The sequence below is a fragment of the Beta vulgaris genome, chromosome 8, assembly GCF_026745355.1.
Source record: "Beta vulgaris subsp. vulgaris cultivar EL10 chromosome 8, EL10.2, whole genome shotgun sequence".
NCBI classification, from domain to species: domain Eukaryota; kingdom Viridiplantae; phylum Streptophyta; class Magnoliopsida; order Caryophyllales; family Amaranthaceae; genus Beta; species Beta vulgaris.
Window position 1 is genome coordinate 1,855,001 of NC_079209.1, and position 106,794 is coordinate 1,961,794.

General features: G+C 34.5%; 6 protein-coding genes and 1 pseudogene across 9 annotated transcripts in view; 4 read left to right on the forward strand and 3 right to left on the reverse strand.

Moving 5' to 3' along the window:
- The window catches only part of LOC104900572 (phospholipase A1-IIgamma), a 6,185-nt gene extending 5,942 nt beyond the window's left edge, over window positions 1–243 (forward strand). The window contains exon 2 of the mRNA XM_010688018.4: window positions 1–243. This exon is cut by the window's left edge and continues 873 nt beyond it. The gene's annotated coding sequence lies outside the window, so the exon portion shown is untranslated.
- Window positions 244–12,524: 12,281 nt separating this feature from the next.
- LOC104900679 (phospholipase A1-II 1-like) lies at window positions 12,525–25,830 on the forward strand (annotated as a pseudogene).
- A 6,755-nt stretch (window positions 25,831–32,585) lies between these two features.
- On the forward strand, window positions 32,586–38,042 carry LOC104900573 (phospholipase A1-IIgamma). Its single transcript, XM_010688019.4, has 3 exons — window positions 32,586–32,857; window positions 33,428–33,867; window positions 37,266–38,042. The coding sequence occupies exons 1-3, from the start codon at window positions 32,590–32,592 to the stop codon at window positions 37,872–37,874; spliced, it is 1,317 nt and encodes a 438-aa protein (XP_010686321.2). The 5' UTR covers window positions 32,586–32,589; the 3' UTR covers window positions 37,875–38,042.
- A 1,194-nt stretch (window positions 38,043–39,236) lies between these two features.
- LOC104900574 (serine carboxypeptidase-like 7) lies at window positions 39,237–66,072 on the reverse strand. Of its 4 annotated transcripts, none has more exons than XM_010688020.3 (14): window positions 65,915–66,072; window positions 65,442–65,587; window positions 64,688–64,791; window positions 63,407–63,526; window positions 57,222–57,324; window positions 56,385–56,422; window positions 53,874–53,975; window positions 51,181–51,270; window positions 49,538–49,612; window positions 48,321–48,392; window positions 46,171–46,304; window positions 44,228–44,344; window positions 43,063–43,117; window positions 39,237–39,448 (listed from the first exon to the last, which is right to left on the reverse strand). In XM_010688020.3, exons 1-14 carry the CDS (start codon window positions 66,055–66,057, stop codon window positions 39,362–39,364), a joined length of 1,386 nt encoding a protein of 461 aa, XP_010686322.2. In that variant the 5' UTR covers window positions 66,058–66,072; the 3' UTR covers window positions 39,237–39,361. The 4 variants fall into 4 exon arrangements, with proteins under 4 accessions (XP_010686322.2, XP_010686325.2, XP_010686324.2 ...); XM_057391226.1 differs by lacking the exon at window positions 39,237–39,448 and adding an exon at window positions 39,518–40,169; XM_010688023.4 differs by lacking the exon at window positions 53,874–53,975.
- Window positions 66,073–69,812: 3,740 nt separating this feature from the next.
- LOC104900575 (hypothetical protein) lies at window positions 69,813–73,971 on the reverse strand. The gene is made up of 3 exons (XM_010688025.3): window positions 73,865–73,971; window positions 72,866–73,021; window positions 69,813–70,201 (listed from the first exon to the last, which is right to left on the reverse strand). Exons 1-3 carry the CDS (start codon window positions 73,914–73,916, stop codon window positions 70,035–70,037), a joined length of 375 nt encoding a protein of 124 aa, XP_010686327.2. The 5' UTR covers window positions 73,917–73,971; the 3' UTR covers window positions 69,813–70,034.
- Window positions 73,972–84,576: 10,605 nt separating this feature from the next.
- LOC104900576 (23 kDa jasmonate-induced protein) lies at window positions 84,577–86,329 on the reverse strand. The gene is made up of 2 exons (XM_010688026.4): window positions 85,803–86,329; window positions 84,577–85,171 (listed from the first exon to the last, which is right to left on the reverse strand). The coding sequence occupies exons 1-2, from the start codon at window positions 86,244–86,246 to the stop codon at window positions 84,977–84,979; spliced, it is 639 nt and encodes a 212-aa protein (XP_010686328.2). The 5' UTR covers window positions 86,247–86,329; the 3' UTR covers window positions 84,577–84,976.
- Window positions 86,330–88,101: 1,772 nt separating this feature from the next.
- LOC104900577 (23 kDa jasmonate-induced protein) lies at window positions 88,102–89,179 on the forward strand. Its single transcript, XM_010688027.4, has 2 exons — window positions 88,102–88,628; window positions 88,823–89,179. Exons 1-2 carry the CDS (start codon window positions 88,179–88,181, stop codon window positions 89,003–89,005), a joined length of 633 nt encoding a protein of 210 aa, XP_010686329.2. The 5' UTR covers window positions 88,102–88,178; the 3' UTR covers window positions 89,006–89,179.
- The last annotated feature ends 17,615 nt before the right edge of the window (window positions 89,180–106,794 follow it).

Sequence of the window (106,794 nt, forward strand, 5' to 3'; positions counted from 1 at the left end):
AACTAGGAGGGTGGGGCAAACAATTAGTTACATTCATGCAAACATCTAATCTACGCGCTTCTTTAGCTAGTAAATCTGCCGTCTTGTTATGCCTTCTTGGGATATGCCTAATCTCCACTTCTTGGATTCTTCGGAAAAGCTCCCTGCACTCATTTATAATATTGGTAAACATGTTAAGATCTTCCCCCTCCTTTGTGAGGAGTTGGGTGGCATACAAGCAATCCGAATATACAATACATTTGTTAATATTATTAGCTAATACTAATTGCAATCCCTCCTTAATAGCCTGAATCTTGGCAAATAAAGCACTGACCGCATAAGTTTGCTTGCAAAAGCCCACCACCCAGGTACCCTGTGGATCCCGAATGTAACCCCCTAACCAACAGGGGTAAATGAACTTCCAATAGCAGCGTCCGTATAGACCGTGAAAGTACGCGGACCATGGGTGTGTGTTGGGTTAGAGGGTGGCTGAATCTTAGTTTGGTTATGTGTATTAGTAGGATGTAAGGTAGGATGTATTTGTGGTGTATGTCGATTATGGGCCTTGGTGAAAGCCCAAGCATTCTTCCTTGCTACGGAAATGAGACTTGCGGAGGAGGTGCTTTTGTTTTCAAAAATTCCTACATTCCTAGCTTTCCAGAGCTCAAAACAAACTAAAGGAAATAGTATATTCTATGGAAGACCCTGAACTAGAATTGTGGAGACGATGTTATCCTCTAACCAAGATTGAGTGTTTCCGTAAGACAAACCTGGGTCCGGGTTAAGGGTGTTCCATACTTCAATTCAGTAGGAAGAGTACAATCTCTCAGAATATGCAGGGTATCTTCTCTTTCTAGAAGGCAGGTAGGGCACAAAGGGGAATGAGTAATTTTCCGAGTGAAGAGTAGGTTTTTATGCGGTAGGCGGTCCCTCCACGCAAGCCAAAGAAAAACTCTCACCTTAGGGAGGGTCGGGGATTTCCAGATTTTATAAAGTTTAGTATGTGAGGGAAACTTATTTTTCGAGCTAGGGAATAGACCCTCATGATACGCTAGGGCTATAGAGAAGTCCTTGTGGGAGACAAATATGGACACTGGATTGTCATTTCTAGTAAGGTCAGTCGGGGGCGAGATGGTCCTAATTCGATCTTGTACCTCCTGAGGTAGAGGGATAGAAATATTCGCAAGGTCCCACTCATTCTCTCCCATGACATCACAAAGTCTAAGGTTGCCCTCATTTCTGGCTAAAGGTCCTGATATGAGTCTCCTTATAGGTCCCCCACCCATCCAATTATCATCCCAAAAATTAATGTTCTCCCCATTTCCAATCAACCATACACTGTTCCTCGCAAGTAGTTCCCAACCTTTCCTTATGCTTTTCTATACCGGAGAACCATATTTGAACTTGGTGACATGGTGGCTATGGACATATTTGGAAAAGATGCATTGCTGAGCTAGACTATGCCCTCCATGGCACATCTTCCAGCCAAGTTTCGCCATCAATGCAATATTTAAGGTGTGTTGGTGACGGATACCCAATCCCCCTTTTTCTTTGGGGAGGAAAGTGGTTTGCCTATCAACTAGGTGGAGTCTCTTTCTCTCATCCGTGTCCCCCCACAGGAACGAAGTCATTACAAATTTTATCTATGGCATTGAGAGTGGCATTTGGCAAAAAGGTCGCCTGCATATAATAAGTGGGAATTGTGGAGAGGGTAGACTGGATAAGGCAGAGTCTACCTGCTTTCGATAAAAACTTGACCTTCCATTTAGCGAGTTTATTTCTCACTTTATCGACCACAAACTGTACTTGGGCGCGGGTTGGTCTCTTATTGGACAACGGTAGACCTAGATACAGCCCAAGGTCCGAGGATTGGGTAATGTTCAAGGTTTCTTGGAATAGGGTTCGATCCTCCTCCTTAGTGTTATGAGAAAAGATTAGACGACTCTTATCTTCATTAATTTTTTACCCTGAGATTTTGCAGAAATCACTAAGAATCTCCCTAACTGTAAAAGCAGTTGATTCATCCACCCTTCCAAAAAGTAATAGGTCATCTGCGAACATTAGGTGAGAAACAGGCACTTTCTTGCGACCGACCCAAAAAGGGGTCCACTTGTTCCCTATGCATGCCTCATTGATCTTGTGGGACAAGGATTCTAAGCATAAATTGAAAAGGTATGGGGACATAGGGTCGCCCTGACGATAGGGGTGTGCAAAAATATCCGATCCGAAATACCCGATCCGAAAATCCGCCGATCCGATCCGAAATTTCGGATATCCGATCCGATTTTAAGATTTCGGATATTTTGGATCGGGTATCCGGAAAAAATTTTGGGTTTTCGGATCGGATACGGATCGGGATTTTTCAAAAATGTCAACGAACCCGATCTGAAAATCCGGTGATCCGATCTGAAAACCCGGTGATCCGATCTGAAAAGTTCGGATATCCGAAAATTTAGGATCGGATTCGGATCGCAATTCCTCCGATCCGAAATTTTCGGATATCCGAATTTTCGGATCGGATCCGATCCGATATCCGACATTGAACACCCTTACCTGACGATTCCCCCTAGAGTGTTTGAAGCTCTCCCCTTTCCTCCCATTTACAAGAACGGAGGAGGAAGATTTAGTGATACAGTCCATTATCAAAGCAATGGAGCTCCTATCAATTCCATGGAGGTGCAAGCATTCTCTTATAAAACTCCAGATTGTTGTGATCTAAGTCAATGTTATTTTGATGATGATAAACAATATGTTCTATAGTATGGATGTGTATGACAGATGGTTGAGAAAGGAATAAATTAATAAAGACTTTGAAGAAATGAAGAATCAAGATTCAAGTCCAAGTTTATATTGGATTCCAAGTTTAGTTACTATATGCAAAATATAATATATTTGAACTAGATGATATATTATGTGCCAAGTATAGAAATATAAAATTAGGATAATTATTATTTTCTTAGAGTTAAGGAAATAAATAATTCTGTTAATTTTATATATTTATATTGAAAGGAAATAGAAATTCGAAAATCAAGTTTATTAAAGAAAATAATTTTAACCGATTTATGAAAAGATTTTGCGAAAACGTGTTTTTATAAAAAACCGAGTAAAGATTTTGTTAAAACATGTTTTTTATAAAAATCAAGTAATACAGTTTTATAAAAAATAAGATTTTCGAAAACTGTTTTTGAAAAAGAATTTTGAGATAATAAAAGAGTATGAGATAAAAAGAAAATCTATTGGTTACTCAAGATATAGATAAACATTAATTTAAGGAAAACTTATCTTTTTAGAATTGAAGATAAAGATGAAAAGGATAAAGTTTATCTTCCAAAAAGAAAAGGTTTTATCCCTTAAATTAAGGAGTAAAAGATAAATATTTTTTGAAGGATTTTCGACCAGTCCATGTACTATTATAAAAAGGATTATAATTCAGTTTTACAATTCACGCTTTCAGAGAGAAAAAATCGGAGATATTAAGAGCTGAAAACAGTTTCCTAAAGCACAAAATATTGCACTGTTCGAGCCAGTTGGAGTAACTATTCTACGATTGTAATTGTCCTCTAAATTGCTTGAATAAGAAGCATGCGTTTGAGGATCTTTTCTTTTTGTAATTTCATAATTATAGAGAGTCGCAATACTTAGAGTTAGACCTGGCAAAGTTGGTCCTGATCCGAAAATCCGGTCCGAAATATCCGATCCGTGGTCCGATCTGGGTCCGAACGAGACGATCCGAACCTTGATCAGAACCCGAAACGGTCCCGATCCGAAATAATCTTGATCCGAAACTCATCCGAAATCCGAATGATCCGATATAATCTTACCCGATCCGAAACCGATCCGACCCGATCTAAAACTGATCCACCCGAAGGTAAACCGATCCGAAATTATTGGTTTCGATTAGGCTTTGATCTGAAATACCCGAAACTTACCCGTTTTGTTATATAAAAAAAATATCATTGGCATAAGTATTCCATTCATTCCAACATAGTCCGATTCCGATCCGAAATAATAGTCCGAACATGACCCATTCCGAAACGATCTGATCCGGTCCGAATGTAACTTGATCCGAAAACGGTCCGATCTGAATTGGTCCGGTCCGATTTCGATCCGAAATAATAGTCCGAACAATGACCCAATCCGAAACGGTCCGATCCGGTCCGATCCCAGTTCGAATGTAACTTGATCCGAAAACGGTCCGATCTGAATTGGTCCGGTCCGAATCCGATCCGATTGGTCCGATTGCCAGGTCTACTTAGAGTTATGTGTTGGGGAGCAATACTAGGGTTACTAGTGGGGGAGTCTTATTGTATCAAGAGGTTAATTGATATTTTAGGATTCAAAGAAATAAAAGAGTTTTGGTTCGTGTGGACCTAGATCTCAGAGGTGAGATTGAACCACGTTATATCTTGTGTTTGCGTATTAATTTCGTATACTTTTAGTTTTCGCAAAAACTCAAATCAGAGATTTACGAGTATTTCGCACAGTGCCTGGCACAGTGCTATAACCAAGGTTTTGCGAAAATCGATTAGATTTCGTCACTTAATTTAAACCCCCCTTCTTGAGTGTCACCTTGTGTTCCAACAATGATCTATATATAAACTTTGATATCATGATCCTTCTTCACCATGTCTCAAATTTATTTACTTCCTCCGTTTCTTCCTTTTTTTTTTTGAAGATCTCTGTAAAGCTTTTCCTTTCTCTAATATGAGAACTTATATGCCTAAACGACCTAGAGAAGTATTCATATTAGGTTACAACCACAACATGAGTGAAATACGAAAATTAACACCGTAGAAAATTGCTATCTTCATTATTTTGTTCTATCATTTGCTTTTTGCACGTTTAATTTGACAATGCACATCTTTGAACAATTATATCATTAATTATGTATAAGAAAAAATAAAAAAAAATGATATGTTGAAATACATATTAAGAAATTGCAAATCCAACAAGATTCTACATGACTATGCTTATTCTTATGAATAAATAACAAGATCCTTCTTTTTGCACCTTTAAAAGCTTATTGCTAAAATGTTGACCACTCCATATGAATTTATTAGACCTTATATAAATTCTATAACTGAAAATAACATGAACAGACAACAAACACGTACCCTAGGTATATCTATTCATATGAATTCATAGGCTGATCATAGCATGATTTTGCAAATTCTCGTAAAAGAGGAGTCAAACCTAACTCATTAGTTAAGCTCGTCTAATATTTAGATTAGGGGTTAATTAATGGAGTACTTAGCGTAAATACAAATAAAGAGTTGGATAAAATTGATGAGGCTTGCTTTTGTTTAAACTTATCAGACCGGCGTATCGCTTTAATTTGTTAACTTGAGGGTTTAAAAAAATTGTTTTGGCCGGTTTAAGCAATTTGAAAGCTGAAATATTATTCCTACAACCTACAGAAAATACAATTAAGAAATTTCATGTTTCGCGGATTTTTGTTTATGACGCCAAAGGGGAAGATGTAGATGACTTAATACTTTAATTTGTTCTTCTAACAAGGATTGCTTCAGCTAGGGGTGCTGATTTGTACTATCTCACAAATTTGAGGTTTTGATATCCAATCCATTTGAATCACTTTACAAATGACGATTTCTTTTACCTTTCTCCCTTACTCACGAGGACTCATTTCATATGCAGTTGGTTTACAGGTTGATCCGTTTCAAGTTTCAGTCTTGAAATACATTTTTTTTATGGGTAAGAGACATGTATTAGTATCACTAACAATACACTTCTTACCATTTTTAAACAAACAATTTCATGAAAAATTGTGCTTAGAGAAATTGAAGAGTTATTGATGTAAGATAATTTGGGGTAATTTGTGGAAGACTAACAAATAGAAATATTATACGGGTGAAGTTGTGTTGACGTATTGTTAGAGGGAGAACAAAATATTGAAACCAACTACTATTATATAATAGTAGAACACAACTACATGAATACTCTCTAACTCTTTTTGTTTCAATCTTACAAATGAAACTCACGACTAGCTTACAAAGCTTGTTGGGCACACATTGCTCCAAGCAAATAACACTCCTATTTATACTACTACAAGATACTATTGCTTTTACTCCTTTCACACTAGCAATTAATGTTTGGCAAATTTTTCAACTAAGGTGTACTATAGGCTTTAGGGAGGGGGTGTAGGACGGTAGATTTTACAATCTACATTAGAGTAGCAATAATATTTGACCAAAGTAGGAGATGTATTTTAACACTCCCCCTCAACGACTACTTTCTCAAAGAGATAGTCTAGAGGTCATACCAAGTTGTTTTCGAAACTTTTCGAACTTTGGTCCTCCAAGACCTTTTATGAATATATCTGCAACTTGGTTCTCCGTGTTCACTTGCTCAAGTTCAATCTCACCCCGTAGAACCTTCTCTCGGACAAAATGATAATGTACCTCCACATGTTTTGTCCTTGCGTGAAAAACAGGATTCTCCGCTAAACGTATCGCGGACTGATTGTCACAGCATAACTTGATTCCCCGATCAATTGGTTGATGCAGATCCTTGAGTAATTGCGTCACCACACACACTCTTGTGTTGCCATAGCCGCCGCTCTATATTCCGCTTCCGTACTTGATAGTGACACTGTTGGTTGTCTCTTGCTACACCAAGAGACTGCTCCAGAACCTTAATATCCGTCGTACTGCCTCCAGGTGACGTTTCATCGGTTTTTGCATAAATCGACTAATCACACTCACTGCATATGCAATATCTGGTCTGGATAGCGTGAGATAGATAAGACTTCCCACCAACTGTCTGTACATGGTCACATCTTCTAGATCTTTGCCTTCGACTGAACATAACCTTGCATTAACCTCCATTGGAGTTGACATAGGCTTGCAATCGACCATTCCATATTTTTCTAGAAGATCACGGGCATATTTCTGTTGGCATAGAAATATCCCATCCTTAGTCCGCTCCACTTCAAGACCAAGAAAATGTTTTATTCTCCGAGCTCCTTCATTTGAAACGTACTGAAAGATTAGCTCTTGTTTGTTGAATCTCCTCTTCAAAATCTCCTGTGATGATAAGATCATCCACATATACAAGAACTATTGCCAACTTTCCATCCTGAGCTTTCACAAATAAGCTCGAATCGGCTGGTGCTAGAATAACCACTCTGTAACAGAAACTCCGCTATCTTTCCATACCAGGCGCGTGGTGCTTGCTTCAAACCATAGAGCGCCTTCTTCAGCTTGCATACATGGTGTGGATAAGACTGATTCTCGAACCCCTTAGGTTGATCCATGTAGATGTCTCTATCCAACTCACCATGTAGAAATGCATTTTTGACATCCATCTGCCAGAGCTTCCAAGAATTACTAGCTGCAAGTGCTAGTAAAACACGAACTGTAGTAATCTTGGCAACTGGACTAAACGTTTCATCGTAGTCTAGCCCATATTGCTGAGAAAATCCTCGAGCTACCAGTCGTGCCTTGTACCTTTCAATGGTACCATCAGGTCTAGTCTTCACTTTGTATACCCATTTGCAAGAAATAGGTTGAACTTCTTAGGCTTTGGCACTAACTCCCAAGTCTCATTCTGGTGCAGAGCTTGAATTTCTTCTTCCATGGCTTTTCTCCAATCTTTGCTTCGAGCTGCCTCATCATAACTATTTGGCTCTTTTACATCCTCAACCATTGCAGCATTTGCATATCTTGGATTTGGCTTTTTCTGCCTTGTGGACCTGCGTAGTGCTGGGTGAGGTTCTTCTTCTTCAAAATTTCAATTCGACTTGGCCTTTCTTCTTCAATATTTCTATGATGTGCTCCTGTTTGCCATGAACTTTTCTCTCTTTCTGTTGGTGTAGGTTGAGATATCTTCATCTCAAGACTACTGCCATCTTGACTAGACTGACCTACGTCTTTCTCGTCCATCTTTTCTTGAAGCTTTTCCTCGATCTCCTTCGAGTTTGGCAATAATACAGCTTGTGGTGACCACCAAGATGATGCTTCATCAAACACCACATTTCGTGACACATTACATTTATCTGTTGTTGGATCACAACACCTCCAACCTTTTCTTTGATCATCGTATCCCACAAAGATACAATGAATAGCCTTTTTATCAAACTTGCTACGCATATGCTCGTGAACAAAGACGTAGCATACAAATCCGAATACTCGAAAATGGCTCACTGCTGGCTTCATTTTTCTTAGCTTCTCAAATGGTGAGACAAAATCTAGTCTCGCTGAGGTAATCGATTTGTCACATGTGTCGCTGTCCTCATACACTCAACCCAAAAACGCGGTGGCACGTTCTTGCATGTAACATGCTTCTGCATGTCTCTGCAAGATGTCGATTTTTTCTTTCAGCTACTCCATTTTGTTGTGGAATATTTGGACAAGTGAACTGGCGTGGACTTGCAATCTTGCAAGTATTGGGAGAATTCTCTGGATGTATACTCTCCTCCGTTGTCTGTACGTAGACACTGAATTTTACCACCAACTTCTTTTTCTACTGTTTCCTTAAACAGCTTAAACTTGCCAAATGCTTCAGATTTCTCTTTCATGAAATCGACCCACACAAATCTTGAAAAATCATCAATGAAAGTTATCATATAACGTAAGCCACTCACTGAATGTTGCTTTACTGGACCAAACACATCTGAGTGAACCAACTCCAAAGGTTCCTTCGATTTGAACTTTGAATCTTCATATGGAAGTTGATGTGCTTTACCAAATTGACATCCACGCAAACTATATCTTCCTTGACATCTAGTTGAGGAAGACCCTTGAGCATCGACTTCTTCATCATCACTTGAGCTTGTTGTAGCTCACGTGACCCAAGCGTGCATGCCATAAATCAGCTGTCTCATTTTTCCTCGCCTTGTCTACATATGCCGTTTGAGCAGACATACGTAGACTGATTCAAGACGTCGCCCCTCCAATATAGGAGAAGAATTTCCTTCCATTGTCTTGTACACCTTTACATCACGAGGACCGAAAACAACATGGTTTCCGGATGATGTCAGTTGTGAAACTGACAACAGGTTCTTCGTCATACCAGGAACATGGTAGACATTATCCAGCTGAACTTGCTTGTTGCTAAATCGTGGAATCACCACTGCCTTGCCAATATGGGTTATCGGCAATTCTGAGTTGTTTGCTGTTATCACAACTCGACCACGCTTGTACTCGGACATGCTCAAAAATTTCTCTTTGTCTCCAGTCATATGATTGGAGCAACCAGAATCGATGATCCAATCATCTTTGTAATTGATCATCTTGTCGTTGACTACGACAAGTGCAGCTTCCTCTGGCTCCGTACTGCTGGGTGACACTACCTCCATGTCGAAGATCTGTTCCTCTTCAACTGCGTAGGATGCTTGTGCATCCCACTCGACTTCACTTCGGCTTTCATGCTCCACGGAAGTTGCAGCATTCCCTTCTGCTGGTTTGGACCAACAGTCTCGAGCATAGTGTCCCTTCTTCTTGCAGTTATAACACACGACATCTCGTCGTGTTTGATTTTTCCCTTCCTTCTCATCCTGTTGTCGATCTTGTCGAGCTCCCCCTCGATGGAAGCCTCCTCTACGTTGTCCTTTTCTGAATCCCCATGTCTGTCTGTTTGACTTGCCATGTTGATTACTTGACTCGCCTGTCTTATCACCTCCCTTATTTGACTTCTTGTTGCCAAAAAGAGCTTTCTCTTCATCCTTGACGGAAACTCCAGACATCTGATTTTCTAGAGCCTCCTGGTTGGCTAACACATTCTCAAACTCAATTAGAGATGGTTGTGTAGCCCAACCTCGGATCGCCGTGACAAGACTACTGTATCCAGGCTTTAAACCGCGGACAATAATCCTGCGCATCCTTGTCTCTGTGATAGGATTTTCAGGATCTAACTTTGTGATTTGTTCACACAAAGTTTTGACTTTGGTGAAATACTGGTTCACCGTCATGTTGTTCTGCTGGATCGACAACAACTCATTCTCGAGAAGCTGAAGTTGAGCATCATTCTTTTTAGAGAACAAAGCTGCAAGGGTGTCCCACGCCTCCTTGGGTGTCTTCGCATCCTTGATGCGGTATAGCAACTCGTCCTCGACGGTTGCTGCTAGCACGTACATGGCTCTTCCGGCCCTAATCTTCCACTTCTTTAATTCTTCTGGATCGGTTGGTATTGTAACTTCACTACCACCGACTATACCCCAAAGATCTTGTCCCAACAAATAGAATTGCATACGTGTACTCCACGTACTATAATTTCCATTGTTGAGTTTCTCAATATTACTAGATGAACTAGCAATATCTGCCATTTGTGACTTGGTTTTGCCCGGCAATACACAAGTAAGCTTGGTCCCTGACCAACAAGCTTCACAGTCCCGGACTGTCCACTAATGGAAAATCACCTCGCAATACGGTCCCCGACCGTTAAGTTAGCCAAAAATATTTTTGACTATACCGTTGCAATAATATCGGTCCCCGACCGATATTTGCCAAAAAATGGTCCCGAGAATTTAACGGAACGAATGGCTCTTGATACCAATTGTAAGATATTTTGAGGTAATTATGTGGAAAGATTAACAACAAATAAGTGGATATAAGAATTAAAGTGTTGCTCACATCTAAACACTAAACACACTTATATTATTTAGTGATAGAACTCTTACATGAAATTGATAGAATTCACTCCTTTACAATTTCTCTCCACTTAGAAATAAACTAACGTAGTACAACTACTACTTCTTGTAGCTAGCACTCAAAGTTTTCTGAGCACACATTGCAACATACATACAACACTCCTATTTATACTACTACAAGATACTATTGTTACTCCTTTCACACTAGTAATTAATGTTTGGCAAAATTTTCAACTAAGGTGTACTATAGGCTTTAGGGAGGGGGTGTAGGACGGTAGATTTTACAATCTACATTAGAGTAGCAATAATATTTGACCAAAGTAGGAGATGTATTTTAACAATTGACAAATTTGAAAATTAGAACACATACGAGATGTAGGACTATAAATTTAAGCTTAATAAGGAAAACTAAATAAATATGTGGTCGGTTGAGGAGCTTAAAAATTACAGATGAAAATTAGAAAATTTAAGTTGTGTTATGGCCCTATCTATAGCTGACTCCTATCAATACTTTACTTCTTCTAATTGGGTTTGTTTGAATATCGCTTTCATTTGGCTAAAAGTTGCACAAATACGATCCATCTTATGTGTTGCAATGCAAATTAATTGATTATAATATAATTGGAGCTATAAATGGATAGTTCCGTAACAGTTGGAGCTTACTTTATTTTACAGTTTCACCCCCTAGTGTCTTAAGACCTAACAGTTAATATAATAAGTATTAATTAACTCGTGTAATGAAAAAGAAATGCGAAAAAAGTATTCTACTCGAAGCAACTGATAACATTTGCCCCACTAGTTATAGAATTAGTTGATGATGGTTTTTGTAGCCATGGACCACTTTATACATAACTAAAATTAAGAAACACATACTAATTAATCACTAAGGAAAAAGTACCACATTAATGGTAGAGTAATTAAAGGAATATTGACGACTTGGAAGGGTGCATGTGGCAAATTGGCAATGGGTCAAACTGAGGTGTATGCATGCAACTCGATGACAATTCCTACCTTGCATACTGATAGAGTATAAATTTATTCTTAGGGCCTCAACCATCAGCTTAAACTTTTGGTTGAGTTGGTCCTTTGACATGGTATTAGAACCAACGTGATAAAAAGGTCACGGGTTCGAATCTCATCCACCCCTGATTTCTCAGTGGAATATTTAGCGCCAGGTATGAGGGAGACATGTGCTGCATCCACACTTCAAGCCCAAAGGGCTCTTGCATGAGGGGGCGTGATAGAGTATAAATCTATTCTTGGGGCCTCAACCATCAGCTTAAGCTTTTGGTTGAGTTGGTCCTTTGACACATACATATATTCCCCATCTCCCTTTTCCTTTCTATAAGTATGTTTTCATCTTAAAAGTTTGAGAAGTACTCCCTCCCTCCATCCCATATTATAGCATTTGTTTCCTTTTTGCACGTTTTAGAGATCTCCAAAACGCACCTTAATATAGTCAAAATGTCTCCAGGTTTTTTGAGTTCAACTCTTCTTGAAATGTATCAAAAGATTTTGAAGAAAAAGTTTAGATTAATACATGTTTGTTATTTAGTTTAATTTACTTGCATATTTTGGTGGTCTCTTTGTTTTTTTTAATATAGGACTCTATTTTTTAATAGTAGCGTAGGGTCTCCATATTGTTCGGGTGAGGACTGTATTTGGTCAAAGATTTTAAAGTTTGACCTCAAGAAAGATAAACAAACATTACATTATGGGACAAATGGAGTACTATATATATTGATAGGTTGTTACATTAATATAAAGAATATGATAAAGCTGGCAATGCCGTATACCATATGTAATATTTACACTACATGATTCATCAATAAAGCACAAGCGATCTATATATAAAGATGATATAGCATTGTATTATAGCACAGCTCATATTTGATATTCTCATAGAAGAAAAACAAGCTTAAGCTAAGCCTTATCAACCATGTTTTCCTTCTTGAAACAATTCTTTGGCCAAAACTTCTCCAAGGCCCCTACACCACCTAAGCGACCACCACATAACACACACCACCGAAGCTCCGATGACGGTTACATCGCCGATAAATGGGAGCTGTTAATGGGAAGAAACCATTGGGAAGGCCAACTCGATCCACTCGATACCGAAATTCGAAGAAATATCATTCACTATGGAGAAATGGCTCAGGCTACCTATGACACTTTCATCCGAGAAAAATACTCCAAGCATGCAGGTGCTAGTCGATTTAACAAGAATAACTTCTTCGCAAAGTTAGGTCTTGAATTAGGCCATCCCTACAAGTATCGCGTAACCAAGTTTATTTATGCAACTTCAGGGTTAGAAATGCCTGATGCCTATATATTCAAGTCATTGTCTATTGAGCCATGGAGCGAGGATTCTAATTTTATGGGCTTCGTCGCGGTTGCAGACGATGAGTCAGTTGAGTTGTTGGGTAGAAGGGAGATTGTTGTTGCATGGAGAGGGACTGTGCAATTCTTAGAGTGGTTAAATGATTTACAATTTATGCAAGTTTCGGCGTCAGAAATTCTTGCACATGAAGGTGATCATGGTAGTGAGCCTGAAGTTCATCAAGGGTGGCACTCCGTCTATACTACTGATAACTTGCCATCATCCTTTCAGAAGACTAGTGCAAGACACCAGGTTAGTTCATTCGTACTTTCTTATTTTTCCAAGTTCTATTCACTTAGCAATATGACGTTAACATTAGTATGCACCAGGTCAAAATCACATATCATTTATACACAATCTACTATATATCTATATCATCATGTAGAAACCCACTTATCCACTATATCATGCAGAAATTTCACTCTATCATTCAGAACATACTATATATATATCATGCAAAAACTACATTATTTCTAAACAATCTAGTATATCATCCAAAAATCCAGACCACTATATCATGAAAAAGCCCACTATATCATTCATAAACATATTATGTCATGTAGAAAATACATCGTTTCTAAACATTCTGTTGTGCATGTACATGTTATGTTTTATGCACATGATATGTTTTGATGATGAAAATTAATATAATATGTTATAGCATGAAAGTATGTAACAGTTGCAACAGATGCATGAAGAAAGAAATTGATAAACGAAGACTTTGAAGAAAAGAAGAATCAAGAATGAAGTTCAAGTTTATAATTTCTTAGAATGGTAACTTTAGATTAAAATGTAATATGCTTAGTAATATGCAATGTGCTCAATATAGAAATATAAAGTTAATATAATTATTATCTTCTTTGAGTTAAGAAAGTAAATAATTATATTAAAATTATATTTCTATATAAAAAGGAAATAAGTTTTCAAAATCAGAAATCAAAAGGGATTAGGAAAACGAGTTTTTAAAGAAAAAGATTTTCTAAAAAGTTGCGTGTATAAAAGATTTTAATAAAAACAAGTCTTATAAAAGATTTTGATAAAAACTTATATTGAAAAGATTTTGATAAAAACAAGTTTTGATAAAAGATTTTATAAACCGAGTTTTTATATAAAACGAATTTTTGAAAAAGATTTTGATAAAAAATCGTTTTAAATAAAAACCGTGTTTTTAATAAAAAGATTTTTATAAAACAGAGTTTTATTAAAACATGTTTTCTGATTTCTAAAAAGGATTTGGAAGAATAATTTTTAGATATAAACAGAATTTGAGTTGAAAAGAAAATCTAATGTGGAAAACTTATCTTTTTAAGTTTAAAAGATAAAGATAGAAAAAGATAAAGTTTTATCCCTTAAATCAAGGATTAAAAGATAATGATATTTTTAAGTGATTTTCGTCCTAAACAAGTCTTATAAAAGGGAATCAGAATTCACTTTTAAATCTCACATTTTCAGAGAGATAAATCGAGTCTAATTAAAAAGCTGAAAACTATTTCCTTGGCACTGAGCATAGCACTGAGCGGTTAGGTTTAAGTTACTATTTCATAATTGTAATTGTCCTCTATTTGCTTGACTAAGAAGCACATCTTTGAGGATCGTTTTTTCTTGTAACTTTTACATTATAGAGAGTGTCAACACTTAGAGTTAAGTGTTGGGAGTCATTACTAGGGTTAGTAGTGAGGGGAATCTTATTGTATCAAGAGTTTGATATTTTAGGATTCAAAGAAATAAAAGAGTTTTTTTTTCTTGTGGACGTAGATCTCAGAGGTGAGATTGAACCACGTTATATCTTGTGTCAAATCTAATATCTTTTAAGTTTATTATTCGCAAAAACGCAAATTAGTAATTTTCGAGTGTTCAGCTCAGAGCCTGGCACTGAGCTGTGAAAGGATTTTTGCGAAAATCGATTAGATTTCACCCACTCAATTCAACCCCCCCCCTTCTTGAGTGTTCCCTTAGGTTCCAACAAGTGGTATCAGAGCAGGCTATTCTCGTAAGACTACATCTAGAGAATAGAAACCATGAACACACAAGAGACTTATCGTGACAGGTATTCCAAGTGTCCAGTTTTCAACGGGAAGGACTATGGATGGTGGAAGACTAGGATGAGGATCTACATTCAAGGTTCTGATTTTGAATGCTGGAGAATCATAAAGACTGGGCCTCTACCTATTCAAGTCAAAGATGCTGAAGGAAAGCTGATCGATAAGGAGGAAGATCAGTACAATTCTGTTGACTATGGAAAAGCCGAAAAGAATTACAAAGCTATGAGTATTCTCCAATCTGGAATTGGACCTGATGAATATTCAAGGATCTCAGCATGTACTACAGCAAAGGAAATCTGGGACACACTGGAATTGGCACATGAAGGTACAAACGAGGTAAAACAGTCTAGGATAGATTTACTAGTCCAACAATATGAACTGTTCACAATGAATAAGGACGAATCTATTAAAGATATGTTTACCAGATTTACACTAATAACTAATGAACTAAGATCTTTAGGAAAAATCTATTCTTCTGAAGATTTAGTTAGAAAAGTGTTAAGAAGTTTGACTAATAAATGGCTTCCTAAAATAACTGCTATTCAAGAGGCTAAGGATTTATCAAAACTCTCACTAGAACAACTCATTGGTTCCTTAATGACTCACGAACTTGTTTTAGACTCTAAATCAAGTGAACCAAAGAATAAGGGTTGGCCTTAAAAACTGAAGTAGAAACGGATGATAGTGATAGTGATGAAGAACTAGCTTTTCTAACTAGGAAATTTCAAAACTTTCTGAAAAAGAATAGGAATAACAACTTCAGGAGAGGTGGAAACTCCAAAGGTAAAGGCACTACTTTTAACCCTAAGAAAAGTGCTACTAACTCTGGTTGTTTCAAGTGTGGTGAGTATGATCACAGGATTAAAGAATGCCCTTGTGGGATGAAGAAAAGCCTAGAGAAAAACGAGAGCAGTCTAAGAAGGAGTACAAGAAAGCCATGATCGCAGCAGTCTGGGGAGACTCGGATTCTGACGAAGATCAGTGCCACGCTCAGAGCCACGAAGCAAAATTATGTCTGAATGCTGTACAGACCACTCTGAAGACGGCACTGAGCCATGACGACTCACATCTATGCTTGATGGCTAAAAGTTCGAACCCTCTTGAAGAGGAAGAAGACAGTGAGGTAAGTCTAACTTCTTTAAAACCTTCAATTCATCTTCTTTCCAAAAGTAAGCTTGTCATATTGCTTGAAAACGTAATTGATGATTGTCAAAACATGAATGATAATTTTGATAACATGAAAAAGGAAATAAAAAATTTGACCAGGCTAAAAATTGGATTAGAAACAGAATATAAGGAATTGCTGAAAGAAAACAAAACTCTAATAAAAAGGATTGACGAGAAAGACTTAGAGATAAACACACTAAAACAAGAAAGACTCTAGTTGATAATCTCGTAAACAACTCAGTGCCAGTCACTGAGTTCCAAGCTGAAAAGTCTAGTCTTGAGGAACAAATTGAAAATTTAAATCACGAGTTGAATGAACTTAAAAATCAAGACAACAATCTGAAATTGTCCCACTTACGCTACCTAGTGATGAGAAAATAAAAGAAGAACTGGATAAGGTTAAAAAGGACTTAGAGATTTCCCGAAAAAGAAGTAGTGATTTGAACACCTCAGTTGAATATTTAAATCACAACTTTCTATTGCTCGAAAGATGCACGAAAAATGGACCAATGGGAAGAATGCTCTAAATTACCTAACTTGCACAACAAACAAAACGAACAAAACAGGATTAGGATATTCTGACCAGCGACTCAGTGCCAGGCTCAGTGCCAGACCCTTCGAAAGAGACTTTCGAAAAAGAAAATATGTTGGCCTTCCTGAATATCTTATTTGCAATTTTTGTGGAAATAATGGACACCTAATTGAGGACTGTAACAAAAAGAAAAATCGAATTGCAAAGAACATTAAACATGTCACTCAAATCTGGGTTAGAAAAGACATTCTAGATGCTCAACGTAAGAAAAAGGGACCCAAACAAGTATGGGTTCCAAAACTAACAAGTGATTCTTGTGCAGGTAAACGTGAGAGGAAGCAACCTATGGTATCTCGACAGTGGTTGCTCAAGACATATGACTGGTGACAAAACACAATTCCTCTCACTAGTAGCCCACAATGGAGGGTGTGTTACATTTGGCGACAACAAAAAGGGAGAGATCATTGGAATAGGCAATGTCGGCAAGTCTCTAACACACTCCATCGAGAATGTTATGTTGGTAAATGGACTGAAACACAACTTGTTAAGTATATCACAACTGTGTGATAAAGGTAATGTTGTTGAATTTCAGGCAAATTTGTGCCAAATCTTGAATATGAAAACTAGGGAAGTAATTTTGGAAGGTAAAAGATTAAACAATGTCTATATAATCTGTCTAGATACCTTACCTAATGAGAAAATTTCATGCATGAGTGCCCTACAAGATAATCCACTACTTTGGCATAAAAGACTTGGACATGTTAGCTCTAGACTGCTTAACAAATTGAGAAAAATGGATTTAGTAGATGGTTTACCATCCATAAACTTTGATTGGGAAACAATTTGTAATGCATGTGCTAGATGCAAACATGTTCGATCATCTTTTAAGTCAAAGACATTTGTTAGCACCTCTAAACCCTTGGAACTAATTCACATGGATCTTTGTGGCCCAATGCGTGTAAGGAGTAGAGGTGGTAGCAAATATGTGTTGGTACTTGTTGATGATTTCTCTAGATTTGTTTGGACATTATTCATTGGTGGGAAAGATGAAACATTTGATGTTTTTCTTGTTCATATTCGAAAAGTTCAAAATCAAACAAATTGTAAATTGCTGTCTGTCCGTACTGATCATGGCACTGAGTTTGAAAATACAGATTTCGAAAAATTCTGCAATGACAATGGAATTGATCATAATTTCTCTGCACCAAGAACACCACAACAGAATGGAGTTGTAGAAAGGATGAATCGTACTTTAGAAGACATGTCTCGAACCATGCTTCTACAAAGTGGCTTACCTAGAAGTTTTGGGCCGAGGCAGTAAGTACTGCATGCTATATATATAACAGAACTAAAGTACGATCCATCTTGAATAAAACTCCATATGAACTCATCAAAGGTAGGAAACCAAATATCTCTCACTTAAGATGTTTTGGATGTACTTGTTATGTTCACAACAATGGCAAGGATAATTTGGGTAAGTTTGATCCAAGAAGTGATGAAGCAGTGTTCATTGGTTACTCTCCTCATAGCAAAGCATATAAAGTATACAACAAAAGAACAATGCGTATGGAGGAAAGTGTCCATGTCATATTTGATGAATCTGATAAAAGCTTACAAGATGTGCAGGTAGATGATGACGAAGACTTCTCTATTGGACTGATTAGAGAGTCACGAGACAAACAGCATGATGAGAATCAACCTGAAACAAGTTCTGAGGCTCAGAGCATGGCACAGTCTGAAGAACAAATCAACAACTGCGACGAGAATGAAAAAGATGCAGAAGAGATAACTGAAACTGTCGAAGAAGAAGTGTCGGCAGAACCAACAGAAGCTGAAGAAAGCGAAAACAACAGTGAAGCTCAGAGCATGGCACTGAGCCACAGAACGAAATTTTCACTCCGAAGAAGTGGAAACACCAAGGATCACATCCTACTGACCTAATACTCACAGACATATCAAAGGGAGTCCAAACTCGTTCATCTCTTCATAACTTTTGTGCTTTCAATGCTTTTATATCTGAAATTGAACCATCTAATTATAAAATTGCATTGACTGACCCTGATTGGATTTTGGCTATGCAGGATGAGTTAAATCAATTAAAAGAACGAAGTTTGGCATCTAGAACCTCGTCCCACTCATCAATCAGTAATTGGAACAAAATGGGTTTTTAGAAACAAACTGGATGATAGTGGGATGATTGTTCGAAATAAAGCCAGACTAGTGTGCCAAGGCTTTAACCAACAAGAGGGAATTGATTATGATGAGACCTTTGCCCCTGTAGCCCGTTTAGAAGCTATTCGAATTTTGATATCCTTTGCAGCTTTTAAAAATATTAAACTTTTTCAAATGGATGTCAAAACTGCATTCTTAAACGGGTACTTAAAAGAAACAGTGTATGTTGAACAACCTCCTGGCTTTATTGATCAAAATTTTCCTAAACATGTTTATAAACTAGATAAGGCACTTTATGGTTTAAAGCAAGCTCCTAGAGCTTGGTATGAACGCCTATCTATCTTTTTAATGGAAAATGGCTTTAAAAGAGGTTCAGTAGATAGGACATTGTTTCTGAAAAGTAAGGGGAAAGAATTGCTAGTTGTTCAAATTTATGTTGATGATATTATTTTTGGAGCAACTACAGAATTATTATGTCATTATTTTGCTGAACTAATGAAGAGTGAATTTGAAATGTCTATGATGGGAGAATTAAGTTTCTTCCTAGGTTTACAAATCAAGCAACTGGATAATGGCATCATGATACATCAACAGAAATATGTGAAGGAACTATTGAAGAAGTATGGTATGGAAGATTCAAAGACTTATCCTACACCAGTACCTACTGCACTTAAACTAGATCTGGACGAAAATGGTAAGAAAGTAGATGAAACAATCTACCGAGGTATGATAGGTTCTCTTCTTTATTTAACTTCCAGTCGACCAGATATTCTTCACAGTGTATGTCTCTGCGCCAGATTTCAATCATGTCCAAAGGAGTCTCACTTCAAAGCTGTCAAACGAATCCTTAGATACTAAGAGAAAAAATCTATGGTATCCTAAAGGAGGCAAACTTGATTGGTTTTTCTGACGCAGATTATGCAGAATTTTTAGTAGATAGAAAAAACCTCAACACTTCTTAGGTCCTTGCTTAATCTCATGGGCATCCAAAAAGCGAAATTCCGTGGCTCTTTCCACTGCAGAAGCTGAATATGTTGCAGCCGCATCTTGTTGTGCACAGGTATTATGGGTAAGACAACAACTTAGAGATTTTGGTGTGTTGATTGATAATGTACCCATTATGTGTGATAATACAAGTGCCATAAACATCTCTAAAAATCCTGTTCAGCATTCACGTACAAAGCATATAGAAATAAGATATCATTTTTTACGTGATCATGTAGAAAAAGGTAACATAGCCCTTGAATTTATTTGTACTGAAGACCAAATAGCTGATATTTTCACTAAACCACTTGCTCGTGAAAGATTTGAAAAGCTTAGATTAGCCTTGGGATTGATTTCTAGTGCCTAGTTGATTTATGTGTTTATTTGATCCCTTTGCCAACTTAAGAGTTCAAAAGATTATACCTACACTAAGTCAGATGTTTGATTTAATTCAAGACTCCTGAAAAGGCTATTGATGCTGTCCTGATAACTGACACCTAAGTTGCTTCAGAAAAATTCCATACAAATTCCAACAAAAGTATCACCATTGTTGAAAATTTCCATTGATGTTGCTTTGACAAAACTAAAAGAATTTCAAAATTGTTTTCTAAAACTTTTTCTAAAAATTATGCAAGGCATGTGTTGTAAAAGAAAAGTGGACTCCAACAAAAAAACCCATAACCGAAAACCACTCTCCTACCTCATTTCAAAAATATTCAAAACCTTCACCAAATATCCAAAACCCCCTAACTACCCGGTTCCCTTCACTCTCTCTCTAACCCTAAAACACCTTTCATCTTCTTCCCCACACTCAAACCTTCACCATGGGACGAAAGACAGTGGCTCGCCGGCGATTTCTCACGAAAACCGTCGACCCACTCACTCCTTCTCCGACACCAACCCCACCGCCCTCTCCACCTCGCCCTTTCGCCCCGCCGTCACCTCCACCACAACCCTCCCCTCCTCCGTCATCTCCTCCACCGCCTCCACAGCCGACACCCCCACCGTCTCCACCAAAACCACCCACTTACACCAAACGTCGATTCAAAACCCTCGCCTCAAAACGACCTCCCACAAAACCGCCACAAAACAACCCGGTTTCGGAAAATTCTGTACCACAACCACGCCCTCGCAGATCCACTCGAAAAACTTCAACCCCTTCCGCTGCCACTACCTCTGCTACACCGCCGCCTCGAAAACGGCACGGTCCACCTGCTGCGCCAACCGACATTCCTTCCTCCTCTACTAAACCACGGGTTTCGGCGTCTGACAAAACACCACGGGTATTATCTGGTCGGATCTTCCCTAAAAAGTGGTTAGAAAATTCTGCTTTTAAATTTTTCTTGGAATCACTTCAATCTCAGGAGTGGGTTTCTTTAGTTGCTTTCAATGATGCTGTGTATGAGGATGAAGTTTGTCAATTTTATAAACATCTTTCCATCTTCGACGATCTGCTTTTGTCCACCACAGTCAACGAAATTTCTATCACTTTATCTGTGGATAATCTAGCCGAAATTCTTGGCATTCCTGCTGCTGGTTTTTCGGATTTGCCTCATCAAAATTGGCCTTTTGTCTCTGGGGTAGATAATGCGACAATCAGTCGCACTATTTCTGATCAACCTTTGCCCCATGCTCAGATCTTTCCCACAACAATGCTTTCTGCCAAAAACAAATTGTTACGAAATTTCATCACCAAAAATGTTCTACCTAGGATCGAAAATAGGGGAGAATGCCTCATTATGGATCAGGTATTGATGTGGTTGTTAACTCAAGGCACTCCTATTAGCCTTCCTCATCTGATGTTTCGCCATATGAAAAATCTGTCCATCACTCCACTTTATTATCCGTATGGCCTATGGCTCACCAAGATTTTTCATGCTTTTGATGTGTTGACACCGGATTCTAAGGGTATACCGTGTCGTGATGTAATGAATGATGGGATTCTGAGTCTAATGGATTTGTGTGTGTTAAAGGGTGAGTTGTTCAAGAAAGACTTTTTAGGGTTTCAACCTAGGGAGGCATGTGAAGGATGTTTGAAGATGATGGAGTATATGAGAGACATGCAGCGCCAGATGCAGCAACTATTGGCCAGACAACGAGCCAGTGATACTCTTGCTGCTCAACGTCATCGCCAGATTATGTCCAAACCTTGATAACCTTCTGTTTTACCCAGTCCTACTTTACACTTATGCTCATGCTTTGTAGTTTTTGTAAACTTGTTGTTTTATAACTATTTTGGTACTTTTGGATGCTTCTTTGGAACTTTCTGTTGATTGTGAATTGGTGTTGGTTGTAGCACCAGCATCCATAACCCACTCGGTTGAGCTATTGGATTATTTTGGATATCTCTGACTATATGTGTGTTTTTTTGTCTTTTTGCTGCTTTTTGAGAATGCCAAAAGGGGGAAAAGAAAGCATATAATATTGACTAGAATCTTGATGATATCCTAGGTTGAAATAATGTGAATAAAATATAAATGAGCATGTGGGGACAAGTGAATGATTGAAAGCTATTAATCTGATGTACGGATAGATTCAAAAAGGGTAAATACTAAATATTCAATCCATGCATTGTTTGAGGGGGAACAAAAGTCAATATGCATACTTTAAGGGGGAAGAAATGTTTATGTAACAATATTATATTCATGAGTTTGTCATCATCAAAAAGGGGGAATTTGTTGTGCATGTACATGTTATGTTTTATGCACATGTTATGTTTTGATGATGAAAATTAATATAATATGTTATAGCATGAAAGTATGTAACAGTTGCAACAGATGCATGAAGAAAGAAATTGATAAACGAAGACTTTGAAGAAAAGAAGAATCAAGAATGAAGTTCAAGTTTATAATTTCTTAGAATGGTAACTTTAGATTAAAATGTAATATGCTTAGTAATATGCAATGTGCTCAATATAGAAATATAAAGTTAATATAATTATTATCTTCTTTGAGTTAAGAAAGTAAATAATTATATTAAAATTATATTTCTATATAAAAAGGAAATAAGTTTTCAAAATCAGAAATCAAAAGGGATTAGGAAAACGAGTTTTTAAAGAAAAAGATTTTCTAAAAAGTTGTGTGTATAAAAGATTTTAATAAAAACAAGTTTTATAAAAGATTTTGATAAAAACTTATATTGAAAAGATTTTATAAAAACAAGTTTTGATAAAAGATTTTATAAACCGAGTTTTTATATAAAACGAATTTTTGAAAAAATGATAAAAAATCGTTTTAAATAAAAACCGTGTTTTTAATAAAAAGATTTTTATAAAACAGAGTTTTATTAAAACATGTTTTCTGATTTCTAATAAGGATTTGGAAGAATAATTTTTAGATATAAACAGAATTTGAGTTGAAAAGAAAATCTAATGTGGAAAACTTATCTTTTTAAGTTTAAAAGATAAAGATAGAAAAAGATAAAGTTTTATCCCTTAAATCAAGGATTAAAAGATAAAGATATTTTTAAGTGATTTTCGTCCTAAACAAGTCTTATAAAAGGGAATCAGAATTCACTTTTAAATCTCACGTTTTCAGAGAGATAAATCGAGTCTAATTAAAAAGCTGAAAACTATTTCCTTGGCACTGAGCATAGCACTGAGCGGTTAGGTTTAAGTTACTATTTCATAATTGTAATTGTCCTCTATTTGCTTGACTAAGAAGCACATCTTTGAGGATCGTTCTTTCTTGTAACTTTTACATTATAGAGAGTGTCAACACTTAGAGTTAAGTGTTGGGGAGTCATTACTAGGGTTAGTAGTGAGGGGAATCTTATTGTATCAAGAGTTTGATATTTTAGGATTCAAAGAAATAAAAGAGTTTTTGTTTCTTGTGGACGTAGATCTCAGAGGTGAGATTGAACCACGTTATATCTTGTGTCAAATCTAATATCTTTTAAGTTTATTATTCGCAAAAACGCAAATTAGTAATTTTCGAGTGTTCAGCTCAGAGCCTGGCACTGAGCTGTGAAAGGATTTTTGCGAAAATCGATTAGATTTCAACACTCAATTCAACCCCCCCCCCCTTCTTGAGTGTTCCCTTAGGTTCCAACACATTCCATTATATCATTCACGCATTCACTATATCATGCAAAAACTCACTATATCATTCACACACTCACTCTATCATACATATACTACATCTTTCTATATGTTAAAGCACGTTTCAGTACGATATATATACTATATAAATGTCTTCCTGCACGTTAACACATTAAAATTAAATCTTCCACTATATTCCATGTACTTCACTATATGTTTTACGTTGATAAAACCCACTATAATGTATATAAGTTCAGTACATCTTTATACAACTCACTACATGAAGTTAATATTAATAACTAACATGGTGCACAGTTAAGTTAGTGTGCACTTAGTCAATTTAAGTTTTTTTTTTAACTTGAAAATATACATTAAAACTATAAGGGGGCGTTTGGTTGCTACGGGGTAAAGGGAATGGAATCAAGAAAGGGGGAGAAGGGGAAAGGAAAAGAAAACCCTTAGATTTAGAGTGGTGTTTGGTTGCTTCCTCCTCTTACCCTTCTTCCACCCTAGCACCACCACTCCTCCCACGCTATTACCCACGCCGCCTCTCCCTACCCCAGTAACGCCGCCTCTTCCCCTTCCCACGGCGGTTCTCCCCTCCGATCCCCTGCACCGTCGCGTTTCCCCCCTCCCCCGCGCCGTCACGTTGTTCTCCCTCCCCTCCCTGCACTGTCGCGTTCTCCCCCTCCCTCCCCTTCCCCGTCGTGGTCTCTCCCTCCCCTCCACTGGGTCAGCGTTATCTCCCTCCCTCCCCCCTGCGCCGTCGCGGTCTCCCCTTCCCCTCCCCCACACCACCGCGTTGTTCTCCCTCCCCTCCCCTGCGTCTTTAGGTGTTGGATGGTTGGGGTGTTGCTCGGCGGTTGGTTGCGGTGGCCGGTGGTATGGTGTGTTGTGGTGGAGGGGTTAGGTTGCGGTGGTAGGGTGCGAAGGGGGTGGTGGTTGGGTGGTCAGGTGTGGTTGAATGGTTGGGTCAATGGGTGGTTGGGTGGCAAAGAGGAGGTCAATTAGTAAGTCAAAGAAAGGGTAAGTGAAACCTGGGGGAAGGGAAGAAGGTAGAGGACTTGGGGGTAAGGAGAGGGTAATGGGTTTCATTGATTTAAGCAAACAAACAACAAGTAAGAGAATCAAGTCTCTTGATTCCCTTACCCTTTCCACAATACCCCTAACCAAACGCCCCCTAAGTTCCTGCATTGAACTCAACACCCTGAATTATAACACATGTGCACCAAAAACCTTCAATTATAGTCAGAACACCCTGAAGTACGAACACCCTAAAGCTAGTCTTATTCACACTTTACAATTCCATTGTAGGTTCTAACGGAGCTCACAAAACTAGTGGATCAATACAAGAACGAAGTGATTAGCATAACAGTGACAGGCCACAGTCTTGGCGCAGCCCTTGCAACATTGAACGCAGCTGACATAGTTGCAAACAAAATTAATCAACCCAAAAGCTCTTCCAATGCCAAACCATACATGGTAACAGCCATACTATTTGCTAGCCCTCGTGTTGGAGATGCAAACTTTCAGAAATTATTGTCAAATTGTGACGATCTAAGGATCTTGCGTGTTCGAAATTCTCATGATTTCGTCCCAAACTATCCATTACTTGGCTATTCTGATGTTGGTGAGGAGCTTATTATCGACGTTGCGCAATCAGTGTATTTGAAGAACCCTACTCTTCCTTCAGTTTCACATAACCTTGAGGTTTACATGCATGGAGTGGCGTGAAGCCAAGGATGTGCAAAAGGGTTTAAGTTAGTTGTTAAACGAGATATCGCGCTTTTGAACAAGTTCTTTGATTTTCTGAAGGATGAGTATTATGTACCTGTTGATTGGTGGGTTCTTCAATACAAGGGCATGGTTCAACAGTCTGATGGTTCCTGGATGTTGATGGATCATGAAACGGATGATGATGATCATTGAGAAGTTTATGTTGGATTATGCTCCAAAATCAGTCAAATAGTTTTCCTAATAGTTAGGATTAGTTGCTAATAATTAATTAGTGGGTTAACAAGTAGTGGTCTAGATAATGGTCTAGTTAGTGGGATAGCAAGTAGTGGGCTACATAGTGGACATGTTATTAGTAGTGTTTTGTATGCCTATTTAAAGGTTGTTTTGTGTAGTTATTTATGTACGAAAATATATAAAAATGTAGTCTTTTTAATCCTCTCCAAGTTTCTCTCTTTCCTCCTCTAAAAATTCAACAGTTTATTACTTGATTTCCAAATTGAGGAGAAGATAGACGCATAAATTTATTATGTACTTTGTTGTTGTATCATTGTAGATTTATCAAACCTGCTACCTGCCTCAATAAATATTACTACATGTATTTATTGAATCCTTACCTTGTAACCTTCTTAAAAATTTTAGATAAGTATGTTTGTGCCCTTAAAAGTGTTTGACTACTTCTGCTATTATACTACCTCCGTTCTTTTTTAGTTGCAACGTTTGACAAATTGCACTATTCATGTTCTCTTATTTGACCAAATTTATTGATTTATATGTTAAACAAAATATAGTCATGTGGGGTCTTGTTTGATTCGTTTCGATGTAAGCTTTCATAATATCAAATTTTATAATTTTTACTTACATACAATTAGAGATAAAACGATTTGAAATTGTACATTGGCAAGCGTGAAAGTCAAAACGTTGCAACTAAATAAAAACAGAGGTAGTATTAATTGCACCATATTGACTTTGATACAATCCACATATATTCCACGTTTACTATTTTGTAATTTTTATATGTGAGGAAGATATATATGTAGGCATATAAATACTTATTAGATTCATCTAGTCTCTATATTAGATTTTAAAATATCAACATTTATAATTTTTACTTAGCAAAATTGAAGATATGATGAATAAACGTATCATATCTTTGGCTAAATAGATAAATAAGTATTAACACGGAGCATACGATTTTTAAATTCTGGAATCAAGGTAATGTTTCAATGAAGTAATGGCGGTAAAACCATAGCTCTTCCAAGAAGTGCTTCCCCTATTTTTTCCTTTTTACTCACCCTTTTTCCTTATTAAGGATAGATGATTAAGGCTAATTAATCCTATAATTGAGGAGTTCTAAGCTTCTTCATTAGTTATTATGGTCATCAAACAAAAAAACTTTTAATAGATGTAACATTCGACTTTTCACACTTGTCAAGACACAACGTTGATCTACAATATCTCTAATTTTATAAATGCAAAAATTATAAGAATACATATTTGAAAAGTGTATATCAAGACGAATCCAACAAGATCCCACATGACTATGATTTTTCTTGTATATAAATAATTATTAATGGTCAAAAGGAGGTGGGATTAGTACCCAAAGTCAACGTTGTTGGAGTACAAGGTGACACTCAAGAAGGGGGGAGGGGGGTTTTGAATTGAGTGACTAAATTTAATCGCTTTTCGCAAAAACTCTGTTATAGCACTGTGCTAACACAATGTTATTTGCTCGTAATTCTCCGATTTGTATTTTTGCGAAAACTAAAACGCAACTCAATATCAAATCAAATGTCAAACACTAGAAATAACGTGGTTCAATCTCATCTCTGAGATCTACGTCCACACAGATAAACTCTTTTATTAATTGAATCCTAAAATATCAAACTCTTGATACAATAAGATTTCCCACTACTAATCTTAGTAGTGCTTCGAACACTTAACTCTAAGTGTTGCAACTCTCTATAATAATGAAATTACAAAAAGAAAAGATCCTCAAAAGCGTGGTTCTTATTCAAGCAAATTAGAGGACAATTGCAAACTTTGAGTAGTTACTCAACCTGACTAGAACTCTGTGCTATACCCTGTGCCTTAGGAAACTGTTTTCAACTCTCGAAATCTCCGATTATTTTTCTCTGAAAACATGAGTTATGAAACTGAGTTATAGTCTCTTTTATATCTTATGGACTGATGGAAAATCCTTCTCAAAGATATGTTTATCTTTTACTCGAAATAAGGGATAAAACCTTTTCCTTTTAGAAAACAAACTTTATCTTCTTCATCTTTATCTTTAATTCTAAGAAGATAAGTTTTTCTCAAATCAATGTTTATCTAAAAGTTTGATAAACAAATTAGTTTTCTTTTTATCTTTCCTCACCCTTTTTATTTTTCGAATTTCTTTTCTAAAATAGTATTCTTAAATCCGATTTTTTACAAAAACTATTTAAACTCGATTTTTCTAAAATCCTTTCATAAATCGGGTTTTATCAAAACTTTATTAAAACAATTTTCTTTGATAATCTTTAATTTTGAATTGTTATTTCCTTTTAATATAAATATATGAAATTAATATGATTATTTATTAGGAAATTTCCTCAGGTACCCCTGAGGTTTGACGTAATTCCCAAATTACCCCTCACATTTGGGGAATTCCTCAGATACCCCCGAGGTTTGTGTTTGGGTCTAAAATACCCTTACTCTTGACGGAACCCTAACGCCGTTAACTTTTTTTTCTCTCTTTCTTCAGTTTCTCTCCTTCCTCCCACCCTCCTCCATGGATGAATCTCCAAGCTTTCTCTCTCCTCTCACCATCCCCCACCATCCTCCAAAATTTTCCCAATTTTCTCGCAGCCCCTGCCTATCGGCCGCCGCTCGCCAGAGGTTCGCGGCCACCAGCATCCTCGTACTCTCTCTCCTTTGTCGCACTCTCTCTCGCTCCTCTCCTTCGTCGAGCTGCTATACGTACAACACCACAGGCGACCTGCGCGCGCCACACCGTCGGAGACCACCACTGCTACTCGCTTGCCGTTCGCCGGAGCTCGCAACTCTCTCTCGCCTCACTCGTGGTCTTCTCCCGCAGCCCCCCACCCCAACCCGTCCAAATCGACGAAGGAGAGGAGAGATAGAGAAAGAGTGCGACGAAGGAGAGAGAGTACGAGGATGCTGGTGGCCGGCGAAGCTCCGGCCAGTGGCGGCCGAGGCAGGGGCTGCGACTGAGCGCGACGCAGGGGGTGGGGGGAAAGGGAGGTGGAGGGGTTGGGTGGTTAGGGCTTTAGAGTGGGGTGGGAGGAGAGAGAAAGCTTCCATGTTCATCAATGGAGGATGATGGATGGAGAGAGAAAAAGAAAATTGTGGAGAAGGAGAGGAAAACCTAACGGCGTTAGGTTTCCATCCATAGTAAAGGTATTTTAAGCACAAACACAAACCTCAGGGGTATCTGAGGAATTCCCCAAATGTGGGGGGTAATTTGGGAATTACACCAAACCTCAGGGGTACCTGAGGAAATTTCCCTTATTTATTTTCTTAACTCTAAGAAAATAATAATCATCCTAATTTCACATTTCTATCTTTGACACACAACATATCACAGTTCTAATATATTACATTTGCGTTTAGTAACTAAACTTGTAGCAAAGTCTTGATTATTCATTTCTTCAAAGTCTTCATTCTTTCATCGACTTCGAAGCTTGATGAACTTTCTTGAGCCCTTGTTACAATCGTTCATATTATAACCATATTGTTTATCATCATCAAAACTTACGTAGACATGCACAACAAACATGTTACATCTACAAAAGATTAAAGAGAGTAATATGTAATACAATTACTTTTCAACTTATTTCAGACATAGCTTTTCTCATACAAGGAATATCATAACGAAATATGAAACCAAGCCCGATCGAGGGGATCGTAAAACGTTAGAGCATATAAAATGTTTGATCATATAATCATGAAGAAAGATTGTTGTGACATATGCAACAAAAGAACAAAGAATTAGAGAAGAACAACACATAGATTTAACGTGGTTAACTAATAATGTGTTAGCTACGTCCATAGGTAAAGGAGAAACGATTTTATTATTTTCATGAGAGAGTACAAATTACAGAATAGATGGGCGCATAAGTTCATTAGAAGGTTTAAACCCCCGTGCTTAGTTACACCTAGCGCTAGATAATTCAAGACATATCTCAACAAAGACTTTTTGGTTTACTACAAAATGAGATCAAAATTACACACAATATTTTACATAAAAATCTTCTTCAACAGATAGGAAAAATCACGCTCCCATTTTTCAAGGACAAAATTGCAGAACTAGTGTTACTCCATCCTTTTCTTTTAGGTTTTCCTTTTTAGGATTGGGAGATACGAAGGAGTATCTTGTGTAAGAATAAATCTTGGTTTATATGTAATATGTTATGCGTACATTTATTTTTTTTGATAAAGTAAGAGAGAAAAAAGTGCACTAATTTGGATAGTTGAGAAAATAAAGATTCCATATACGTTCACTTTTAGAAAAATAAGTAGGAAAAATGTAGTAGATAGCAACTTAAATGAGGGCATTATAAAAAACAGAAAATACCTAAACAGACAAGATTTAAAATAGGAGGAACGTTTAAAACGACCTAAAGAAAGAAAACAAGAAGAACAAAAAGAAACAAAGGGAGTATTTGAGAGTACGATATAAAATAGAACAACTTCAATCATATACGACTTTCAGAAATAAAAAATTCCACTATTATGTAGTAGTGATGCAATTGGAGGGGATGAGCGGGTAAGACATGTATTTAGTTTTGTTTTTATTTGTTAATGAAAAAAACTAAATTATGCAGGGTGGCTTCAACTGAGTCGTTGTCGGAGTGAATGATGATTTTTTGGACCATAACCCGCTTGCATTGATAGTAAGCGGGTCAAGCCAAAGTTTGTTTTGGGTTGGTGGTTGAGCCAAGCCTAGTGGGAATCGGAGCTGAGGTAGGTGGGCTGGGTTGACCGACCTAGTCACCATCACTTAGCTAGATATACCATATTATATTGTAGAGTACTAGATAACACTTGTTTGCTTCATAGATGGTAATTAACACTAATTATAAAGGAAATCCACACAAATAATAAGTGTTGTCTTTCTTATCAAAGCTCCTTGTCACCCTTCTTGAGGTCTTGTGCACTTTCTTCTACACATAAAGTGCCCTCACCAATTGATGCTTCTCACTTCACGGCGATACCTAATATGGGCACATCTGATGGCTTCTCACCAATCGTGTTGCCAAAAAGGTCAAGATCCACATAAATTATGTACTTTGCAAATGGTCACGAAGTCTTCCTAACTCTACCACATTACATTTAGTTAGCATTTTTGGCTACATAGCGCCTTAAAACATTACTCACCTAGTCCTAAGTTATGTCAAGAAACACATCTCCTTTAATTTCTTCACCAGCAATCCAACTAACATTGGTTTTGATTTGTTTGGAAAGTAAGGCAATTTACATTATTATCAACATGAATGCACATCCTCAATACTTCGAAAACGGAACAAATGTTTTAGGAACTATGAAGGACCCCTTTCCTAAAGAATGAAAACAGAACAACAATCTAATTACAAATACAACATCACAGGTTATGAAACCAACTAAGATCTTCATGTTTGATCTTATTGGCTACTTTACTATGAATTCTTTATCATTTTCTATTTACTTTTGTTTTATTCTTCACCATGCAATCCAACATCAGCTTTTGTTATTTTTATTTATATTATGTTTTATTTGTTATCTTTTAACAAATGATTAAAGACATAATTATTTTGGGATTTTTGGAGATTATTCATGAAATCATAACCTAACCAAATGTTTTATCATGAGAAATGACCAATAGACCAATGGTTGATTTCACAATATGGCTAGAGTTCTCTGAAATATCAACACCACCATGCTACAACCAAACAAGATTATATAATATAAGATAAGACAAAATAAGTTGAATTAAACGGACCCTAAATCATTATTTGCATTGTAGTCTAAATTCTCCGAGGCCTCATATAGAACCAAATATCATATCTTGACGGAACTTCAGATTTTTGTTAGCTCATAGAAATAGGTGGTATTGGTTTCATGACCGCAGACTTAATTTCAAAAGGATTTTCTTTGTGCAATTCCTTTTTGTTGAAACTCATTGAAAGTCCACTTGTGAGTGTTCCACATTGGAGAAAGAGGAGAGAATAAACCACTTTATAAGATGAGGAGTTACTCCTCTTATCACCAATTAGTTTTAGGATGGAACCTCCTAGCTTGTAAATGGGCTAAACTCTCCTCCTCCTTATTGGGTTACCCCAGGCCCATTTTCATATAATCTAAAAATTTACACTTTTGCTCAACGATATTAGTATCTGTAGAGTAAACTAGTAATTTCATAAATTACACATATATAATTATAAGAACAGCTAACTATGCTATCAATGCAAGTGAATTTTCCATACTTGTTTGAGTAATTCTTTTTCCTCAATTAGTCCTTGAAAGCATTTTATCAATAAGTGACTAGTCCTACACCAATTCGTATACCATGTCTTACAATACTAGCTTTGTAAACCAATTCTTGAAAAGGACGGAAATTTTGTATAACATAATGCGTACAGCTTTAACTTAGCTTGTCTAAAGTCTAAACTAGTAATTTATTTTACAAAATGTACTCTCATCCTGAAATATTTATATTAAGTAGTACTCTATATCATAAGTTTAAATTCTTTAGTCTTTATCACATATTTTGACATATTCAGGCTAAGTATACTGACAGCTTGTTGAAATTAACACAAAGAATTTGTTAATGTTGGCAATTCCGTATACAATATGTAATAATAAAGTACATTTGGTTTATCAACAAAGCATTAGTGATCTATATATAGACATAAGAGAAAATGCTTCATCTTTGCTTTTCTCCTTTCGAAAAAAGCCTAAGCCTTATCGACAATGTTTCCCTTTGTCAAACGTTTCTTTCGCAAAAAATTCTCCAAGGTTCCTACACCACCTAAATGGCGACCTAGCAGTACTAGCCACCACTCGAGCTCCGATCATGGTTTTGTAGCTAATAGATGGGAGCTCTTAATGGGTGAAAACAATTGGGAAGGCCTACTAGATCCACTCGACAAAGACCTCCGAGAATTAATCATCCACTATGGAGAGATGGCTCAGGCAGCCTATGATACATTTATTCGAGATAAATACTCGAAATATGCAGGTCCTAATCTGATACTCCCTCCATTTTAAAATATATATTTCATTTGATTTTACAGCAGGTATTTATTATTCTATATATTTAATCACGTATTTAATAATAAGAAAAAACGAGAAACCTGTTATATTGTAAAAACACATCGACAATAAATTTGTTTATTAATTTAATTTAAGAATGTTTTATATATGTCAAGAAATAGTCAAATTCATAAACTATGTCTCTAACCATATATTTTATCAGATGAAATATCTAATCGAGAAGGGAGTGAGTAATTTTAACCGGCTTTGTTACTTGTTTTTGTTGTTTAAGAAACTCTGTCAAACGACCAACTCAACCAAAAGATTAAGTTGATGGTTGGAGTCCCAGAAATAGTTTAATACTCTATCAGTCTGATCTCTCGACCTTTTAGAAATCTCCAAGTCAAGTGTTTTCCTTTATTAAGAGAGCCACAAAGCACCTCAAAAGCGCAGAATTGTTCCTATGGGGAAAAAAAGAAGCAAAGTTTTGTCATGTCTTTGTTCTTCTTTTTCAATAATAAAAGACAAGAAGCTTACTTTGAACATACGTATGCAGGGTCTAGCCGATTTTCAAAGAATAACTTCTTCACGAAGTTAGGTCTTGAACTAGGTCATCCCTACAAGTACCGCGTCACCAAGTTCTTTTATGCAACTTCAGCGATAGATGTGCCTGATGCATTCATCTTCAAATCATTGTCGTCGATCGAGCAATCGAGCAAGGATACAAATTTCATGGGGTACATTGCGGTCGCAGAAGATGATGCTGTGGAATTGTTAGGAAGAAGAGAGATTGTGGTTGCATGGAGAGGGAGTGTAGAATTCATGGAGTGGTTAAATGACTTAAAATTTTTGCAAGTTTCAGCATCAGATATTCTTGCGCATGAAGGTTATGATGGTGAGCCTGAGCCTGAGCCTGAGGTGCATCAAGGGTGGCACTCCATCTATACTACTGATAACTTATCATCTCCCTTTGAGAAGACTAGTGCAAGAGAACAGGTTAATTCTTACATCCTACGTGCATCTTACGCCAATTTTTCTATGTTTTGTGCATCTTACGCCAATTTTTCTATGTTTTTCCATGCATGCGTTGCTTACGTAACTTGGATTAAGAAGGTCAAAAACGACAATAAGCTAATTATATCTAATTCATATACTTATTAATTTTCATATGGCATAGTAATTGAGAATTCCTTCGCTTTTTTTATTTGCAATGTTTTGACTTTCACGTTTGTCGAAATACAACTTTGATCATTAATACCTTTAATTATATATTATGAAAATTACAAAAATGTAGAATCTTGTAATATAATATATATATTGAGATAAATCTAACAACAATTACATGCTAAAATTTATATTGTATATTATTTACAAAATTTCCGTCAAAATAAGGACATGAATAGTGTAGAAGTCATAACGTTGCAAGTAAAAAAAAAAAGAAAAGGTATCTGTCTTGCAAGACTTTAAGCGTATGTTTTTTTTGAGTAGTCAATGTTCATTATATTTTTTTTACAAAAATTGTATATAAAAAAAACTTTGAGGTGAGATCTTATAGTTATATTTCATTTGAGTTATATTTCATTCAATATCTCTATTCTCTAAATGTCCACTATTTAAAAAACTTATTGATAAATAATTATATATTGGTATTGGTCAAAGATGTGTTATTAATATCGTAAAAAATGTTTGCAAGATGGAAAAAGTAATAAGTACAATAATTTTTCAACAAAAAAAATTAAAATAAGTTTGAGTTTTGATCAAGTCAAACACTACTATGTGCAAAATAATATTTGGTCAAATAGTAGCTTTTTGGATGTTGAAGATCATTTTATTTTGTCTTCTTTTAATATATATACTAATTGTTGGGTCGGGCAATGCAACAAACGTTATTTACTAATGCGTGAGATTAGATTGTAAACCATTATAAAATAATTCGGAAACACCACATTTTGTGATAGTTACAGTAGTGTAATATATCAACTTGAATCAATTATCCATCTTCTATTACTAAAAAAAATGAATCCTAATTTTACTGGACAATCACCAAACTGAAACCTTTATTTATTTATTTTTTGTTGAAGCCCAATTAAAGCCTTTCAAAAAAAAAAAAATGTTAAGTCAATTTGACACACACTTGTAGAATTATAGTTAAAAAGCATGTATAGCTTAGATGGTATCCATTTTTTGATACTGATCTAGAAAATATAATCAAATTTTAATTAAACATGATGATGAAAGCTAAATAGACGATTGATTGTCATTTAGAAAGAACAGTTTTGATGCAAGAGATTAAAGGAGTCATCATGGTTTCAAAAAAGATTGTATTTTATTCAAATTATTTGGTTTGTGTTATAAGATATGAATTTGCATTTAGAAATAACGAGATAGATGTAAATGTGAGTTATCTATTTGTTTACTAGTTAATAAACTCATTAATTATGGGATGTATGTTATCTTGTCTTTAAATACTTCCCCCTCCCCCCAAGATCAATGTGTGATTGTATATTAAATTAGTTGGTTAGTGTCTTTGTATTTCAAAATGAGAGGTTGTGGGTTCTAATCTTTCTACACATTTTTATTGTTTTAATTGTGTAATTTGCTTGGGAGGGAAAAGTACATGTGGAACAAATGACAAGTTTTTACCTTGATTTTGGATATAAATATATAGATTTGACAACTAACATTAAACCTTTTGAGATCAAGCTGAAAGTTAATATGAAAGGTAGATATGGGTGGACCTATAGCTGAGTGTAATTTAAGGCACAGACGCAAGGTTTATATGCTAAGATACTCTTTTCTTTTGCTCATAACTTGATTTGGTCTTTAGAGTACTTTTACCTGTTATGGTGCCCCTAAAATTGGAAAGAATTGTAAGACGTAATGCAAGATGATCAATTCAGAAATTATTCTAGGTTTTGGAAAAATCAACTTTGACGGGTTTCAACCCCAGCAAGAGTTGAAATGGGTAATAAATTTGTTATTAGAAAGTCTTCATCTTATTAAGACATACTCCTATCCTTCTATAATTCTATATCTAACTAAAACACTATCAATATCTTTTTGATATACCACTTTTTACCCTACACTATTCATAAATATTCTTTTTAATATCGTTTGTAATTTATACATAAAGAAAAATAAAGTTGTATGAGAAGTTGTTAGATTCATCTTAACATCAATTTTCTAATTATGAACTTTTTTTTACTTGCTCAAATTTAAAGACATTAGTAGTCAAATAAATTTGGCTTGATATTTTGCTAGATCAATAAGAAAAAGGAAGATTGACATAAAAGCTAGGGATGTGCAAATTGTGAGAGTGTAAATCTTCTTGGGAGGAACTACATATTAACTTAGAAGATCCGTCTTTTCAACATTTGCGGCAATGCTGTAATTCAGGGGTTGATGACCCCTTATCTATCTCTAGTAATTTGTAATAACACTATAGCATTCTAGTAGTTTAATATATCGCTCCTAACCGGAAAAAAAATATAGGTTCGTTTGAGAAGTTTTAAGAGACCCTTTCCATAGTTGTTCCTAAATTATTATCTTTTAATAAGAAGGAGAACATGCAAAGCATATATAGTATTATTAGATATGTAATTGAATTAAGGATATACCGTAGATAAAATAAGCATTTGTTTGATCTGCATCTTACTCTTAAAGCTTGATGTATGATAAGTTAATGACAATTGACTTAGTTAAGCAGCCGGCAATAATACAAGGTAGTAGCTAGTATGCCAGACACGACCTGGATCCTAGCTAATAGTGCTTATTAACGAACATAATGGCGAACATGGGAAAGTGGCCTAGTGTAAGTCTGTTGCGTACATCAAAATTTGAATGGTACAATATGTTTGACTTTTAAGTGCTACTATAAGATATTAAGACTCAGTGACGGATTTAGGATTTTTATATAGGGTGGGTCGAGTTTATTTATTAATTTCTTTGGAAAAAACCAAAAACAAATATCCTTAGAATCGAATTCGTGACTTGATGCCTAGTATGGACGCACTTTAACCACCTGCTCCACCATACTTATTTGCATTACTATCTCAAATAGGTTAGTTATAGATATTTTGGATTATGGGGTGGACCGAGACCCAGGTAGGCCACCCCCTAGATCTGCCCCTATTAAAACTTGATAACTAATGGCGTGATTAACTACTTGGGAGTTTTGAAAGCAATATCTACATAAATGTATGGTGAATTTTCTTTGAAAACCAGCCTTATGGTGATGATATGATATCGTCATATACATATAATATTGTGTTGTGCTACCCTAGTGTTACCGCTGTATGAATATGTTGTGACGGAAGAATCTGTAATTTATTATTTTTTGCGATAAAATCATAGAACCTAATTTGTTATATTTCCTCCTACAAAAACATTTATAGGTCCTCACCGAGCTCACGAAACTAGTGGAGCAATACAAGAACGAAGAGATCAGTATAACAATAACAGGCCACAGTCTTGGCGCAGCCCTAGCAACACTGAATGCAGCTGACATAGTCGCAAACAAAATTAATCAGCCAAAAAACTCTCCAAATTCAAAACCATGCAAAGTAACAGCCATTGTATTTGCTAGCCCTCGCGTTGGAGATGCAAACTTCAAAAAAACACTATCAAAATATGACGACCTTAGTGTTTTACGTGTTCGAAATGCTCAAGATTTCGTCCCTAACTATCCATTAATCGATTATTCGGACGTCGGCGAGGAGTTAACTATCGACACTACGCAATCGGCGTACTTGAAGAACCCAGGTCTTCTTTCAGTTTCACATAATCTTGAGGTTTACATGCATGGAGTGGCGGGAACACAAGGGAGTGTAGAAGGGTTTAAGTTGGTAGTGGAACGAGATGTCGCACTTTTGAACAAGTTTTATGATTTTTTGAAGGATGATTATCTAGTTCCTGTGGGTTGGTGGGTTGCTCAATACAAAGGTATGGTTCAACAGGCTGATGGTTCTTGGCTGCTGATGGATCATGAAATGGAAGATGAATGATGGTAATACCATTTCAACGTGTTAGCCTCCTACATAGTACATCACCATATATATATTACAACGTAGGAGGCCAATAAGTTCTTTCTTTTTTTAAAATTATTGTATATAAATTAGGCAACCCAAAAAGTCTTTAATTGGTACTTCATTAATAAGGTAACATTTTCCTTTTTTTGTTGAATATAAGGGAACATTCATATAACCATCATGATGCAGGTACTTTCTCACTTTTGAAATAAGTGAAGCATTTATCTCTTTTATGTGAGTGCTTTTTGAGATAAGTTTCAATAAAAAAACTAATATGAACCCGGTGCACACTAATTAGTGTGCACCCGATCCATATCACGTGAGTTTATGATAGTGTATATTGATATGATATAGTGTATGTTAAAATGATATAGTGTATGTTAAAATGATATAGTGTATATTAAAATGATATAGTGTATATTAAAATGATATAGTGTATATATTACAGTGATATAATGTATGTTAAAGTGATATAGTGTATGTTAAAGTGATATAGTGTATGTTATAATGATATAGTGTATGTTAAAGTGATATAATGTATGTTAAAGTGATATAGTGTATGTTATAATGATATAGTGTATGTTAAAGTGATATAGTGTGTGTTAAAATGATATAGTGTATGTTACAATGATGTAGTGTATGTTAAAGTGATATAGTGTATGTTAAAGTGATTTAGAGTGTGTTAAAATAATATAGCGTATGTTACAATGATATAGTGTATGTTAAAGTGATATAGTGTCACGTGCCTGGGCTTGATCCACGCTATTTTTAGTGTGAACCGGGTCCACGCAAGTCGGATTGAAGTTTCAAAACGGATGGAGTATTATATTATATTTGCACCATCGAGTTGTTGAAATACATAGTGGTAATAACCTTTTTTTCAATTGGCTGTATAGAGGGCTGTTTTGGTACAAGATCAGCTTGAATTCCTTTTGTTAAATTGGGGTTAGTGACTAGTTTTATCCAGTCACTGTGTTAATTTTTAAATTTATAAGTTGTAGTTCGAGATTTAAAGAAAATCAAATGAAGGAAAAGATAAGGGACAAGTAAGTTGGTGCGAGATGTTATGGATAGTGTTAGGTTAGAACGAGATCAAATGGGCTTGTTAGAAAAATATAGACTTGAATTTTTGTAATTTTATGTTAAAATTAGATCGTATTTTCTAATAATTTGTATTTAATATTATTATAATAATCATCCAAAAGAGCCTAGCTAGCTTTATTATAATTTGGGTAATTAGATAATCAAAAATTTTTTTGGTGAAAAGTTAAAGCTAAATATGGCTTTTAGAGATTTACGACTATGGATCCAGGACCAGACTAAAACTGGTTGCACCGATGAACCAGAATTCGGAATTTTTTCCGACAGTGGAGTTGAGCCGTTGAGGTGTTACAAAATAATAATAGAAACATATATCTCATGAATCCAAGACACCAATTGAACAACATTATCGTCTACCAATTTCATTGTAGAGAACTAAGTGCGATCCATCTCTTAAACATCGTAAAAGATTCTCGAGGCTTGTATTCAGGGGCTACATGTCCTGCTCCCTGCAAAAAAAAAAAATTGCAATTTGTCTATGACATAGTTTTACCTTAGGTATAGTACTAGTCTTATATGCACATCATGTATACCATCTTCACTTATAAAAAAAGTCAAAATATTTTGTCCATTTTAATTTTTTGATTGAAGTATTTGATGTATATACCTTTTTTAAACTTTTTTAAAATAACAAGTTGAAATGAGAAAGAGGTTTTTAAATTGTTCTCTTCTGTAAAATTTTAAAGACACAACGAAAATGTTCAACTATTACACAATGTAGGGCCTTCGAGTCCACCATAAGTATGCTATTATCTGCTTTGGCCAAACCCGCACAAATTTGTTATTGGGCTCCTCAAAATGCATCATACTAATGTCATTGGTGAACTCTTATGAATTAGTTAACTCCTTCTTATCTCCCCGATGTGGGACTTGGGATGTATATCCAATAATCCTCCCCTTAGACTAAGGACCACAAACTTCCCCGGCCTCCAACGATAATCCGTCTAATCATCTTGCACAACCGCCAACCCGCGAAACACACTAAGTGACCACCACATGCAATAATATCATGAATACTTTGGACGCTAGGCACTAAGCACATCTTTTCCATCACGAGGTCACTAAGATAGCCTCCATATCTCCTTAGATCTTATGCACCATGCCTCCGAGTTATGTATGCAGCCAACATGTTTTCGCTACATGCTTCCAAGTTGCAACCATGACATTTTCCTGCTATACAACTGCATGTCCATGCATTAGCTAAGTCACCCATCTTCGAAAAACATACAGAATATATACCACCAAAGATTTGTACCCTCGCCTGAGAGCTACATTGCTCTACACCTAGCATTCTCCAGCAAGCTTACCATGGGGTCCCCCATTGTATGCACATTCTCACGGCTGAACTGTAATACCCCGAACCTTAATCTCGTTTTATTAGCTACTAATTATGTTTAGTTTACTTGTGTCGTAAACTTTTTTCGTAATCATCGTGGTCAAGGTTATTTGCTAAAATATATTTGATTTGACAAAAGTAAAGTTTATTATGGCAGTACTTATTATAATATGGTATATAGTTTTGATATTTTATTAAATATGAAATATCAACATGACCATACATTTCATCTTCTTGCTCAAGCTTCATCTCCTTGTTCCCCAAGCATTCTAGAAGACCTTGATCCCCAATTATTCTTTGTCATTAAGCCTCCAATTTCTTAATGAAGTTTTCCTTTCCTAAAATTTCTATAAATAGTGGGTTAATTTCACCATATCTCAGCCACTTGAAATTTCAAACTATAACCATAGCCTCCATTAGCACTACTAAATAAAAAATAAAAATTCCATTGACGTGTCTTCTTCTTGTTGAGTATCCACGAATTACCCCAAATACCCACTCTCCTTCTCCTTTGATTTTATGTTTCCATACTGGATTTTTCTAATATCTTCTTCTTACAGTCAGAATTTGCCCATGCTTTCTTCATGAAAGTTGTAGATATCGAAAAGTTATTGATTTTAGACCCAAAAATCATTCGATTCGGAGTTCAGAGCCAAGATTACTGCCAAATATTATACTTCGTCTCGCTTCTTTGTTCTAATCATAATTCATGATACCCAAAGTCTATTTTCTTGGTTAAGAAAGCTACGATTTTATGAGAATGATTCTTGGAGGTAAAGAAATGACGATATTGAAATAATAAAGAAAAATAATTAGCATATAAGGTAACCTTTATGTCTAGCATTATATATGATTTTTTGTAAATGTTATGTGTAACTTTTATGTGTAGCATTATATGTGATTGCTCGTATATATCATGTGTAACATTTTACGTCCAGTGAATGTGTGTATATTTATGTATGATTATGTATGTGATACTAATCATGTGATGTTACGCTATAAAATGTGAAGTATATGGTATTATGAATGTTATATGTGAATTATGAAAGTAATGTGAATCCTATGTGTATTATTTATGATTTATGGGTGTTGTGCGGCAATATTAATATATACAAGTTTTATAAAATGTGAATGGGTATGCTAGCTTGGAGTTATGAACAATAAATGGGAAAGTATAATCAGGTGGAGGACATCTGTTTACGATGTACGAAACGGACCAAAAGTTAATGATAATGTTCTGTCCAAAACTTGTACGTACTTGCCGATGAACTAAGCTCACGTTAATGGTCCTTACGGGTAGAGTATTCCTTGTTATGTTTTTTGACAATATTTCCGAACAATTATCAAAATGATATTGTATATGCATGTGTATGAAGATGTTTACGAACTAAAACAGTTTTTGCGGGATAGAGTAAAGTTACCGAGTTTTCCACTCATTTTAGATTACTTTTTGGTGTTTTCCTCTTCTTCTTTTTTTATGTAATTATTCAAGTATTATGAAGATAGTTCAAGTGTAGTTATGACATGGATATCCGAGTGGATTATGTTGAAGTGATTCAATACAATTTGGGATTTTTATTATATTATGTATTATGAGTAATCATTACTATTATAGTTGAGAGTTTGTATAATTTAGAGACGTTTTGAAGGCTATTATTTTGTTGGTGGGCTCATAACACACAGCTTGAGTTCCATTTCCGCTGCCAATTATGATTAATAAAGGTTATGGATTTTCGGAGCGTTACACGAACTGTCGACTATAATACCATTTGTAGGCCCACAATCCCATCTACAGGTCCACCTTAGTAATATATTGTTCGCTTTAGGCCAAGCTTGCACGAATATGTTACTTTCCAAAAGGCCTCATTCTAATGTAGTTACTTAACTTTTATAAACTAGATAACTCATTGTTATCTCTTCGATATATGACTTCGTATGTATATCCAACACACAATAATGTGATTATTAAACAAGAATTAGGACGCAATATGTCTAATGTTTATGAACTAAATAAATGTTTGATGTTACTAATTAAGTAAAGTTAAAAAGGGAACATTTGTAGAACTTTCTTTTATTTCTCATATATAAGACATAATTTGTGTCTGAACCAAAAGTCCATAAAAGGTGCTCATAGATCAGATCATTTTGGTTTTGATTCCTAGTTTGTTGAAGCTATGATGTATAGCGCACACCACATGTGAGTGTTCCACATTGATTAAATAAGAGAGATGGGTTCACTTTATAATGCAAAGGGGTTACTCCCCTTATTGCCATATGGTTTTAAGGTGGAACCTCCTTTGTGTTGTGAAGTGGACTCTCTCTCCTTGTGATGGGTGCGGCCCAGACCCATATTTATCATGGTATCAGAGCCAGGCCCACGATTGGGATCGTTAATTACTCTGGGCCCTTTGAAAAAGGGACCTCACATATGAGGGGGAGTGTTGAAGCTATGATGTATAGCGCACACCACATGTGAGTGTCCCATATTGATTAAATAAGAGAGATGTGTTCACTTTATAATGCAAAGGGGTTACTCCCCTTATTGCCATATGGTTTTAAGGTGGAACCTCCTTTGTGTTGTGAAGTGGACTCTCTCTCCTTGTGATGAGTGCGGCCCAGGCCCATATTTAACATAGTTTGATTTTTTTGTCTGTCCAAAATTCCAAATAAGAAGAAAAGAAAACGAATAAGTACTAGTAGTTAAACTATTGGGTGATGCTTTATTACCTTGATTGTGGTGAATGTCAAATTAAAGTGGCCATTTGAATACTCTGTGACATATCTGCATGAAACATATGGTTCCATAAATTACTTACATTGATAAAAACATGTGGTACAATTCATGGAATATTACATATGGCAATAACATCATAAACACAGTATATAATATCGATTATTGTCCAACAACAACAACAACAACAATGACGACAATAACAACAAAATTAATGATAGTTGTGTTGTTCTCATTGTTGTTGTAGTTAGCGACTAGAGCGAAGCTAAATAAGCAACATTTTCTTTTATAATTAGTTTATAAAATGGGAAAAGACAATAATGTTTCATCATTTCAAATCTAAGGGTGTGTTTTGTTAAAAAGAAATAACACAATTACTTATGATAACGTAAATGAACTTTTCTAAACCATCACTAATCATATACTTCTATGAACATATATTGTTTGGACATATGTAAACCTCATTAAATATGTAAACATCACTAACCCTATCGATTATTATCCAACGACAACAACGACAATAACAACAACAAAATTAATGATGTTATTTGTGTTCTTATTGTTATTGCTGTTATTGTTAGCAACGAGAGCGGATCAAAATAAGCAACATTTTATTTTTAGTTAGTTTATAAAATGGGAAAAGGCAAATAATGTTTCATCATTCAAATCTAAGGGTGCGTTTTACTAAAACAAAATAACAAAATTACTTATTATAACTTAAAAGGACTTTTCCAAAACATCACTAAACATATACTTCTATGAACATATATTGTTTGGACATATGTAAACCTTATTACATATGAAGCCTCTTAGAATTTTGAACTTATCTTAACATATTTTGTATACTCTTACTTTGTTTGAACTTATTTAATTTGATCCTTTTAAGCTTATTATATCTTAAATAAGTCAAAATTAAAATAGTTATCAAAAAGCACAATGTGAGTTGCTAATTACATGTAGAGCAAACCAAGGATGTCTTGGCCTAGTGGTTAAGATTGAGGTACTGTGAACGATAGGTCACAGGTTCGATTCCCCCTCCCCTTCTTTGTACTTTATACCACCTTCGTGGCTCATATGGATCAAAAAATTTACATGTAGAGCAAAATTTGTGCAAAGTCTACTAATTTAAGGAATTGACATGCATATCTCTAAATAAATTACCCCGCAACTTGGCCATTCGAAAACCAGGGCCTCCATTCCTCGTTATTTGGGACAATATTCAGCTTCTTGATCCATTTCAGGGTGGACACGTAAGGACACCACGCATCCTGGTCACCACTGTTACACATTGTCAACGTAATTATGTAATTAAACAATGTAGTGCATTTAGGCTATGTTTAGTTCACCTGAAATTTTCTGATCTGAACTTATCTGATCTGATCTGAACTTATTTTTTCTGATCTGATCTGATCTAATCTGAACTAATCTGATCTGATCTGATCTGATCTGATTTGATCTGATTTACAAGATTTTATCTTTTATAAAATATATTATTACTATTTTATTATTACTTTGTAATTCATTATTATGCAATACATTATAAGATCTTATTTATAGTATTACTATTTATCATTTATTTCTATTACAATTTTATTATTAATAATATAATAATATTATCATTATTATAATAAAACAACAATAATTATAATCATAACAATAATAATTATTACTAAAAATAATTATATAACCCAAGTCATTAATTTATAAGAGCACTTATACAATGTTTCACACTTTCCCTTTAAAAAAATGTTTCACACTTGAGAAGTCGGCAGACCAACTCTTTTTTTTCCATATAAAATACATAAGATATATAAACAACTAGACTTACGCAAGAAAGAAATAAATAGTGTGCAATTCAAATAGCTTGAGAGATTTGGAATTCGATAGGAAGAGGTACACCGAATCTAAACTTATAATTTGTATCTCGCACTTAGCTTATTTTGAAATGTAATCCGAACTTAGTAGTTTCGTTGTCATGAATTTGAGCTATTATATTTTATATATTTCTTAGTTTTGCGTCAATCTTATGTTCTTAACACGTGGCTTTTAATTTTCTATTATTTAATAACAACAAAATAACTTAAAATAATAATAACAATGATATTTATAATGATACAACAAGATTAACAGTAATTACCAATATTAATAATTAATAAGTACAACAACAATAATAATAATCCTTTTGAACAAATGTACTACTAAATAATAATACTCCGTTTGTATTTTTTTATCTTTCTCTCTTAGAATCTTGACACTATTAATAATTAGAGAGAATCTTTTAGATTTTTCTCAATATATAAGAAAAAATATAGTCATGTGGGGTCTTGTTTGATTCGTCTCAATGAGTACTTTATTAATATTCAATTATTATAATTTTTACTAATATGTAATGAAAGATATTTAATAGTAATAATGAGTTATTAAATATAAGCATGATATGAACTGATTTGATCTGATCTGATCTGGTCTGATCTGATCTGATCTGATCTGAACTTATTTTTTTTATCTGATCTGATATGATTTGATTAGATCTGAAATAAGCAAAAATAAGGTGAACTAAACATAGCCTTAGTATCTTCTTATAGCTTGTTTGGTTAACATTCAAATGCATGGTTATACTGTTCTAAAATAAGCTAAGCTTCACATAAATTAGAAAAGCATTTCACTTATTTCATAACAGAGAATTCTGTTGTTATGAGTCGTAATAGCTCAAAAATTTTAATCAATATAAGGTAATTTTATCGGATAGGCTTTTTTCGCTAGGCTTGCAAAATAGTAGAATATTACGATTCTACGTTATGTAACTAACGATTTGATCCTATCCCCTTTACCGCTCCAAAGTAGAATTCCGATCCTAACATATTTGATGAAAAATACTATTGTAACTAATTTAGATAGAAGGAAGTATGTGATTAGGAAATGCCTAAAACTCCATCAAATAAAATTACCTTATACATCTAACAAGAGTACCTTTTCAAAAGTTGTCAACTCGTTGTCCTTAAAAGTTCTTTTTTTTTTTCATTTTAGACTAGTAAACTTTCTGATTACAGATTTAATTTTGACTTTTTGAGTAATGTTACCAAGAAAAAGAAAGAATGACTTACCTAAAGATTAGTGCCCTAAGAGGTTGGGTAGTAAGATTCTTGTGATAGCCGATGCTACTTTCAATATCTGTCCTGTACTTTAACACGTCAATTGCAGCAGCACCGTAACAGCGAACCCATTGGCCTATCGTTCCCTGAACACAATATAAACAATCACATCAACTAGTTCTAATGGTATTTTGTGCTTGTGGATATTGACAAATCTCTAGAAATTTTCCTAATGTGGGTTGAATAAATTTCTTTTTCCTTGATATATTCTATTTCTTGAGATATGATTGCAAATATATATACAATAAACTTTTCCTTGTCAAAAAGAGTTTTCTAAACATATTGTTGGCGTTTTTCAGGACCCTATTCTTCAATTCCAAGGTTGATGGTGCATTGGTGCTACATTATAATAAAAAAGGTTGTTGAACATATTGCTCAATTTCTAAATTTTCATGATACCACAAACGCCTCAAATTTGATTGTTATTACATTTATGATCACATAAAAGATGGTTTTATAGCTACTGAGCATGTGGAATAGCTTAAAGTTAAGTGAGTGAGCAAATTATGTCAAATCGTTGCAAATAATATGAAACGGATGTAGTAGCATTTTCACCATCAATTTAGTTCTCGTTAGTTGACTGGTTATGCAACCCCGACTGTAACTAGGAGGGTGTTTGTGAATTGTGCACGAATCTTCGCATGATATATATGCCATAGTTGATAGGAACGGTATCACGTGACACTCTTTTGAAACTTCTAATACACATATTTACAATCTCGATAAAAAATGTTAACAATGTGTAGTTACTAGGATTCGAACACATGACCTTTGCTATAAAATGTGAGAGTTTGACCACTAATACATTACAATTTCAGTGTTTTATGTTTCAAAGTAAAACATAATAAAGTCTTACAATTATATGTAAGCAAAAAATATGTAGATAAGCTTTTTGATTTCAACCTTTTTATTAAGTACTATAATAACATTCTCTTACCCCAAATTCCATTAAAAGTGTTATTATTATCCCCAATTCCTTAGATTTTTTTTTTTGAACAACTTATCATAGCATAAAGTCCATTTTACAATTTCTCACTATTAGACAGTTATTACGAAAAACTAATAAAATCAATTATAAAATTTATGAATAATAATATATTTGATGATTGTAATTGACTCGGGGCATTGTCCGCGTCAAAATACTTAGTAAGTTTATAAGACGACGGGTTTGATATATTATTGTATTCTGATTGACCAACACATACAAAAGATAAAACAGAGGTTTTGTTCTTTATAAGAAAAAGAAAACTAAATTTTGGAGGAATGAATATATACTTTCCAAGATTTTCCTTAAATATATTAAGGTTGCTTAATTTTAAGAAAACTCTCAATAATGACTCATGTTTTGAGAATTTATAGATGATGAATTGACAATCCAAAGAGAAAATTATACTTCCTCCATTTTTTTTATATGTTACACTTTCAAAATCATGGACTATTAGACAGTTTTTGTAAAAGAGAGATAGAGACAAAGAAAACAAAATGGTCTCATGTGAACATCAGAATGTGATAGGGGAGAGATAGAGAAAAGTTATTACCCAAAATGAAAGTGTAACATTTAATTTGAAACTTCTTATAATAAAAAGTGTAACATGTAAAAAAACGGAAGAAGTACATATTTTGATAGAATAGGATATTCATATTCTTCGCATTTATCTTTTATATATTAGGAAACCTAACTATATTAGAATACTATATACAAAATATATCCAAAGAATATCCTATTCTATCATATTTATTAAACTTCAAATGACCCAATATTATGTGTTACTTTATAGTGTGATATTAATGATGAAATATGTTAATATTTTTCTTTAAATTACATATACTCTTTTAAAGTTAATCAATTAATCCTAAAAAGTTTCACTAAAGTACAAATTTGAATTCCAATAAAGTTTCTATAATTATATATAAGCTAAACTGATTTTTTAATAAAAAAATTCAAGAGATCCTAATTCAGGATAAGTTAATCAATTAATGCTAAATAGTTTCACTAAAGTACAAATTTAAATTCCGATAAAGTTTCTACAGTTATATATAAGCGAAATTGATTTTTTTAAAAAAAAAATCATGAGATCCTAATTCAGGATCAATTTGATTACCTCTCGAACATGAAGAGCTGCTTGCACTTGAATGTTATTTGCCCATTGGTTAGAGATCAAATGATCGTTTTCCTACACCACCCCAAACAAATCGTTCGATGTGATAAATGATAAAATATTATGTGCATTATAACAAAATTTTATAAACTTACTCTTACAATAATCAATATTATTTAACCATATTTGATCCGAAAAAAAAAAAAACATAATTCAGAAAAATAATTACCTTTATATAACAGTCCCTAAATTTTAAGCAATTATGAAATCCTTTTCTAATAATAATAAATTATTATTAAATTCTTCTAGATTTTGAAAAAGATGACATGTCAAATATAATTAATTAATTTTAATAAATTATAACGGCATTACTATTTACCGTCCGTATTTACTTGAAATCGCCCATATTTTTTCAAATTTTTCCTAAACTACCCATATAATATACTCACTCACTCTATCTCTCCTCTCACTCTCATTCTCACTTTCTCTCACCTCACCCCAACCACCGCAGACAACCACCACCATGAGAACCACCACCATCGAAACCACCACCACCACTGGAACCACCCGATTTTTTTTTTTGAAAAATGACACCGAGGAAACGAAATGCTCCATGGAGGAAACGAAGCAGATCTTCGTTTCCTCCATCTCTGTCATTTTTCAAAAAAAAATTGTGGTGGTGTTTTCGGTGGTGGTTTCAGTGGTGGTGGTGGTTCCGATGCAGTGGTGGTTCCGGTGCGGTGGTGGTTCCGACGGTGGTGGTTGAAGTGAGGTGAGAGAAAGTGAGAATGAGAATGAGAGGAGGGGAGAGAGAGAGAGAGTGAGTATACATAAGGAGTAGTTTAGGAAAATTTTGAAAAAAATACGAACGATTTTTAGTAAATAACGAATAGGTTATATAATCTGCATGCAATGAATCTATGGACAAGCTCACATTAAAAGAGAGCCTGATCATATAAAAGTCTAATGAAATTTACATTTAACATGCCTCCAACGTGAAATAGCCATTATATACTTTTAGCCACCTCTTATTCAAATTTTAATATCTTGCAAGGAGCGTCGGCCGTGACCACAAAATTATGAGTATGCATGATGCCATGACACTTTCTATGCATTATATGTTTTTTTCTTTAAAAAAGTGTATATGTCACATAAAAAAGATTAAAAAAAAAATGTTTCAACTGCATGTAACACAATTGGATGCAGGGAAGAAGTAATACCCGGCACCACTCGTTCGGTGGTGGATTGATGCATTTAGGGTCAAGGACATACTCCTGTTGAACTGGATTAATGCACTGCATAATTGTATGCTACCCATTACACTCCAATATAATTATTCTACGCTAATTTAATTACATTAATTATTCACCAAAAAGGCATTAATTATACTAAATTAATCATTCACCATATTAATCGTAAGTCTTTTGTAGATATTTATTCTTTTTGCAGGATTTCTCAGAACTTCTTACCATGCTTTCTTGGTGTTTTTTTTAAAGATTTATAGTATACTTTTCGGTTCATCTATTGAACTTCTGAGATTTTTAATAGAACCCCAAGTAAATAGTAATGAAATAAAGAAGATAAGAGGAAGTTAAGCAAAGTCCACATGTACATTTCATGTTTTGCACCACTATAAAAATTCATGTTATGCACTCATCATTGAACTTGTATACATTATCGCAAATCGGGAATACACATTATTGCTCTGAAGCCAATATTATAGATTTAAGGGTAGTTTGGTTCTAGATATGAAATGGAAAGAAAATAGAAATAAATAAAAAAGGAAAAAATGATGATAAAAATGGTCATATTTATTGGATGTTTGGTTCAATAATCTATGGAATGGAAATGGAATGGTAACCATTACTACCAAGTAATGGATTTTGTTACTTGAGGGGGAGGAGAGGTAACAAATTGGGGGAGTCCATTATCATTTATCACCAAGTAATGGTAATGGTTTGGTGAGGAGTTAAACCAAACAGACAAACATGAAGAAAGAGAATTGGTAATTAATTCCGCTTCTTGAACCCTAAGAATAGTGAACCAAACATGCTCTTACAGTGGATTTGTGTGCAAGAATTCCCCGTTATATATTTTTTTCTAGGGGTTTTTTTGGTATTAAAAATAGCTTTTCTATGACTTACTTTGAAGGTTTCACTTTTTTTGTAAATTAATGAGCGACGCAGCGCAATAATGTAGATGGGATTCAATTTTAAGTCTTGGGTATCCCCACAATACTTTATCAATTAAGGGTGCGTTCTCTTAACCTGAAAAAACCTGAAATATCTGAACTGAACTTATTAAACTTGATTGACCCTTAGTGGAACTTACTTCCTCCGTTTTTTTTAGATGACCGTTTTGACTTTTGATATTATTCACATGTGTAACTTTGACTATTTTTTGTAATTTATACTTAAGAAAAAAATAGTCATGTGGGATCTTGTTAGATTCGTCCCAATGTATATTTTCATAATATCAACTTCGTATTTTGCTGATTGATAATTAGAGATATAAAGGTTTACAATAGTGCATTGACATGTGTGTCTTAGGAAAACGAATCAGTTAAAAAAACAGAGGTAATATTTTATAGTGTTGCGTGAGACTTGATCTAACCTAATATGAATTTCTTGAACCTAAAACTTCTTTTTTAAGATAAAGAGAACATACCTAGATATCATCCACTTTAACTGTTTCACAGTTATTGTTCATTCCCCAACATTTATCTAATCTTAATGCTTATGTCTTACTGTTTATTATTGAGCATAAATAACATATTAGTTTGGAATATGTGGAAGCCTTTAATTTTTTGGTGAAACTTGAACGTAAGCAGTAATAAGGGAAATGAATACACTAGACCACTTACATCTAATACCATTTCAAGATTCCTCCTGCATCGTGCGTTACGATCGGTAATATTTTTCCGATAATCCCCTTTGCAACTTGATTTGGTCGACTAATAAATAGGAGATACACGATGCATTAGAAATAAATAATTAAATTAGAAAGCAAAACAAAAATCAGCAATTGGAAAATAATTTTGGAGGAGAATAACATAAATATCTCGTCATTATTATAAGTGAAGATTCATTAATCGCATAAGAAAACTAGATTGCTAAATGACGTCCTAAAATTTCTTACTTATGCCTTAAATACGTATTTTATACTGTATTTGCATATCCTCTTTTTACTCTTTCCGTCACTTTCCCTTCCCCTTCTTCTTTCACCACCCCTATGAACTATGAAGTGGTAGCCATCACCATCAATTTTCCGACGAGCTTGATATTATCACCGACAAATGGTGAGACAAAGAGAAATGGTGGAAAGTGAAGCAATGAAAGCAATGAAAATGGCTAAGAAGCCTTATTGTTGAGATGGATTGCAAGAAACTTTTTAATCAGCTTCATGCAGGAAGTAGTGATGTAACTCTGTTTGGGAGAGTAGTTAAAGATATCTTAGCCATAACACCTGTTTGTTCCCATTTCGTCTTTGTTCATGTAAAGAGACAAGGTAATAAGATTGTCCATCTCTTAGCTTAGATGTGCAAATCTGCCATGGAGCTAAGAGTGTGGATAGAGGAATTTCCTTCGGAAGTATGTACTATCGTAATGGCTGATAAGCCTTTTGCTTAATAATATTATTTCTCTTCTGGTAAAAAAAAAAAAAAAGAAAGCATATTGTACTCCAAAGTCTGGAAAATCAGATTTGTAAAGGAGAAAGTGCAAAGGTTCTAGACTTCATCACAATCATTAATGATATTAGAAGTGGAAAATTGAATTTTTCTTTCAATGCAGGAAGTTGGTATATTTGCATGTAGTTTTACCTGAGTTTGGTATTGCTCAATTATCAAATTTGAAGTTGTGAGCATAAGAATTTACAAGCTACGGGAATTAGAAAGGAGGTTTGATTTGTACAAGAGCATATCTAGAGCAAATAATGACAGTCCCCAACGCCAATCACCACCATATCACACCTAGTATCCCACCTTTCTTCTAGATCTTCTCTATTTTTATCGATTTAAAAAAAAAATCAAAAAAAAGGAGGTGTTCACCATGAACTCCCCCACCACCGGTGGAGGTGCCCATGACAGACGTTCCACCACAGGATGAGGCGTCTGCGCCTGCCATAGAAGCATGTGCCTGCCATAGGCGCCTCTTAATATTTTCAAAAAAATATTCAAAAAAAAAGGGGAGGCATCCACCATGAACGCCCCACCACCGGTGGAAGCGTCTACCATGGACGCCTCCACCATTTCTGCGCCCGCCATAGGCGCCTTTCAATATTTTTAAAAAAATATTCAAAAAAAGGGAGGCATCGACCATGAACGCCCCACCACCAATGGAGGCGTCCACCATGGACGCCTCACCCTGTGGTGGAGCGTCTGTCATGAACGCCTCTCTCTATATATTTTAAAAAAAAAAATCATTCTGTATATAAATTTGTACGGCTGCATGGAAAGTTTTGGTGGTGGCGGTACGGCGGCGATGAAACAAGTTGTGGTGTGGCGACACCAATGGTGGTGTGGTGGAACTAATGGTGGTGTGGAAGAAGTAGGGAAGGGGAAGTGAGTGAAGAGTTGAAAGAAATGTGGATGGCTCTTTTCTGTAGTATACTAGTGGAAAAATAAGGAAGGGCTGCGCTAAAAAATGCCCTTAGGGCTGCGCTTTTTGACAGTAGCCTTTCAATAGCATCCCTTCACAACTCCGTCGGCATGATTAGTGCAAATCATTTCAGGCTTTTTGTCGCGTTTCTGGGAGTTTTTGAGAGAGAAGAGAGGATGAGAGAGAAGGAGGAAATGGAGGAGGGATGTGAGAGAGGAGAAAGGAGAGAGAAAGAGGAAAAGGGAGGAGGGACGTGAGAGAAGAGAGAGAAGGAGGGATAATATATTTGAAGCCCGCGAATTTTTTATTTCAAATTTTTTTAAGAAGGGCTGCGCTTTTGAAGAAAAGCGCAGCCCTACATAACAGAAGGGTTGCGCCTTTGAAGAAAAGCGCAGCCTTTCACTTAGTAGGGTTGCGCTTGTAGAAAAAGCGCAGCCCTTCTGAACGTAAAAAGGGATGCGCTTTTTCTACAAGCGCAACCCTACTAAGTGAAGGGCTGCGCTTTTCTTCAAAGGCGCCCCTTCTGTTATGTAGGGCTGCGCCGCTTTTGAAGAAAAGCGCAGAGCGCAGCCCTTCCTTTTTTTTCCCTAGTGGTAGTAATAAACATTTGAACTTTCTAGAGTAATGGTGGCGGTGTTGGTGGTGGTGGCAGTGGCAGTGTTGATGGTGGCATCTCCCATGGTAGTGGTGATAGAGCAAGGGGGAGGGGAAGGGAAGAAGAGAAATGAAATAGAGGTATAAATATACATTATAAAAATACTTTATTTAAAGCGTTCGTAAGAAATATTAGGACGTCGAATAGCAAATCCCTAAGAAAAAGATCTACTTAAAGCCAACACATACAAACAAACAATGAAACGATCACAGAAAAGGGTACTCTAAACTTTGTTAGGTGTTTTTTAGGAAAATGACCAATTTACACTCTAATTTTTGGTCAAACTTACAAGTAATGACTAACCTCATAAAGCTCGTCGGAAAGTAGAGATATGCGATGGACATAATCCAGTTTTATTTGATCATCAAGGTAGAAAGATGACAATGGATTCACTAGAATATATCCCTGAATATAATGAAAACATTATGAAAAAATTGTTGAATTTTTAGAGGAGAAAACAGAAAAATTTGGAGAAAATAAAAAGACTACATTTATATATATTTCTCACACAAAAATGAATAAACAAAGCATGCAACTCTTAAATAGGCATGTAAAGCACTACTAATAACATCTTAATATGAGCAATAAAGAGAGAAATTAGGAACATACCATTACGTAACTTGTAAATAGACTTAATATTTCTCACTTTGCTATCATGTGCAACTCACATGTTCACTAGCTTAGGTGTCTTTGTCTCTTTTGTCTTTACTTGTAATCAATCTTTCTAGGGATTGCTTCCTTAGTTTGTTCTCTACTATATAAAGAGAATTAGGTTAGTTGTAAGGATAACACAACATAATATAATACAAAGGTGGAGCCGTCATTCAGGGCTACCAACCTCAAGCTCCTTCCGGCTTGCTGAGGCTCTATGTCTGTCAACTGTTAGCAGCCTTCATTCTCTCACATTTATTTGATCTTCATGGTATCAGAGCTTGAGAGATAAGTGAATAAGCTCTTAATTAAAGTTAGTTGCTTTCTTAGTATTGCTAGTTAGTGCAAAATTGATATCTTTGAGTGTCTGCTGTTGAAACAAATCTTTATTTTGTAGACATTTTTCTTTCTGTCAAAGTTTCAAACTTTGTGTCTCTAAAAAAATTCTAAGTTGAAGATATGACTAGAGGAGAAAACAACAAAACAATCATAGAGTGTAATAGTCGATTGTACTTACACCCTTCTGATGGTCCTAATTAACACCTTTTAATTAGAAATTCAGCTTACAGGAACTATTGACTACAGACCATGAAGAGATCCATGGAGATTTCTCTTGCTACCAAGAGAAAGCTTCGTTTTGTTACTAGTGCATTAACAAAATCAAGCAATCACCCTGTGTTAAAAGAAGCCTGGAAGCCTGTAATAATATGGTGATAGCTTGGATGCTTAACATCATGAATGAATCAATAAGGAGATCAGTCATGTACATTAAGTCATCTAAAGAAATTTGGATGCGCTTAAGAAACAGGTTCACTGTGAGCAAGGGAAACAGAAAATATAGGCTAAACAAGAGCATCTACGAAGTGAAACAAAATGAAAGACCCGTGTCTCATTATTACACTGACTTGAGAGTTCTTTGGGAAAAAATTGAGTCAATGAATGATCACCCTCCTATTGCAAAGTTAACTACAAAATCAATGCTTATATAGAAGCAATAGATCAATAAAAGGAAAAACAGAAGTTGTTTCAATTTCTTAATGAACTAGACATAGGTTATGGGGCTTTAAGAAGTCAAATCTTGCGTATGAGCACATTGCCTACGGTTGAAACAACTATATCAATGGTACAACAAAGGAGTCTCAATATGATGTTTGGGAAAATAAAAGGACGAGAGTGCTGCCATAGCTCTTTATAGCAAGCACGAAAGTAAACCTTTTTTGCACAGTGTGTAAAAATACTAGCCACAGAACGGACAATTGTTGGTTTATAGGTTTTCCATCTGGAAACAACAAAAACAAGCAGTTTAAGAACTTTAAACATGTTCAAGAGAAATGAGGGTTTCATGGCAAAAAAAAAGGTCAAGGAAGCTATGGTGGTCACAATGCAAAGAAGCAAGCCGGTTATAATGCTCAGATGAATGTGGGAAGTGTTAAGCTTGCAGCTGCAATAGCTCCATAACTTTAGAGTATGATGAAATTTGGTGAAGCTCAAGTAATGTTGCTATTAAACAAAATGATGAAGAGCTTGAAAATCACATTGTAGGTATGATATATTGTCACTATGTGAGAAACATAGAAAGTGTATGGATCATAGATTCGGGTGCTTCCGATCATATGATAGCCAGTTTGGAGAAGCTTCACAATGTAATGCAATTGATGCATGAACCTAAAATAAACTTACCTAAAGGAAGGATAGCATATGTTACTCACATTCGCAATGCTTATCTCTCTAATATGGAATTGAGTTGAAAGAAGTTCTATTTTGTCCCTAAATTTAAACAAAATTTGTTGTTTGTTTAAAAACTTTGTGAAAATAATAATTGCTCAGTGAGTTTTTGCAAAGATTATTGTGCTCTGCATGACTGCATCACACAAAAAACTAAAGACATAGGGACTGCCACTGGTGGGCTTTACAATCTTCAAAATCAGCCTTTTCCAAGCCAAGACTCAAGACCCTTTTCCAGCTCAAACACAACCCAAGATAAGAGGTTTAAAAGTGTGCCCAAGAAACTTAAGGCAAATGTTAGCTACTTAAGCTTTTGAATTAAGTGTTAGTAACACTTTTGAATTAAGAGGTCCGATCCGCTTTTGGACCAGTGCACATCCCTACATACAATATATAAGATTAATTTACCCTAAAAAAATATAAGATTCATTTCCATACCTGAAGATTCATTATTGCTCCGTATCTTGCTTCATTTCCTATGGAACAAGAATTCAAAGAAGGATTGATTAAATGATTTTTACAGAAAAATATTTACATAGGTTTTGCTATTTGCTTTTACCTTTGCTGTACAAAAAGAAACAAAGAAAGAGGCGTACATTATTCGTCTCTCTAGTATATATGGCAATAGGGGTAGGACATGAAATAAAGGAAAAGAATAGCAAAAAAAAAAAGGACGTGACTGCATATTAATTAAAAGAAATAAAAAGATAAAAAAAAAGACATAACAAAAAGAAAATTGTGTAAATTTACAACATAGTCAGTTACTTTCCTCTCAACTAAATTTTTAGAAAAATTTCAAAGGACCTAATTTAGTGAGATAAATTAATTAAAAATTTAAAAATCTCTAATTTATTAATTATAATTAAAATTAATTAAATTTTCTACATGTTTTCGCACGCATCGTGTGTATATAAGACTACTAGGTATATAGCCCAAGAACAGAAATTATCATGTGTTCTTTATGCAAACAATAAATAATATCAACCTTTTATTTCCTTCTTTAGTCCCATAATGCCATTGTTATCTTTCCCAGCTACCAAAAAGTTCAGTACAGATAAAGCTCATATGAACTGCTAGAAAACTTTATAAAAAAAATAAAATTAGATCTACATAAGATATAAGATTCACTACTCGTACTATTTGAATATGTTAAAACTTCTTGTAAAATGTAGTTTCACTCATATATGCTGTTTTGCCAATTCTAACACTAACTAACAATTCCTTGATTTGTAGGCTGACCATTAAGGAAATTTAAAAGGGAATAATTGTAAGTACCATGTACAATTTCCAGTGTTAGAGATGGAACGATTTTTCCCGAATATGACGCACCAGCTATGTAAAGAGGATTCCTTGCAAATTCAGGATATTCCATAAGCCACTGTATATATGCATTGCAAATTAGCACTCGATCGGAGTCATAATATATTCACCAAGTTGCAACTTTATATTTATGCTATGATAAGTTACCCCATATTAGATCGAACCATATCATAATCATATTGAATTTAACCATTAAAATTAGACTAGAAGTATAGACTAGACCATTTTTCTCTATAGAGACAACGTTACGATGATATGAGACTAGACAACGACAATTAGTTACGCTAGATTAGGTCAGGAAAAATCAAACTTCTTAGCCCTTTTATTTACACAAAGCTACATATTGTCCAATAGTTCAAAAACCAAAAACAAAACAAAGATGAATCCTTAAACTCTATTGTAATACGAGAATTCAAGTCCTCTTGGTTGATCTCTCTCTAACAAAGAAAATTGATCAAGCATCTATTTTTTTTTTCAATGCTACCATATGGACTATCAATTTGACGCTATTTACAAATTGGACTTCCGTAATCATGTATCATTTATAAGTAAGGAAAAAACAATCACGTGGAATGTTGTTGGATTCATCTTGATATTTACTTTCAAAATATCAAGATAATAGTGAGGAAGCTAATTAATGGCATAATGAATTCTCTTTTGGAGTATGATTATGCTTTGGTTGAAAGTGCATAGCTCAACATGATCATGGATCTTCCATCTTGGATTTGGGTTCTATGTTTCATTTTTTACTATGCAAGGAGTTGGTTTAGGATATGAAGTAAAATAAGCTCTAGAAGGTTATGAAGACTATTACATAAATAAACTGATATTGTAATAAAAGGAGTTAGTTAGAGTTAGTTAGTGCTTAATATTCTGTTAGGTGTTCTAACAAACTCTACTATAAGTAGCATATGTAGTCATTGTTTTTCTCTCTGATTTTTGACTACTCATTCAATAAGAACACATTGTTCTTACTTTCTCTCTCTTAACCTCAAATCAGTTTATACTGATTCACATGGTATCAGAGCGGATTTCGTTCCTTGGAATCTGCATTTGATTAAATTCTTGAAATCTTTTCTAAATCCTTCATTCGTTTCTTCTCGCCAAGCTTTCAATTCTTTTCCGCAATTAATTCAAGAAATTGAAGCTAGTTATCAATGGTGGCAGAAAATGAAACATTGAATGGAGCAAATTTTGGAGGAAATACTGGAGCAAATGCTTTGATTCACAACAATATGAGTTCAGCCTATAATGATCCTTTCTTCATTTCAAGTTCAGATCAAACAATTGGTAAGCTGTTCCTGTAAATTGTCTGGAAATAACTTTCTGAGTTGGAAGCGAAATGTTAAACGTGCTTTGATTGCCAAAAATAAAATAGGTTTTGTAGATGGAAGTATTACAAAACCTGATGAACTTGATAGTGATTTTAATAGGTGGATGCGTTGTGATTATTTGGTTACATGTTGGTTAATGAACTCCATGGATAGTGATATAGCTGAAAACTTTACATATGTGGGATAATTCTGCACAGTTATGGTCAGAATTAGGTGAGAGATATGGACAATCTAATGGTCCTCAGATTTATCAACTTAGAAAAGAGTTAGATAATCTGAAACAAGAAAATTTGTCAATTGTTTTATACTTTGGCAAATTAAAGCGATATTGGGATGAATTACATCATTTGAGAAGTTTTCCAGTGTGTTCATGTGGTATTATATCCAAATGTTCTTGTAATTTTCTGAAGCAACTCTCAGACTTTGAAGCAGAAGATAAGGTGATGCAATTTCTGCTAGGGTTAAACAGTGGATATGACAATGTCATTTCGAATATTCTTGCTATGGATCCTTTGCCTTCAATCAATAGAGCCTATTACATTGCTCAACAGATTGAGAAACAAAAGGAAGTGAGCAATGTAAATCACTTATCTCATGAGATAAATGCTTTAGCTGTTCAGAAGTCACAGCATAATATCAAGAAAGATTGGAGAAAAGAAAAATTGGATCATAAGTGTGATCATTGCAAAGGAAGAGGTCACACGAAGGACCAATGTTTCAAGATAATAGGCTATCCTGATTGGTATAATCCTAAGAAGGCAGGTTCTACTTTTGGTAAACATAACAAATTGGCTGCACATGTCATGACTGAAGGTTTGGATTATGATGATAATCCTTTGGATTTTTCTGCTGCTGGTCCTTCCTTGGTTAGTTCTGTATCTGATGGACAATCTGGTGGTCTGGATGCTAACACAATGCAATCTATTATTCAAGAAGTCATGAAGACTCCAAAAGGTAAACAAAAGATGGAGGAATCTTCTTCTGGAGGAAATCATTTTGCTCATTCTGCTGCAGTTAACAGAGGAATTACTGGAGCACTTTCAAACCATCATGATACTTATGGAGGTATACATTCTTTTTTTACTCAAATTAATACTGCTGGTATGTCTAGTGTCTGGATTGTGGATTCAGGAGCTACTGACCATATGACATATGATCAGACCCTCTTTTGTGCTAGAAGGAAGCTAGCTAAGGCTTTGGAAATAGGCTTGCCTGATGGTAGTTGTAATTATGTGGTTGAAATTGGTGATATTTTGCTTTCCTGTGGTATTATGCTTAAGCACAACTTGTTGTCACTTGGACAATTGCTTGATAATAATTCTATAATTGTGAAGTTTTCACCAACATAATGTGTATTCTCTAATTCTCATTCATCTTCTATTCTAGCTACAGGACAAAAGACTAATGGATTATATCTTCTCAATTCTCCTGTAACCTTAGACACTTCTTGTCATACTTCTAATACAATATCAAATCCTGATTCATCTATTTTAAGCTTTGCTTCACTCAAAAATCCTACATCTTCTTCTGTAAAACTGGATATTATACATGCTAGATTAGGGCATGTTTCTCTCTCAACCATGAAACATATCTCCATTTGTCAGTGTTCTCATCTTAATGATTTCTTCTGTGAAGTGTGCATATTTGCAAAACATCATAAATCTTCTTTTCCTAGAAGTATCAATAGAGCTTCAAATTGTTTTGATTTGATTCATATTGATCTTTGGGGTCCTTACAAAACCAAAACTCTTCTTGGAGCTTCCTATTTTCTTACAATCCTAGATGATCACAGTAGGTGTACCTGGACCTACATGCTTCAAAACAAAATGCAGGTCTTTAGAACTATTGAATCCTTCTTTACTATGATTCAAACTCAGTTTAATGCCAAGATCAATGGATTAGGTCTGATAATGCACATAAATTATCCAGGAACAATGCTCTACTTTCTTCTTGTCTAAAGGTGTGCTTAATCAAAGAAGTATTGCTGGTGTTCCACAGCAAAATGGGCGTGTGGAACGCAAGCACAAACATCTTTTAGAAATAGCAGAGCTCTCAAATTTCATGCTTCTATGCCCATAAAATTCTGGGGTACTGCATCCATGCTACTTTTCTTATCAATCATTTACCATCTTCTGTTATCAATTGGAAAACTCCAGTAGAACTTCTTTACCACAAACCACCTGATTATTCTTTTTTAAAGGTCTTTGGATGCCTATGTTATGCTCACACTAAGACTAAAGATAAATTTCTTCCTAGATCTACTAAATGTGTTTTCCTTGGTTATTCTTTTGGACAAAAAGGATACAAAGTGTATGATCTAACTACTCACAAGTGTTTTGTAACAAGAGATATCATTTTCAAGGAAGATATATTTCCTTTCAAAATATAAATGTTGTCCCTACTGATGCTTATAATGATTCTCACATTACAAATTCTCCTATCATCAGTTTCCATGATAGTCCTCTCTTCTCTTCTACATCCCCTACTTTTCCTAATTCTACTTCAGCTTTTGATAATGTTTCTTCAACACCTTCTATCAATCCTGTTGCATCTCCAGTTCATATGAACAATATTTCACCTACCATATCATCTAATACCTTAAATCATGAAAATCCCTATACCTCTCCTTCTACTGATCTTTCTAATCCTTCTATTTCTCATATTCCAGTTCCTTTCACATCTAGCTCTCCTGCTTCCCATGATATATCTTCTTCTTCTCCCATACCTACCAATCCTATGTCTTCCATTAGACACTCTTCCAGAAATATTAAACCTCCTCTCAAGCTCCAAGATTATGTTTGTCCTAGCTTGCCTAATACTTCTTCTTCTTTGTTTTTCTGTTAATACACAATCTGCTAAGATGGAACCTTCTACTTATTATCAAGCAAATGTTTATCCTGAGTGGCAACTTGCTATGCAAAAGGAATTAGATGCACTCGAAAGTAATGATACTTGGGAATTGCAAAAGTTACCTAAGGGGAAGAAAGCAATTGGGTCTAAATGGGTGTTTAAAGTGAAATATAATCCAGATGGTTCTATTGACAGACATAAGGCTAGGTTAGTAGCTACTGGCTACCAACAAATAGCTGGGGAAGACTTTACTCATACATTCTCACCTGTTGCTAAGATAGCCACAGTGAGAGTTGTTATCTCTCTTGCTACTGCTAAGCATTAGCCTTTATGTCAACTTGACATAAACAATGCTTTTTTACATGGTTACTTAAATGAAGAAGTGTTTATGAAGCCTCCTTTAGGCTATAAGAAGGCCAAGTCAGGAGATGTTTGCAGACTCAAAAGATCTCTATATGGTTTAAAGCAGGCTTCCAGACAATGGAATAAAGAATTGAATAAATTTTTGTTTAGTCTTGGCTTCATTCAGTCTAAGCAGGACTATTCTTTATTCACAAGAAATCTTGATGGTGAATTTGTGGTGATTTTGGTGTATGTGGATGACATGGTGTTGACTGGCACTAGTAGAACTCAAATTGATCATATCAAGGCAGCCTTAGACAAGGCATTTACCATCAAAGACTTGGGTGACATTAAATATTTTCTGGGAATAGAGGTCATCAGGAATTCTTCTGGAACTTTATTGAGTCAAAGAAAATACATATCAGACATCATTAAGGACTTGAACTTGGTTACTTCAAAGCCTGTTTCTTCACCATTACCTAAAGGTTTGGGTCTATCTACTGATCAAGGTGAAATACTTGAAGATCCTGAAGTGTATAGAAGGCTTGTAGGGAGATTGTTGTATCTTAATATCACAAGGCCAGATCTTTCTTATGCTACACAACATCTTAGCCAGTTCCTAAGTTGTCCAAGAAAGCCTCACCTTCAAGCAGCAATGTATGTGGTTAGGTATCTAAAGCACACAATCAATATGGGGTTATTCTATTCAGCCTCTTGTGATCTTAATCTCACTGCATATAGTGATGCAGACTGGAGCTCATGTATGTTTAGCAGTAGATCTCTCAGTGCTTACTGTGTCTTCTTGGGTAATCATTTAGTTTCTTGGAAAACTAAAAAACAAAGAACAGTAAGTAAATCTTCTGCAGAAGCAGAATACAGAAGTATGTCTTCTACAGCTTCTGAAATTGTGTGGATTGAGGGTTTGTTGCAAGATTTACAAGTAAATGTTACACTTCCTATTTATATGTATTGTGTAATCAGGCTGCTGAACATATTGCACAGAATCCTGTCTTCCATGAGAGGACTAAGCATCTCAAGAGAGATTGTCATTATGTTCGAGAACAAGTAGAAGCTGGATTCCTTCAAACTGCTCATGTTCAAAGTTCTGCACAGCTTGCTGATCTCCTCACCAAACCTCTTCCAGGACCTCAGCATCTTCTTTTAGCTTCCAAGCTTGGTCTTGTTGATTGTTCACAAGTCCAGCTTGAAGGGGGAATATGAAGACTATTACATAAATAAACTGATATTGTAATAAAAGGAGTTAGTTAGAGTTAGTTAGTGCTTAATATTCTGTTAGGTGTTCTAACAAACTCTACTATAAGTAGCATATGTAGTCATTGTTTTTCTCTCTGATTTTTGACTACTCATTCAATAAGAACACATTGTTATTACTTTCTCTCTCTTAACCTCAAATCAGTTTATACTGATTCACAAAGGTGTTTCTTGCATACTATAGGCCTTTGGATTCATGACTCACAAGTGATGGAATTAGTTAGGAGTTGAAAAGTATCAGGAAAAAAAATCATAGAGCGTGAGAATTGAGTATTCGGGTGAATTATTAATGATTTGAAAATCAGGATTAAAAGAACTTGAAAAATCCGCTAACAAACTAACCTTCTCCAAAAACTCATATGCTTGATTTGAGGAGTTAATATCACTGGGATGGTGAATGTCGTTAGTTGCGTATGAGAACCCAGCGCCAGCAGGTAAATCCAGAAATATTATGTTTGCAACCTGTAAATATTCATTGATCTCCATTCTCAACTTTACGATAATTATTTAAAAGATTTATATACAACAAACTTCATAATGAAAATAAAATACTTGCGCCACTTTCTACAGTTTCTTACATATGCTTGATTGTCTATAATACTTTCTCTATTTTCTTTATCTTGTTTATTTTCACGCTATTCGATGCATTATTTTGATCAATAAAATCTTTATTACTCATAGCGAAATTTTAATAAAAGTTGATATTATGAAAATATGCATTTACATGAATCAAACAAGATGTCACTTGATTCTGTTATTTCTTATACATATAGAATAACATAGAGGATAAGCTAAGACAAGTTGATGAGTAGTGATCACTATACAAGTGTAGCAACTAGAACAAAGGAGTGATCGACTTTGTAGGGACCCTCTGGAGCATATGGCTATTAAGAAACAAAGTTGTTTTCAATCCTGACTACAACTTAAACCCTAGTGATGCATATAGCATTTTCAATCATCGGAAAACAAGATGGCTAAACTATGCCATCAAGCCACAAAATACCACAACCTCAAATGCTAGACAAAAGGTACAACCACTAGCAGCTAAGTGTAATTGGAGTAAAAGCTGGAAAGAGAATAGTAATCACTCGACTATAATCATAGATGGAGCTTGGAAACAAAACAAGGCTAGAAAGGACAATCCGGGAGTGGCAGTCTATGGATGGGAAATTTCACAAAAGGATAAGACAATTGCACAAGGTAGTCAGATGCTTAATGCTAATTCTCCTATTCAAGCGGAGGCTCTGGCACTTCTATTTGGCATGAAGGAGGGCAGGAAACATCAAATAAAAGATCTAGAGGTCTTGACAGATTCCAAACAGCTAATTGAGGGGATCAAAGGGAACAAAAATGCCTTTTCAAATATTTGACATATCATAAAGGATATTCTACTTGTAGCAGAAGGCTTCTCTTCCATTAAAATAGTTGAAGTTGCTAGAGAGAAAATAGAGAAGGCACATTGCGTAGCTACCCAAGCTAGAAAGATTGGCCAAATTTCGTAACTACTTTTTCTAATATATCTATTCCACTGTCAAAAAAAAAAAAAAAAAAAAAAAAAAATCGGATATACAATTAAAAACGCAAAAAAATGTTGTGATCACTTAATAATTCGTTTAGAAATACCTTGGTCCAAGAATAAGGATTCGGCCTAAGTCGCGGTAGATCAACATCCCAACTTGATGTTGCGTAGTTGAAATTAATTCCGGAGTAGTTGAAGAAAAAAGGACCTTCGTCGTCGTCACAGCATATAGGAGATGTCATACATTGAACGTACAATAAGGTTAGTATTTATTAAATGTTCAATTGCTTTTTTTTGGAGTTTTCCAATTCTATTTATATATTCACTAGTTTTCAAACTCATATGTATGTAATTCATGTTTATCTTATGATGTTTACCATATGGAGTATTCTTTATTGTTCAAATTTAATTATAATGGCAATATAATTTTTTTTAAAAAAAAGCATACAATGTTGTTGGATCTTAATTCTTATAGAAGTATAAAAGCATATTGGATCTCTTTAAAAACCTAATTTTTCCTCTAATTTTTTTAGTTACACTCAAAAGGCTCTCACACATTTTAACAACATACAATTTTAGCATTAATATATCTAATTATATAAAAGTAAAAATTATGAAAAATAGATATTATAAAACCATATGAAAAGACGAATCGAACAAAATCCTGCATGACTAAATGTTTTCTTATAAATAAATAATTAAATAATTAGATCAAAGTAATATATGTAAATAGTGTCAATTTGTGTTACAAAACAAGATCGGTCAATTCTTATGCATGCAATAGAGCATCGACAAGACGACAACAATACACTAACGTCTAACGATAAGATGATAGTAAGGAAAAGAAAGTGAATTTACCAATATGCCCAAAGACAAGATCTGTCAACGAAGAACAACCAGGTCCTCCAGAGAGCCAAACTAAAAGTGGATCTGTTGCTGGGTTTTTCTCCGATTCTATAAAGTAATAAAATAGCTGCACTTCGTCCTCCCATACTCCAATATATCTACAAATCGTCCACGCAAATTAGAAGCCAACAAAATATATAAACATGAAAAGATTAAACATATATAATATAAGTATATAACATAACAAATTAGTTCATCAAATATGATCAATTTTATTCTTTTTGTCTATAAGTTTACCATATATATCGGATATTGAATGAGAGCTTAATGGTGAAAAAAGTACTTAGCAATGGACCCGTGACCTTAAGATTACAAGTTGAAACTCGAACTTCTATCAATTATAACAAATGCAACTTCATGTAGTAATTAGATATTATTAATGATTTAACATACAAAAAATGAATTTGGAACTTGAAGAGTCATACCCAGTTTCGAGCTTGAAAGGTAGATTTCCAGGAAAGCCAGGTAAATGGTCCACAATTGTAGTTGAAACCGATGACACAAAACTTAACCATAGAAGAAGAGGAACAACACTTGATAATAAATTCCTAATTACACTTGTTGTCATTTTTTTGACGTGTGCGCTTGTTGTGTTACTTGGAGTATGATATACGTACAGTAAATAATTCACCAGAAATTTATATTATTACTTCACAAAGAAAATTTTTTAAAAAGGTGAAAAACATCAACATCCCTTCTTCCATTCAAAATAAAAATAATTGAAGTAACATGCGCAAAGACGAATGAAAGTGGTGTCGAATGAGAGTGCGTGTCAATAAAAGGATGGGGCAGTTATTGAGCAGGTTGGTCAGCTGGCAAATCATATCAAATAAAGATAAATAAAAAATTAGTGAATTTTTATTATTTAAAAACGGCGTATAATAAAATATTGTGAGATAGGGGTAGTTTTTTTTACTTTAACTAATTATCTTTGTGAAAGTGATCTATTTAAAGTATAAAGTTAATTATTTGACATAGTAGGTAACTTTAAAACTTTAATAGGTCACTTTTGTTTATAAAAAAAAAGTTACTCATGTAAAGCATGCTTGGATTAGGAAAATGGATTAGGGAAGTAATAGAAGTTGAATCACCGTAACAAAAGGAAATTGAAAGTGAATTGAGGCGGAGATGATGTAGTGTTGTTGTGATGAGAACAGAAAGAAAGAGAACCTATTGTTGGACCCATTTCTTAGACCAGTCCACCTATGTCAAAGTTACTAAAATACCCTTACCTTTTGGGAAGACAATCCTCCACCAGCTGGAATTGACTAAAATACCTTCATTTATTGGAGGTCTCATCTTTATAAATAGCAGCTGTCTCATCAATCAAGGAGTAAACAATTATCAACTAGAGAATCCACATCATCTCTCTCTACATTAATCACTTTCTATCTCTAAGTCAATCATTTACTGATTTGAGCGTCGACGGGCGATCTTGGGACCACCCCGGGGTAGGCTAACCTTGTTTTGCAATTTGCAGGATTTCGGTGTACGGATTACGGAGCTCAAGCATACCTTTTTGGAGCCCACATCAAGTCTCTCAACCTATTACAATCTCTTAATTTCTTGACAGAAACACCTATTATTTGCCAAATGAAGATATTAACTATTACGCTACTAGTGGATGGTGACTGGTGAGTAACTATTACCCTCATAATTAAGATTACAATTCCTTATTCCTCTATTGAACCATTTTCTTCTTATCACCACGAGCTCATCCTTTTTATCACTATTTCATCCTCTTCATAATCACCTCTAACTTGTTTTAATTTTCCCTCAAATTTAAAAGTTATCCTTTAATTAAAAATAACCTTTTAGGTAAAATATAAACCGAACTAATAATAAATTTATTTTATTCCAATACACACAATACTAATGAAAAATATAAAGTTGCACACTGGACAGATTATGACAGAATCGGAATAAAAGGATAGTACAAGTGTACAAGAAGTATGTCACTTGTTGCACTTTTTGTAAACATTTTCCCCTTCACCTTTTCGTAAACCAACCATATGATATGACTTGACTATTCAAAAAAAAAAAAATTGATATGACTTGATTTGGGCTTTGGCTGATCAAATATAAATATGTGGCGTATAACTTTCTATGCTCTTTTGTTTGGCACAAAGATATTGGTCGATTAGAATATAAACATGTGTCCTAATAACTTTACCCTCTTTTATTTAGTTGTTGTTCAATTTTATTTATAAGGAGATAAAATTTAGGAAGACCCTTCAATCAGGTTGCAACCTAAAATATCATTGCGGATAAAAAGAGAAAAATCAATATCATAAGGAGGATAATTATAGACGAGATCCGAGTGAGAGTGTCCACGATGCGCCATGAGGTCCGTTGTCTTGTTTGCTTCCCGAAAACAACGATGAACCTGAAATTTATCAAATTTAAGCAGATTAGCATTGACATCTAGTATGATATTATTAATTTCCCAGGGGACTTTCCAGATTTTCCTAACAGCATTAATAATAGCGAGCTAGATTATCGCCTTCAATCTCTAGATTAGAAATATTAAGCGACAAAGCCGCATTAAGGCCTTCCTTAAGACCCCAAGCAGGATAGAAATGTTAGGACCAAGCGAGCGAGCTCCAGCCATAAGAGCATTATCTGGAGAGTCCCGGATCACAAAACCCCGAGCATCATTACCATTATTTAATTTGGAGCCATCAAAATTAAGTTTGCAGAAGCCAGGCGCAGGGGTGGGGAAGGGGGACCAGACGAACCAGGACCTGTGCGACGTTTATCTCTCTTGGTGTTTGCAGCTAGATTAGGCTTAGAGCCCATTTCTTCCGAATTAAGAGCTTTTGACCACGAGGTCGCAAAATTACTAATTATAAAACTAGCCTTCCTAGAGGAAACCACTTCATCATTAAAAACAAGCTTATTCCTGAAAAACCACAGAAACCACCAAACAAAGAAAAAAAGAGATATTTCTGATTTAGACGACAACGAGAGACAAGCTTCCAAAACAAAACGGAAATAAGTAAGATTCATATTTGCTAAACAAGAAGGGGGCTCGGCCAATCAAACGAGGCCTTAAGATGGAAAAAAGATCTAAAGTAAAAGAGCAGGCAAAACAAAGATGGCTTATAGATTCACCTGCATTATTACAAAACACGCTTTGTTGCGGCAAAAAAAAAAAGACTTTTCTCAAGACGCAATTTAGTTGGGATACCATCATTACAAGCTTTCCAAAGAAAGTTTTTAATTTAGTTGTTGTTACATGGTTATTGAAATGGACAGGTTATCAAGGACAACAGAGTAGGTCCATCCTGAAATTTAACACTCCCTCCCCTCCACCACATAACGAGAATCTTACTTTCTCCGCCTATGAAACATGGGTACTCCTCTCGGATACCGAATCTCGTATAGTCGTATCAAGGACGGATATGAGATGAGTATGCGACGAATCCGTCTCGGACTCCTCCCCAAAACGAATCGAGATGTTTGGGTACGTGGGTTAGGTTTGGGTACGTATGGGTTGAAATCGTGTACGTGGCGGGGACAGATTTAAAGGGATCGAAACGTACCCAGCTGCTTTTAACGAAATATGAAAGGGGAAAAATCAGTTCTAGGGTCTTTTCATTTTAATCTACACACTTACACTTTTCACGCATGCCAATGTAAAACTTTGAGGACATATATCTTTAGTTTTGTATTTGTAAAAATTATAAAAATTACATATTAATAAAATACATACTAAGACGAATCTAACAAGATCCCACATGACTATGTTTTTATTCACGTATAAATCACAAACGAGGGTCAAAGTGCAATTTGTGAATAGTGTAAAATGTCAAAGTGTATAGATTGATATGAAACGAAGGGAGTATTGGGCATGGTCAGCATTTAAAGGCTTAAAATGCTTGATCTCAACCCTACAATTGCTGAGAATTATTGATAGTTCTTTTTACTGTTATATATCGAATAATGTTTTTATAAAAAAAATTCAATTTTTTTTATCAATGACTCTATTTTTTCCCCTCTGGCCTTTTTCAATAGAGCCCAATATTAAAGTATTTTCGCTCAATTCTTTTTTATTGTTAGGCTGCACAATTAAAAAGTCATTAAATTAGAGCAATGAGTCAATAAAAATATTCTTAATTAACCAAAAATGACAAATATGCTGAAAATTGAGATGAATTAAAGGATAGAGAAAATATGTTGAGGGTATAGTAAATAGTAGGAGAGAGAAAATATGTTGGGGGTATAGTAAATAGTAGGAGAGAGAATTTGATAACGCCAAAAATTAGGAGTAAGAAAATAGAGGTTTTTGAGTAAGTTGGGTATAACTAATGTGCACGGATAAGAGAGAAAGTAATAAAATACTTAATGATCCCCTAAAAGAGTTTAGCAATTGAATATGCTCTAACATAATCCAAACACTTATTGAAAATATTTCATTACATAATATTTCTAAGATAATAATCTATCTTAAAAATATTAGTCATATTCTTAATACATCATCATTAAACATGCATAGCAATCATACTCGATGGAATGACTACATATAGGAAAATAACACGAGCTTTAGATGAAAATTCGACCCATCACTTTGTCGTAGAGTGCGAGTTCATAGCTGTTAGGCTGTCTACAAGTTCCTCCATATAAAGTGGCATCACACTCTAATTTCCCACAACACTTGGCATCGAAGAATCCGCAACTTTGTCCTTCATACTTGCATGATTTAAAGGGATCTGTCAAATGTTCCGAAAGAAATACATTTATAAGTTATAACAACCAACATGTTTACTAATTAGCATCTAGTAAGTGACAAATTTATCCTTACGTGAGTTACGTTAGTTGATTAGACAATTCATTTTGTGCACTATAATTACGCTCGAGTGAAGAGAGTAATGGAGTAATATTACGCTTGCATAAATAAAAAAAACTATAGGTACAATAAAATTTCGGACTTTCATGACACCAGAGGTCAGAGCTGAAATTTATGCCAATACTGGACCCATTGGATTTCTTTCATTTTACCCACCATTATTTTTTTAGAGGAAAGAAAACTGACCTATTCTATTGAATTATAAAAAGAAAATTTATGTGATATCATATTATTGATTCCAATTTAAAGTTAAATTTCAAATAATTAACATTTCATACTACTATTTAAGTTTAGTAAGTCAGAATGAGTTTTAATGTACATTAAAAAGAAATGGATGAGAGTATCATTTATAATACTAAAAAAGTAAATGCGATAGTAATTGGTGAACTAATTTTTTTTATTGAAAAATAGATGATGTACTAGGAGTTATAACATCAAAATGGATGTTTGAAAATTAATATAATAACGGTGAATGAGACTATGCCAAAATTGAAAGTGCTCATACTAATTTGTGACAAACAATGCAACAAAAAAATATGTGTTCAAACTTATCTGGGTTAGAGAGAATGATCAAGTGCTCATTCTCATGAAGTATATTTTTGTTTAAAATTATTTGAACTAGACTTCTTATAGTAGATCAGATCTAATCCGCTTAATTGCAACTTTTGTTTGATTCAACTTATTTTGTCTTATTTTATTTTATCTTATCTTATTTGAACTTATCTTATCTTATTTTATATTATTTTATCTTATGTTATCTTATCTTATCTTATCTTAATTTTTTTTTCTGAAATAAGTGAAGATAAGTTAACAAAACATCTTATCTTATCTTATAAGATATTAAGTAAGTTAAAATAAGTTAAAAAAATTGGGCCTTATTAGACTTGAATTAACCTTATTACACCTCATTGGATTTATATGCACCAATTCCAACTTTTGAGCCCATATAATGCTTAGTGTATTTATTAATTAATAATTAGGATTATTTGCTTACAAATTATTAATTTTTTAGAACGAATAGCTAACGAATGAAAGCTCTTCTAAAACTTCTTATTATGAACTTTTGCTATTACATATTTACATATCACTTCATTTTTGTAAGAGAATCCATATGATCCAGTCCCAAATCTAGAAAAAATGTTGAACAATGTAATTTTTATATCCACTTAATTAATAAAAATCTAGTAAAAAAAATAACTAGAGATATCTACTAAACCTAAACATGTATCTACTATAAATAAGTGAATGTAAGAAATATACAAGTATTCTAAGAAAGAAACCAATCAATATGAAGATTTTTTTTTTTCAATAGCTTCTCCATTTTTTTTCCTAAAAAGCACTTGATGCCACTTCACGTTCTTCACAATATGTCAAAGCTCATATTAAGTTGGTTTTTTTTTTTAAGATAGTAAGATAAAGAGCTCTATCAGATCGGATGCTTTCGCAAGTTAACCTGATTTGGATTAGTGGACAAATACTTTAAAAGTGGAGGAATGGTAAGGGAACCTACTATTTCAAAGTGTTCTTAGTGACGATTAAACTCTCAATCTTGAAATTAGAGATTATGTCCTTATTAATTATCACTAGGTCAAATTTAATTTCGTACAAAGCCCACATTAAGTACTTCTGTCAAAGTCCATCAAAAGCTTCCCACCTTTTATTCAATGCTTGGCTTCCAATTTTTTTTTTTAACCGTGCGTCGAGGATACGCCGCCAACATCCATCATTTTTATTGGATTTTCTCGACAAAAGTAGGTGATAATTAGCAAATAAGTTCATACTTCATATGATAGGTAGTTTTCTTGCCTTGTAAGAGAATTGTACTTTATTATATACTGTAGTTGTTTTCAACAAGTGATTTGTATAGTTGCAGGGACTTATCAACAAATTTGTCGTGATAATTATAATGTCGGCTTGTTTTATTATGTATTATGAAAATTTCGATTTTTTGTAATTTAGACTAATAGTTTTATTTTGGTGTAAATAAGTGACTAACTACAAGTCTACAATAATGTAGGTAAACGAAATTCAACCTTAAATCTTATGTACAACCCCAAACAAAATTATACCAACTACTTCTAAGTTAGATTGCATCCCAATTCCTACCAATAAATAGTAATAAACCTTTGGTTCACAGATATTGCCATGGGTACCATGTGGATGGATAATGGTATAATTAAAGATGTTAGAGGACCAACTCAACCGAAAGTTTAAGGTGATGGTTGGAGTCTCAAAAATAGTTTTATAATCTATCACGTCTATTCACGTGAGATCCCATTGGCCTTGAAGAGTGGATGCAACACAGACGACCTCCCTCATACCTGGCGTTAAATATTCCAATTAGAAAGGAGGGTTGGATGAGATTTGAACCCGTGACCTTTATATCATGCTGGTTCCAATACCATGTCAAATGACCAACTCAACGAAAATGATGATTGAAATTCCAAGAATAGTTTTATAATTTATCAAAAGAACTTCTACACAGAACGGAAATCAATGATGATGCCGCTAAAAGGCCAATACTTACCATCTACACATGTGCCGCCAGTGTATGAATTTGAACATTCTGTTCCTGGACAACACCAGTTCGCCATATCACAGTATTCCCCATAATAGGGACATCCCAGTGCTTTTCCAAGCAACGATTTTTCAAGGGATACTTCCTCCGCCGATATTAATTGCACTACAAAATCAAAGGTTTTGGAACACAAAATTACAACTCATTAAGGGCTTTTGAAGATAAGAAATAGATTACTAAAAGAAATGGAAAGGGTGCTAATACCAAAAAGTACTTCATCCTTATCAGTATAATTGTATCATTTTCTATTATGAGAAACTTCAAATTAATTATATCATTGTCTTATTTGGTAATAAGCTACCTTTATCTTTCTCGTAACATATTACTTGAGTCATTCTATCTTTTTTCTTATACCTGAAATCCTTAATTTATGTACCACTCACTTGGGACGTAATCACAATGAAATAAAGTATAGATTGTTATAGTAAATATATATATATATATATATATATATATATATATATATATATATATATATATATATATATATAAATGGGTTATGCTATATGCACCCCTTAGGGTTGCATATAAGACATAAATACACTACTTAAAATAGATATAAGTTGTGAATTTATGGAAAAATTTTGCATCAATTGATGTAATAATTGATTAATTAATGCAACTTATTTCCATTTTTGGCTTTTTATATATAGCCCTTAGGGCTACATATAGCTTTTCCCTATATAAATAGTGAGGTTGTCATGAAAACCCTCCTATGGTGAAAACCATATGAACCTCGTCAAAATAAGCAAAAAATATGTAAAGAGCAAAAATGTCGTAAAATGAGTGAAAAGCGTTGTGCACTTGATTCTTATCATAAGTGTGGTTTCAAATTCAACCATAAAAGACGAGAAGAAGAATAGAAATAACAGGCAGAGATTAATATGTAATGAGAATAAAATAGAATATATAGAGATAGGGATTCTATCCTCAGCATCATCACTTTACCCAGAGAAAGGATGAAAAGCACTGCACAAAGGGAAACTACTTTGCTCGCCATTTTCTGCTGAATATATGATTCAAGTGTTTTTTCTGAGGAGATGCTTCTCGTTCTTTTGCTCTTTCCCCTATTTATATTAGTTTACCTCCCCTCAAACCAGGGCCGTCTTGACTCTTGAAGATTTTGGGGTCCCGGTTCTAACATGAAAACTGTGTCTCTAAATTTATTAAAATAAAGATGGAAGGTTAGAGTTCTAAAGATAGAAAGTTGAAAATCTAAAGATAAATCATTGACAAATTTATTAAGGGTGGGAAACAAGGGTGATTTCTTCAAATATGAAGTAAAATTTTCAAAATAATATATTTTTGGGCCTTTATAATTTTTGGGACCCTGTGCTGTTGGGCTCCTTGCACACCCTCATCTACCCCTCTGCCCCAAACGACAATATCTTATTTTTTTTTTGGAAATAAGGATAATGTTACTAAATATTAAGAGTTATTACAAACAACATCCCCAAGTAATTGTACAACTGGTACCCTAAAATGGAATGTTAAGAGTAACAAAAGTCAGGATACTAATAACAAACTAAGGGGATTTTTGGTATGATCAATGGAAACATAATGGAAGGATTTAGATAAAGAGGAAAATGAAAATAATAATTGTTACCTTTAATATATATATATGTTTAGTATCCTTGACTCCTTGTGGAATGAAAACAATTGAAAGCATATTCTCCCCATTTTATTTTCAGTTCAGTTCAGTTCAATTCAATTCAGTTCAAGTTAGTTCAGTTTAGTTCAGTTCAGCTCTAGACAATACTTTTACTCTCATATCACTATTCATTTCATTTCATTTCAGTTCAGTTTAATTCAGTTCAGATCAGTTCAACTGTTTTATGCCAAAGAGAACAGGCCTTGAGAGGTTTATGATTGAGGAAGGATATATACATGATTTGTTTCCACTAGTTTGACAAGGGTAACAAATGGGGGGATTGTGTTTCCCTCTGAAAATGGTATTTGTTACTTAACACTTATACCAAGCACTTAGAAATTGAAATGGTTATTTGAATCTGTTTCCTACATTAAATTTTTCTATATCAAACACCCTCTAAAAGAGAGAACGTAAAGAAATCAATTTTATTTACTTTCTACATATCATATATTAACTTATTATCCACAAGTTACTTCAATGAATAATTAGTCTTCATATTTAAATAAAAAATGACCACTTAGCCAGATATCATATAACATTAAGCTATTAGTACGACATCACCATTTCATCATCATGTGAATGACATTTAACTTAGTTGATAAAGTCTTATAGAGTGGTATCCAAGACAATGGATCAAATCCTAACCATATCAGTACGCTTAAATTAGTCGCTCAATTACATACACAAAAACGACATTTTATTGCCATATCATCTGAGTTACAAGATGATATCAAAGTTAAAATTTTAATTTGGAGATATTAGGTTATAAAATTGTCAAATAAATAGTTGCAAGAAATATATATTTTGTATGCACATTGATTTACGGTATTTTTATATAGGTTTTAGGTGCATTTAGGATTACTAATTAGGTAAGGATATCTATTATATATTATTCATGATTCTAGTCTCACATTATTTTTCTCTTCAAGGTTTTCTCTCTAGTTTTCACCATATTTTGCGCTAGTTTATTTCCTTTTGCAATTTTGGAGGTTGAAGATTGGAGATTCATCTTATATTCAAGCATTGCGTATGAAGTTTTATTCTTTCCTTCACCTAATTTCTTTTAATTATGTTTTCTAATTAAGTTTGTTGATTTTATTGCCATGATTAGTGAGTAGTCTTTTCATCTAGGATTGAGTTGAGCCCTAGTATGGATTGATGATATAAATCGTCTCTAATTCCCATGTTATTGATTTATATATTTAGGGCTTGATAAGATTGTTCTTATTGTAAATTTTGCATCTTGATTTAACCCTAGTTTTATATTATCAACGACAGTTGGAGCTTGAATTAAGAGTTATTTGTTTGATAATAAATTATCATTTTATTAATTGATTTCATTAACGAAAGTTGGGTCTTGATTTAGATAGTCTTGTCATTAATTTGAATTCTCCAATGAATATAGGTGAGAACTAAAATAATTAGGAATTATTTGACATTGGTTCTTAATGCTTTTAATTAATTATGTGTGAAAGCCATGAAAATAGGAGACATACGTGTTAGTTAGGCCTTTGCTATCACGAAAGTGAGCTCTAGGTATTGAGGCATAATGACCGAGGATTAGTTTCGGTTTGCAGCTGTGCTTTATTACTGAGTCATAAGGGGATGTCAATCTCGCCTAGGTAAGCTATAATTGAATAAATGGTATGTGAGTTATGTTTTGATCACTTCATATTAGTGATGATGCTTAATCTTAGTATTTTAATTGTCATATTCATCGAGTTTGTCATATTTTGTTATTAGTTTAACTATTAGTTACATAGATTTCTCTTGATATTCGAAATGTGTAGCTATTTCATAGTCTAAAATCAACTAGTGTTTAATCTTGCACCTCCCTGAGTTCGACCCGTATGTGCTACGATACTTTTCATTTGCAGTATTAAAATAAAACCCTAACACACATCTACAACTATTTTTAATGGTAAGAAAAATAACATTAGGAGACCCTCTGCTCGAGGACATCTACAAAATAGATTTATAGATGTGCAAACATATATAGTTCTTTCTAAGAACACATAGAGGCATATGTTGCAGAATTTTAGGAAAGAATTTCCTAACATTTATCAAAGGATTGTATATATAGCATAAATATGAATCATATTATAAGGAAAAGAATGTACAACCTTTGTAGTGTGTTTTCCACCGGATTGCATGTATTAGAGATCAAAGAACACCAATTGATGTCCCTCTACTTAGTCCACGAGCACCAATTGAACCCTCACATCTGCTAGAACGGAAGAGGATGAACATATTTTCACTCTCTTGCTTTTTAGGGAGGATGGCCGAATTTCTAAGGAAAAGAATAGGGTTTCTCTCTCTCTCTACTTTTGAGTTTGAATGTTACTGAATAACTAAACGCCCTACTCCACCCTAATATTATTTTAACCTTTATAATAATAGGAGAATAGATTTAGTGAGAGACCTAGTCTAACCCTAATTTACCCTTTTGATCGATTTTTCTTCTTCAATTGGTTACTACAAAGTATGACCTTATAGGATTAGATTAGCTCAGTTGTAGGTCCAATCAATAATGTCCACAAACCATCATTTCTTCTCTAGTAAGTAAAATGTGATTACTAAACTAGCGTAATTAATTATCACTATAATAATTCCTACTATATTTAGTGATTGCTGGAATATCTAAGGACATATTCCTTCAATTCTTGGGGGTACATAATTACTTTTTAGATGCACAAAAGAAGATATAGATATGCAAAATACGAAATAGATTTTCGATGTCCAAGACACATAATGAATTTTGGATGTACATATATAAATTTGAATATTTTTAGATGTACCAACATAGATTTTGGATTGACATATTCTTTGACAATTATCGTTGGGAAAGATTTTTTTTTTTTTTGGAATTTTTTTATAAAGAAACAACTAGCTTTCACCCAAATATTCGCCAGTGAATCGTTGGCTATGGTTCTGTTATTTTGGACCTATTTTCAGCTAATTTCAATTCAGTTAATTTGATTTCAATTCAGTTAATTTAATTTAATTTTAGTTCAGTTAAGTTCAACTCAATAATAATAATAATGATAATAATAATAAATAACAAATAATAAATGACAAATAATAAATAATAAAATATTAAATATTAAAAAAATAAATAATAGATAATAGATAATAAATAATAAATAATAAATAATAATATAATTTTAGTTTCAATTTAGTTAATTCTATTTCAGTTCAGTTAATTTAATTTAATTTTAATTAATTTAATATTATTTCAATTAAGTTAATTTAATTTAATTTAATTTCAGTCAAAATAAATTAAAAAATTAGGAATTATATATCATCTCTCTTTAATTTTATCCGCCATATCTTTTAGGATTTCAAGGACTGGCTTTATTTGAATCACGTGAAAATGGGCCAATCAATCCAATATTTTAATCTCTAGTCTTTTAGCAATAATTCAGCATTGCCATGCATTATCGCATGTCCCATACAATAATATTATCAGTTAAGTAGGACAACCCATAAATTTTATACAAATATATTGTAATCAATCTATTGTATCATATTTAGTAGCGGATCTCTTATTAAAAAAAAATCACAATAGTTCTACTATTTCAGTTGAGATAGATCCATAACAAGAATGTCACTTTTTTTTGTCCGTCAAAATCGGACGCTAAAAACACGGTATCGGACGCTAACAAGATTAGCGTCCATCATCGGACGCTAAAAAGCTGATGCAAAACCCCTAGTGGCTAATTGTCCAATTACCGTCCGCTTAGCGGACGCTAAAAATTTAGCGTCCGAAATTTCAACTTTAGCGTCCGATTTTTAGTCGGAAGCTAAATAGCGTCCTATTTTTAGTCGGAAGCTAAATAGCGTCCTATTTTTAGTCGGAAGCTAAATAGCGTCCGATTTTAGTCGGAAGCTAATTAGCGTCCGACTAAAATCGGACGCTAAAGCTAAAAATTGGACGCTAAATCAGTAAACCAAACAAAACAGATGCTTTTGCTGAGATGCTTTTATTATCACCTCACCTTTCACTTTGCCCAAGATGCTTTTATTATCACCTCACCTTTCACTTTCCCCAAGATGTTACTTTATTATTTTTATTTAATTCATTTTATTAACTTTCAATTATTATTTCAAAAATGAACAATGTTAGAATAACAAAAATTGAGAATTAAAGAAATGAGAATTTTATTTAAAATAAATATATATAATTACAATCTAATACCAAAATTTAGTACTATAATTACATTGTAACTAAAATCTAATACAACTTCAATCTAATACTAGTCGGACCCACTGTCGAGGTACTGCACTACCCCGCCAGCCACCGCACCACCAGAAACCTCACCAGCGGAGCCACGTCAGCCACCGCTCCGCCGCGCCAGCCACCTATAAATACCAAAAAATAAAAAAAATCAACCAAAAAAAGAAATAAACATCCTTTCCACATTATAGCTCAATTTACTTAGGATATCATACACAAAGATTTAGACTTTCCTCGTCCTATTTCAGTGTACAACAAGGAACAAGCATGATTAAAGAAAAAGGATCAATTTTAGTACTGTACAGCATTAGCCTGAGTGAAGCCAACTATGGTGAAGAGGAAGACAAGAAATTGCCCTGAACCTGATGGAAAAGAAGTAGATATAACACTGACCCTGGTAAAAGGTGCAGTAGCTATCACTTTGCTTGCTAACACTCGTGAACAAACCTGAAAATACATACTATTTGCACTGCAACGGCTCACAAACAGTTGAATTAAAACTATGGCGTTTAGAAAACATATAGCCACAATGTAATCAAACTCCAACAATCTGAGATAAATGAGAAAAAAATACAAATTTGACAATACAATATATAAAATACAATTTAAATTCAAAGTACTTCGGTCATTCTTAAATGACTAGAAGTATTTCATTTATTTCAAAACAAGTAAAGTATGTCAATATTGCATTTAAAATCAGATCTATTTCTAATTTTCTATTGAAATTAATCTAACTAATTACATTCTTAACAATTTAACCAAATTATCTCTTGTGAAATTTGAGATCAGCATACACATTTCAACGGACGAATATATAAAATCAACCCTTGATAAAAAAAAGTAGACATAAAACTAACAAAAGAAAATGCAGAAATCAAAAAATACAAAAAAAAAAATGCAGAAATCAAAAAATACAAAAAAAAAGAGAGAGAAAAACACACTTGGGAATTTGTATAGTAGTACGGTCAATCAATGATGACGGAGATTCCTCAACGGTGTGGAAAGGATGAGTATGACTATAACCAAAGCATCTGAAGATGAATGAAGACCAAAGCCCTGCAAGGGTAAAGGTAATGCCAAAATCATGATTTCCAAAATCAACGAAAAACTGATTTCCCAAAATCTGAAGACCAGCATACACACGAAAAACTGATTTCCCAAAAAACGAAAATTGATTTCCAAATCAACGAAAAACGCAAAATTGAAAATAGAAATCAAAATTCGAATATATAGGAAAAACTCCTCAGATTTCGAACCCTAGGTACCAAGAATCTCTAAATTTCGAACCCCAAAATCCAAAAAATCAAAAGACAAAAACCGAAAAACCAAAGACAAAAAACCAAAATCGCGAAATTGAAAAATTGAATAACCAAATCGAAAATAAAACACACAAAATCAAATCTCATAAACCGAAAATCAAAAAAATAAAGAAAAATCGAAAAACAAAAAAAACTAAAAAATCTTAGGGAATTCAGATCTACGAAAAACCAATAACAATAAAATGCAAAATGAAATAAAAAAAAAAACAAAGAAAATCGAGAAAAGAAACTCCATAATCAACAATCAAAACTAAAAAAAAACATATTTATTAGTTAAATCTGAGTAGAAAAACCTGATTTCGTGAGATCTGAAAGAAAGAGAGAGCACCGTGCATGATTTCAATTTTCTTATGAGGAAGTAGAGAGAGAAACGTGAGATGAGGCGGTAGAGAGAGAAACGTGAGAGTGAGGAAGAGAGAGAAACGTGAGAGTGAGAGGCGTGGAAAGAGTGAGAGAGGCGTGGGTTTAGGGTTATTTGGTCGACTGGAGGAACTGAGTGTGGGTATTTATATCGCTAATTTACCGTCCGTCTTTCGGACGGTATTTTATCCTTACGGACGCTAATTAGCATTCGGTTGAATGAACGGATGCTAAATCTCAGAAAACGGACGCTAATTAGTGTCTGTCAAATATCAGACGCTAATTGTTAATTTACCGTCCGCTTTTACTGTCGGACGCTAAATTCAGACGCGAAAAAGGCGGATTCTTGTTGTGATCTCTCCACTGATCCTAATCTTCAAAAATTTATACCGTGGAAATATTACTTGATTCGTTAGAGTTCATCTTGATTCGTTAGAATTCTTCTTTAAGACAAGGGTGTCCTAACTTCATTCATGTATCAAAAAAAAATCTATTGTATCATGTAAGGACTACTGTGGAAGCATTCTAGTAAGAAAATAATAGAAATAAATCTAAGGAATGTAAAATTTAAGCAAAGACGAACGCTTTTAAACGTGGAAAATCTCTCAATAACAAATCAATTAGTAGATCTTGGACCAAGGTGCAGGATGAGCATCCTACACCAGCTCCAAAACGCAAGGCAAGAAGAATGAAATGCACCATTCAACATGCAAAAAAGTAATTGATTTGACAGCTAATGTACATTCCCATTACAACTAGTGTACATGTCGAAAATACAAAAAGTAACTGATTTGACAGTTACTATTCACCATTTAATAACTGATTTGATATCAACCGCCATTATTTCCCCCATATACTGTTCACCACTTCTCTATATTCCACACTCAACCCCTTGTACATTTTTGGCTTCGTGGTTGTTCATTAACAAAATCAACATGTACAATGACAGCCCCCCAGCTGAAAGTAACCCAATTCCTGAAGCTAATGTCAAGTGAGTAATTTGCAATCTTTGTACATTGTGTGTGTTGATGTTTGTTCACTAATGAAATTCAATATGTACAATTACAGTCTCATACCGAAATTCACCACTTCTCTATTTTTCACACTCAACCTCCTTGTACATTCTTGGCTTCGTGGTTGTTCATTAATAAAATCAAAATGTACAATGACAACCCCCCAGCTGAAAGTAACCCAATTTATGAAGCTGGTGTCAAGTGAGTAATTTGCAATCTTTGTACACTGGGTGTGTTGATGTTTGTTTACTAATGAAATACAATATGTACAATTACAGTCCCATACCGAAATATATCAAGTGAGTAATTTCCAATCTTTGTACACTGGTGTATTTGATGTTTGTTCACTAATGAAATTCAATATGTAGAATTACAGTCTCATACCGAAATTCAATAAAATCACAATGTACACTGATGGTCATTGCTTTGGTCACTGAAAATCCCCAAATGTACACTCGTATATTATTGTACACCAAACCATATAAAAAATTGTTTCACGTGATGAGAGAGAAAGAGCTGGCCCACTTTCAAAAATATTGCCAAAAGCCATTATTCTTGAATATAGAGAAACTAAAGAACCCCAGAGAAAGGTTAGAGAGTCTATAGAGATTAAAGAATTCTCCTATATAATCATCTCATATTCAAAGTCCTATTGCAATGTTCGTGATTTTCTCCCTTTTCAAGTGTTTTCACATTAAATCTTCTTGTGTTCTTTATTGCTTTAATTTCTATATTCCTCTGTATCTTATATTTTATTGTTCGATTTATCAGCGCCTAGCTTATATACGTATTCCTATCAAGTGGTATCATAACTAGGTTGAATAGTTGTGCGGCTAGATCGTGTTGTATAGGTATAATAGATGACGGGAAGGTGAGGATCAATAAATTTGATGGTAAGGACTTTAGTTTCTAAAAGATGTAGATTACAGATTATTTGTACCAGAAAGACCTATACCAACCTCTTTCAAAAAAGAAACATGTTGTAATGAAAGATGAATATTGGGTAATGTTGGATCGGACAACACTAGGTGTGGTTCGATTGACATTGGCAAAAAGTGTTGCTTTGGCTGATCAAGACTCTTTCAGACATGTAGGAGAAACCTTCTTATGTGAATAAGGTATATCTGGTGCGTCGTTTTTTTGAACTTCAAATGATTGATGGTGAACTCGTTGCTAAATTTATTAATCAATTTAATAATATAATTGGTCAATTCAAGTGGCCTCTATGAAAATTACCTTTGATGATGAGGTAAAAGCTTTGGTTTTATTACCCTCTTTACCAAAAGAGTGAAAGACTATTGTTGTTGGTATCAGTAATTCCGCAGGGAAGGAAGCACTAAAGTATGATGATGTAAGGAATTTGGTGTCGAGTGAGAGTACTCGACGTAAGGATTTCGGGGAGTGTTTTGTGGAACATAACGCTTAAAGTAGAGGGAGGAGACAACATGGGAGATCTAAGCGAGGAAAGTCAAAGGGAAAGAGAAGTGGGAGAGTCAGTAAGGCAGAAGCAGAGAGTGTTGTGAATGTGGTGGAAAAGGTCACTATAAGAGACAGGTCAGGATTCCAAAGATACTGATAAGGGGAATCGAAAGAAGAATAATAAGGATTAAGATAGTGATAAATAGAGTGATGCTTCGACGAACTCTACAACAGATAATGTTTTTGATGCTTTGTTGGTAAGTAGTGCAGAGAGCTCAATTGGTTCATGGATCTTGGATTCAGATTCTTTGTTTCATTCTTTGCCCTACAAGGAGTTGTTTCAATGGTAATGTATATAAAGAGCTGACAAACGATATTGAAATAAGGAAAAATTATACGAGCTTGTTGGAAAATAATATAAAAATGAGTAATAATGATATAGTTTGTCTTATTTAATTATATCCGTTTGTGTGATAATGATAAAGTTTTTAAAGTATTGAAAAATGATATAAAATAAGAGAAAATGATATTGTTTAACTTATTATTGATATCTGTTAATAATAATGATATCATTTTCTCTTATGAATGATATATATGTGTGGTATAACGATAAATTATATAAAGAGTTGATAAATGATAATTAAATAAGGGATCATGACATAAAATAGCTCCAAAATAATACAACTTTGCTGAAAAATAACATAGAAATCAGTAATAATGACATGAAAGAGTTTTACAAATGACATGAAATAAATTTAAAACATTGGCATGAGAAACTTTAAAATCATATGAAATACGCCAATAATGACAAGAAATAGTTTTCTGATGACATGAAACACTAATACATGTTGTCACACCATAAGTTATGGTGTAATATATATATATATGTGTGTGTGTGTGTGTGTGTGTGTGTTGTGTGTGTGTGTGTTGTGTGTGTGTGTGTGTGTGTGTGTGTGTGTGTGTGTGTGTGTGTGTGTGTTATTAGAGTTACCCTCGAAAAAATTTTCAGCCCAAAAAAATTATTTTTTATTGAATTTTTTTTCTAATATTTTTTTGGAGTTACATCACATTTTCATTAGAGTTACATCACTTGTTCATTAAAGTTATAGCGCATAAAATCCATTCTCATTTATCATGTAAGTCTGTATACTAATATGAACTCACTTTCTTCGTTCTAAAATAAATGAAACATTTACCATTTTAGACCGTTTAAAAAAAATATGAAACATCACTTTATTTGGTATTCACTTCTCTCTATCTCTCTCCTTATCATATGAGTCCCTCTTTTTCTTTCTCTCTATCTCTCTCCTCCCATAAATTCACATGCCAACATTCTACGTTTCATTTAAAATAGAATGGAGGAAGTATATATATCTTGTCTATGTGGGAGGTATGTCAATACAAGTTTTGGATTTCTAGTTGATTAAAATTGTTCATTCTAACAATGACAACCACAATTACTCTGATAAAGATATCAGATATATTAATTAGTGATATAGTCATTATATATTTTCCTAATATGTTTATGGCAATATTAATATGTCTAGAAAATATTATTTCTTAGATTTTGACTATGTTCGGAAATAGGAAAAATTGTATTAAAAAGTTTGGAATAGTAGTTAAAAAAAATTTACAAGAGAGGGAGACATCAAATCAGTGAGTAAGTTGACAAGTATAATTTATTTGCCTCCCATAAAATTATCACGAGGATAGTATCCCATATATGCGTACAAACTGAACCAATATTACATTAATCGTTGTCATTTATTGTTGCTGGAACACTTGCGACACATTTAGACAAATGAAAATACCAAAAAAAAATAGCAAAGATATTACATAGCTAGATATCTAAAATCTGTTATAGATATCTAAATATTTGGAACAGGAATCTGGTGGTAACTTTTTTAATAACTTCAGTTGAAGTGAAGCTTGCCACTTTCGTATTTCACATTTAGATATCTACGTCGTTAATATTAGATATCTATAGTTCTCGGAAAACAAATAGGAGGTTGATATAGTACTGATACAAAAGCAATAGGTGTTAACCCAGGCACCATATCCTCATGGAAAGGGGCTAAATTTGTGCTTGAGTATGGCAATGAATTCTGGAGAAGTGATGCCACCAATACTCACAGCTGATGAGCAATATTTGTCGCCTTCGTCGTCCAGTGTTATCTTTTGCGCCCTGTTTAACAAGGTGCTAATAAGTTCCCAATGTTGGGGAAAGTGATCTTCTTCACGGACCTCAGTATAAGCCTGCATTAATAATAATGCTCATTTTCATTTTTGAAGTTAAAACACATTGAACTACTACTATAGAAGTGAAACACAAAAATGAGATAAATGAACTTCTAATCAGAACCAATAAGTTTAGTTATACTCTCTCCGGTTTTATTAATTTTTCCGTATTTCTTTTTGGGATGTCCCTTATTAGTTTACCCTTTTTTTCTATTTTTGGAATGGGATCGGACCACTGACTTTTCATCATACATACATTCAACTTTAGTATAAAATAATAGTTTCTCTTTCTTTCTATGACACACAATATCTATACTAATATATTAAAAGGCGTGTATAAACCAGGAATGGTGCCACGTGGCGCTCTCCCTAAGGAGTTTTAGTTCATGTAATCTATGTACAATTAAAAAATTTAGAAATTGCATAGCATATGTTTTGATCCCGTGACCTCAAGTTCATGTACAAAAGTTTTAACCACTAGACCAAGTTGTATTTAGTGTTATCATATCAAAGTACAATATTAATAAATAAAATTTTTTCTTACCCGGGGCATAGCTCGGGCCTAATAACTAGTTATTATTACTAAAACTCTGTGCAAAAGAAAGAGGTAAACTAATAAAAACCGGAGGGAGTATTATATTGGTCTTACCGAGTTTTGGTCCGTAGTCCAAGGGGTGCTCCAACATATCATGTAGTCACGAACCTCGCCTTTGATGTTCTTGCCACGGTACACCCGAGCCGATTTCGAGCCTACAGCCTGTGAGGTTGGGTGGACGTGGAGGAAGGCAAGCCACTGGCCATTTTGAAAAGACTTTGGAGGTGTCTCTTTATAGATATAACCTGACCAATTCTTCTCCTCCACAAGCTCAACTGTATTTCCAGTTCCATTATAAATAAGGCATAATGTGGCAACTCCATTACCATAGCTGTATTTGAGATCTAGCGCATGTTGGAGTGCGCTGATATTCTTGTCTTCTGCGTGGATCAATCTCATTGCCTCTCTTGCTCTATCTTCTTGTGTTATTTCTTTCCCTCTGTATTTTGACATTTGTTTCAAGGTTTGATCTGTAATTGGAATACCAAAGGGATTCATCTTAATTTCTCAAGTTATGTTTTTCTCTCTATGATTTATTACCTTTTCCACACAGAATTGATGTGTGACAATAGAGGGCTTCGTGGTGCTTATATATACTAGTTCTACATTTGTGGAGGGATCCAAATAATTTAATTCTTAAAAAGAAATTAAAAACATATATCCAATTAAATTTATATATAGGTTAATAATATAACCATGACTAGTCAAACTAGTTAATTTTTTTTTACCATCCATCATTATTATTATTATCATAAAATTTAAAATTTAGAAACGAAAAGTGATATCACACTAGCCCTTATAAAATGTCTATTTAAATAAATAAAAAGATAAGTCAAGCATTGTAGAGCGATTAGTATTTTTTTTAAAAGAAGTTAGCTAGGTTATTATTAATCATGCATTCCCGGCCACCTAAAACAAGGATTATTGTTACAATAATGGTGTTGCCAAATTGTGGAGATAGGTATGTCAATGTTACAATATAGATATTTAAAGAATGCATAAACTTTACAAATGCAGATATATAGTTATTTTAAAAATGTATATAAATACAATTTGGATGTCACCTGCCTTAATTGGTAAATCATATGAAATCCACAACATGTGATTGTTTAAGTTTCTATCGTTACTAGCTAAATAAGATAGGGTTTTTTAACAAGAATAATACAAACTACGTTTACCCGTTCTCTCGCAATAATACAAACTTTTAATTATTTTTTAATAATACAAAATTTTGATCTAAATTCCTCCAGTAGGGCAATACTGGTTGTTAACTTGTTATAGGAGGTAACAAGCTGAGGTGATTCAGGTGGGTAGGGATTGGGGGTAGAGGGAGAAAGAAGAAAGATCATTTTGTAATTTTTTTTGACCTGTTTTGCCGATTAGAGCATGTACAATGGTTGGTGTCTCTCCAACTAGCTCTCCACACTCTCTCTCCTATTCTCTCTCTTCAAGCTACTCTCAAGAGCCATGTCTAAAAACACCCAACAACCAAAACCCTTTAAAGAGTTCTCCATTCAACTTTTCATTATTTTGTGGTCCCATGTCAATAAATGAACCTCATTTCATATTTTGATCAAAGTTATATAAATTAAGTTATTCATGTAAATTAAATATAATTACAAATTAATCTTTTTCATAATTTAAGCAAAGTAGAATTTTTAAAAAACAATATAATTATGAGTGCTAATATTTAATTTTCATAAATTTGGCATGGAATGAAGAATTAACCTACAACATGAAAAACTAATTTTTAAATATCCAATATTAGGCTCATTTTATAGATAAAGGAAAATTATACTTGTTGGCATAATAATTATTACCATTTTTTTTGTAATTTTTTTAGAAAAGATCATTAAATGGTTGCATGAAGAAAAAAGAATTGAAGTAATTACAATAAAAAGTGGGTCCCACACATTGGAGAGCCATCTCTCCATCAACCCAAATGGTATCTCCCCCAAGAGCCCTTTGGCAAAGTGTCTCCATGGAGAGACACCCAAGACACACCCAAGAGCCCCATTGTTGGGTAAGAGGTGGCTCTCCATTTTCTCTCTCCTTGGAGAGCTAGTTGGAGAGCTAGTTGGAGAGCCCCATTGTACATACTCTTACAAGTTAACTTGACTACTGGAGGAATTTTGATGTAAAGTTTATATTATTAAAAGATAATCAAAAGTTTGTATTATTGCGAGAGAACGGGCAAAAGTTTTGTATTATTGTAGTTAAAAAAATCCAATAAGATATTCCTTTATCCAAATATAACATTTTTTACCTTTTAATATTAAACCAATAACGAGCATTATTGCCAATAAACATACCATGAGTATGAACAAGTTTTAGTACTATATAAACATAAGTGGGTGCGCAAGCACAAGAAGAGGCAAGAAAGCTGAAGAAAAAGCAAAAATACAAAAAGAGTAATTAGAAGAAAAAAAAATGGCGAATCCCTTTGGTCAAGTGGTTGATGATGACAAGTTGGAGGAGATGCCTAGGTACATTGGTGAAATCAAAACCCAAGAAGATCGAGCAAGAGAAGCAATGAATCTAGAGAATGAGTATGACAAAAATGTTAAGGCCAAAAAATATGTAGAGGGTGTAAAGCTAGACTATGGTAATGGAGCCTCCACATTGTGCATGGTTTATAATGCCACTGGTGAAACTCTCTATTATACCACCTCTAAAGATTGGTATGGCTATATTGGACGGACGCCGTACCCTTTCGAGATCGGAAATGGCCAATTTGCGTCCTTCCTCCATGTCCATAAGACTGGTTCCTCCACCGGGTCCGAAGCCGCCGTCGTTTTCCGTGGGAAGAACAAAAGTGGACAACCCCGTGACTTTCTCCTCGCTTGGGATACTCCTTGGTCCTCTTTTAAAAAAAATAAGGTAAGACATGTCGCTCGCACCCCCAATTTGTATCTTTGTTTTCTTTTCTCAAAATATGTCACAAGAGATCTTGGACTTGATTGTTAGTACCCTTGGCAAGTTGGAAGTCTCTTTACTTCTCCCAACTTGTCAAGATTTTCTCCTTATAAAAAAAAAAGTGATAAAACGGAAATAATATCTATTCGTTTTTGCAGGCTTACAGTGATGTGGGTAGTGTTGGGAGTTTCAATAGTAAATGGAGTGAGGTAATCAAGAATTTGGAGAATAGCAAGTACACCCAAGAGACTAAGAGAGATGGAGTTGTGATAGAGGTTGCTACTGCTTCTGGCACTTCTCCAGTATTCAGAGCAACAATTAAAACGCCTTACAGTCCATGACCATGTTATCAAGCGAATTTTATGAATTATGTTATGTGTAACGTTGGGTGAATTATGAAATGTAGTTATGTACTTGTTCGATCGTATGTAGTTATATTTATGCTATTGTACTATTGTACTTGTACCACTTCTTAATTATGATATATTGAATAAATCTTCCTTTGGTATTCTAAAGATTCCAACCGTCATTTTGATAGAGATTATGTAAATATTCTCCACATTGGTTTAAGATAAAAGTACAATTGTATTTTTTCTTGTAATATTCTTAGGTTTCCTAATACAATTAGGACTATTATTTTTTTTTGGTAAAATGTAAGTTATATTACCAAAAGCAAGACAAAGCTACCAAAACAACCTAAACCATTGCAATACATCATACTGCAATAGCAACAAAGCTCCTATTAACAAAAGAAAACTACCAAAACACCACCAATTATTACAAGAGTTCACTAACTGCTGAAACCACAATTTATCAACTACATTCCACTTAACATCAACCGGACTTTTAAATCTGCCACATATATCTGACTGGATATTCTAGACAATTACATCAGGTAACATCACAACATCATGCCAAAACGCATGGTTCCGAGCTTTCCACATATGGTATACCAATGCAACAATGACAGAATAACATAACTTCTATCTCTTCTTACCATGAAATTTCCTTCCATATTTCTTCCAAACAATATACAAGTTCTCCTTACCAAGAGTATTTACCCTTATCCACCCCATACCTATTGCATACATGCACACTGCAAGGACAGTTAAAAAGAGGTGTTGACAAGAATCCTCACCTACATTTCACAACAGACATGTTGTATTCTGGCATATACCAGCTCTTGCCAAAACAACTCTAAATCTAAGCTTCCCTAGAGCCACTAACCAAGCAATAAAGGAATGTTTAGGAATGTTGGTGGAATTCCACACCCAATAATGCCATGGAAATTCCTCCTGAGAGCCGTGAAGCCATTGATATCCTTCTTTGATGGAGTAATTCTTGCTGCCATTCAGCCAACTGTTATTATTGTTATATGCAGCTTTGAAAACTTCCTTCACTTTGCATATGCACCTCCAAACCCAACTAACATTTGTGGGAGTTTGATACTCCAACCAATCTGAATCCCTTAAGCAGACAATATGAATCCACTTAATCCAGAGCAAGTCGTGCTTTTGAGCAATCAGCCACACAAACTTACCAACTGCTGCTGTCTTTCAAAATTAAACAATCCTGAACTCCTAATTAAGCCACCATTCTTCTTGGGTTTACACACCCAATCGAAGGCCACAAGGGGAGCTTTACTCAAAATAATCTTACCTTCCCAAAGAAAAGACCTGCACACTTGAATAATCTATGAAGAACACACTTAGGCAGTAAGAAAATTTGAGCCCAATAAGTATGTAAACTCATAAGGACTGCATTAACAAGAGTAGTTCTTGCCGCATAAGAAAGGTGTCTTGAACTCCAACTCATAATTCTTTTTCCCATCCTGTCAACCAAAACATCACACTCAGCTTTGGTCAGACGCTTAGAAGTAATAGGTTCTTCTTAATTAGTATCTAAAAGGGAAGGGCCCTTTTTTATAGCCAGTCACCCGAAGAATTCTAGTTTGCTCAACCTCAGCTACATTCCCAAAGTATATGGCAGTTTTGTCAGGGCTAGCTTGTAACCCAGAAACCTCTGCAAAAGCTTTCAAAGTTCTCACAAGAAACACCACAAACTTGAAATCCCCTTTACTAAACAGCATCCAATCATCAGCAAAAATTAGATGATGAATCTTCAATTGAGCACATCTGTGATGAAACGTGAACTCCTCCCTATGACTCATTTTCTTCATCAATTGGGTGAAATATTCCATAGCAAGCACAAAAATCCAGGGAGAGATTAGGACTATTATTATTAAACCTATTTATGTACTCAATGGCATTCACTCTAGATTGAGGGGTTTTTCCTAAATCTAACTGTTTTAATTAGTAACACGAGCCAACGTTAAAAACCTAATGTGTGTCCTATATTAAGATTAGGCAGGGGGCACATATCCTACTGATAGGCATGTCGCGCACCCAACAAAAATAATTTCCTAACTAACCTCCTAATTATTTAGCAGCGCAAGTCAAGGTCGAATCCACATAGACAAATGGTATTAAATACTAGAAATCTCGACTCAATTTAAGTAAACAAGTGACAAACAACGGTGAAGAAGATGTTGAACTAATAATAACGCTAAACTATGAAAGCTAGTAAAAGCACACGAGGTGAAATCGATCAATAAAAGCACCTGCAATTAAGTATCCTTACTAGCACGAATAAAACATGAATAATTCTCATCCCAATAAACATAATCAATGATCCAAAAGGAGTAATGCACCTTATATAAATTCCCATCTCGAGTACCTATTGCTACTCTAAACAAGCAATCAAACCTATTCCCATGGAATCATGTAAGAAAGAGACATTAAACATGGCATCACAAACAAATTCCTAGTAATCCTATATACTTATTCCCATAAAGATATTCATACTCTTGATTGAATCAACAAACCCATCCAGATTCAATTCCTATTGAAAACAAGACATATGAAATCAATTCAAAATCACATATCCCTAGTATGATAATGAAAATAAGCACAATTCAATCAAGTAAGAACAATTAATCATATCAAATTGGAAAAATGGGAGAAATTCATGAATTAATCATTGCTAGGATTCAACTTAACCCTAGATTATAAAACCACTCACTCATAATTGAAATAACAAAAGGAAGAGAGTAATAAAATTAGAAAAACTTAATCTTTACTTGAATAGGATTCAAAGTAGCCAACTTGTAGAAATCAAGGTTCAATAATAATGGAGTTTAATCGCAAAAAGCTCTCTAAAAAGTAATACTCTATTTTCTAATAATGAAAAACTGCTCAAAAGTATGTTTAGTAAAACCTAATTTTGCTTACATAAACTAGAAAAGGAAACAATTAAGTTGCGAAAATTAGGCGAATAGCAGCATGCACGGGCAAGCAGAAAATCGCACGGGTGTGCGTCATGGTGCACGAGCAAGCGAAATCCTGCTTGGGGGTGCATGCGAGACATAAGGTTTAGGTGACTTCATTTAACCAAACAACTCACCCATTTTTCAAGTCCTTGAAAAATTCTAATTTCCATATATGTTTTTTCATGTCAACCAAATCACCACTTAGACTTTATTATATAATCCTTAATTCCATTATTCATTTATTCATGCATACTAATTTTCACCCTTCTCGATACAATATTTTGAGCCTTACATATTTGGGAAAAAATCATTTATTTTACATGATGAAAAATATTAATCAGCATTATTTATGTCCCAAGGGTGCATAATAAATTTATTATATGATCATTTTTCATCAAATCCAAAAAATTTACCTTTCAAGTCAAACGAGGGTAATCTAAAAATTATCTTTTTAAAAGTTATCATCGTTTACAATAAATTAGAGGTGCACTCGTCTTATTTAACAATATGCAAAAAAAAAAAATACTTCCTTCATTCTAAAATATATATTACGAACCAAAATTCAAAACTATGTAAACACCAAATCACGAATATTTTTTTGTTAAACACCAAAACAAAAATTTCTCTATTTTTTTGACACCATTTCAATTAATCACTCCTATTTTTTATTTATTTTACAAACTAGTGAAAATATTCCACCCAAATAACGTGAAACCAAAACAAAGGAGTTGGTTTGTATATGAAGTATATTCGTCATAAGTTACTTTATCAGTAGACCTCACTAATTCATAATAATTCAGCTTTCTCATAAAAAATTAATAGTCTATTATTTGATAAAGTGATAAGGTTGAATTTCTAATTACTGATTCTCGCCAGAAATAAAATAATTATTGAACTTTCCCATGCAAATCACGCCAGGACTAGGTTCATGGTTTTCTATGTTAGAATATACATTTGTTTAATTTTTTCATACTGTTTTCTTGCTACACTCTTTCGTATTAGTCCTTGGAATAAGTGGTTAATCACTTATGTCTAATGCACTGATGACTTGATATGCGACATTTTCGTTTTTAATTTGCGAAGCCCGCCATGGCTGTCAGCTGACAGTGGCAAATATTTGATTCCCTTCGACCAAATAATCAAATCCGATAGTGTATAATGTACTACATATTGTTTATAAAATACTGTATCCGTCCGAACTCTCTAAGCAATAATCGAGCATAATGCCATACAAGATCACGATTCACGAGTTCCGATATCAGATTAGTATCAGGATTAAGGACCCATATCACCTATCAGAAAGGCACAGATTATTACGATATTAGGATATTGTAATTAATCATTTCACCTAATATTCAGCATAATTGCCTTATTGGCATCCAAAGAACACACGCACATGAAACACCCCATCACTTTTTAGACTTTTATGCCATAATATCCGAATAAACATATTGATCAGCAACAACCCCATCAGATTTCACGTGTATATGCAAGGTTGCTACTATATGAGGTGTTGGACAAAAGACAGATAGATTAACAAAGGGGTTGTGAACTTGTGTTAAAATTTAGAAATTTTTGGTGGGAAAGATTTATCAAATATATATTTTGTAATTCATTATTATGCAATACAGTATAAGATTTTATTTATAGTATTACTATTATTATTATTTTATTGGTTTTTTTCACCATATATCCTTGACAAATTTTATTTTGCACCGTATATCCTTTCGACTTTTGAAATTCACCATATACCCCTCACTTTTAAAAAATACATCCAGTTACCCTTAATGAACCGGCGTTAAACTCCGTTAATCATTAACCCCTAATTACCCTCTAATCCTACTTAACTAACCCTAACCCTAATACCCTCTCCCTAATACCCTAACCCTAACCCAACCCCACCACCCACCCCATCCCCAACCCCACCCCGGAAGCCCCTCCTCCGCCACTCGCAGCGCCGCAACCCCCCCTTTCCGCCGCCCACAGCACCGCAACCCCCTCCACCTTTCGACACCACACAACAACGTAAAAGTCTCCCTCACCTCCCTCGCAAACTCGCGCAACCCCCACTCCCCTGCAAAATAGCGCAACTCCCTCCCCGCAGCGAGGATGGTGCGACATTTTTCAGGGAGGTGCGAGGATGGTGCGAGGTTTTAGGGATTTCTGGGGTGGTGCGAAGGGTTTCCGGGGTGATGCGAAGGGTTTTTAGGGCGGTGCGAAGGGTTTTGGGGATGGTGCAAAGGGTTTCCGGGCTGGTGCGAGGATGGTGCAACATTCTCAGGGTAGTCCGAGGATTTTTGGGTGGTGGTGGTGGGTGGGCTTCGAAAAACAGAGGGGTGGGGTTCACAGTGTGAAAATCCGGTGGGGTGGGGGTCACAGGTGCGAAAGTTTGGTGGACTGGGGTGGGGGTGGTCGTCTGGTGAGGGTGGGCGAGGTTGCGGCCGGGGTGGTGGGGGTGGTGGTTTGGTGGGGCTGGGGTTGTTGGGGGTGGTGGGCGCTGGTGGGCTTTTAGGGTTAGTTAGGTTTTTAGGGTTTGTTATTGTTACTTGGGTTATTTAGGGTTTAGGATTTAGGGTAGTTAATTAGGATTAGGGCCTAATGACTAACGGAAGTCTAACTCCGTTAGTCAAAAGGGTAAGTTGATGTATTTTTCGAAAAGTGAGGGGTATATGATGAATTTGGAAACTTGAAAGGGTATCCCGTGCAAAAAAAAATTGTTAGGGGGTATATGGTGAAAAAACCGTTATTTTATTTCTATCACAATTTTTACACAACTTTTATTAATAATAATAATTATTATTATCAATATTATAATAACAACAATAATTATAATCATAATAAAATAATTATTACTAAAAATAATTTTATAACCCAAGTCATTAATTTATAAGAGCACTTATAAAATGTTTCACACTTGAGAAGTTTGCAGACTCAACTCTTTTTTTTTCATATAAAATAAAATAAGATATACATGGATGGTGATAGTATTGCAACTAGGATTTTCCCTTCCCCCTAGTTATTGTTCGGAACAACTACTTTCGAATTGTAATATGTTTAACATTATTAGGTAATGAATGAAATGTCATGTCTACAAAAAAAAACAAAAAAAAAAAAACAAGTATGACTTGCACAAGAAAGAAATGGATAGCGTGCAACTTCAAATAGCTAGAGAGATTTGGAATTCAGTAGGAAGAGGTATACCGGATCTAAACTTAGGCTCCGTTTGGTAGGGCGTAAAATATTTTCAGTGTAAAATGATTTTCATGGAAAACACAATTCCAAAATTAGTTTTCCGTTGTTTGGTTCGATGTAAAAAAAATGATGAAATGAAAGGAAAAGTAAGGAGGTAGTGAGAGGAGTGTACAAGAGAGAGAAGGAAAATAGTTTTCCCTTCATTTTGAAAGGAAAATGGTTTTCCATCCTTGGGAGACTAATTTTACACCAAGGGAAAATGGTTTTACACTCAGCTTTGGTCAGACGCTTAGAAGTAATAGGTACTTCTTAATTAGTATCTAAAAGGGAAGGACCCTTTTTTATAGCCAGTCACCCGAAGAATTCTAGTTTGCTCAACCTCAGCTACATTCCCAAAGTATATGGCAGTTTTGTCAGGGCTAGCTTGTAACCCAGAAACCTCTGCAAAAGCTTTCAAAGTTCTCACAAGAAACACCACAAACTTGAAATCCCCTTTACTAAACAGCATCCAATCATCAGCAAAAATTAGATGATGAATCTTCAATTGAGCACATCTGTGATGAAACGTGAACTCCTCCCTATGACTCATTTTCTTCATCAATTGGGTGAAATATTCCATAGCAAGCACAAAAATCCAGGGAGAGATTAGGACTATTATTATTAAACCTATTTATATTACTCAATGGCATTCACTCTAGATTGAGGGGTTTTTCCCTAAATCTAACTGTTTTAATTAGTAACACGAGCCAACGTTAAAAACCTAATGTGTGTCCTATATTAAGATTAGGCAGGGGCACATATCCTACTGATAGGCATGTCGCGCACCCAACAAAAATAATTTCCTAACTAACCTCCTAATTATTTAGCAGCGCAAGTCAAGGTCGAATCCACATAGACAAATGGTATTAAATACTAGAAATCTCGACTCAATTTACGTAAACAAGTGACAAACAACGGTGAAGAAGATGTTGAACTAATAATAACGCTAAACTATGAAAGCTAGTAAAAGCACACGAGGTGAAATCGATCAATAAAAGCACCTGCAATTAAGTATCCTTACTAGCACGAATAATACATGAATAATTCTCATCCCAATAAACATAATCAATGATCCAAAAGGAGTAATGCACCTTATATAAATTCCCATCTCGAGTACCTATTGCTACTCTAAACAAGCAATCAAACCTATTCCCATGAAATCATGTAAGAAAGAGACATTAAACATGGCATCACAAACAAATTCCTAGTAATCCTATATACTTATTCCCATAAAGATATTCATACTCTTGATTGAATCAACAAACCCATCCAGATTCAATTCCTATTGAAAACAAGACATATGAAATCAATTCAAAATCACATATCCCTAGTATGATAATGAAAATAAGCACAATTCAATCAAGTAAGAACAATTAATCATATCAAATTGAAAAAAATGGGAGAAATTCATGAATTAATCATTGCTAGGATTCAACTTAACCCTAGATTATAAAACCACTCACTCATAATTGAAATAACAAAAGGAAGAGAGTAATAAAATTAGAAAAACTTAATCTTTACTTGAATAGGATTCAAAGTAGCCAACTTGTAGAAATCAAGGTTCAATAATAATGGAGTTTAATCTCAAAAAGCTCTCTAAAAAGTAATACTCTATTTTCTAATAATGAAAAACTGCTCAAAAGTATGTTTAGTAAAACCTAATTTTGCTTACATAAACTAGAAAAGGAAATAATTAAGTTGCGAAAATTAGGCGAATAGCAGCATGCACGGGCAAGCAGAAAATCGCACGGGTGTGCGTCATGGTGCACGAGCAAGCGAAATCCTGCTTGGGGGTGCATTCGAGACATAAGGTTTAGGTGACTTCATTTAACCAAACAACTCACCCATTTTCAAGTCCTTGAAAAATTCTAATTTCCATATATGTTTTTTCATGTCAACCAAATCACCACTTAGACTTTTATATAATCCTTAATTCCATTATTCATTTATTCATGCATACTAATTTTCACCCTTCTCGATACAATATTTTGAGCCTTACATATTTGGGAAAAAATCATTTATTTTACATGATGAAAAAATATTAATCAGCATTATTTATGTCCCAAGGGTGCATAATAAATTTATTATATGATCATTTTTCATCAAATCCAAAAAATTTACCTTTCAAGTCAAACGAGGGTAATCTAAAAATTATCTTTTTAAAAGTTATCATCGTTTACAATAAATTAGAGGTGCACTCGTCTTATTTAACAATATGCAAAAAAAAAATACTTCCTTCATTCTAAAATATATATTACGAACCAAAATTCAAAACTATGTAAACACCAAATCACGAAATATTTTTTTGTTAAACACCAAAACAAAAATTTCTCTATTTTTTTGACACCATTTCAATTAATCACTCCTATTTTTTATTTATTTTACAACTAGTGAAAATATTCCACCCAAATAACGTGAAACCAAAACAAAGGAGTTGGTTTGTATATGAAGTATATTCGTCATAAGTTACTTTATCAGTAGACCTCACTAATTCATAATAATTCAGCTTTCTCATAAAAAATTAATAGTCTATTATTTGATAAAGTGATAAGGTTGAATTTTCTAATTACTGATTCTCGCCAGAAATAAAATAATTATTGAACTTTCCCATGCAAATCACGCCAGGACTAGGTTCATGGTTTTCTATGTTAGAATATACATTTGTTTAATTTTTTCATACTGTTTTCTTGCTACACTCTTTCGTATTAGTCCTTGGAATAAGTGGTTAATCACTTATGTCTAATGCACTGATGACTTGATATGCGACATTTTGGTTTTTAATTTGCGAAGCCCGCCATGGCTGTCAGCTGACAGTGGCAAATATTTGATTCCCTTCGACCAAATAATCAAATCCGATCGTGTATAATGTACTACATATTGTTATAAAATACTGTATCCGTCCGAACTCTCTAAGCAATAATCGAGCATAATGCCATACAAGATCACGATTCACGAGTTCCGATATCAGATTAGTATCAGGATTAAGGACCCATATCACCTATCAGAAAGGCACAGATTATTACGATAGGATATTGTAATTAATCATTTCACCTAATATTCAGCATAATTGCCTTATTGGCATCCAAAGAACACACGCACATGAAACACCCCATCACTTTTTAGACTTTTATGCCATAATATCCGAATAACATATTGATCAGCAACAACCCCATCAGATTTCACGTGTATATGCAAGGTTGCTACTATATGAGGTGCTTGGACAAAAGACAGATAGATTAACAAAGGGGTTGTGAACTTGTGTTAAAATTTAGAAATTTTTGGTGGGAAAGATTTATAAAATATTATTTGTAATTCATTATTATGCAATACAGTATAAGATTTTATTTATAGTATTACTATTATTATTATTTTATTGGTTTTTTTCACCATATATCCTTGACAAATTTTATTTTGCACCGTATATCCTTTCGACTTTTGAAATTCACCATATACCCCTCACTTTTAAAAATACATCAGTTACCCTTAATGAACCGGCGTTAAACTCCGTTAATCATTAACCCCTAATTACCCTCAATCCTACTTAACTAACCCTAACCCTAATACCCTCTCCCTAATACCCTAACCCTAACCCTAACCCAACCCCACCCCCACCCCATCCCCAACCCCACCCCGGAAGCCCCTCCTCCGCCACCCGCAGCGCCGCAACCCCCTCCCCTTTCCGCCGCCCACAGCACCGCAACCCCCTCCACCTTTCGACACCACACAACAACGTAAAAGTCTCCCTCACCTCCCTCGCAAACTCGCGCAACCCCACTCCCCTGCAAAATAGCGCAACTCCCTCCCCGCAGCGAGGATGGTGCGACATTTTTCAGGGAGGTGCGAGGATGGTGCGAGGTTTTAGGGATTTCTGGGGTGGTGCGAAGGGTTTCCGGGGTGATGCGAAGGGTTTTTAGGGCGGTGCGAAGGGTTTTGGGGATGGTGCAAAGGGTTTCCGGGCTGGTGCGAGGATGGTGCAACATTCTCAGGGTAGTCCGAGGATTTTTATGGGGTGGTGGTGGTGGGTGGGCTTCGAAAAACAGAGGGGTGGGGTTAACAGTGCGAAAATCCGGTGGGGGTGGGGGTCACAGGTGCGAAAGTTTGGTGGACTGGGGTGGGGGTGGTCGTCTGGTGAGGGTGGCGAGGTTGCGGCCGGGTGGTGGGGGTGGTGGTTTGGTGGGGCTGGGGTTGTTGGGGGTGGTGGGCGCTGGTGGGCTTTTAGGGTTAGTTAGGTTTTTAGGGTTTGTTATTGTTACTTGGGTTATTTAGGGTTTAGGATTTAGGGTAGTTAATTAGGATTAGGGCCTAATGACTAACGGAAGTCTAACTCCGTTAGTCAAAAGGGTAAGTTGATGTATTTTTCGAAAAGTGAGGGGTATATGATGAATTTGGAAACTTGAAAGGGTATCCCGTGCAAAAAAAAATTGTTAGGGGTATATGGTGAAAAAACCGTTATTTTATTTCTATCACAATTTTTACACAACTTTTATTAATAATAATAATTATTATTATCAATATTATAATAACAACAATAATTATAATCATAATAAAATAATTATTACTAAAAATAATTTTATAACCCAAGTCATTAATTTATAAGAGCACTTATAAAATGTTTCACACTTGAGAAGTTTGCAGACTCAACTCTTTTTTTTTCATATAAATAAAATAAGATATACATGGATGGTGATAGTATTGCAACTAGGATTTTCCCTTCCCCCTAGTTATTGTTCGGAACAACTACTTTCGAATTGTAATATGTTTAACATTATTAGGTAATGAATGAAATGTCATGTCTACAAAAAAAAAAAAAAAAAAAAAAACAAGTATGACTTGCACAAGAAAGAAATGGATAGCGTGCAACTTCAAATAGCTAGAGAGATTTGGAATTCAGTAGGAAGAGGTATACCGGATCTAAACTTAGGCTCCGTTTGGTAGGGCGTAAAATATTTTCAGTGTAAAATGATTTTCATGGAAAACAATTTACAATGGAAAACACAATTCCAAAATTAGTTTTCCGTTGTTTGGTTCGATGTAAAAAAAATGATGAAATGAAAGGAAAATGAAAGGAAAAGTAAGGATAGTGAGAGGAGTGTACAAGAGAGAGAAGGAAAATAGTTTTCCCTTCATTTTGAAAGGAAAATGGTTTTCCATCCTTGGGAGACTAATTTTACACCAAGGGAAAATGGTTTTACACTCAGCTTTGGTCAGACGCTTAGAAGTAATAGGTACTTCTTAATTAGTATCTAAAAGGGAAGGACCCTTTTTTATAGCCAGTCACCCGAAGAATTCTAGTTTGCTCAACCTCAGCTACATTCCCAAAGTATATGGCAGTTTTGTCAGGGCTAGCTTGTAACCCAGAAACCTCTGCAAAAGCTTTCAAATTCTCACAAGAAACACCACAAACTTGAAATCCCCTTTACTAAACAGCATCCAATCATCAGCAAAAATTAGATGATGAATCTTCAATTGAGCACATCTGTGATGAAACGTGAACTCCTCCCTATGACTCATTTTCTTCATCAATTGGGTGAAATATTCCATAGCAAGCACAAAAATCCAGGGAGAGATTAGGACTATTATTATTAAACCTATTTATATTACTCAATGGCATTCACTCTAGATTGAGGGGTTTTTCCTAAATCTAACTGTTTTAATTAGTAACACGAGCCAACGTTAAAAACCTAATGTGTGTCCTATATTAAGATTAGGCAGGGGCACATATCCTACTGATAGGCATGTCGCGCACCCAACAAAAATAATTTCCTAACTAACCTCCTAATTATTTAGCAGCGCAAGTCAAGGTCGAATCCACATAGACAAATGGTATTAAATACTAGAAATCTCGACTCAATTTAAGTAAACAAGTGACAAACAACGGTGAAGAAGATGTTGAACTAATAATAACGCTAAACTATGAAAGCTAGTAAAAGCACACGAGGTGAAATCGATCAATAAAAGCACCTGCAATTAAGTATCCTTACTAGCACGAATAATACATGAATAATTCTCATCCCAATAAACATAATCAATGATCCAAAAGGAGTAATGCACCTTATATAAATTCCCATCTCGAGTACCTATTGCTACTCTAAAAAGCAATCAAACCTATTCCCATGAAATCATGTAAGAAAGAGACATTAAACATGGCATCACAAACAAATTCCTAGTAATCCTATATACTTATTCCCATAAAGATATTCATACTCTTGATTGAATCAACAAACCCATCCAGATTCAATTCCTATTGAAAACAAGACATATGAAATCAATTCAAAATCACATATCCCTAGTATGATAATGAAAATAAGCACAATTCAATCAAGTAAGAACAATTAATCATATCAAATTGAAAAATGGGAGAAATTCATGAATTAATCATTGCTAGGATTCAACTTAACCCTAGATTATAAAACCACTCACTCATAATTGAAATAACAAAAGGAAGAGAGTAATAAAATTAGAAAAACTTAATCTTTACTTGAATAGGATTCAAAGTAGCCAACTTGTAGAAATCAAGGTTCAATAATAATGGAGTTTAATCTCAAAAAGCTCTCTAAAAAGTAATACTCTTTTTCTAATAATGAAAAACTGCTCAAAAGTATGTTTAGTAAAACCTAATTTTGCTTACATAAACTAGAAAAGGAAATAATTAAGTTGCGAAAATTAGGCGAATAGCAGCATGCACGGGCAAGCAGAAAATCGCACGGGTGTGCGTCATGGTGCACGAGCAAGCGAAATCCTGCTTGGGGGTGCATTCGAGACATAAGGTTTAGGTGACTTCATTTAACCAAACAACTCACCCATTTTTCAAGTCCTTGAAAAATTCTAATTTCCATATATGTTTTTTTCATGTCAACCAAATCACCACTTAGACTTTTATATAATCCTTAATTCCATTATTCATTTATTCATGCATACTAATTTTCACCCTTCTCGATACAATATTTTGAGCCTTACATATTTGGGAAAAAATCATTTATTTTACATGATGAAAAAATATTAATCAGCATTATTTATGTCCCAAGGGTGCATAATAAATTTATTATATGATCATTTTCATCAAATCCAAAAAATTTACCTTTCAAGTCAAACGAGGGTAATCTAAAAATTATCTTTTTAAAAGTTATCATCGTTTACAATAAATTAGAGGTGCACTCGTCTTATTTAACAATATGCAAAAAAAAATACTTCCTTCATTCTAAAATATATATTACGAACCAAAATTCAAAACTATGTAAACACCAAATCACGAAATATTTTTTTGTTAAACACCAAAACAAAAATTTCTCTATTTTTTTGACACCATTTCAATTAATCACTCCTATTTTTTATTTATTTTACAACTAGTGAAAATATTCCACCCAAATAACGTGAAACCAAAACAAAGGAGTTGGTTTGTATATGAAGTATATTCGTCATAAGTTACTTTATCAGTAGACCTCACTAATTCATAATAATTCAGCTTTCTCATAAAAAATTAATAGTCTATTATTTGATAAAGTGATAAGGTTGAATTTTCTAATTACTGATTCTCGCCAGAAATAAAATAATTATTGAACTTTCCCATGCAAATCACGCCAGGACTAGGTTCATGGTTTTCTATGTTAGAATATACATTTGTTTAATTTTTTCATACTGTTTTCTTGCTACACTCTTTCGTAGTAGTCCTTGGAATAAGTGGTTAATCACTTATGTCTAATGCACTGATGACTTGATATGCGACATTTTGGTTTTTAATTTGCGAAGCCCGCCATGGCTGTCAGCTGACAGTGGCAAATATTTGATTCCCTTCGACCAAATAATCAAATCCGATCGTGTATAATGTACTACATATTGTTATAAAATACTGTATCCGTCCGAACTCTCTAAGCAATAATCGAGCATAATGCCATACAAGATCACGATTCACGAGTTCCGATATCAGATTAGTATCAGGATTAAGGACCCATATCACCTATCAGAGAAAGCACAGATTATTACGATAGGATATTGTAATTAATCATTTCACCTAATATTCAGCATAATTGCCTTATTGGCATCCAAAGAACACACGCACATGAAACACCCCATCATTTTTAGACTTTTATGCCATAATATCCGAATAACATATTGATCAGCAACAACCCCATCAGATTTCACGTGTATATGCAAGGTTGCTACTATATGAGGTGCTTGGACAAAAGACAGATAGATTAACAAAGGGGTTGTAACTTGTGTTAAAATTTAGAAATTTTTGGTGGGAAAGATTTATTAAAATATTATTTTGTAATTCATTATTATGCAATACAGTATAAGATTTTATTTATAGTATTACTATATTATTATTTTATTGGTTTTTTTCACCATATATCCTTGACAAATTTTATTTTGCACCGTATATCCTTTCGACTTTTGAAATTCACCATATACCCCTCACTTTTAAAAAATACATCCATTACCCTTAATGAACCGGCGTTAAACTCCGTTAATCATTAACCCCTAATTACCCTCTAATCCTACTTAACTAACCCTAACCCTAATACCCTCTCCCTAATACCCTAACCCTAACCCTAACCCAACCCCACCCCCACCCCATCCCAACCCCACCCCGGAAGCCCCTCCTCGCCACCCGCAGCGCCGCAACCCCTCCCCTTTCCGCCGCCCACAGCACCGCAACCCCCTCCACCTTTCGACACCAACAACAACGTAAAAGTCTCCCTCACCTCCTCGCAAACTCGCGCAACCCCACTCCCTGCAAAATAGCGCAACTCCCTCCCGCAGCGAGGATGGTGCGACATTTTTCAGGGAGGTGCGAGGATGGTGCGAGGTTTTAGGGATTTCTGGGGTGGTGCGAAGGGTTTCCGGGGTGATGCGAAGGGTTTTTAGGGCGGTGCGAAGGGTTTTGGGGATGGTGCAAAGGGTTTCCGGGCTGGTGCGAGGATGGTGCAACATTCTCAGGGTAGTCCGAGGATTTTTATGGGTGGTGTGTGTGGGTGGGCTTCGAAAAACAGAGGGGTGGGGTTAACAGTGCGAAAATCCGGTGGGGTGGGGGTCACAGGTGCGAAAGTTTGGTGGACTGGGGTGGGGGGTCGTCTGGTGAGGGTGGCGAGGTTGCGGCCGGGTGGTGGGGTGGTGGTTTGGTGGGCTGGGGTTTGGGTGGTGGGCGCTGTGGGCTTTTAGGGTTAGTTAGGTTTTTAGGGTTTGTTATTGTTACTTGGTTATTTAGGGTTTAGGATTTAGGGTAGTTAATTAGGATTAGGGCCTAATGACTAACGGAAGTCTAACTCCGTTAGTCAAAAGGGTAAGTTGATGTATTTTTCGAAAAGTGAGGGGTATATGATGAATTTGGAAACTTGAAAGGGTATCCCTGCAAAAAAAAATTGTTAGGGGTATATGGTGAAAAACCTTATTTTATTTCTATCACAATTTTTACACAACTTTTATTAATAATAATAATTATTATTATCAATATTATAATAACAACAATAATTATAATCATAATAAATTATTACTACTAGAAATAATTATATAACCCAAGTCATTAATTTATAAGAGCACTTATAAAATGTTTCACACTTGAGAAGTTTGCAGACTCAACTTTTTTTTTCATAAAAATAAAATAAGATATACATGGATGGTGATAGTATTGCAACTAGGATTTTCCCTTCCCCCTAGTTATTGTTCGGAACAACTACTTTCGAATTGTAATATGTTTAACATTATTAGGTAATGAATGAAATGTCATGTCTACAAAAAAAAACAAAAAAAAAAACAAGTATGACTTGCACAAGAAAGAAATGGATAGCGTGCAACTTCAAATAGCTAGAGAGATTTGGAATTCAGTAGGAAGAGGTATACCGGATCTAAACTTAGGCTCCGTTTGGTAGGGCGTAAAATATTTTCAGTGTAAAATGATTTTCATGGAAAACAATTTACAATGGAAAACACAATTCCAAAATTAGTTTTCCGTTGTTTGGTTCGATGTAAAAAAATGATGAAATGAAAGGAAAATGAAAGGAAAAGTAAGGAGGTAGTGAGAGGAGTGTACAAGAGAGAGAAGGAAAATAGTTTTCCCTTCATTTTGAAAGGAAAATGGTTTTCCATCCTTGGGAGACTAATTTTACACCAAGGGAAAATGGTTTTACACTCAGCTTTGGTCAGACGCTTAGAAGTAATAGGTACTTCTTAATTAGTATCTAAAAGGGAAGGACCCTTTTTTATAGCCAGTCACCCGAAGAATTCTAGTTTGCTCAACCTCAGCTACATTCCCAAAGTATATGGCAGTTTTGTCAGGGCTAGCTTGTAACCAGAAACCTCTGCAAAAGCTTTCAAAGTTCTCACAAGAAACACCACAAACTTGAAATCCCCTTTACTAAACAGCATCCAATCATCAGCAAAAATTAGATGATGAATCTTCAATTGAGCACATCTGTGATGAAACGTGAACTCCTCCCTATGACTCATTTTCTTCATCAATTGGGTGAAATATTCCATAGCAAGCACAAAAATCCAGGGAGAGATTAGGACTATTATTATTAAACCTATTTATATTACTCAATGGCATTCACTCTAGATTGAGGGGTTTTTCCTAAATCTAACTGTTTTAATTAGTAACACGAGCCAACGTTAAAAACCTAATGTGTGTCCTATATTAAGATTGGCAGGGGCACATATCCTACTGATAGGATGTCGCGCACCCAACAAAAATAATTTCCTAACTAACCTCCTAATTATTTAGCAGCGCAAGTCAAGGTCGAATCCACATAGACAAATGGTATTAAATACTGAAATCTCGACTCAATTTAACGTAAACAAGTGACAAACAACGGTGAAGAAGATGTTGAACTAATAATAACGCTAAACTATGAAAGCTAGTAAAAGCACACGAGGTGAAATCGATCAATAAAAGCACCTGCAATTAAGTATCCTTACTAGCACGAATAATACATGAATAATTCTCATCCCAATAAACATAATCAATGATCCAAAAGGAGTAATGCACCTTATATAAATTCCCATCTCGAGTACCTATTGCTACTCTAAAAAGCAATCAAACCTATTCCCATGAAATCATGTAAGAAAGAGACATTAAACATGGCATCAAAACAAATTCCTAGTAATCCTATATACTTATTCCCATAAAGATATTCATACTCTTGATTGAATCAACAAACCCATCCAGATTCAATTCCTATTGAAAACAAGACATATGAAATCAATTCAAAATCACATATCCCTAGTATGATAATGAAAATAAGCACAATTCAATCAAGTAAGAACAATTAATCATATCAAATTGAAAAATGGGAGAAATTCATGAATTAATCATTGCTAGGATTCAACTTAACCCTAGATTATAAAACCACTCACTCATAATTGAAATAACAAAAGGAAGAGAGTAATAAAATTAGAAAAACTTAATCTTTACTTGAATAGGATTCAAAGTAGCCAACTTGTAGAAATCAAGGTTCAATAATAATGGAGTTTAATCTCAAAAAGCTCTCTAAAAAGTAATACTCTATTTTCTAATAATGAAAAACTGCTAAAAGTATGTTTAGTAAAACCTAATTTTGCTTACATAAACTAGAAAGG

Coding starts and splice junctions, on each gene's coding strand:
- LOC104900573 (XM_010688019.4), top strand. CDS start 32,590: ATGTTTCCCTTTGTCAAACGTTTCTTTCGCAAAAAATTCTCCAAGGTT. Junction 32,858..33,427: donor TAAATACTCGAAATATGCAG/GTCCTAATCTGA, acceptor ATACGTATGCAG/GGTCTAGCCGATTTTCAAAG. Junction 33,868..37,265: donor AGACTAGTGCAAGAGAACAG/GTTAATTCTTAC, acceptor AAACATTTATAG/GTCCTCACCGAGCTCACGAA.
- LOC104900574 (XM_010688020.3), bottom strand. CDS start 66,057: ATGACAACAAGTGTAATTAGGAATTTATTATCAAGTGTTGTTCCTCTT. Junction 64,792..65,441: donor TCTTGTCTTTGGGCATATTG/GTAAATTCACTT, acceptor ACGACGACGAAG/GTCCTTTTTTCTTCAACTAC. Junction 46,305..48,320: donor CAGCTCTTCATGTTCGAGAG/GTAATCAAATTG, acceptor TATTGTGTTCAG/GGAACGATAGGCCAATGGGT.
- LOC104900575 (XM_010688025.3), bottom strand. CDS start 73,916: ATGGCGAGCAAAGTAGTTTCCCTTTGTGCAGTGCTTTTCATCCTTTCT. Junction 73,022..73,864: donor GCTTTTCATCCTTTCTCTGG/GTAAAGTGATGA, acceptor TTGATTTTGTAG/TGCAATTAATATCGGCGGAG. Junction 70,202..72,865: donor TGGCGGCACATGTGTAGATG/GTAAGTATTGGC, acceptor AACATTTGACAG/ATCCCTTTAAATCATGCAAG.
- LOC104900576 (XM_010688026.4), bottom strand. CDS start 86,246: ATGAATCCCTTTGGTATTCCAATTACAGATCAAACCTTGAAACAAATG. Junction 85,172..85,802: donor GGACTACGGACCAAAACTCG/GTAAGACCAATA, acceptor TTATTAATGCAG/GCTTATACTGAGGTCCGTGA.
- LOC104900577 (XM_010688027.4), top strand. CDS start 88,179: ATGGCGAATCCCTTTGGTCAAGTGGTTGATGATGACAAGTTGGAGGAG. Junction 88,629..88,822: donor CCTCTTTTAAAAAAAATAAG/GTAAGACATGTC, acceptor TCGTTTTTGCAG/GCTTACAGTGATGTGGGTAG.